The sequence below is a fragment of the Pseudorasbora parva genome, chromosome 13 (assembly GCF_024679245.1).
Source record: "Pseudorasbora parva isolate DD20220531a chromosome 13, ASM2467924v1, whole genome shotgun sequence".
Lineage (NCBI taxonomy): Eukaryota > Metazoa > Chordata > Actinopteri > Cypriniformes > Gobionidae > Pseudorasbora > Pseudorasbora parva.
The window spans coordinates 37,841,421-37,985,599 of NC_090184.1; the positions used below are offsets into that span (position 1 = coordinate 37,841,421).

Below are 144,179 nucleotides of genomic sequence, written 5' to 3' on the forward strand. Positions count from 1 at the left end.
GCGGACATCTGAAAATCTCTGTTTGTACAATCAGTTCATATCTTTTTTTCATGCCCCAAGAGCAATGAGAGAGAGAGAGAGAGAGAGAGAGAGAGAGAGAGAGAGAGAGAGAGAGAGAGAGAAAACAAAAAAGCCAGAGTCATATAACTTAGGGGGGACTTAGGGGAACGTGAAACGTTGCCATGGTAGCACGTACCACAATGAAAAATGGTCCAAAAAAAAAAGTTATTCTATAAAATATTACTGTATTTTTTTTAAATAAATAATTTTATTATTTATACATAAATACAACTATACTACAATAAACACTTAAAATAAATGCACAACTGAAAACATATTTATATCTATAAAAAATCTAATTCCACTATACAGCGTTGCCATATGGCAACATACCTATTTTTCGTAGTGGTACAGTACTGGCAATTGTAACACATTGATATTTTCTCAATTTACAGTAAAACTATGTTAGACAATGTTGATTTGGGAATAAAAATGTCAAATTTATTTTCCAAACATGCTGCAAAAATCTAGCCTGACAAGCCAGACCCACATCAAGATGACACTTGCGGGCAAATTAAATTTGCTGCCGTTAAGGTGCGTCTAGATTTCTAGGCTAGCAAAAATCCCCCTTGAGAAGAAAGAGAGTTTTGGAGGGACATTCAATGCAATTTGACTTAAAGCCACAATATTAAATTTTTCGCCGCTAGAGGCTATTTAAAACAAAGGCATTGCCTGATGACGCCTTGATTTCGCAGAGCTTTTAAAATGATTATGTCGCAGATGACTGCTTCCGCTTCCTCCACTCATGCATTTGTGTTTTTTTATTATCATATTACACATTTGTGTGTTGAAAGTTATGTTATAATGCTACTCTGTGCGTTCACTTGGCGGCTCCTATGAGTTTAAAAGCAGATTTAAGCAATAAGACTAGCTGTGTTGAGCTATATAGCAATTATTCGTTTTATGTCGATGAACATATCCAAACAGTTCCTCACCTGTGTAATAAAACATAACATATTAAAACGTCTTTGGTGTTTCTATGGTTTCTACAAAATAAAACCTGAAATTGAGGGTAACGCCGTTATGTCCTGGTTAAAATAGCTCATTCATCTGGATTTAAACATTCTAGAAATCAATTAGGATAATGTAGTACACAAGTCAACAATAACACTGTTCTAATGCTAGTTAATATTTTAATCCAAAAATCTTACATATTGTGCCCTTAATAACAGCATGTCATGTTCCCATAGTGCAATATATTGTTTTTTTCCCCCTCAATAACAAGGAAATTAGTAGAAATTCATTCTTGCCATATGGCAGCTCTGCACCATAAAGAGTTAAAAATACACAAGGACTATTTTTTTTTAATTGAACAAATATAAAAAGCAAATAGTTACAGTTCAAAAAGAATATAACTATATATATATATATATATATATAAACAGTAGACCAAGGAAGTAAAAGGAATACAAAAAAAAAAAAAAAAACATAAATAATAATAAAAAAAGAGATCAACAACATTGAGCCAGGGGTGACATGAAATTTAAAGTAAATTAGGTTCAAGAGAGTGTGACAGAGAAAAAGATGCCAATGCCTTTTTTTTTCTTCTTTTTTTTAACATTATAAAAATGTATAAATATTATACTTCTTGCACAACGTAGAGGACTTTGAAGCTTTGGCATCCCTGGAAGAAAAGACAGTATCTAAATAACATTTCAGATCTTTACAAAAAATAATAAAGAAAGGTTTAACAGACAAAAATTTGCACTTGTGTATTAAAAACTTAGCTAGAAAAAATAAATAGATTTATAAGAAAATACTTGTCTTTAAGACTCTTGTCAGAGTTATAAAATCCAAATAGGACATCCTTAAACTCCAAAGAATTTTTTTCTAAGAGAGAAACACGTACAAATAAACTAAATTTCTTCCAAAAAGTAACTACATGAAAACAATCCCAAAAAAGGTGAAGGACAGACTCATCTTCCACTCCACAAAAGAAGCAAAGGGGATCCATCACAGGAAACATTTTTTTGATATAAAGATTGACGGGATAAAATCGATGTAACAACTTAAAGGATACCTCTTTAACCTTAGTGATTAAGTATCTGTTGGGTAAGGATCACACTTTCTTCCAAGGAATATCATTAAAGGAATTACACCAATAGGATACAACTGAAGGGACTGTAGTAATATCGCTCTGAAAGAGTTGTCTAATTTTTCTGTTCCTAAGAGAGGGACTAGACAGAAAGCAAATTTTCCCAGTCACAGTCAGTCTCACAAGGATGTACCCAATATGTAGAGGGTGGTAAAGCATCAACAGAATTTTTTAAAAGAGCAATAGCTCCACTGGGGATGGCATCCATCACTATGGCAAAATCTCCTGGGGTAACAGGAATACTATATTTAGGAATTCAGAATAAGAAAACAAATGACCATTTGAGTTTACAAGTTGAGAAACCAAAACAATATTATTATTAAACCATTGTTTATTATTATTATTGTTTTATTTTTAAATCGGATGTTACTTATTTGGTTATTCCAAATAAAACACCTATGGGGACTAAAATTATGTGTGTAGATTAAGTGCCAAGCTTAAAGTGCCTGCTTATGGAAATTTGATAGTTTGATGGGCAATTTAGAGATATTATAATTACATACTAACAGAAAGGGGAGACCACCAACTTTAGAGAAAATATACTTGGGAATTATGTTCCATATGGATTCAGAATCGTTCAAGAATTGCCTCAGCCAATTGATCTTAAAAGTGTCATTTAAAGAAGCAAAGTCAAGAAAATTAAGACCCCCGTATTCAAAGCTATTTGTGACGACAGATTTTTTGATGTAATGTTTCTTGTGTTTCCATAAAAAGTCAAAAAGCATCCTATCAACCTCTTCACATATCGATTTGTTCACATGTAATGAAAGAGCAGGATAGGTCAATCTAGAGATACCTTCTGCCTTAGCAAGAAGTAACGACAGGTCGCTCTGGAGCCAGGAATTTAGCCTTTTCTTTGCTTTAGTAATTTCTGGATCAAAGTTTAATTTAGCTCTCACATTGTAATACACAAGGACTAATAACAGAGACAGAGTAGTTGCGTGACGTCTAAGTTCAACTTCCGAAGTATATCCTCCGGTCCACAACGGGGCGCTGATGTTCATGTGCCATTCGATCCAACCATAGTAGAAGCAGAGCGCGAAGCGTATGAGCGTGTGTTTGGAAAGGATGGCAGGACCAGCTTCAGTCGCTGGTGATGTTTTTGTTGATGCTTTGCCATATTTCGACCAGGGTTATGATGCTCCAGGAGTCAGAGAAGCAGTGAGTAGACTGAATGTTTACTTTTGTTCGTTCTGTGTATTTAAAACGTCAAATAAATATGTGACCTGCTGGCATAAGGCAGACAGCTAACGGATGCGTCTTCTTCTGGTATTTAAACGAGACAGTTTGGCTTTTTAACTTACTATGTTTCTGGATTACGTTTTTTATAGTATTACATTTGTTACAGTATTACAGATATCTTTATAAGGTGTGCATTAGTCGTTTTTTAATCAATTTCAGGCAGCTGCTTTGGTGGAAGAAGAGACGAGACGATACAGACCAACCAAGAACTATTTGAGTTACCTGCCCACACCAGATTTCTCTGCCTTTGAGGTACAAGACCCTTTCTGCTACTGTTTTAGCATAATCTACATGTTAACACCATAATTTTAGTGTTGTATTGTTCTCATTAGACGGAGATAATGAGGAATGAGTTTGAAAGACTGGCTGCTCGTCAACCCATGGAGCTGCTCAGTATGAAGAGGTAAGTTTACTGAGCAACACTTCTGTTACAGGTCCACTGTTGTCTTCTTGTGTCCTGTTTAACAGAACCTCTTCAAGTTAAAAGAAGGTAGGAAATTAAATCCCAAGAAATCTAAAAACTACTTTTGTGGGAGAAACTGCACGTTGATGGGTTGTAACGGAAGTATCTTTTCACCCAGAAACTGAAGACAAACATTTCGTTTTCATTTTATAATGCTATTGTTAGAAGCCAGTTTCCAAGTCAAGTATTACACATCATAAAAGCCTGAGCGGATGGTTTCAAGTTCACATACAGTAAAGAGCTCATCCAAATATACCTAAAAAAAAAGTGGTGTTTGCTGTTAGAGTTTACCTACTTGTGCTTGTCTTCTTAGATATGAGCTTCCTGCTCCATCTTCTGGGCAGAAGAATGATATCACAGCATGGCAGGAGAGTGTCAACAACTCCATGGCCCAGCTGGAGCACCAGGCCGTGCGCATTGAGAACCTTGAGCTCATGGCCCAGTATGGAACTAATGCATGGAAGGTGTCTAATGAGTGAGTGGAGACATTGAGTCCGTCTATTCAAGATTTTTTTCTAAAGTGTCAATCTTTATCAGAAATCTATGAGGGAAGAACAAAACACTGAACTTAGTTAAGGTGTTTATTTTACAAATATTTGGCAAATGTGTAAATATTTGGTTTTCTTTCTCTGTTTACAAAATCTTTAACATATTTTTAATAATATTGGAATAAAGAGGGACTATGTAAATGTTCCTAGGTTGGACATCACTTTTGTCCACAGCTATACATCTTTGTTATATTGTTAGGGGTTAAAGTTTGTTTTGATACTGTGAACACTATTAGCAGGCTCAAGACGTTGGTTTGAAAAGCTCTTCTGGTGCGATATTATTAGAAACTGAAAGCAATTGTTTCTGGATTTTATGTTGATCATAATTGTTTGTTTTCTCTGTGAAACAGCAACTTGGCCTTAATGATTGAAAATGCACAAAAGGAGCTTCAGAAGGTTAGGTGAGTAAGTTGTAGGTCAATGCAATTTACTTTTACATATAGATGTTGTGTATTGTGCTTGTGCACACAAACAATTTAATTAGCTTTTGAATATCATTTTAAAACCACAAGTGGACAACTCTAAATACTGGTGTAAACTGGGTCTAAAACGTTTTGAGCTTGTGCACTTCCATAGGTTGTTGAAAACTAGATGGGATTACTCATATTGTGAACATGCAGCCTTTGGCGTAGTCTTGCATCTATCAAGGTCAAGGACCTTGACCTATCAGAGCAGAAATTAAAGCTGCTGCTCTTCTTATGCATTTCCGGCCTTGTTCATATGCAAGTTGGACGAAATAATTTTGTCCACTAGGTCGAAAGATCTGAAAAAGTGCACACATTTACCCGCCACACAAAAAGTGCACACATAAGGGAAAAAAAAGCATTTAAGGTATGGTGCCAGTATGCATTAAGCAATCCGTACATGTCCTGTTTCCTTTACCGGTAATTATAAAACATTCAATTTATAATTTTAGCTTTAAACACCATGCGTAATTTGTTTTAAACCCTTTAAAAGACAACTGTGACAAATGTTGGATGCAATTATTTCCTTGTCCCCAACCTACATCCGGTTCCCTTTCCGAAATCCTCAGCTGAAATAAAATGTGGCTTTCATGTTATTGCCACTTAATTTTAACATAATTGGAGCCATAGGCTGCATCCACATCGCCAAAAAAACACAACCAACCAATGTATTTAATGTAAATAGAAAAGGGTTTCATTCTGTTAACATGCAAATAATTTGTGATGCAAATTTGTTGTTGTTAAACATCATTGCGCAACTCATTGTGTTTGTCAAGTTCCTCTTCCTTGCCATTATTTCGGTGAGGAAAAAAAACAGTCACGTGATTTTTAACAGGAAGTGTTGTCACCATGTATAGTCGATTCGAGACGTTTCCAAGTGGCTGTGAACAAACATGATTCTTCTTTCGCACGTGGGATTTATCAACAATGATTGCATTAAGAACTGTGCGCACACGATTGATAAATACGCACAGGTGTGTGTGTGTGTGTGTGTGTGTGTGTGTGTGTGTGTGTGTGTGTGTGTGTGAGAGAGAGAGTAATGAGTGTGTAAGAACAGTTTCACACAAAGTGTGGGATCTACCAACTTGTACTTATACGTAGGGATGTGTAACTATAACGCAGAGAATCTATAGTGATAGAATGGTGATACTACAAAGAGACAGTGCCACTGGGCGTTTCCTGTGTCGTTTAATTTCAAATACTCAATAAGTAATTTCATAGTTCAAGCTATAAATTTACATAATTGGTTTGAAAAGCTTAAAAGACAGCTGAAAAGTCTTTTGAAATGTAGCTATAGTGTCTTGGCTGATCTCGCTTTGCTGGAAGATTTGGCAAACCGCTGTGCTGCGCCGAGAGTGTGTTTTTTGTTTAGTGAGAGCCCACAATGGCTTCTCAGTTGGTACCGCTTTCCTAAACGCATACTACTTGAGATTTAGGTTAGGACATACATTCACATGATTTATATGTTGTCACCATACATTATATCGTTTGTTCGAGGTGTTTTTGAATGCAAATGAGCTTGAACGTGAAAAAGCATGGTGTTTTAAGGACATGTGGTGATTACTTACTGCTGTGCGTAAGTACTGTGTGCAAATTTGATTTGTAGGACTAGATAGAACCTTTTCTATGCACTGTTAATAAATGAGGAACCAGGTGATCAAATCGACCAAAATCTTAATATCAGGTGTAAACGGGGCCTTAAAGTGATAGTTCTCCCAAAAATAAAAATGACAAGATTTACTCACCCTCAAGCCATCATAGGTGTATATTACATTTTTCTTTCCGACAAATACAATCAGACTTATATTAAAAAATGTCCTTGTTCTTCCAAGCTTTATAATGGCAGCCTAAAATTTGAAGCCCAAAAAAGTCCATCCATAACGTACTCCACACGGTTCCAGGGGGTTAATAAAGAACTTCTGAAGCGAATCGATGAGTTTTTGTTAGAAAAATATTTAAAACTTTATATCCTTTCGGCAGAATGTCGTCTGTATGATACTTACTTAACTGGTTTCTTTGTAAGTTAAATAGGGAAGGTAGTCTGCTGGAATCTAGATATTTTACTTATAATGTGTTAAATGTGGATATTTTTCTTATACTAACCCATCAGTTCGCTTCAGAAGGCCTTTATTAACCCCCCAGAGTTGCATGAAGTATTTTTATAATGGATGGATGCACTCAATGCTTGGCTTAGCCAGGAGAGTTTTAATATAACTCTGATTGTATTTGTTTGAAAGAAGAATATTATATACACATAGGATGGGTTGAGGGTAAGTAAATTATGCGATAACTTTCATTTTTGGGTGAAGCCCCTTTACTATGAAGCTGTTGTCTATTAACAGGTGTATCATAATATCATAATTTTTCCCACCTAATGGGTTTCTGTTCTCATTCCAGAAAGCAGATACAGGATCTGAACTGGCAGCGCAAAAATGACCAGCTGGCTGGAGGAGCAAAACTGAGAGAACTTGAGTCAAAGTCAGTACTTCATTATATTCCTATATGAAAACCACTTGCAAAATGTTATGTGCAAATTTGAATGCAATTAGTTGACATCTCTGCTTGTATTTTCGCAGCTGGGTGTCTCTTGTTAGTAAGAACTATGAGATTGAGCGAGCCATCATCCAACTGGAGAATGAAGTGGCACAGATGAAACAGCAACAGGGAGATGAGAACAAAGAGAATATTCGACAGGATTTTTAAAGAATGAAAACACTTCAACAGCATCTTAAAACTGTGCAGACTTTGCATAAGCAAATTATCACCAAAGTGTGACATTTTGTTTTTGAATGATCACTTTGTTCCGTTTTCCTGATGAACAGGGAAAATAGTCTTTATGAAACACAAATAAGCAATAGTGCAAACAGAGGCTCTGCTGGTGTGTAGATTGTGATTTTGCACCAAAAACAAACGAGAATTGCTCTGAAAAACACATTTGTGTTCACTATATTCAGTACATAAAAAAATAGTTTTGCAAAGCTCATGTGGCTGTATTGTCATTTATAATATTTTTTTGTCTTGTGTATGAGTACCTGATGGACATTTAGTTGATTTTAATGGTCATGTTCTACTCTATTTGTAATTTTTTTTTAAAAAACACAATAAAATGCTGAAATAATGACTTGTTCATTTTCTCAGTCAACAAAAGTCCTCTGGCTAAACAGCACACTTTTGGTCTTGATTTCGTCTCATGTCATTCATGTTTTTATGCTACATGAACTATTGAACAGAATGTAGTATAGTTAATTTGAAGAAGTTTGGTATATCTTTTCCTGAACCTTAAACTTCTGTTATGAGCTATTTAAATTTGTTCATAGTAACTTTGCTTGATGTAAACTTGTTTCATGACCATGGTCGTGTACTAGTGCTTTGTGGGTCTTGAGGTACTGTAATATCTTGCTTAATTGGTTTTCTTTGATATTCTCCCAAAATACTACACACTGCTCAATAGCTTGACAAAACATTGATTCTAAATTGACTAGAATGCAACTTGGTTGGTGACTAAATCCCACATCTATAATAATATTTCAATACTCAATTTTTCTTCAGAATCTAAAAAAACTTTAACTTGACTAGCTCTTCTGTTTTCAACAGAAGAACAGTTCGTTAAGATTCGGAACAACTTGGGGAGTAAATATTTTTGTGTGTGTGAACTGTCCCTTTAAGAAGGCTAAAACGATTGGTCATTTGTTACTCAGAATATCTGCCCCCATGAGGGGACTCGCACGATGTAACATAAGAAGAGCTTTTATTTGGTTGCTGAGGCGGCTGGAGACATCTCCATATGTGAATGATCGTGTAAATGAATTTAAAGATTTCTCAAAAGTACTATTCAATTATTTATGTGTAAAACAATGTGGAATCAATTACTGAGTGCCGCTTTAACACACACACACACACACACACACACACACACACACACACACACACACACACACACACACACAGTTAAAGACGGTCTAGTCGCCCAAAAACAGATCACTTTCGAAAATAGAGCAAAGAAGGATCAACTGGAGTTATTAATAAAGATTAAGATTAATGTGGCATGTATTATACACAATGGGTTTGTGTGATTAACACAAGTATAATCTTTTTTAGTTTAGATATAAAATGTAAGAAATTATGGCTTTAAAAATATAATATTAAAATATTAAAACAACTTTCAATTTAATAGCGGCATCAGTATAAATGCTATTGTTTTTATTGATCATGTGAATATAGCCACTGCACAGCATACGATTTACATAACTTGTACAAAGTGTAAATTAATAATAAAAAAAAAAAAAAAAAATAGGCCTACACAATATAAACATTTACAACGACATTTATAAAAACAAGATATTTTATTATATAATTAGACTTTATTGTAATTACCATATAAATTTACGTATATACAATGAATTGACGCCACATATAATTTTATTATATGTCTGCATTAATGAATAATTTAAAAAGTCTAGTTGCTTATTCTCTGTGAGGCTGTGACGAACATGAGAGCGACGGCATGACGTCAAACACATCGGATTTTCTGAGCGCGTCGAACGTCAGGCGGTTCAAAGAGGAGCAAAGATGGCGGACAACAAAGGCCAAGATTGTACGGAGAGCTCCGCAAATATGGAGGTAGCGGCTTCGGGAACAGAAGATAACGCAGACCCGGGCGCAAAGGACCCCGAAGCGATAATTTTAATCGACACAGACCCGAAAGAAGGAACAGATGAGCTCAAGTCTCAAGAGATTGTTCCCGAAGCGCTGACGACATCCAGTGGCGGCGGCGGAGCTACAGACGGGACCCCAAATGCTGAGAGCACTGAACCGCCGCCGCCACCGCCGCCGTCGTCGTCGTCCTCCTCCTCAGCGGACAGCACGGCTGCTGGTCCATCACCCGCTCTCGTTACCGAGATGTCGCCTCCTCCAGCAACAGCAGCATCATCCTCTTCAACCCCTGCCGCCCCGATAAACCTACTGGATACGTGTGCCGTGTGTAAACAGAGTCTTCAGAACCGTGACTGTGAACCTAAACTCCTTCCCTGCCTGCACTCCTTCTGCCTCAAGTGCATCCCTCAGCCGGAACGGAAGATCACCGTCCCAGTGCAAGGGCCCCATGGACAGGACACTCGTATTGGTAAGTTAGGAAAAGGGAAGTTAGCCTTGTCAGTTCTGTCCCCAACAATCCAGAAAAACGACCGATTACTCAACTGTTTACTCATGATGGCATGTGCAGTCACATACATGTGAGATCATCAGCTGGTGTTTGGTGTTTAACTCATGCTGTTATGGTTATACACTGACTGATTGTAGTATTTTGTTACAGAGTAACTGTCAGAACCTATTTACTCGAAAGTACGGCTCCAGCCGCATTTTCTCTGTATGCATTTCTCATTTTCTTTTAGACACCCCCAAATATGTACGCCTATCCTAAAATGTAAAAGGCGTAGCACTTTTACGTACTAAAAACCAAATATATACTGTCAAAAATGTATATGATAAATGTGTAAAATATTATTTAGGAAACATTTATTTTCTATTACGTTAATTTATTTCCTGCTCGCTAGAGTACTATACTGTTTATACTGGTGTTTATCTATCTATCTATCTATTAGGGATGGGCATTTTCCCAAAATATTGTATTCGAATATTTGGGCTCATAAAAATCGAATATTCGAATATTCGTTTATTTAAATTAGGTATTTTGAGAAAATGAGAAATGTTTCTTTCTTTTTTTCTCTAAACATGTCGTCACCATTTCTGAACAAGCTTATGATTAGGCAATGTACACAACACGCTTACGTTATATCTTAAGGTTTTTAAAACATTAAACAGTGTGTAAAAAAATGCCTAAAGAACAAAAGCATTATAAGCTCAAGAAGCACGAGCGCAGAGCGCGTCAGTTAGCGTGACGTACAAACACACACACACACACACACACACAAACGTCAATAGGCTATAGCCTACCGACCTGTGTGTGTGTGTGTTTGATATGGCTGATGTGTTTACTTTGTATTGTTTCACATTTTCATGTAGAGAGAAACTATAATATTATTGGATTATGAAATTATTCTCGGGTGAGAAAATGCGCCACTGACAGGCGTTGCGGAGACAAAGATAACGGTTAAGTGAAGTTTGAGTGAAGAACTTTGTGTTTTCTGTTCATAAACCCTCAAAGAACTTTAAAGGAAGCATTTGTCTCGAGATCATTTTGCTATCATAAGTTATCTCACTCGCACTCGGGGTAACTACAGATGAGCTTACCTGAGCAGTGATCGCTCATTCCACTGGTGTTTGGATTTCATGTGATTCTCGTTTGTGGTGGTGATATTATTATAACTCAGTTTCAGTAATTGATTTCATCAAAAGTAACTCCATTTTGTAACAGCATTTTCAATTTTCATCGAAGTAACGTTAATTCCAAACATTGCGAGGCAGACGACGACATTGTGATCAAATGCACTTAACTTATAAACCTGATCCACAGCGCCACCCAGTGGATTGAGATATAACTGCGAGATTTAGAGGGATTTCTCATGGATGCACTGTGTAGCCAGTTGCTTGTGACTTTTTATTTTATGTCATCCTACTTTTATTATTTTATTTTACCTTACCTTATTTGTGTTGAAAGAAATATTTTTGTAAATGTTTTAACTTCATCACAACTTAATGTTACCCTTTCATTGTTATTTATGTTTCATTTTCAATGGTTCCAGTCGGGAGTTCCTACCAATTGTTGTAGGTGGGGCCTTAATTAGTGGCGCACCTTAGGATGCCGCTTCCTCTTTAAGCGTTCGCGCTCAGTCTGACTGTGAATGCAGACGGGGAAGTGCGGAGTGAGACAGTAGGCCTTCCAGTGTGTGTGTTTTCTAATTTTGCTCCAACCTAGTTTTTCTTTCAAAGTAAATAAATGTACATCCTTCATCTCATCCATGTTTGGCTGTCCTTCTGTCCTGAGGGTACCACTTGATATCTGCTACAACTGCATTTACTGCCAGCCAATTAACAAAATAAAATTCGAATAGTATTTTTAGTTTTCGAATGTTAATTACATATCGAATATTCGACTATTCGAATATTCGTGCACACCCCTACTATCTATCTATCTATCTATCTATCTATCTATCTATCTATCTATCTATCTATCTATCTATCTATCTATCTATCTATCTATCTATCTATCTATCTATTCTAAAAAATAATCTTCATTTCTATTTGTTTATTTTAGTGCTGTCAAATAATTAATCACATCTAAAATAAGTTTGTTTATACGTAATACATTATAAAATTAGTGTGTACTTTCGTGTGTCACACACACACGCATGTTTATATTTAAGAAAGCGTAATATTTATATATTATATAAATATGTACAGTATGTAAATGCAAATATTTCTTATATATATGTGTATGTCTGAGTATTGATATAGTAATCATAGGCGGTACACACCCATTAACACAAACTTTTATTTTGGATGTGATTAATCACGATTAATCGTTTGACAGGCCTAGTTTATTTTTACTTTCATCCATCCATCCATCCATCCATCCATCCATCCATCCATCCATCCATCCATCCATCCATCCATCCATCCATCCATCCATCCATCCATCCATCCAAACAGTGACACTCTCACCTGTATACACATTCACATGCAAACAGTATACTCATGTAAAGCAAATACTACATAGCAAATCTCAGCTTTGTGATTTATATCATTGGAAAATATTATTTTCAGCTCAAATTTGCTAAATGCAACTGTAAGGCATGAAGATATTACTAAAATTAACATCTCTTATTTGTAACGTTGCTGTAAAACAATGTATTTTGAAAGCGCTATACTAATGAAATTGACTTTTTTTGTAAACTTTCCACAGAACCTCATAAACTCTACCTAATAGTTATATTATACCTCTGTTCTTATTAATTAATTAATAATAATAATAATAATAATAATAATAATAATAATATATTTTATTTGTAAAGCCCTTTTCATAGTTAAAAACAATCCCAAAGTGCTACACATAAATTTAAAAAAAAAAAAAAAAAAATGAATTTGCAAAAAGTAAAAAATGCTTGTTTAAAAAGAAAGGTTTTTAGTTCTTTCTTAAAAGAGTCTATGGCTTGAGGAGCCCTTAGGTTTTCTATTTATTATATTTTTTCTAATTATATAAGACCCATTTTGAAAACCCCTGCACTAACCAACCTTTACATGCTAATGATGGATTCTCCAATGAACTAACCTTTTAAAACAGTCATCCTCGCCTAAATTAGTTTTTTGATTCTAGTTATATTGAAATGTGTAGATGTTGCAGCCTCATGCATGCTCGGCCAAATAGTGTGACCAGTGTCAATCAGAGTGATGGGCGCTGTTTTATGCTCCGTGGACAAACTCTATTAGTTGCTGATCCAGTGTTTTACACTATGGTCCTGATATTTTGTCACATTGTCTATGTAATATGATGATATATGTGTGTCATAGGAGCCACCACTGAACTAATGTGGTCAAACACAAGGTAACTAGGATTAACCGTCCAGAGTTATTGATAATGCAGGGGTCATGGCTTGTGACCCCAGATCATGTACTCATTCATGCACAATGGTTTTCTTTGACAATACACACTGTGCCATCCCCAAATGCTGCACTTTCTGCTGATAAATCAGACTAGAGGCACTGCTGTGGTGATCGGTTTGTTATGATGCATGGGTTAGTTTTAGCATTGTTTATTAGAGCGTCGTAACTGTCTCTTGAATGTTATTATTGGTGCAGTGGAGATATGAGATAATCATCCTGAATTTTTGTCAACGCACTTGCGTTGTCATCAAGTCCATACAGTTATCATTTCATTATGCTTGCGTTTCACGTAAAAAGTTTGCACAGTGCATTGTAGTTAATATTAGATGATCTCGATTCAGCATTAGCTGCAGCATATAAAGCTAAACTATTTTCAATTTTTGTGTGTGATTCACCCATATCAGCGATCACTGAGGCATATTTACAAGCCCAAAGGCTTGTTAAAATCTATTCACTTCTCTAAGCCGACTCTTCACTTTTATTGCAGAATGCCATCAGATCAATATTCTCATATTGAGTCAGTGCTCATTAGTTACACTGCAGTATATTTTTAGATCGAAAAGTTTATTCCTCTGACCACAAGAATTAAAAATTTAGACCAGGTTTCAGTGAAGCATTCTAAATATGTACAAAAATGTATGATTTTTGTTGTTGTTGCATTGTTAGGTTTGTTTAATATGGAACATTGTCATATTCCTTTTTTTAATGCATCACAGACATGAACACATGTTTTTCATAGCGAGAACCTAGAATGATTAGACATGGTAAACTATTAAAATACACAATTCTTTAACTTCTCAAATGTATCAAAAAATGAAAATCCTTCAATGTCAGAATTTGGATGTACTCTCCATTGATAAACAGTTCATTGTTTGGTATTTTAGTATGTGGAAAATGTATTCAATATTTACTGTGACTTTTGGCTCCCAATGTTCTGCTTATTAATAATAAGAATTTTTTTAGGTATTAGGTTGAATAAGGTCATGCAGAATAAGATGTTAATATGTGATTTATAAGTACTAATAAATAGCCAATATCCTAGCAATATGCATGCTAATAAGCAATTAGTTAAAAGTGAGAATTGAACCATACAATAGTGTTATCCACTGTTTATTTATTAACCAAACACAATTTATATTTATTAAGCAAAGACAAGAAAACAAGACGAGGAATCCCAGTGTTTTTGCTCAGTCATTCAGCCATGTTCAAGTTATTGTATGGAAAATTATACCTTTTTTGTGCATTTATAAATAACATGATTGTTGCATTTGTCTATAAACTACTAACTACTGTCATTTGCAACCCTGTTGCTGTAACCATAGCTTTTTAAAATGCAATTTTAGTTATATCTTCAAGCTGTGCATTTCCCAAATGTTGATACAAGGGATGCCAAGTTTGCAATCGTCCTCATATAAGAAGAGTAAAATAGATCAGCCAATGATCTTAAGTTGATGAGCAGCATTTTCTGAAGGTTAAGCACCTGAATTTCACTGACATTTGCTGAAAATAACATAATGTATAATATTAATGTTCATGACATGAAGTTTTATGTTTTTTAAGAGTCAAAATCAAATCATTTTGCAGTATTTTTCAAATAATTGCATTATCATTTTAAATCCCTAATTTTAAACTGTTATTTGATGGTTTATTCCTGCTTTTTTTGGATCTGTAATTGAAGGGTTTGTTCACTTGCCAGGTTTGTTTTGGGCTTGTCGTAGACATTTAATTAAATTTCAGTGGGCGGTAACTCTGCGTTTACCAGCGTGACTCATGACAGTAACCCAACTGAGAAAACTATCCGTTACACACTCTGTGCTGCTAGTTGAATCTCAACAAGTACTTTGTTGTACTCAAGCATGTTGTCTAACTAGAGTTGTCAAACTGTTATTCTCAGCTTTACGATAGCTTCCTGGTCTATTTGCTTTGTTTTCAGACACTTTTCTTAGCAATAGCTACCCATTTTTGTAGACGTATACCTTGTTTATGAATTTTAACAGCTCTTAGCTAGCTAATATTTTGATGTGAACTAGTTGAATATTGTGAATGTTGCCAGACTGAATCTTAAAATGCCGGTTATGTAGCTCTTAGCTAGCTAATATTTTGATGTGAACTAGTTGAATATTGTGAATTTTGCCAGACTGAATCTTAAAATGCCGGTTATGTTGTAAAAATAGAACAATCTTGGGTTTTATAAGGCTTCAAACATAATTTAAATGTATCATAAATATTAAAGAAAGTGGTTTATAACCCTCTGAATAATGAGGAATTTTGATTGCATTGCTGCGCTCTGCATGTGACGTGTTGTGGAATAGATGTGCCTCAGGCAATGCATCACTGGCTCCAGTTAATATCAGCAAGGAGTAACTCGGCTGTGAGTTGCACTGTGTTTCAGTGCAGTGTTTCTCCAGCTGCTCTCACCGGCCAATCATTAGCAGGGTTTTGCAGCTGGGGGCTTAAGGGAAACCGGCTGGAAGCGGCATGAGCCAGTGCAAACTGGCTCAAACCGGTTTGGACTAGTTCTAGCTATAGCTTTGTGGGGAATTGATGGGCTGTCAGGGAAAAGAGGTGGGGGTGTTGCATGTGATGGATGGGGGAGGGGCATGTCCAATCACTCAATATAGTTTCAAATTAAATTAAGATGAAATTAAATTAGTTTTATGAATAGATCATTATTTGTGGTGAAATGCTGCTGCATTGACGCACACAAAGAGCAGACTCTGTTATTGCAGCAGATGGCAATAATAGTTAATAAATCCTTATGAATAATTGAATAATCAAAATCCATTTTCGGATTTTACCATTACTTTGGGTTTCTCATGCATGCACCCTCAGTAAGAAATTCAACGTTCCCCATAGGAAGATTTTTTCCCCCTTCCTTTCCCATAATGGAATGTAAATGAAGACCAGATATCCAGTTCTAAAACTGCAAGTATTTGTCCTGGTTACATAATTCATGTGTATATAAATAAATAATTTAGATGTACATAAATATATGTATCTTTGATCTTAGGCGGCATGAATTTTTTTTAGGTAAAAACAATGATGTGGCAGAAAGAAATCACCTGTTAAAATCTGGTCCGTCCAGTCAAGCTGCCAATTCCCATTGCAGATCTTTTTATTCATTTAATAATTTTATCATGAATTTTTCCAAAGAGTTCTGAAAAATCAACACTTCTCCGTTGTAATTTGGGATGTGTAGTAAACCAATCTACTAGTCCAATTAGTTCCATTCTGTCTCTCCTCTCTTTCTCTTACATAAAAATATATAATTTTAACTTTATCTAAAAACGTATATTACACATTTTAAATGTATATGTCAATTATAAATATATAACACATTTTCATATTATATGGGGAGTAGAAGCTGGGTCTCCTCGCACAGCAAACAAATCTGTGCTGCTGGACCAACACAGTTTTCGTTTATATTATTTATGAACCAAGTTGTTGTTCTGCCTTTTTCTCCCTATTTTATTAATTAAATATTTTTTTTAATGTCCTTTCATGCTAGTTATTGTCTAGGGCTTAGTGAGTACTAATAAATAGATTAATACATTTCCCGTATCACTCTTCTGTTAGTTTCCAGTCTTTGCTAACGCTTTTTCTTTTTTATGTTTTTGTGCAGTGAACGTCATGCGTTGCACGGTGTGCCATCAGGATTACAAACAGATTGACATGGTGGACAATTACTTTGTCAAGGATACTTCAGAGGCCGCAAGCACATCAGTGGAGAACTCTACACAGGTCAGTATCAGCTCTGGGATTTGACATAGTGTCTTTCCATCTGTCCTCGTAATTTTGCATTTGTCAATAAAATGCTTAAAATTAGAAGGAACGCTGTTTATCCCATAAATATATTTTAGAAAGTTACTGAATCGCATTGCTCTTCGTTTTGTCAAATTAAATTGAGCAGGATTGATTTAGAATCAAATGAATTGGTATTCACACCCCTAGATTAAACTTTGCTTTATTAGCTTGAATGCTATCATTCATCAGCTTTTGATTGTGACTTAATACATTAGTTAACATTATTTTAAGAGATATCGTCCGTTATTTGCTCTATAACAGGTTTGTACCAGCTGTGAAGATAATGCCAGTGCCATTGGGTTCTGTGTGGAATGTGGGGAGTGGCTCTGTAAAACCTGCATTGAAGCGCACCAACGGGTCAAATTCACTAAGGACCATAAAATACGCAAAAAAGAGGAAGTATCTTCTGGTATGTGCTGTAGGCTAATTTATTTCCATTTTCAATTGCTTATATTTGCAAGGCAGTTGCGATATGATTGTTTTTCATTAAGCTAAAAGATGCTTTGGTCTAGTGGTCTTGATGTAGTTTGGATGTTTCAGCAACGGTGTGGAGCATCTGTTTTGCACATTTAGCAGGCTGAGTCGTAGTGCAGTTGCTATGGCAACAGGCAGAGTTTTGAGTGAGTCGCTTGCTCGGCCTGTAGTGTTTTCATTAGAGCTAACCCACTTAGTTTCCCTCTTTTCGATTAAGTTTGACAAGAGGCATATGAGAACATATAGCAGTCATATACAGTGAGGGGAAGAAATAAGCAGAGGATGAATTTGACGTTGGTTCTGTTTTCTAGAATCGGTTGGGACGTCAGGCCAGAGACCCGTCTTCTGTCCGGTGCACAAACAAGAGGCCCTCAAGCTCTTCTGTGAGACATGTGACACACTAACCTGCAGAGACTGCCAGCTCCTTGAACACAAAGAACACAGGTCAGCCAGACCACACTGTTTACAGTAACCATACACCATCGTCATCATCATAATGATCATCTTCATCTGAACTGTATTAAATCAGCTGGCAATATATGAAAGAGTTTTTAAACAAGAAAATCAAATGTAGAGAGAATAAGTACCTAGAACAAAAACATGGCATTAAGGAATCTTTCATCCAGAAGAAAAAAAAGCTCTTGCCATACAACGATAGTTTGTGGCTCCAAGAAGGACAGAAGAACATAGAAGCACCATATCATATAATCTTCACCAATCTTTTTTTGCAGGTACCAGTTTCTAGAAGAAGCCTTTCAAAACCAGAAAGGCATCATTGAGACATTCATGAGTAAGTTGCAGGAGAAGAGGAACTTTGTGGAGTTCTCTGCATCTCAGGTGCAAAACAGGTAGGATTTCTGTTGCATCAGTTATTAAATTATTACATTGATTATTAATACAATTATTGTGATTAATGTGATTTGTAAATGTACTTTTCTGAAATCCATGACTTGGACACAGTTGCCTCTGATAACAAATCACTTTAAATGGTAATGCAGATAATAAATAATTTAAATGGGAACTTAATTTAATTGTTGATGACGTTTAAATTCGATTGCTAAGTCTCCTTGATCTAGATTTTATTGAAGGAAAAAAAGCTGGGTATGATTGATTGTTTGGCAGAATTGTATTGATTTATTTGTTTTGTGTACTACTGAACCTTTTTAATGTTTTTTTTTGTTCCATTTCTTCCCTTTAGAATCAAAGAAGTTGCTGAGACGCATAAGAAGGTGGAACATGAGATAAAGATAGCAGTCTTTACTCTCATCAATGAAATTAACAAGAAGGGCAAATCTCTACTGCAGCAGTTGGAGGTAAGCACACAGGCATCAATAGAGCAATACGTATTTGATTTTCTAAGGAAACAAGTCTGAAATTCCAATTAAACGATGTTGGTATGGAGAGCAGAGATGAGAACTAAGAAAAGGGTGGCTGATTGTTACTGCTTATTTCTGCAGACATAATCCATCAAGCATAATCTATAGCATTAATAGAGGAATAATGGGCATTCATTGCAGTGTAAACTGGTGCTATCTTCTTATAATGTGCTTGTGTATCAGATCAAATGACAAAGACAGACCCGCAATCAATCTTTACAATAAAACAAGGGGTTTAAACTGAAGAAGAAAAGAAAAGCCCTTGATACCACATGCAGCAACCAGACCTGCAAACTTGTCACTTTTCGGCGACAAACGCGGTTTTCTTGGTCAATTGAGTCATTTTGTCTTAGACTAGACATGCGAAACGCTATTGGATAATTCTTATAACTGACATTTCTCTGGGCCAATCAGAATCTTAGCTCACTTGCGTCAGAACCACTGAGCTCGCCATTGAATGAGATGCCTGGCTACCGCGATACCACGCGAGTCTGACGGATGGAAGGAAGCAAGCTTAGTGTTCAGTTCAAGCATGGGCGTAGATTACGGAGGGACGTGTCCCCTGCACTTTTAATAAAGTGTACTTTCATCCTCCGCACGTTTACTGGGTCTCCCCGATCCAACACGACCCGCTCTGAGCGGGATTCGAACCGGCGTTACCACGAGGGCGGGCAAGTTAACAGGGACGCTAAAGACAGCTTTCTCTACCTCGATTGCGCGCTTCATGAGATCATGGGCAAGTGTATTTATACATAGAAACCAATGTGAATACATCAAGATTTAAATTCAGAGACAAAAAATAATCTATGCATGACATGTCATTTTATTCGTATCTAAACATGAGGAGGGCGCTCTCACAGAAAGTCCAAAAGCGGATCCGTAGAAACTTTGTCACGCTGGAGCTGCAGCTGAAGGAAAACAATCGTTATGAGCTGAAACGTGACGACGACAATCAGACGATTGCGACAATATGCTTTGTGTGTTTTTCAAGCCATCTCAATGTAGGCTATTTATTGACAATAAAGTAGACTATCGTGAATAATGCAGTGCTAACTGACAGCTTTTTAAATATTTATCTTCTGCTCACCAAAGCTGCATTTATTAAATCAAAAAAATACAGTTAAAATTAAAATTGTGAAATACCATTACAAATGAAAACAGCCCTTTTCTATTTGAACATAGTAAAGTGTAAGTTATTCCTGTGATCAAAGCTGAATTTATCATCATTACTCCAGTCTTCAGTGTCACATGATCCTTCACTAATCATTCTCATATGATGATTTTATAATCAAGAAACATTTTATGATCTATTATCTGTGTTGAAAACAGTTGTGCTGCTTAAAAATGTTGTGGAAATAACGTTAATAACCCCGGGCGCTGTCACCTTTTTTACTCTGAGGAGTTTTCAGGTCTGAGCAACACAGACAATTCAATTAAGATGAAAGCATCTGCTAAATTAATAAATATATATGTGAATATGTTAAGCTCTTAGATCCAAAGTTGTTTTTACAGGAGGGGGAGGGGTGGGGGGCATATTAAAAACAATTAAAAAAACAAACAAACAAACATTTACCTTACCTAAATGTTTGCTCACTCAATACTCAATTTAATTGTGTTTTTAAAATAGGGTATCACATCAATTTAAAGGTGCACTATGTAGTATTTTTGCAGTAAAATAGCCAAAAACCACCAGGCCAGTGTTATACATTTTGTTCAGTTGAGTTCTTACAATACAAATTTTGTAAATTGTGAGAAAATTGCTATTTTACCCGGGACGTCTGAGGGTGTCAGCTGTCAATTACTTCATATCTGTGCTACCCTCGGTTTCCGAGAAGAAATGCAAGATATTTTTTTTGGCAGAAATGCTTTACTCTTAGCAGTGTGAACAAGTGTCACAGCAGTCACAGAGCAGTAACGTCATAACATAATTTTAAGCACACTTAAATGTATCTAATATGATAAACAGGGCTGTGTTACCTCATACTCATGACTGGAAAAGCGGAAATGGCACCGGCCACTGTGTCCCTTCATAATAAAAGTCCCGCTGCTCGCGAGCCGTGTGTTGCTCAACAATCGCTCCAGCGGCCTTGCTCAGCTCCTCAATACTCGGCCCTGCTCTGTTTCATACTACAGTAATTTTAATAACCGCATCCATGAACATGATTTCTGCCTGAATCCTTTTTTTCACCGGCTGTGAGGTGAAGTCCCAGAATGTCCCAAGATTCTGAGCTCAAACTTGTCGTCATCAAACTACACCTTTGTTTTAAATAGTCACCCCCTAGCGGACGGAATAATTATATAGTGCAGCTTTAAGGAAGCTTGATTTCAAAATGAAGTTGCACTAATAAATACAATCGAATAAAGATACAAATTAAATGAAGTGGGACGTTTTTTGGGTAGGTCTAACTCTAGCATTCAGGTACAGAAATACTATATAGACGCTAAATAAAGTAATCAAATGAAAAATAACACTGGATAGTCTTTTAGTCCTTTACATGGCTATTAATCCTGATTCCTTACAATTAAAGCTATTATTTGTTGTTTTATCAACATTTATTAAACAGACACATTAAGCTACTGTCACCAAGAGCTAGTGTACAGATGGATCCATTATACATGCATATATGCACTATATATGCATTTTCTTTCTCAACTATTTAAGACATGACCTACTGTTTTTACAAGGATACTTGCCAAGACTGGAATTTTGACAACCTTTTGTGTGTTTTTGACCGTTAAAGCACTTTAATCTGCAAAAAACCCTCTGTTTTGTTTGTTACAAGCTGTTTGTTAATCGTCTTTTTGTATGTGCGCAGAAAAAAACATCTCTCAGACAGCACATGAGAATTGGATACTTTTAAAAATGCTTGGATGTTTAAATTGGTAAGACTTGAAAAGACGTGCAAATGATCTTTAGTAATGATGCAACAATGGCAATTCCGTCAACTGTTCTGACTCCCAAAATCTGATGCAATAATGGTCATGAGTACATTTAGAGAGAGAGAGAGAGAGAGAGAGAGAGAAAAAAGACGCGCCCCTGCTGAATCACTCATGCTGTTGGTGAAATTATGTCTAGCAGAAAGTAAAAAAAAATCTGTGTGGATTAATTTATTCATACAACCTACATGCTAAAGTGAATAAATGTTTGCGAGAATTTCCCGCATTATAACTGTGATACCTGCGGGATTTCTCAAAATTATACGCAATACCAAAATTCGAGGCCTGATAGTAAGTGATGCACGTATTGAGATACAATAATCTGCTCACATAAGCAGATGCTTTGGAGCTGCATGTAAATTCTAGATGTAAACAGTGATTTGTCTCAGCTGACCATTTGTGATCGGATCACCTGAGACGCATGTTAATACCTTGTAAACTTGCAAATTGCTGTGGGGGAAGATTTACCAATTGTGTGAATTGAAGCAAAACTGCTAGTGTTAGATAGAAAGACCATTTACAAGTGATTGATGCAAGACCGTAGAATAAACCCATCCAGGCAAATTTCAATGTATTGACATCTGAAGGACAAGGATCACATTTAAGGAGAGTTTTCAAAACCGAAGATGGATGTTTTGAGAGAAGCCAAATGTGAATGTCGGAAAGGGGCAGTGTTGTTTATCAGACACCTACAACACTGTGCTTCAGAGCTCAACTCAAATTAGCCCCAATTGACACCACTGAGTGTGATTCACACCAGTCAGTGATGAATCGAGCCCGGCAGATGTCACAGTGTTTAATGGTGTCACCATTTCAGGGAGTCTTCATCAGTCATGAGATTTTAACCTCGAAGCCACTCAAGTGTAGTGAAACTTCATGCAACAGAGAGGCCATGATTACATCTGGTGTTAACGTCCAACTCTGGTGATCCAATCACAAGTGGTAAGCAGGGACAGAAAGTCATCTATACCTGGTATAACTGTAACACGTGACCACTTGTGAACAGATTTTATGAGGAGGTGGCAAATGGCCCACATTTCCACTGTCTGGAGAGCCAAACGTGACAACTGGCTGCTTGACTACTTTGATGCAGTGGTTGTTGGATGAGGAAAATTTAAGTAGCTGGACGCACTGTTCAATGTGACACGTTTAAAATGGACATCCCGTTTCTATGCGTCAGATTACATTTCAGTTTAAACCAGTGTTGTTGGAAACTGAAACTGTTAAAAAATATAATCTGTCATTAAAATAAATCTGAAATAAAAAAATATATATAAAAAGTAGATGAAAACTTTGAAAAAGAACATTAGGAAGATTGTCTTGTCAACTAACTGAAATGTAGTAAAATTACTAAAAAAAAACAAATTAAAGCTGAAAAGAAATTTAAGATAAAAAATACCCATCAAATAAATGTTTAAAATGCATAACAAAAATTATTCAAAATGAAACAAAAAAAAAAGCTAATTAAAAAAGATTAATACATGTATTAATAATATAATGATAAAAAAATGATTCTAAAATAACAATGTTAAAACTGCTTTATTAAATATAATGGGATCTGGTTGTATCCTAGTTTTGTTTTGCATTAGTCTAAGTCAAGTTTTTGTTGTTCTGGAAACTTTTTCCGACCTTTGGTCGCTCACATTTTTGGTTTGACACTAGTCCAGAATTAGTTTTATTTCTGTCATTCTTAATACAGTTTACATTTATGCATTTGGCCAAATCGACTTACAATGCATTCAAAGTACACATTTAACATTTTTGTCAGTTCTTGCTTTCCCTGGGAATCAAGCCCATGACCTTGGCCTTGCTAGCGCCATGCTCTACTGTTTGAGCAACAGGAAAGCCTAATATGCTTCTCTTCCCTTTTCTTATCCTCCATTACCGTATAAAGAGTGTGACCAAAGAGAGGAGTTTGAAGCTGCTCAGCCAACAGAGGGACATCAGCATCCTGGCCCAGCAGATCATACATGTGCTCAACTTCACCAACTGGGCCATCAGCAATGGAAGCAGCACAGCCCTGCTCTACAGCAAGAGACTGGTCAGCCACAACACTTATTTCTCTCACAAAAAAAACTGTTTCATTTTCTTTTAGGTACCATTTTTTGCAAATGTGTAATCTGTACTAGCATTACACATTCCAACAACATGACAACATTTTAAAGGATGTTGTTTAATCAGAGTTTAAACTTTGTCAACATCATCGACTTCACTTACAAAAAGCATTGCTATTGTAGACTCTTCTGTACTTTTTGTCTTTCCTCATTTGCTTTTTTGGACTTCCCCAACTCCGTAGATCACATACCAGCTGCGTTTCATTATGAAGGCCCGTGTGGACCCAGTACCTCAGAGTAATGGAGCAGTTCGCTTCTTCTGTGACCCCACCTTCTGGGCCAAGAATGTGCTTAACCTTGGTATTGACTCAACTTTAACTTAACTTAAAGCTGAAACTTTTATATTACATAGAGAAACCATGTTTAAATTTTAGTGACAATTAAAAAATATATATGATTATGTCTGAAATATCACACTGGGTGTTTTGTTTTTATGAATTTGATTTTGTTATTTAAATTAGTTTGATTTTATTGTATTTATTTATTTAATTAATTTAATTTTATAAAATTAAACATACTACAGTATTTTTTTTACTTATTTTTTTTTTTTTTTAGTCTGTTAACTTTTCAGAGTGACACCAATTCAGACTTGGTATGAACAGGTATTTACATGCTTCGAGATGCATTAACCCCTGCTCTCCTTTTTCGTTCAGGCAATCTTGTTATTGAAAAAGTGCCACATGCTGCACCTCCACCCAGCATGATGGTAAATCAGCAGATCTCCCCCAGTCACAACCACCCAGGTAAGCACTCAGGACAAATAAACCTAGCCCAGCTGAGGTTGCAGCACATGCAGCAGGCTGCGATAGCTCAGAAGCACCAGCACCAGCACCAACAGCAGCAGCAACAACAACAGCAGCAGCAACAGCAACAGCAGCAGCAACAACAACAACAACAACATCAGCAACAAATTCAGCAGCAGATGCGCATCGCCTCACAGATGTCCCAGCATCCCAGACAAGGAGGTCCACCACAGATGATACAGCAACCGGTAAGTTAGATATAAGATCAATCCTGTTTTTCATGCATGTCTGGTTTATTTTGTTCTAGCTAGTGGATTAGCATTATCTTTGGGCGGAAGTTGATTACTAATCAAGTCTTGCTGGTTAATCTTCATATATGTTAGATGATACTAACATTGTTTAAAAATTGGTACATATCATCTTTCATTCTCATTTTTCCTTTCTCAAGAAAGTATTTGTTTTTGAATTGATCTAATGATTGGAGAATATATATCAGCAGAATTATATTTGGTTTATTTTTATAAATATTTGTCGATTTTTAAATCGGCATTCAAAGTGATTGTTTCTGATTGTAAGATTTGTTCATGTAAGGACCAGGAAGTCATTTTCTCTTTCTCTTTCTCACTTTTTAGCCTCCGAGGCTCATTAGTATGCAGGCCCTCCAGAGGGGCGGGGTTAATGGCTCATCCCACATGTATCCACCTCATCACATGCGCATGGTATCAGCGCAGAACCGCATGGCTTCTGCCCAACCTCGACTTAATGGCCAGCCGTATCCCATGATGCAGCCTCAACTTCAGAGACAGGTCAGTGCAGACTCCAGCAGGTCACATGACAAAAACTCAAATCCTTAATGTTACTCTCTTCTCCTTCACTGTTGTTGATTTCTATTAGAACAGAAGTGAAAGAAAAATTAAGATGCTTAATCTAGCCTGCTTTCTTGGACTGTCAGCAATTATTGTGATCAAAGAGAGTGAGCATTTCTGTCATTGACACCAACAAAGCATGTGACCGGCTCTAGTAAGTCACATGACATACAGTCAATCACTGGAGACAGCCGGGAAATAAAATTGCATGTTTTTAATATTATCCTCTGTATAATCTTTGCCTGTGACCAATGTTTAGTTATGAAAAAATATTAATTGCTACATATTAAAAGTTGTTTTTGTGCAGCAGTCTAATTTTAACAGTATAGTTTAAGTATTATTAAGTAGTTTAAAAGTATATATTCATATAACAGTCATATAAAATATGGTTCTCATTAGCATGCAATTATTTCTTGGAGCTGCTAACACATTATTCTTATTCATATTGTAATTATTTTACCGTGCAACATGTTTAATATGGAGAATAGTGTAAAATGTCAGACTGGATATCATATTTTTTATGTGAAAACAGTATATTGTGTTGCATTCCATACACACCATATTCCACATCTAGAAATTAGTAAATGTTTTTTGCTGTATGAAAGGATTTTTGCAATTTTTCATCACTTTTCCCTTCCTCCCCTCATAGCACTCTAATCCTGGGCATGCTGGCCCCTTCCCTGTGGCATCGCTACACAACATTAGTGCTGCCAACCCCACCAGTCCCACCAGTGCCAGTATGGCCAATGCCCATATTCACCGTGGCCCCACCAGTCCAATTATTGGCCCCATAGAGCTCATACCATCAGTCACCAACCCCGAAAACCTGCCCTGCCTGCCTGAAATCCCTCCTATTCAGGTAAATGTACTATTGCACTTTCATAGAATGACTGATGATTAGATGCTGTGGTGAGTTTAGTAGTTATAGATCTGGCCTGGTAACCAAAAGGTTGTAAGTTCAAACCCCAGAATGTGTGATCATAAGGGCACAAATCTAATAATTGAGTCGAAATGTAATAAAGGACCTAAATGTAATAACTTTTGGGCCTGAATGTAATAAAGCATTTAAATGTAATAACTTTTGGGCCCAAATGCAATAAAAGGTTCTAAACATTATTAAGTTTAAGGCACCTAGGGCAACGAGACAAAGACAATCCTTATACTTGGATCTGCTATTATTGTTCTTCATATAACAGATGCTTCATAATCAAAGCGAAGACAAAGCTGAATTGTTTTAGAGCTGTTGTGTTGCAAAAAATTGACTTTGATTTTATAATCACCAGCTTGAAGATGCCGGTTCGAGCACACTGGATAACCTCCTCAGTCGATATATTTCTGCTAGTTCATATCCTGTTGTTGGCCCCACCAATCCCTCACCGGGACCTTCTACACATTCCCCAGGTTCATCAGGTACTTCAGCATGTGGCATTGACATACATTTTTGACACGCATTGTTTGGCATCCAAATGTCACTGTAGATTAGCATATATTTAAATAATGTCATAAAATATTCATGCTTATAAGTATTTTATATGTATAATATTTATATATGCCATACTCTTCGTGCCTTCAGTACTCTATGGCTGAAACTCCTATCTGACCATACGTGCTAACCCGAGGGGCTAAGGCCGTGCTGGCTCCGCTGGCACTGTTAACGCATGCTCAGTGCCTCTGGCTCCGTATGGCATAATCTCCAATGCAACCATATGCACCAACCCTAGGGCTAAGGCTGCATTAGCCCCACTGCCATTGTTAATGCGCGCCAAATGGTGTACTACCTCACCACACCAACAACTCTAGCTAGCATATATATGCATTTTTTATTACATCATGGTTATTTGTAGGGGTGACCCTGAATAGTCGAAGATTCGATGCATCGATATGCAGAGTTAGATTTGACCATCGATCTCACAGCTCAACATTGAGCTTGTGTGTATATAATGTGTGCGTCCGGTGTGAGCTGAGCTTTGTGTCCGGTGTGCGACCCCCTTTAGTCACAATGGGCTTAAGAACGTGCATGTAAACTCACTTAAAGTGTTCTTTTCCTCTCTAGGCAGGTATTTTTTAGGTTTATTTATGAAAATGTTTTTTTATAAATGTTATGAGAAAATGTTTTACGACTGTTTATCCACCACATTTACCTTTTATTTAAACCTAAATAAGAAAGCCATTGTCAGTTCGTCTGTCAGTTGGCAGGCAGTTTTGGTTGCTTTATTAAAAGTAGTTGCTGTGTACAGTGTGTAAAGGAAAATAAAAATAGTTTTACCCTCCTGCTCACTAGTGTCGTGCCCCTCCCAACTCAATTACATACACATAGATGATTTGACTATCAGTCGACCATAGAAAGATTCGACAATTCTTAGTCGGGGACACCCCTAGTCATTTGATTACCACGATTGTTGTTGTTTCAAAAAAGGACATTTTAAGTGTTTATAGAAAGGCAATAAAATCTGCAGTGCAGCAGTTTTCTAACTGCTACAAATAAACTCCTGTTTTAAACATTTCAAATATTATTCATATCATTCTACCTCGTGCATTTAAAAAAATGAAATCATACATTTGTAAATTATTTTTATCATTCTAAATGAATAAATGAGTCATTAAATGCAATTTCTTATTACTCATTATTGGCATCCAGAGTTTCATGGTCATGTCAGCAATATTCTTCATCATATATTATGTTTTGTTAAATCATATTATTTTGCAATTTTACAAAATTCTGATTAACTTTGCATTTTGTGGCTCTTGGAGAACATGAGAATATGCATTATTGAAATTGAAACATAATTCAGATTGGCGTTTGCCCTCAAATAGAACAATATCTGCTAACTTATAATTTTCCAAAGATTTTTTTCTTCTTCGATTTAACATGCTCTCTATGTCTCTTCTGCACTAGGTTTATCTAATTCTCACACTCCAGCTCGCCCGTCAAGCACATCAAGCACGGGCAGTCGGGGCAGGTCAGCATTGTGTTTTTTTACCTCGGTCTTTTCATGTTTAAAATCGTATAGAATGTATTCATAGCTTAGAAACTTATATCTGTATATTTGATTTCCAAATATTGTTGAGACATTGCGTGATGAAATTGTTATGGCGTGTCTTTTGTTTGTTTGCGTGTTTAGTTGTGGGTCAGCCGGTAGACCTGGAACGGGGAATACGACAGTGGACCAGGTGAAGGTCAAACAGGAACCGGGAGTTGAGGAAGAGTGCAGCTATTCGGGAGCAAACGTCAAAACAGAACGCAGTAAAGATGGGAGACGGAATGCTTGCATGGTATTTACCTTGAGCTTGCAGTTTTCACTCATCACTTAGTCCTAAATGTTTCCATTTGTTTCTTTTATTTAACCTCCTTGGACTTAGCACAGTTTATTTTAAGGTATTCTTTTTTTTTTTCACGGCGTATTTACACAAATAATTGCTGAGTAATATTAATTAACAATGTACTTATTATAGGATATGGGTAAGGGTTTTTTTTTTTAGGGTTAGTTGCTTGTAATAATTCAAAATGCACTATCATTGCTATAGTACACTGTTAAATAACATTTAAGATGAAAAACATTTTAAAAATTGTGAACGAAACGCATGTTTTTTTTTTCTTGCTTTGTACAATAATAAAAAAAAAAAATTATATGTGAAATGTTTTTATATGATCCCAAAAAAAATTCCCCTTTGGGTCCCAAGAACCTAAACCTGTTCTTTCTGGATTTGGTACGGTTTGTTTAATTTTGCATAATGTCTTTCTTGTTCCTATTTCTCCTCAACCAGATGAGCAGCCCAGAAGGAAGCCTAACTCCTCCTCTTCCTATCCTCGGCTCTGTGTCCACCGGTTCAGTCCAGGACATTTTACGAACACTTGGTGAAAATGTTAAATCTGAACCACAGAGCGATCATTTCTCATCCTGTACGAACCCAAACTCCAGAGCATCTCTAACCAACGGGACCAGCGAGTCAAATGGAAGTCAGCGGGGGAGCACTGCTAACGCCAACAGCCAGACCACTTTAGGAAAGGAAGACGACCCGAATGAGGACTGGTGTGCGGTGTGTCAGAATGGAGGAGAACTGCTGTGCTGTGATCGCTGTCCTAAAGTATTCCACATGACCTGCCATATCCCAACACTCAAATCTTCTCCCAGGTAAAGATTGTGGCTTTATTATACAGATGATAAAACACATTTGGCCTTGAGGCCTCATGTCAACCAAAGTGTTTTCATCCAGCTGATAACGCCTCGCTGTGAGCGCTTGAGCATTTGGCAGTGCATTCTTTTCTTTCTTTCAGTTGAGACTATGCTTGTTATGATATGGAATAACTGTGGAAGTGTTACTAGTGTCTCATTTCACAGATATTTGTTTCTGTATTGATTCTATAAAAAAATCTGATACAATGTAAAGTATTTGCACTGGCTTTTGTTTTAAATTTTGTTTTAAAGTTTTCATTTGTTGATGTACAAGCAGATTGTAGCAGTTGGTTATGCTAAATTTGTCCCGCCCCTCCTCCTCCTTTGTGATTGGACGGCTGAGTAAAAAGTGACCGTGATGAGTGCTGCTTTCACTCAAAGTTGAACATTCTTCAACCTATGGCAACCAGTAAAAAATGCAGAACGCTCAGCGATTTGAGTGTGTAATACTCACTCAGCAGCAATATGCTCATGGCGTTCCTAAATTGTAAACACTCTTTGGTGGACACACGGCCTAATTGTGTTAGTGTTGTACATCTGGGGTGGTGAGAATTTTTCAGATAATTTAAGATGAAATTAAATCATAATGCATTTACATTTCAAATCTAAAAATATCAAACAATTTTTTTTGTTTTATTTGTATTATTTTTAACGTCATATCGTATTCATAAATTACTAGTTTATTTTTGCTTTATTTGATTTAAAATTAAGATGCCATCAATAACATATTGTATAAAAAAAGGAACTGTATGTAAGAAATGTATTTCAATGAATCATAAAATGGCCCTGATATGTCACTAGACATTAAGAAATCATATTCATTTCAAATGCTTATATCACTGACAACAGTAGTCCAGCCAGGATATTGTCATTTAAAAATTGTTGTTGCATCCCTCAACTGATGTTGATGTTGACATGTTGTGTTTTGGCCTGAAGCTCCACCCTCCACCTATTGACCAATCACAAAGTCAGTAGTGTCTGGCCATCCGGGTTGCCAGATCTGCTCTAGTTACCACAGCTGCAGATCTACAAACATTCCTGCTGGACCCTGCAGCTTATCTGGCAACCTTGAGCTGAGGGGAAAGTGATTGCAGTACCAGTTTTGGCCACAATCTTACATACACTTCCTTTAAATTGTATCACATGACAAATTGTTGTCATAAATTATTTTATATATTATTTTATTTTATGAGGATATACTTACGACAGTATATACTTACAGGATATTTTATAGTACAATGACTTCCTATATGTCAAAAAAAAAACATTGATTTTTTTCAATTTATGACTTCTAACTATGTCAGTAAGGCTAGCTTCAACCTTCAGGTTGTCATGTACAGGGGCACAATGGATGGTCTGGACAAAAAAAAAACATTTTTTTTAATCGTGTTGCTAAATATTTTGTTAGATCTTACATTTACATTTATCCTGGGAAAACAAAATGAGTAGTGAAATAAATAACTGTAAACGTCATAGAAGTAGTGTAACAGATTAAAGGATTTTCAGACACATTCATTAGCCAAACATAACGGATGCCTTTTTCATATTGTGGTGAGTAGCTAAACAAAAGAGCGAGTGCAAAATGTTCCTAATAACCTAAATTACAATGGTTTATGGTGCCAGAAACCATGACTTATATTTATAAATGGACTTGGCAAAAACACATGTAGGATATGTTCCCTTTAGGTCTTAATACTTTAATTCCTGATTTTTGTGTTAATCATGTGTTGTACCCCTTTCTGCTACAGTGGAGATTGGATGTGCACGTTCTGCAGAAGTCTCACAAATCCAGAAATGGAATACAATTCTGATGACGATCCACCCAGTAAGAAGGACAAAAGTGAGACCGCAATGAGCACAGAGGACCAACGAGTGAGTCACACTGAGAAACAAACATAGTAATAGTCAGAAAATAGGGAGCTCTTATTGGTACTCCAAATTGGTAGATTTGCCAAGTAAGATTTATTTTCTGTGGTATCTTGTCATTAATTTATCCCAATACTTCCTATGACACACTATAAAATATAAGCAAATACATACAGTATATTGTGAGATATTTTTAGCTCTAAAATATTTACTTTGCTAAAATGTGAACCTGAGTGACCCAGCATGGTCATTAGATCTATTCTATAAACCTTTTCCAACAAAGTTAATGTTTTTCCAGAATTGCAGACCCTTTAAGTTTCTCATTCTCTTGTGTTTTGTAGCGATGCGAGCGTCTGCTGCTGCATTTGTTCTGTCATGAGCTCAGTACGGAGTTTCAAGAGCCTGTTCCTCCAACGGTAAGTTTCCATTAAAACCACAATATCCTCATTTCCCACAAAAGCAGACATTTCTGATGAAGTGTTCTTATAGGGCAACGTTTAGATGTGTAATTGGGCCATTGTTCAGTATGATCTGTAGTATTTAATTGCTGCCTTTCTGCTAGGTCATTAACACTATTGCAATAAACAGCAACATCACTCCAGTCATCTGTTTTAGAACATGTATTGAGCCTCTGGGCCATTTCCTGCTGTTATTTGTCACAGCGGGAATATGAATCTTGTTTAATTACGTTATTGAGTGAATGCAATAATGCATCAGGCTGATGGGTAATAATGTTGTCTTATATACCCATCTCTTTTGTTTTTACATGACTACTTTACTTCTTTCTGTAGTCCATAGTTCTGTTCTACAACGTAGTGAGCTGACCTGCTGTCTACTTGGTGGACCTGCCTTCTAAGGCAACACAATTTATGATGTCATTGCTGTCAGATTTCATTCTTGATATAAAATGTCATTTAAATATCACTTTGAATATGTTTGCATGGGCACCAATAATGTGATTTATATCCAATAATCATACAAAGTAAGGGCTTGTTTACATGACATTAGCAAACCTCGTCGCTCCTGTTTACATGCGATATTCATTGTTCTGATTATTCTCTAAGAACTGTGGTTCTTTATACCACCATTACTCACATAGCTCAATGCACAGCCCAAATGATGAACTCACACTACCCTATGTGTTACTGGCCAAGTTTTTCCTGCTGATTCTTTATTGGGCCTGAAATGTTTTCAACCGTCAATATACTATTCATGCTGCACAGCGTTTTCAACACAGCACAGTTTCTTCAGCACGGCAAAAATACACACATCTTTGGTCAGAGTGGAATAGATGTGATTCAAATGTTTGCATGCCTGTTTTGGTTTTTTTGTGTTGTTGTTTTTTTCCATCAACATTTTACTACAATTATCGTTGCTAGGATTACAAGATTATTTCAAGTATTGTTTCCATGAGGTAAATTTAATCTAACCTAAATATCATTATAATCGCATTATGAAGGTGCACGTAAACGTAGTCATTGACAAACAGAAATCTGTCTTTTGACTCTTTATGCTGTACTTGTATGACTGGAGGGCGCTCATACGATGCCAGCCTAGTAAATTCCTGACTTTCTTTACGATGGATAATGTAGAAAATCTAGATATTAGGAGAAGCTCTTATAAGCAGCTGTAATATTTCAGCTTTTTCATTGAGATGTACGGATCATAACTAAAAAGGTTGATTTGATGGGCAGATTATTTGGTTTTTTGAGGAGAGCCGCATATCTGTAACATTTATAGTTTTAATGCTGAAGCCTTGATTTCTCTCCAGGTACCCAATTACTATAAAATAATAAAGCATCCAATGGATTTGACCCTGGTAAAGCGGAAACTACAGCGGAAACATCTTCTGCATTACAAGAGCGCTAAGGAGTTTGTGTCCGACGTGCGTCTGGTCTTTAGCAATTGTGCCAAATATAATGAGGTGAGTTCGGGGAATGTCCTTAACCTGTTGGGGGGGTAGGGGGTGATGGGATGTTGCATGTAAGAAACAAGTATTTAAAGAGTATGAAATGCACTAGAGCAACACAGCATGAACATGTGATGGGTTGCATGTGTTTACTACTTCATGTTCACCAGTACTAACTATTAAAGGAATGGTTTCAGTCAAGCTGAGCATTACTCAGCTGCACTGTTTTTGTTGTCGCTAGTGTTTGTCAAAGGGCTAACACACTTTCACTCCGTTAAAGAGATGTTTATTTTTAATGTTGCAAACATTGTTTTTGTTTAAGACATTTAATTATTGTTCAGCACTTTTATTTGAACAATAAAAATAAAAATGACAATCAAATGCATGATATGAATGTCAGTTTTGCAGTCGTTCATGCCTTCTGACATTCATTCAAGACCCCATGAAGCAAACTTGAAGAGTGTAAGTTTATGCATCTCATATTAATACCAGAAGTTTGGGTGGGTCTTGACTTTTTGTTTACTAAATGGCCAATACGGCAATTAATTGGGAGTTTTGCTAGTCGTAACAAGGAACATTCATTCTAGAGTGAGTTAATTTTGTCAGCTTTTGGGCATAATATTGATCATTTTAAAGCAAACATACATGCACTAAATAACACACAACTCTCATTTCTATTTCATGGGGTCTTTAAAGTGTATATGTAAAGTGTTCAGTGACTGTGAAACTGTGGAATAAAACTAAATGGCTCTTGACACTTTTATGATCACATGTATACAACTGATTTGATTTTAGTTTTACATCCCTTAGAAAGTTTTTTAAGATATAATTTTTAGCATTTAGTTGATTTGTTGTGAGTTTTGAATGTTGCATAAGGAGGTTTGTTTAAAAAAAAGTAAAACTCAGTCACGCTGTTCATTTTAAATACAGCGGCAATATATTCATAATGCTTTTACAGTGATTGTTTGGCTTCTGTTTCCCCAAAGGATGTTGTCGATTCCTTCTTGTCCACTTTAGCTGATTTCAGTGGATGGAATTTATCGGTTCGAGTGTTTGGGTTCATCACAGTGGCCACAAAATGCTTGATATGCATAAATAGGGTGTTTGTTGTGAAGGAAAAATAGCTTTAACTGTAGTCAAATCCTCCAAGACACCCATGTTAAAAACTCTAGCACTTAACACTGTAATTGTGAAACTTCAGTGAGATTACTGAAAAGTTTATATCTGTCTCAAAATAAACTGCAAAATGTTGGAGACATTTTACTGTCTTCACAAGACTTCAAAAGCATTTTTTTAACTTTTTGAATTTTATATAATTTCCCCCTTCAACTTATCTCGGCAGCATTTAGTTTGGGTCTGTCAGCAAAACTGGCACTGCTGTTTTTTTTTTTTTTTTTGTCTTTTAATAAGAGTATATTTAACGCAACCCCCCTTCTAGTTCTTGTGTGTGTGTGTGCATATAAATAAGCAGTTTGCTTAGGCCTTTAAACCGAAAGGCATTTATTATGAGCAAACCAAAAATTGTGCTCCTTGGACATTTTTAAATACAGATGAGGTTGTAACCTCACTGTGTTTATGGTATAAAATCTTTCTTCCCCCCTTTCTTTTGTATTTTTTTTTTTTTGTGCTGTTGTTGCCCTTTTTTAGATGTCTCGAATAATCCAGGTTTATGATGAGGAGAAACAGAGTAATGTTCAGGTAAGATGTTTTGTACACCACACCGATGGGTTCAGCAGTGCTGGCACCCAAAGCAGCCGAAACGCGAGTTTTAACCCTTTCTGTGATTCTCTCCTCTTCCTCCTCACCCTCACCCGCTCATCCCTGGGCCTGCATTCCACCCACTTTCTCCTTGACTTCCCTCACATTTCCACACTCTTTCCCCTCTCCTCCCTCTCTTAGGCCGACTCGGAAGTAGCAGAGGCGGGCAAAGCTGTAAGTCAGCGCTTCGAGGAAAAACTGCTGGAGATTTTTCCCGACCAGACGTTCCCGGTAGTCGCGGAGAAAGAGACACGAGCCGAGGCGGATAAAGAGGATTCGGAGGACTCCGACGATGATGTGGTACAACCAAAGCGCAAACGTTTAAAAGTGGACGCTGAGAAGCTGATGCACATCAAGTGAAAAAACTGAGGGAAACGTCTGCGAGAAATAAACTGTCTTCCTCTCAAGCACAGTCTTATTCTGCTCTCTGAAGGGTGGGATAATGCTGGAACTGATATGAATCAGAAGCTTCATTTATTTCATCTTCTCCCCCACCCCGACGGTCCATTGTACATATGGGAGAACTTTCAAACTTACATTGTGGCATTGTTATCGGAGGACGGAGAATGAATCATTGCGTGTCGATGAAGACACTTGTACAGATTTAAATAGTCTTGTTTTGGTCTGATTTAGTATATAACATTCTTTTTTTTTCTTTCTTAAACTATGATGACGTATTATTATTATATTTGTAAATCTATTGTGAATGATACTTTATAAATGATACACTCATCTCTCCCTCCTGCTGTATGATAAAGTTTATCATATATGGTCCACCTGCTTCCTTTGCATGTGTATTTTCTTATTCCTAGTTTAAATCCCTTCAAAAGGATAAAGTTTGATCTTTATTTTCAATAAAATGGTGACGTCTGTATTGTTTTAAAGTTTAATCATAGCCCATTCAAAAGTGATTAAACATATTAAACGGGTGTCTGTGGCACCTGACAAACCCCAGCACAAAAGTACCTTCAACCAGCATTGTTTTTCATTCCAATAATACATAAACTACAGTAATGCCAGTTATATTTAGAAGGGTTACATTCAATATTGAGGGAAGAATTTTAAAATATTAAATTAGTTTGTTATTAGAATAAGTTAAGTTAAAAAAAAATTTTTTTTAATTGTATTCTCCAGACTAGAGTTACTATTATATATAAGTGTATGCAATAAAATCACAATGACATGCACTCAGACAATTCAACTAAATACTGAAGGTAGATTTTACCTAAAAGGTTAAACCATGTTAAAAGTATTTTTATAGGTGTCAGTTGTTAATGCTAAATTTACTTTGTCACAACATTTCAGAATGGTTTTATGTATGCATTTTTACTTTTTTACTTTTTAATGACTTAATACATAATCTTGATACAATTAGTACATGACTGATAAACAGCAGGTTTCATTAATGGTAAGTCATTTAGACAATCGTTTCCACAAATGCAAAACCTGTGTTAAGTCAGTGTATTGTATTTTGTTTCCGGAGTGATTTATTTCTATATAGATAGTGGCTTAAAAAATAATTAACCAACCATGAGGAAAAACTTAAAATATGACCTCTTCATTTTATATATTCAGCGCCCTATACAGTCGTGTAAACCGAAATGACTATTACTGTAGGTTTATACTCTTAAGAAATGTCTTTTTGCGTCACCCCTGCGTGCCATGTTCTGCTGACTGAGCAGAATTTGATTGTGAAGTCAGGCGCGAGGATCAGCTGATATGAGCGGAGCTGTTTGTGTCTGGAGGTGACGGGACGGTTATTTTGCCAAGGTAAAGAAAACGTTTAATTTTAAGAAAATGTTTTTATTTATTTATATTTTTTAGAACTATATATTTTTCTTTATACGGCTGTAACTTATTTTATTTTACATGCGGCTCGAAGCCCTGTACCCAACACGGTAACGTATAGTCAACAATTTACAGCTACAAAAAAAAAAACTTCTCACCGTTTTGTGAAAATGTAAGCCATGTTGATCATGCAGTGCCTCTTTGTTGACCTAAGTTACCCCTCGACCAAAGCGAATTCAGTTGGAAAATTACTTACACAGGTCTATTGTTACTTTGAAGTTTCTTAATCGATGACTGCAAAACATGATAAGTTAACGTCTGACTTGTCCATTGAACGGTTTGAAACTGCTAAACATTTTGAATCGATTAGTTAAATGAACCGGTTTACGAAAATAAACATCTGAACGATTAATTCACGAATCTGAATCATTCGAGCGTTTCTTCGGTCACTTTAATAAAGCAGGAGTAGAAATTATACAAATGTTTGACTCTTAATTACATGACAGTCTTATCAAAACATAAACAGCGCTTATACATTATTATTATTTTTTCCAATTGTTATCGTTTAATGTAATTTGAGTTCGCAGTCGAATGCGGAAGTAAACCCACCTAATGAACCACGTGACGCATTTACGTCAACGACGCAAAATAAAGCTGAATCGTTCTTCTAACCTAACTGTTCAAAATAACCTATTCGCAAAACGAGCCCGACTTCCCATCACTAGAGCGAGGCAGTTGATGGTGCAACCGCTGTTTTTTTTGTTTGTTTTTTTGCTGTGCAACCGACTAACTGTCCCGCCACGACTGTCCAATCACAGTGCTAAGCGATTACCTCGTTGTTTTGACGACTTTAACCATCCAATCATAGCGCTAAGCGATTACCTCGTCGTTCTGACGACTTGTTTTGTTTTCTTCACTAGGTGCCTGCAGAATAAGATCGACATACTTCTACTATTCTACCTCAGCAGCTGAAGATCTAAACCACAGGTAATGCGTTAAATGTATTTGTATGAAATATGTTTGAATTATCACATGCATTAACACGTTTTCATACCTGCGATAGATAGCATTCTTATGAAAAGAGAAGGAACATACTAATTAACGTTAGGTGGATTTTATTCCTTAAGTTATAAGTTATGTATCATTACTGTTGTTTTTCAAGTGATGTCGGATGGCCTCGTGCTCGGTGGTGATGGAAACTTCAGCTCTCTCTGCCCACATGGGATCGAGTGGATTTGGTATGGACTGGGAGAATGTGCCCAGGATGCCAGGGACGTTGCCAGTGTAGTTCTGGGACTGCTGTCAATATTTTGCTTCATGGTGTCCTCAATACCGTGAGTACGCCAACTCTTAAAAGAGGATGATTTTGCTCTGTGTATGCCTCAGTTTTGACATATTAGAAATAAAATGTTAAAGGCACAATATGTAAGATTTTTGGATTCAAATATCCAAAAACCACACGACCATTGTTATGTTTTGTTGCACTTACATTATCCCAAATGTTTCCAAGAATGTTTAAATCCAGAGAAATAAGCAATTTTAGCACACAGGTGTGTCGCCTATCAATGACATCATACCTTCCGTGTTTTCCGACATTTATAATTTCTGTTTTGAATAAATTCTCTTCTCAATCTTTCTATTCATCAAAGAACAAAGAATCCTGAAAAAAATGATCACAGTTTCCACATAAATATTAAGTTTTTTATATATAATGAATATAATTTTTTAATATAATGTTTCTTGAGCAGCACATCATCATATTAGAATGATTTCTGAAGGATCTTGTGACACTGAAGACTGAAGTCTAAAAAACATTTGTTAAAATGTTTGTAATAATGTCACAAAATAACTTTTTTATTATATTTTTGACCAAATAAATGCAGCTTTGGTGGGTGTAAGATAGTAATTTCAAAAATATTTCAAAAAATCTTACTGACCTGAGCTTTCGAACTTTAGTGTGTGTTTAAAATGACATTTTGCTTATGATAATAAATAATGAGATCATACTTTCTGTTATTATAGGCAATACTACAATTCCTGCAAGACAGGAAATATGGACAGTGCTCTGTCTATTTGGTTTCTATTATTGTGGCTGGCAGGTGACTCGTGTAATCTAATCGGATCGTTCTTGGCTGAACAACTTCCACTACAGGTAAGAAGCGATTGTCACGTTTTTAATTTGTTGCTTTGGATAAAAATCTCTGCTAAATTGATATGTAGATTCAGGAAACACGTCATTGATGAACTCACACTCTTTGATTGACAGCTCCAGCGATTGTGAAAGGAGCGCTCTTTGCATTGAATGTTAAATGTAATTTAATCAGTTTAAATAACAGATTGTTTCATCCTACTAAGAGAAACAGTGTGAAGTTGACCGTTTAGTCACTGGTTTGATTTACTGACACACAGACAAAAAAAATCACTGGTGATTTTGGTTAGACAAGTACACATAATCCGTACATAATATATCCAACTACTTTTTTACTTGCATAAGTGTGTTACACTATTCCTGTCGGATCTGATATAGAAAGCACAGCATCGTTTTTTTTAAATCCAACGTCAGAAGGAAGGTTATGCAGCGACACGTTTTTCCACAACCTGACACTTCACAACATTTTGTACTTTTCAAAAGGGTTTTCGCTTAATAATAATTAATTATAATAATTATTTGTTACATTTATATAGCGCTTTTCTAGGCACTCAAAACGCTTTTACATAGAAGGGGGATGAATTGCTTGGTCCAATGTTGGCGTTGCCTAAGTTCTTTACCCACTACTTGTCATGCGTGAATCAGTGGGTGGGGCTTCAGTGGTAAAAATGTAGGATGAGGTGTTGATTTTCTTCTGCAGAGGTGATCTTTCACATTCACAACAAGCCGTTCTCTGGGTTTCACAACAAGCCGTTCTCTGGGTTTTGTTTCAATAAAAGCTGTTTTTGGACTAACAAGGACATTCTGTAAGTCCTAACATAACTGTAACATGTCCTAACAAGGACTTACAGGATATTCTTCTAGTATGATTCATCATTCTTCTAGTACTCAATTCATGACCCCTTTAATGACTGATCCTAGTTTTGCTGTAATTTAAAGTGAGGCCTGGTTTTATTGTGGTTATTTTCTATTCCTGTTTTTCCTTTAGAAATACACTGCAGTATACTACGTCCTGGCAGACATGCTAATGCTGTTTATGTACATGTACTATAAACTAAAAAATAAAGCATCTAGGGGTGAGTTGGAAATCATACCACACTTGTGACTAATGTTGATTAAATGTGTTTTAATTAGGCTATGTAATTGGTTGCTTAAAGGAACACGCTGACTTTTTGGGACTTTAGCTTATTCACCGTATCCCCCAGAGTTAGATAAGTCCACACTTCTCATCTCTGTGCATGTCATAACTCTGTCTGACGCTCCCACCGCTAGCCTAGCTTAGCACAAAGACTGGAGGTAATGATATTACGCAGATATCATTGTGCCGCTGCACCCATGGGAAGGCAGCAATGTTCCCTGATTATTACGCAGGCATGAGAGTGTAGTTCCTAGACATTGGTCTAGAAAATCGAAATTTTAATTTTCCGTCGGTCTTAGTAAACAATGTAACTATACACATAAAAACATGTAAACAGGAAAATGTTGGTGTTATTTTGTCACTTATTGAGCAGTAGGCTAGATGGAGCCGTTTACCTCCAGTCTTTGTGCTAAGCTAGGCTAGCGGTGGGTGCGTCAGACAGAGTTATGGCACACACTGAGATGAAAGTTGTATTTATGGACTTATCTAACTCTAGGGGATACGGTGAATAAGATGTAAACATCTTAGGTTACAATGGAGGCTAATGATCCGCGTGAAGGTCGCAGCCAGAATAAATCAAAATGTAACAATTTATTAACAGTCAGGTAAATGTATAACGCCAGTTACATAATCAATTCAAAGATAATCCATACATAACATCAAATACTCTTAAGTACAAAATAAAATATGGATACCTGACTTCTGAAAATTACATAACGCTGAATGTCTGGAGACACTCAAGGTTACGGGCTGACCCATATTAAGATTTCGTCCGACCTCTTTGCAGCATTTCTTTATATACCCAGACCAAGATGCACAACTCCCTCAAATGTAAACATGAGTTCACAATGGTAATTTGCATTAATCAAGTCCTATAGACCTGTATTGACGACAGGAGGTAGAAAACTTTCGGCCGAAGACACGCCCATCACACATAAAACATTGATTGTCTTTTGGTTATTTTCTGTGGCGATCTTTGTACCAGTCACACTGAGACATTTCACATGACACCAAACATGTATAATACTGTATGTATAGTATTTGTTCACATTAAACTGCATAGATTTTGTATTTTATGTGATCTCAGCATGAGAGAGATTAGGAGTTGGGGGAGAGGGGGTCAGTAGAGAAAGATGTAGATTACGAATAAGCTTAAGTCCCAAAAAGTCAGCGTGTTCCTTTAAAAGACATACCTTGCTTTCATTCGTTCTTTTTATCTAATATTTATTTTATTTCAGCTTTATTCAAATTTCCAAAACTGATTTTAAATGCTTTAGTTACAAATAAGAACTCTGCTGTATGTTTCTCCCTGACCCTCGGCCTTTACAGTCTGTTATAAGATTGTGCTGATGCCTGAAACACTAATTCATGGAACTGTTTTTCTCCTCTCCAGAGAGTAACAGTGCATTGCTGAATGCAGTCAGCATGTTGTGTCTTCTGGGAATTACATCTTCCCTCCTTAGCCTCCCTCGCTCCTCCCTAGAGGATCAGATGCCTGCGGGGTTCAAGGGTCGGGCACTGTTGGCCGTGGAGGGGGTCAACGGTTCAGTAAAGGTGACTAGAGTTGCTTTTGAGTTGAGTTGCACTTCATTCATTTATGTGGTTTCAGCACTGGTTTGGGACTTGATATTTTCATATTTTTCAGCCCTTCAAAACAAAGGAGATTATAGGCTTTGTCATCGGCTCTTTATCTTCAGTACTGTATTTATGCTCCAGATTGCCACAGATGTACACTAATGTAAGTGTGACATTTATGTTAATTCTCACATAATCAATCAAGGATTGTCCAGGTCATATTTTAATCCATAATTAATAGAAATACATTTTAATGTATTTATAGTTTACTATTTATTTTCTTCTATTTAGAAAAATATATAGTAATATAGTCAGTATGTTGACTGTGTACGATGATGTTTTTTTCCGGCAATCCGTGTTTTCACTGTTATACATTAGGGAGTACTGTTAGGGATCATCTGCAATATTATAGCAGAAGATCTGTATAAACCAAAAAGAGCAGATAGAAAATTGGCAAACATTCAATGGCATATAAGTCAAACCTGCCAAATGTTAAGAAAATCACTCAGCGTTGTTTTAATGTGCCGTGTTAAAATCGTTATTACAAAAGAGCCCGTCTCAAAATGCAGCAGTCTTTCCCATTTCATTTTATTTTTAAGAATGCTACGCGAATCCGGCCTCTGATCTGAAATAAGTCTTTGACCATTTAAAAAAAATTATAATAATTATGAAGCCCACATTAATTTGTTGATAATAGAATAATTGATTTTTTAACATCTTTATAATATTCTGTGGGCCATGAAAGTTGTGTGAATATGTCAACTTAAAAAAAAAACGCTGACAGGGAAAGTGTGAAGGGAATACATTTAATAACGCTACAATAATTGTTCAAATATCTGAATGCATAAGTAGCATGGAAATGTACAAGTTAAATATATGCATATGTTGCTTCATATTGTAAATATATTGCAGTTTCGGAGGAAGTCAACAGAGGGTGTGTCTTTTTTCCTCTTTGCCCTGGTAATTCTGGGAAACACAACATATGGCATCAGTGTGCTACTGAAGAACCCAGATGCAGGGCAGGGAGAGGCCAGCTACCTCGTGCACCACCTCCCCTGGCTCATCGGCAGCCTGGGAACGCTTTCACTTGACCTGATAGTATCCTTTTTAAAGCCAAATTTCAGCCACCGAGCTTTTAGTGAGGTCCTGGGAGAGGATCATTGAACACAGTCCTCGTGGACCTACAGCCACAAAAACATGTGAAATGTCTGCATGCGTTATGAAAATGAGAATATGGAGGACTGCACTGGCTCATGAAATGTTGTGAAAACATACCATACAAAAACCTAATATTCCTAAAGCAGGCTTGTGTGTTCACACTTGTAGTTCAATTTGTTTGGTCTGGACCACAAACAAAACAAAACATTTATTAATGGTCCACATTAGCATTTATAATGCCAAACCATAAAGATACCGACCCTAAAGGCATAGGTATGTGTTGACAACCTGTTTGGTCGGCTTTTATTACGTATATTTCGTGACAACTTGCCGAACATCCAAAACAATGCTGTCTGCTGGGCTAAGTGCACTCATTGTATGTACGTAACCTACACAAGATGGTACTTTGACCAGCTGAGAACTCAGAAGAGCTTATAAAATGTGTAAAGACATTCGCACCAGGGTTTGTTTTAATTGAACTAAACATACCAAGTGTGAACACACCCTCAGTATATTTATTTTATTTTAATATATTATTGTTTTATATAATGCACAATAATAAATTGCACACTCTAAAAAATGCTGGGTTGTTTTAACCCAATGTTGGGTCAAATATGGACTAACCCAGCAATTGGGTTGTTTTAGGGTTGTTTAAATCCTGCAGTTGGGTTAAATTTTTTCTCAAGACAACCCAACCGCTGGGTTAGTCCATATTTGACCCAACATTGGGTTGTTTTTTTACTCAGAATTTTTAGTTGATAAATTGATGTTTGTTTTGAGAACATGCAGTCAAAGGTCACATGACTCTTGTTACGGACAATATTGCATAAATGCTTGAGTCATTGTGTGTTTGACATTATGAATCGCTTAAGGTCGTATATTGACAAAACGCTGATCGTTGCCAAAGCATTCAATTCCATGGCTAAAGTCATGTGCATTTGACTTCCTTTCATGTGAAGCACATTTGTCAGAATCCCATGAGCACTGAGCCTTGTTTAAATCCATTCATGACAGTTTGGAAACATTTTTCAGCTTTTGTGCCTTGACGCTTTTCTTCAGATATCCGTGCAGTTCATGAAGTACAGCAAATCTCCTCGGGATTCTGCAGATGGAGATGAAGAGACTGCCGCACTCCTCCAAAACTGAGCAATTCCCATTCCTGCTGTGACTAGATGAAATGCTGGAGATGTTTTTTGAGCATCACATTTCCAGTCACAGCTGACAGACTTTTCCCCCCCAAATATTTTTTTAAAAACAATGTTTTAATAGGTTTTATAGCTCAGCAGTATCAGTTTTTATTTTTTGTCTGATGGTAAACCGTTAACTGGAATAACTGGTTCAATGTTTGCCACCAAAGGGACTTGTTAAAACCCTTCTGTAAGGTTTGTACTGTATTTCACACTTCACAAAAAGTTTTTTTTTAACAAAGCATGCAATCTTGTCAATTTTTCTTTTGTACAGTGGAATAAACGCATCCGGCTGCTCTACCAGTCTTGACAGAAAAAACAGCTGGGAAAATGGGGTGCCGTCAATCAGTGTACTGTAATATAGGCTGTTGTAATCTATATGTAGAAATGTTTTTGCGACAGTGTAGATGTTTTTAATCTTTATATTGTTGCCTTTGGTTTTATTTTGCACTGCACCTGTTAGTCAAGTGGTAACTTCTTTTATTGAAGTTCTTATTTTAAAGTCTTGTTTGACTTTTTATTCTGTATCACAACACAACACTGAGTAAAGATTTCATTTTTTTTCTTAGCCCAAACTTGCTTAATGTATCTTTGTGTGTGTGTGTGTGTGTGTGTGTGGTCAGGTAAGCCCTACGTTATGAGGACAAAATGTCCCCACAACGATGGTAATATCCAACATTTTTTAGCCCCCTTGAGGAAAATGGCTTATAAATCAGACTAAATTATGTTTTATGATAATGTAAAAATGCAGAAAGTTTTCTACGATGGGTAGTTTCAGGGGTGTGGGATATTAGCTGTTATAAAGTCAATGTAACTCACAGCTTCTTTTGAGCTTGTTGCTTTATTATACTGTACAAATCTAATCTGAAGAACTACATGCTTGGTTGAAGAATATTTCATAAGATTTCATAAAATAAATTTAACACAAAAACGTAATGCCGTTGATGAAAAAATATTCTTCGACCAAGCAATGTAGTTCTTCAGAAGCTAAATGTTTGCCAAGAAACAGGCACAATAATACTGATGTAATGTAACATGCATGTAGAGTAATTTATGGAGCTCAACCAATGAGAATCAAGGATCAAGAACTAATTTTTTATGGAATGTCCCCATAAAACATTAAAACCCAACAAAATTGTAATGTCATTCAATTAATTGACATGATATTTCTTTTTTTAACAAATAATCAACATAAGAAATATCTTGCTTCAGTAACATGATGAATGAGAAATGCATGATGGAACAATTTTATCTTTTAGGAATTGATTGGATCACATCACATAGGTGTGAAGTAAGGCAGAGCGGAGTTAGTTTGCAGTGGATTGCTTCATCACTGGTACTTAAAGTTGAAGAAGTATTTTAATTTGAAGGCTGAAGGTCAAGTTCATCCGCTGGAGAATCTTGGAAATGCTAATTTCCAAATATATTATGATGTATTGTAGGGTAGATTTACTTACATTTGTTCTGAGTGCAATGTTGTTTGTTATAAATAAAGGTTCTGTATTCAAAAAGCAGGAAAAATGGGTGAGTTAATACTATCTACACAGGACCATTGACACGTTGCACAGCAACACCTACAAACTCTACACTGGACGTGACAATGCTAATGTTGCAGATCCATTGTCCTTCCTATGAGAAGTATCACGAGTGCTGTGGGTATATCATAAAAAGAACGAGTTTTACTGTTGGGGATCTGTCATATCGCACCACATCATCACTGATTACAATGGGTTCTTTTGTTGCGTCACACCACATACTTCTGGTGTAGTAGTAGACATGGTGTAAGGATTTGAGTGAGTTTAAAAAGGGCCAAATTGTGATGGTCAGATTATCTCTAAAACTGAAGCTCTTTTGGGTTGTTCCTGTAAGACCTCCGTTCATCTTCACACACAGTTTAAGATATTTTATATTTAGTCTGAGATTATATGCATAAGTGTATGCTCACTATACTGTCCATGTCAAGAAAGGTAATAAAAACAATCAAAATCCATGTGTGACATCAATCCTCAAATGAAGATTTGAACGGTTGTGAATCAGTGTATTGATTCATGATTCGGATCGCGTGTCAAACTGCTGAAATCACGTGACACTGGTGATCCGAATCATGAACCGATACGCTGATTCACAACAGTTTGAATCTTTATTCTTTGTAGACCTACAAAGGTCTATCCAATAGATGTCTTTCCTGGTTCGGTTGAAACACGCCTCATAATCACAGCCCAATGGAGCAAACCAATCAGTGCAACGAAGCGACGCATTGTCAAATGTCAACAGACAGAGCTCAACTGCATTGTGTTGCCAAGTCCACGTTTTTTTCCGCTGTTGTTTTTTATGTCCGTGGGTTGACTATTATGTGATATATAGACCCATGAGTTCGAATTTTAGCAGGCAACCTTGCCAAAATAACACACATTTTACCCCCAAACACCATTTTTTCCCCGGAGAACCCCCCCGAGAAGCTATTGTTTAGGGCTAGTAGTTGGCGGATTTTGTTGTAAAAACTTGGCAACCCTGTCTGCACGCGAGCTGGAATAAACGATCTTTGCCGGTGTTGTAAAAAAATAAAATCATTTATTGATACACAGAGTGCTTACCCAACATGATCATCATCATTGAGAGAAATTGTGAAGGTGAATGCAGATACAAACAAGCTCTCCGTTTAGGATTCGAGTAAATATAATCCAAGCCCCTTTGATGACGTGCAAGATTACGTTACTGTTGATCATCTGTCCATCATTGTCTAATGCCCCCCCTGATGATTTCATCGGATAATTACTACTCTATGGAGCAAGGCCAGACCGAACTGCCCGACCTAAAAAATGTGTGGGCGGGGCTAAGTTCGGCTGGCATCCAGGCTAAGATACCACAGCAAGTCTGTGCAATTGTGGAACAATTTCGGAACAACCTTTGCATGACTACGTGTATTCTAATCTTTATGTTCCAAAATAACTTTTTCAAAATACATTTTTTAAAAAAAAATTCAGGAAGAACCGTGGCTCCTGATTCTACCCCATGGTTCATATCAGCAGCCCTGTTGTTCCTGGAAAAACACATCTATGTTGTTTTTCCTCATTACAACTGTCATTAGTATCCTGTGAGTTAAGAGCATCAGGGCTGGATCTGCAACCCACAAAATGTCCCCTCTGCCCCCAGTGAAGGACATGAAGGGCCCACCCATGGAGCAGAAGAGAGGTTGGGGTCTCTCTGTGTATGTGTGTGTGTGAGAGAGAGAGCATGAGTGTAAGTGTGAGTGAGAGAGAGAGAGAGAGCGAGCGAGAGAGAGAGAAGGGGGTCTTGAGTTGCGTGCGTACAGCTGAATTGTGTAGTGACACGTGGGAGTGTGTCGGGGTGGTTGTGAAACCCGGGCTGAGCAAGTACGTTCTCGGAGGAGCGGCAGGAAGAGTGGAGAGATAGCGAGCACTCATCCATCAGTTAGATGAACTAGGGCTGTTTATAAACACTGGGCTGCTGGGAATGTTCTAATGAGCCCACTGATTCACATCGTGCATGTCCAGAAATCAGTCATTATTTGACCTAAACAGCTCCCTGTTCCCATCACGGCCCTCTCTGGTTTTGTTCAAAAGGTTCAAATCTTTAGATATCAGTTTTTGAATTTTACGCCGACAGTGAAGTTGATCTTAAAAGCTCTCATACCCTTATGATGGTTGCAAGACAATGTTAAACGTTCCTTTTTAGTGTATTGCCAACTTTGTGTGCCCCCATCTTTAAACTCGCACACATAACATATTGGTATGTGTTTGAATTAATGGTTTGTGTTGGAGGGACGCTGTTTGTTTTGCGCATGTGTGTTCCAGTGTGTGTTTGGCAAATGTTGGACGTCAGGGGCTGAACTGCTGTCAACATCACAAATGCAAGAGGCACATCAAGTTGAGATCCAGCACACGCAACATCAGCACTGGTGAGTACACAAAATCTGTTTTCTCTAAAAACCATAACCGCTACCAGTCGAGAGGTTCATTAAATGCTTAAACGATTAATACTTGCATATTCATTTTTTTCACAAGAATTAAAAAATAGCTCTTTTTATAATGGAATATTTGGACCGCATTGTAATAGAAAAAGAAGCCAGTAAGTGTCCAGCATACATGACGTTTGCTTTGCTAAAAAAGCATCCCAGGATGCACCTCATGAAGTCGATTTCTTATCTAGATAAGAAAGAAGCTCAAATATATGAACATTTTAGTTGTTGTGTGTGACAGGTTCTCATACTAAAATGTGTTCTTTTTATAGTGCTTATGACTTTGATGTTTTTATCAAATGTGGATATTAGTAATTATAAAACAACGTGTGAATGTGTGTATGTATCAGGCCTATACTAAAAGGAATAATTTTGATAAATATTAATATTTTTAAATCTTTATGTAGTCCACCATTCAAATGTTTGGGTCTAGTACAATTTTTTGAACGATATCTCTTATGCTCATCCATTTATTAGATAAAAACACAACAAAGTAAAGGAGTAGTATTGTAAAATATTTCAGTAAAAAAAACTTTTGCAACAATGTAAATTAGTCATTGTTGACAATTAAGTGTTTTCTGAATCAAATAAAAAAAAATTCAAATAAAATCTTACTGACCCTAAACATTTTTTACGACAGTGTATTTAGACTTAACATTCAACAATAACACTGCATACAATTATGAGATTTTGTTGAGTTGAACAAAGATCCATGAATACCTGGAAGTTTTGTAAATCAGTTTTTACCTTTCCAACTTCCTTTGCTATGTAAATGTTCTGCTTTTTTTTGTGTCTAGTTTACTCTAACACAACAAACATCATTATCTTCAGTTCTTGGGTTTGTTGGGTCAGTGTGAACATGACAGTTCTGTTTCCCAACATTCTAAATCCAACAGACAACTTAAGAATGTTTGAAATGTTGGCATTCTTTGAGCAGTCATTTAGACATTCTGTTGGACTGTTGTTTATTCGGTCTGTGAGCTGCTACACACAAATCAACACAACAGACAGAAGTCAATGAGAAGTTGCCATTTGATCAATATACACCGTTTTGAATAGACTAGACTGCTTCAGTGTTGTTATCTGTGCAGATACCATTGAGATAGCGGAGTAAACCAGCCTTACGTCAGTCTGTCGTGATCACCTACATTCAAAACATTACAAGCACCTCTGGACTTTAGTCCAACACCCCCCAAACTGTCCCTGCACAGGCCCGTCTAATCTAAGAGCTCTGTTTCCTGCTTAGATCTGCAAACACAGCCTGGCTAAAAGCAGCTAGCTTACATAAAAAAAAACATAACATATGAATAAAGACAGACATGCTGGCCAAAAAACAAAAACAGGTGCTTTATGGATGTTTCTAGATGTTTAACATGATGGTTCACAATCCTCTGATAAAAACTGCTCCCATGAAGGATTCTCATCCAACACTTAACTCGCACCCCACCAGTGTTTAAAAAATAAAAGGTTGCCAGTCACCACCAGCATTTTTATCATTCATGTTTATGCCCCGTAGAATATCTTGTATTGCATCTGAAAAGGCAATATATTTTATAAAAAAAAGAACAGATCCTCATTTAATTCTAGATTAATGCATTTTTTTTTAATTAAAGATGGAACAGGAGTAAGTTTCATAAAAAAAAGCAACATTTTGAGCATAGCGCTGAGAAAATCGTGTCAATCAGAATGATCCTAAAACTTAGCCTAGAAATCTAGACACACCCTAGCGGCAGCAAATCTAATCTGCCGCGATTATCGTCTGGCAACTCTCAATACACATCTGAGCTGGAAAAACCAAACTCTGGTCAGGCCAATCACATCACGTATAGAGTCAGTGGGCGGGGCTTAACATAATGACGGCCGAGTTGCGCTTGCCTGCTTCTAGTAAACACAGAAGCTGGCGAATGGTGGTCTTTCGAATCAGCTTTGGCCGCGACTCTGGAAGACTTGGAGTTAAGCTTTTCTCTGAGAAAATAAAGAACGGCACTGAAGTCATTCTTAAGAAGGGAAGATGTGTTCTGAGTTTTGCCGACCGGATAAGACGAAAGTTGAATCTGTCAACGAGCTCTTCTTCACCTTCGTTGCTCTGGTTGGTTGTAGCGATATCCTATCGCGTGCAGAGGGAGTTTGAAAGAACTGTTTATCTCGCCCCTCAGATTGAGCCCTGTCAATGCTGAGTTTCCAGACCAAACATCTTGATGTGGGTCTGGCTTGTCAGGCTACCTAAACCTTATTCTGGGTCGATATCTCAGTAACATTAGGTTTTGATTTATATGCTGTTTAATCAGGTTATTTTACATATGCACATGCTAACATATGCCATCGCATGTCTCTGCTGCTTTTTTCCAGTGTTTTGATCCAGACATTCAGTAATCTTTTAGAAGATGTGTAATAGCACCCCCTACCATATAACAGTAAAAAACACGGAAAGCCAGATAATTTCAGGGTGGTATAACTGCAGATTGGAGATCTCTAAAAGGGGGCGATAAAATTACAACAGAAAACTTGAAATGTTGGCATTCGTTGAGCAGTCATTCACACATTCTGTTGCACTGTTGCATTGTGCTCCCCACAATTTGTCCACGTTCAAAGGCTCTGGCTACAGCCAATTCTCATTCACTTGCATTTAAAAAATAAAAGTTTGAATATTAAACATTGTTTCTCTGATCTAATATAAAAAGTTATAAAATATGCTATAAAATAAATATGTTGGGGAGTTAACGGCAGGCCGGTTCAGCGATCTCATATTGTATAATCTAATTAACTGCTTATCATTCACCTGAACTGCCTTTTTCATTGGTCAGTTTCAGTCAGTTTTTTATTGGTTAAGGTTAGGGTGTAGGGGTTCAGAGGTTAACTTTTGTTGTAGCATTATGTAGAAAATCAGCATTGTGATTGAAATTACCAATTCACTGCAGGGCAGAGTTTGCTCTGAATTGGTTAGGTGGCGGAGCATTGTGCATGTGTTATGTGCCTGTCTGTCAATGGGAGGAGGCCATGCCCTATTCTGGAGCTCCCACCCAGTATTGGAGTTCCCACCCCCATTTAGAAATCTCCAGGCTTCAGCTATACCCTTCTAGTAAATTACATCAATGATCCATGTGTAAGAGTTAAAAATAGTTTCTTTAGAGGTATCAATGATTCCATAAAGAACCTTTAGCATCCATGGAAACTTTTCATTCCACAAAATGTTCTTTATAGAGAAAAAAGGTTCTTCCCACCAAGACAAAAATAGTTCTTTTAACCATTTTATTTTAGAAACCAAAAATGGTTCTTCAATTGCAGGGGTTCTTAAACTGAGGTCCAGGGATGCCCAGGGGGCCACAAGAGAATGCTGAGGGTCCGTGAAAAATGTTGAGGAAAACAATATGAAGATTAACTAATGAATTCATGCTTCTGATTTAAAACAAACTAAAATGTTGATTTAAAATAGAACATTTTATGCATAGCCAGCCCCTAATTGAAAAAAAGAGATGAGTAGAAAATGATGTCAAAACATTTGTCTTGCCCTGAGAGACTTTGCGTTATCTTGCAAAACATTTGTGCTCCCCACAAAAACTTTGCATTCACTTTCTCAGGGGAACGCAAAAGTAAAAAAAATAATAAAATAAAATAAAAAGAAATTCTCATATTTTTCTACCACCATTTCCCTTTAGGTGCTCTGTAATTTGATCAATGAAAATGTTGATTTCAATAAAATAAATTTGATTAAAAGATACAATTATACATATCTAATACATCATAATACAAGTACAGTAATTTAGATTTAAATTAAAAAAATAATATACAAATTATTTTCTGAGATATATATATCTGTTGTTCAAATTCTAGGATTGGGGGTCCCTAACATGAAGATAATCATTGCTGGAGGTCTGTGGCATCTAAAAGATTGGAAACCCTTGTTCTGACATCGCTGTGAAAAAACAACAACCTTTATTTTTATGTGCGAACAATTGTTATGATATGCTAAAGGGATGTTTATTTATATAGTAGCTATTTATGTTCTTGTGAAAACTGTGAAAAATGAATGAGTGTTCAGACTCATTGGAGTTTTGCTCCCTCTAACCTCATCTGGAATGAAACCATCCGTGGGGTTTAAAGAAGGTCGTTTTGTTAATCGTACACATTTTAAAAAAAGTAAAGAACCCACAGTCATTGTGATGGATGGCATGGGAGTGAGAGCAAAAACTTCCCTCCCTTGGGTCTTAGAGGCACTAATGATATCTATATTTCGACACTGCGAAACCGAGGTCAGCCTCTTCGAGATGCTACCACAATAACGCCATGGAAGATGTTCTATGTCAGCACAACAAGCAGGATACGTGAGGGTACGTGTGAGCCTCCGTGTCATAATTTAAGGGTTTCTCAGGAAAGCCCGCCCCTTTCAAGGGGTCTAAAGTATATCGGGTGGGAAGGTTAGAGTCCTGCAGTCCTCAATCTTTTTAATGTCAAAGATTAACTGCATGACAAACAGAGCCGTGGCAAACACAGCATGTATAAACACTCCCTAAAGCTCTAGAGATGAGCTGGATGTCACTCTCATTCCTCTTGGGAAACAGAGCGACCCACATTGCCACAAAGAACACAAAGTTAAAGTGAACGAGAGCAAGAGGAATTATAGTTCAGAGAACATAGGTGAATATTTGAAAGTTATCGAATTGTCCCTGATTAATCATATGTATTTTGGATCAGCATTGAAAATAATTTAGCACAAGATGCTAAAAACTGAAACGTTGAGCATTATAGAGTTTCTGAGAACTCACGAGCCACGCAGGTGATGTTGAACTGTGAATGATTGAATGATGACTTTTTAAATAATAAAAGAGTGCTGTATCAAATAAATGCAGATTTGGTGAGCAAAAGAGACCTCCTTAAAAAAAAATCTTACTAACAGCAAAAACCTTTAAAAGGTATATACAGAATACATAGTCACTCATATATTTGCAGTATATCACAGCAAAAAACTGAGCTAATTAGGATATGTTATGCATCGTTGCAGACAAAACTCAGCATGTTTGTGAACATTGAGTTATTGCATACAAAATTCAGATCACCATGTTCTAGCAATGGTGTAAAACAAAATATTCTCTTTCACTTCTCCAGCGTCCATGTGAACATCAACAATATGTCCTGGAACAAATGAAACTGAAAATGTGTCAGATGATTTTGTTGAACTAGTCAGTTTACACAGCAACCTTGCATTGCATACTTTTCCATGATCATGCCCTTCTCAATTTCAATTCAGAATAAATCTCTAAATGATGACTGTGATTATGTCATGCAGAACGTGTTCCTGAATCCACATAATTGATGGTAGATTGGAGTATTGTTCCGGGACTAATATGATTTTTAGTGGTTAGGGTTCAACAATGGGCTGAGTTTATAACTTTTTTCCAACTAGTAGTTAATTGTTAGGGTAGTGGTTAGGAATAAGGTTAGGACTATGTTTGCATGCCAGGAAAAAGGTTTGAAAAGTGTCTTCTGAATAATCCAGCATAATCCTGCACCAGTTTCTGAGCAAGAAAATTGCTTCCAGTGGATGTCATCAAGTAGAAAGGCAAAAAAGTTAATAAAAAAAATGTTTACTAGCATTGGATCCAAAATGGTGGCCACTCTCTTTAAAGTGTGTTGCTGGTCTTGTTTTGAGTTACTGGACAATGGTGCGAGCTCAGGTCAGCTACAGGCCAAACCTGTTGAGAACGGTTGGGACAGACTACTCTTTGTGAGGCCTTTTCTGTGAAACTCGTGCCAGAGCAGCTGTTCGGACACATGGGCCTCATCTCTCGTCTTTTTCTCACAGTCGATGCTCTTCAGATCCTCTCACAGCCCCAGAGGAGCACAGACAGAGATCTCCGCAGCCTTCACTGTGTTCTGTCATAACCTTTTTGTGACAGCGATGCCTAAAATAGCTCATCTTTTTCTGGGGTTGGAGCGCTTGCTGAAGAAATGTTTGAAGGCAGTGGATTACGATCCTCAAGTAGGGTGAATGAATGTTGTTGTGCTCTTTTATATATTTAGATATTCTCTGTGAAGAGCAAGAATCCAACTGATCAGATGAGAGAGGGCACAGATCCTGAGATGAGCATGTCAGTCGGTGGCTACCTCTCCGCATCAGACACGTTTGACATCACAGAGCCGCAGTACTATGGTAAGATTACACTTATTATGGAAATCAAAAAGTTTACATACCTTTGATTATTAATACTGTGTTGTTACCTGGATGATCCACTACTTTTTTGTTGTTGTGTGATGGTTGTTCTTGAGTCTCTTGTTTATCCTGATCAGTTAAACTGCCCAACGTTCTTCTGAAAAATTCTCCAGGTCCTGCAAACTCTTCAGTTTTCCAGCATCTTTTGCATATTTGAACCCTTTCCAGCAGTGACTATGATTTTGAGGAAAAAAAGTAACTAAACAAAAAACTGCCATGGATCATTTATGTAACACCACACAGTATTAGGAAACAATGATATGTAAACCTTTGAATGTTTTTTATAAGTTCATCTAATGTAAAATATCTTATTCAGGACAGTACTAACTTGCATTTTGTATGATCCTCTAATTTTGTTAAAATCATTAACATTTCAGACAAATCACTGATTGCAGAAAAATCAGTTCACCTCCCCCTACCTGCACTCGTTACAGTTATAGACACAGATGGTTAGTTGACCGAAAAATTTAAATTCTGTATTAATTAATTACCCTCATGTCGTTCGACACCCGTAAGACCTCCGTTCATCTTCGGAACACAAATGAAGATATTTCTGATGAAATCCGATGGCTCAGAAAGGCCTTCATTGACACCGATGTCATTTCCTCTTTCAAGACCCATAAAGGCACTAAAGACGTTACAAAGCCCATCTCACTACAGTGGCTCTACAATCATTTTATGAAGCAACGAGATTATTTTTTTTTTTGCGCACAAAAACAAATGACTTTTATAGTGAAAAGCTGATTTCAAAACAAAGCTTTGAACGGTTATGAATCAGCATATCGATTCCTGATTCAGATTGCATGTCAAACCGTCAAACTACTGAAATCACGTGACACTGGCGAATTATGATAGATATCATTATAATCGATACTCTGATTCATAACGGTTCGAAGCTTTGTTTTAAAATCGGCCCATCACTAGATATGTCATTATTTAGTTGTTGTTGTTTTTTTGCGCACAAATACTATTATCGTCGCTTCATAAAATGATTGTAGAGCCACTGTAGTGAGATGGGCTTTGTAACGTCTTTAGTGCCTTTATGGGTCTTGAGAGAGGAAATGACATTGGTGTCAATGAAGGCTTGTCTGAGCCATCGGATCTCAACAAAAATATCTTCATTTGTGTCCCGAAGATGAACACGGGTGTCGAACAACATGAGGGCAAGTAATTAATGACAGAATTTTCGTTTTTGGGTGAACTAACCCTTTAAGATTTTCTTAGTTTTTATTAGGTTTTATGTATATTATGTTTTTTTTTTGTGTGTGTGGTGCAAGGGTGGCTCTGTGGTAGCACCCTTAACTCTGTTGTACTTCCACAGTGCAATGACAATAAATGCTAGGCTACTCTACTCTACTCTACTCATTTGCAAGGGGTATATAAGCATGTAAAATGTATATACAAAAAATATATTTTGGAAAATGTTTCTTTGCAAGTCAGTGAGGACCAATGTTGTTTCGGACACCACTGACTTTCATTGCATCAGTGTTATTGTCAAACTATAAAATAAAAAAAAATGTTTTAGTTAATTGAAATAAAGCTGAAAATAAAAGCTAAAAGCCGACCTGAAATAAAACAAATATAAGATGAAACACCTAAAATATTAGCAATATATATTGCTTTGGAATCTGAAATTAAAATGTACTAAAATTACTTAAACTCAAGTCAACTCAAATATGTACACAAAAACACACACACACACACACACACACACACACACACACACACAAAACCATGTACGTGTCTTTTTCAGATGTAAAATGAATCTATAAAATCACAATTTCTTGAAATTTGGCACAGCTGAATGTTTTCAGATATTAACACCACCTAATTATTGTCATAAACATATAAAAGAGCACCAGCAAGCATCCAAATCATTTACTTAATAGTGAGCGGCAAGATTTGCTTAGATTTCCTAATAACTGCAGTATTTTAGACTCTCTTTCACAAGGAATAGTGCATACGTCTGATAAGATCCTAATGTGGTGCTAGTGGACCACCTAATCCGAGACAAGACTTTGAGGGGTTGAGACCGAGGCCAAAACCAAGGCAGGTCAAGGACGAGGACGAGTCAAGACCAAGACCAGACTCCTTAAATTCATAGAGATCCACATTACCACCTAAGAAATTACTTATAATAAATGACTGGATACCAATTAAATTAAATCATTAACAAAATTCATCTTTGCGATACAGAGGTGATACAGAAGATGCATCTGAATTGGTAAACTACAAATGCAGAAATAATGTTGAGGATAATGTTTAACAAAAATATTGAATGTTTGTTAAAGCAATATCATGTTTGCAGTCTCTCTCGCTCTTGTGATACTGGTTAATTATATTACATGTTATAAATCCAGATCTCATACAAGAACTTTTCTGCAACAATATCGTGAATTTTGTGAGCATTTGTATTCCTTTTTGGTGACATTTTTGACAATCCCTAATTAATTTCTGAATCGGCACAATAAATGAATCAAATAATAAAAAATAAAAAAATTGTTGAAGACTTTTTAAAATAAACTACATGAATAATTATTTTGAACTGGTTGCCATCACTGATGTCGCGTTGAAATATGGTCATGTGATTGATCACGTATTTTATTTACAGTGTTTTTTTCTCTTTCATCCCTGTTCCTAATAGTGCTGTGCTAAAATCAGATTTTTCATTTTGTTTAATTTTGTCATTTAATCCACTGGGGTGTCTCGAAAGTCAGTCAATGCTAGTATTTTAGCAAAGCTTCTCACCAACATAATGTTTATGGAGAACTCCATTGGTTTACAAACAGATACTAGCTCTGGAAAGTTATGCTTTAGCTGAAACTGGACATGAAACATCTGTGAGAAAAACACGACTGAAGGCCAGTAAAGAGACCACCTCACAGCACAAGGATATTTATGAATGACGTGGAAAAACAGAGATGGATTTGGTGGAATTGGTTTGATAAAATGAGATTTACACAAACACTAAGTTTTTCTCATGTGAAATATTTCTCTTGCTTATTGTCACTATTAGTTCTGAAGTGTCCGTCAAGATGGGGGAAATATATCTTGTGCAGATGTGCTTCAGAAATGCTGCCAGCTATGACATGTGATTCCTCAAAGGAGGAACTCAAATCTAAAATCCATCTTTATAAACTTCCTTCTGACAGAAAAAAAAACATCAGGAAGGCTCCATTCTGTACGGTTATAAAAACCTCATAAGCTAAAAAGCAAATGACCATAAACAAAACTGTAACCTCTTCAGCTGCATCCTGTTTCCAGAGACAGAAAAGATTCAAAAGGTCTTGCTCTGTTTTTTTTTTTTTATTATGTCCCAATGGCCTCATAAAAGTCATCATTAGGTAATTCAAGAATCGTGAAAAATAAAAATATTTATTGTGGAACATTTCCAATCATTTCATTCATCAAGATGTTCTCCTATCCTTGCTACAGATGTTCTTGTGGATCCACTGAGCTGCTCTTACCAAGAACCGGATCTACAAAGTCCTCTCTATGGGCAGCAACCGTTCAGCCCCGTTAATGTGCAGTTCTCAATGTATGGAGCGCCAAATACTCAAGTGTGCAACCCGCCGTACCCCTACAGCCATCAATGCTCTGAGTACATCTGTGAGCCTGAGATAGAGGTCCAAAGCCCAACAAGAGGCAGCATCATTGGTCTTCCAGTGCTTAAAAGGCCCAGGATGGGCCATGGAGCTCGAGTGAAAGGCCAAGATGAGCTGTGTGTGGTGTGTGGAGATAAAGCTTCTGGATATCACTACAATGCCCTCACCTGTGAGGGCTGCAAAGGTTGGCTGTTCGAAAACTGCAGTACTGAATATAAGGACAGCATTAAAAGGATAGTTCACCAACAAATGGATATTATCATCATCTACTCCCCCTCATGCCATCCCCTATATATATCCTGTATAACGCAATTTTTATTTTAAAAAACTACAAATATTGGTATTTAACCTATACTTTTGCTTTAGAAGAAATTGATTCATCCACTGGTGCCGTATGGATCCCCATCATGATTACTGCGTCAACCGAGCAGCAGCCATTCACTTGCATTATATGAACTCTGAGAGCTGGTTCATAAAAAACTTTGTTTGTGTTTATCTGAAAAAATAAAGTCATACACATTTGGGAAGGCATAAGAGTGAGTAAATGATGAGACGATTCAAATTATTGCATGAACCATGGCTTTAATCCTTATGCTTCTTGAATCCATTTACTAGTGTACACAATCTGTATTTGAAAGATTCTGTGTAATGGCTTGACAAGCACATATTTCCTTATAAAATAGGAAATTGAGTGGGGCATATCAAAGCTTGTCCCTTTTTTAAATAGCCAAAAACAATTAAACAAGAGTTACTACTTGCTATTGATAGTTACTTTGTCTGTTTTCCTGGACAAAAATAAACAAAAGTTTGGGGCTAGTAATTTATGTATGGAAAGAAATTAATACATTTGTTTATCAAGGAGGCATTAAATAGATCAAAATACTGAAAAAATATATTTTTTTCCACAAAAATATTAAGCAGCACAACTGTTTTGAAGGGGTCATATAATGGTACATGCACTTTTACAAGCTGATTGTATGGAAATTGTAATGGATGATTGTGTTAGCAGTGCCTGTACACATCCATCCTACAATGATAAAAATCCATCAAGTGTTTTTTTTTTTTAAATCTCCTTATATGTTTCCCCTGTCTCAAATCGAGCCGTTCGGCCGTGTGTCGTCACACGGCCCGACACCTCTCCCACGTCTGTTGACAAGCAATTTCATCTCAGACCCGCCCTGAGCGAGCTCTGTCACAGTCTGCCATTGTGAATAGGCTGGAGCAGAATGGCGTTTAAGCGATTGTAGTGTTCTGATCTTGGGTGTAATAATGAACACAGCAGTCATTCTGTTGTTCCTAAATCCAAACCGCTCAAGACGCAGTGGCTGAGTTTTGTTTTCGTTAATGTTTTTATGTCTGCGTGAACCGTGAAGCATTTCTCACCAGTGAGTAGTTTGAAACGTGTACACGTTTCACGATGAATGCGGCTAAAGTGGGTAAGTTACATTATGGCATGCTTTCTATGTATGACGTTCTCAATATAATTCATAATCGCACGTTTATAATGAACAACGCGTTATGGTTGTGTTATTACAAACTGTGTACGCCGGTTTTAAAGTTAACGTGGAGGTGGTAACTAACATACGCTTAATTATGTAGATGGTTTATAAATTACTGTCAAAAAATAAATAAATCGTGTTGTAACAGTTATTCCACTGCACTGATAACGTTTAGCATCACTGACAAGCTGACATTTAAAGAAAAAAGATTTTTATTGGCATTAGCTGTAACATCAATCTGTCAATAAACTAATGTAAACATACAGTAAACACATAGCATTCATCGCTGACGTTACCCTGCCTGTTCATAAAGACAGATCAGCGACATTACATTAACCAACCATTCAGAAACGTCCTGTTTAGCCTTAATTGTCGCATTTTGTTGAAGCTGTTGTCTTGTCCCGTTGTCAGACACCGGTTTAAGTTGCATAGATCTCAGAGACTCGCGTGGCCATTCTTTCGGCTCTACTGTTGTCAACGGCGACACTGTGTGTGTGTGTGTGTGTGTGTGTGTGTGTGAGAGAGAGAGTGAAAGCGCCCCACAGAACAGAGGGGCGGGGTGAGCAAAGCTCATTAGCATTTAAAGCCGTATGCACGAGAACGGCTTGCTGAAAACAGAGCTGGTTTTGACCAGGTAAAATGAGTGTTTTCTTACAATACTAATGAGAATTTTTTATTAATGTATATTACAAAGTTTTCATTTAGACACTAAATAATTATATTAACTTGTACAAAAATGCCATTATATGACCCCTTTAAACATTATTATTATTAATAATAAATGTTTCTTTAGCACCAAATCAGCATGCATGTATGTGTGTGTATATATTTATATATATACGTATAAGTTTAATATACATTGTAAGGATATTTAACAATATTTTTGATCACATAAATGCAGCATTTTGAGAATAAGACAATTCTTTCAAAACCACTGATAACATTGTACTGATTCCAAACTTTTGACCAGTAGTGTACATCTCTCTTGGTTAAGGTTTCTTCAGGCGCAGTGTGACTAAAAAGGCTGTGTACCGCTGCAAAAGTGGTGGAAGCTGCGAGATGGACATGTATATGCGGAGAAAGTGTCAAGACTGCAGACTGCGCAAATGCAGAGCCGTCGGGATGCTGGCAGAGTGTGAGACTGATTTAAATATTTTTGTGTTGCTTTGAGTCATTTCTGGGAATCTGAGACAGATACTGCTTTGCAGAAAAACGCTTAATTGGATGTTAAGTTGACATCAAAAAGCGTTGTCAACATTTTGCTGGTGTCTTTTTGTCAGGTCTGCTTACAGAAGTGCAATGCCAGTCAAAGAGACTGAGGAAGGGCTACAAGAACAGAGGACACAACGGGTCAACAGGAAAAGTTGAAGATGACTACTCGGAAAGCAGAAGTGTCTCGTCCACCAGCAGATTCACCACGCGGGTAAAATCCTCTCGTGGTATTTAGCTTTTCCAAGCATGAAATTTGCGATTTAGCGACATTTGAAGCCTGTGTTGAAAATTCAGAACAAGTTTCTTATCCTCAAAAATACTGTTAGCAGGTATCATCTAGTTTCTCCAGAGAGCAGAGATGCATTCTGAATAGAATTGTTGAGGCTTATCGTAGGTACATAATTCAAGACAACTCGCACTGCCCGGTATGTCAAAGAAGTTTCTCTCTTTTTTATTAAAATGCATTAAATAAATACTGCCCATAATACACTGCCCAGTTGTTTGGATTTAAATAGTCTATGATTGAATCAATAGTGCAGTGTTTATTATGTTATTCTAGCCTAGAAATCTAGACGCACCCTGGCGGCAGCAAATCTAATTTGCCGCGAGTGTCGTCTAGCAACTCTCAATACACTTCTGAGCTGTAAAAACTAAACTCTGGTCAGGCCAATCACATTGTGCATAGAGTCGTTGGGGCGGGGCATAACAATGACGGCCGAGTTGCGTTTGCGTGCTACTAGTAAACACAGACTGGGGCGGCAGTGGCTCAGTGGTTCATGTAGGTTGTCTACAAACCAGAAGGTTGGTGGTTCGATCCCCGGTTCCACCTGACCAAGTGTCGAGGTGTCCTTGAGCAAGACACCTAACCCCAGCTGCTCCCGACGAGCTGGATGGCGCCTTACATGGCTGACACCGCCGTCGGTGTATGAATGGGTGAATGTGAGGCAAAATGTAAAGCGCTTTGGATAAAAGCGCTATATAAATGCAGTCCATTTACAGACTGTCGAACAGCGGTCTTTCAAATCAGCTTTGACCGCGACTCTGGAAGACTTGGAGTTAAGCTTTTCTCTGAGAAAAGAACGGCACTGAAGTCATTCTTATAAAGGGAAGATGTGTTCAGAGTTTTGCCGCCTGGATATGGCGAAAGTTTAATCTATCAATGAGCTCTGCTTCACGTTGGTCTGGTTGGTTGTAGTTCTATCCAACTGTGTGCAAAGGGAGTTTGACAACCATTGATTGATCCCTCGGATTGAGCCCTGTCATTGGTGAGTTCCCAAACCAAACATCTTGATGTGGGTCTGGCTTGTCAGGCTAATGTTACACAAGATCTTGAACAAAAATAGATGCCCTTCTTGAATGCAATAACAGCACAACCTTCATTTTCATCAAGAGGTGCATCATTTTTTGGTCAAGATCTTGTATAGACAAGATAAGAGTCTGTAAAGTCTCCTCCAGCTCATCCCAAAGACTTTCAATGAATTTAAGATCTGTACTCTAGTGAGACCAGCGATGTTGTATGGTTTGGAGACAGTTGCACTGAGGAAAAGACCGGAGGAAGAGCTAGAGGTAGCAGAGCTGAAGATGTTGAGTTTCTCTTTGGGAGTGACGAGGATGGATAGGATCAGGAATGAGTACATCAGAGGGACAGCACATGTGAGATGTTTTGGAGACAAAGTTAGAGAAGCCAGGGTGAGATGGTTTGGACATGTTCAGAGGAGGGAGAGTGAATATATTGGTAAAAGGATGCTGAGGTTAGAGCTGCCAGGCAGGATGTCAAGAGGAAGACCAAAGAGGAGGTTTAACTTCTTAATCCGCACCGGATCGTGGGCGGGGCGTCTGGCGCAAGTGGGCGTGTCTCTACTTATAATTACTTTTGTTTTATACAAACTGTTCAATCAACTATATCAAACTATGCATCATTTGAAAGCTAAAACACTCAAGATTCATGTTCTGAACTCATTTTTGCAATAAATACACCAGAGAGGAAAGGGTTAAATTAAATGCTAAAGCAGTGGCTATTTAAACATTAGCATAATGAACGCGGTACTCATCTTTCATCTCCTGACGTTCAGATCAGATCGGACGAATCCACAAAACAACAGCATACATGTCTGTGTAAGAGTCCACTCTTCAAAATGCATCCCACTTTTAATCCAAAACAACGAAAAAATAAGGGGAAAAAACTAAAAATCCTCCGTTGTTTGTATAAGCGTTTTGCGTTAAGAGTAATCAATCATGTCCATTTTCAATGAAATAGCGATTGTAAGCCTTATTTTGACAATCTCCCCTGTACTGTGGACTGTTCCGGTCATATTAAACCCTCCCAGGTCTCTCTCCTTCAATCATAAGCCCGGTTAGGAAACATGCTAGAAAGGGAGCGCGTCACTGGGTGATACATCTGTCAGTCAAACTCGCCGGTCCTTCGTTGGATAAGCCAGTCAATGCCTAGCCAATGCATAGCCAGCATAGATTTGATTGATGGATGTAGTAACGAATCAAAAGACAATATTTTGCGTAGTTTATGTAAGAGATGTCGTAAGAAGCATTAGTGAATACCTCATGCTTACTTAGCTGTTACTTAGCGTCGTCTCCACAGTATTCATTCATCGTATCCAGCGCCTGCCAGTGTGAGCGCACACACTTACACACAACGCGCAGACTAAATTAGAGACTGTTTTTATCAACTAAATTAGTTTTTTTACACTTGTAAATTCTGTAAATAGTTGTTTTAGTTATCAGGGACTGCAAATGCATTATAATTAGCAGTTTATTGCAGATTTATTTGAATAAAAAATACTCTTTACTATTACACAAATGTTCTAATATAATTGGACTTTATTGAAAGGACGCCCAGTCTTTTTTGACATAAAAGCTTACAGAAGCTACATTTTTGAGAGAATCGTCCTCAAATTTTAATCAAAGCATGATCAGACATTCAGTTTTATATTTAGGTTATTTTCAGGGCATTAAAATTAAAATCTAATATTTTTTTTCCATAAGGGATTAATAAAAACATAAAAACGTGAGTCACTTACATGCATATTTCCCCTTGTTTTAATCTGTCCCTATACTACTTTGAGTTATTATGACTTTTGAATAACATAATTTAAAGTGTCTAGTTTAAAATAAGACCACATTTATGGATATAGACCATAGGGTTTAAGAGCTGCAGACATTTTTATTTGGGGTATGTCATTTTTTTATTTATTTCTCAGAGCAGGGCGAGGGTTAAGAGGTTAAGGATGTAGTGAAGGAGGACATGAAGGTAGTTGGTCTGAGAGAAGAGGATACAGAGGATAGGACTAGATGGAGGCAGATGATTCGCTGTGGCGACCCCTGAAGGGAACAGCCGGAAGAAGACGACGACGACTCAGAGGTGCCAATTCATGTGTGAAAATGATTCTTCATGCTCCCTCCCAACCATTCTTTCACTGTTTGAGCCTGATCGGTCTTGACATTGTCATCCTGAAATATGGCCATGATGTGTCTTCCTACATGGTTGCTTAAGAATTTTAAATTAGAAGAGCTGTTGCCAAACATAACATGCTAGAAACATAATAACGACTGCAATAATGGTCTAATCAATAAAGATTTGCCTATTTAAATCCAAACAGTGACTCTTTTTTTTTGGAAAGGCAGTATAGAAGATATTATTTTTTTTATTTCCCCAGGTGCCTCTGTGGTCAAGTTTAACAGATACAGATCTGACTCCTCAGACGGAGAAGCTTTTGCTATTTTTGAGGAGTATACCTGGTCAGTTTCCTCCAACTTCTCTCAGATCACACCCCATTCACATCTAAATACAACTAATTTGTTGTCATCTGTTGTTTAGGGTTTGAGCTTTTGGATAGTTCTGACCAGAATACACTTCTGTCCTGCTCTTCAATTGAAGTCATGTTCCTACTCTTAGCTCAGCAGTTCTCAGAGAACCCCACTGGTGTTAGCGCTGGTAAATCACATACATTATCACATAATCTGCTTAAATCTAATGTCATAAGTCATCATTTTTGGGGTCCAAGCGCTCTATTTGATCCGATAAAATCAACAACAAACAGTTAATACACTTAAAAAAAGGAAAAAAAAAGTTTGGTTACACAGACAGGGCTTAAATTAAGCCAGGATTAGACCTTATTTCAATTAGGAAAACATGCCTTAAAAAATACTGGTGTGCATCTTGACATAAAACAATGGCACTGACATATATTAGTGCAAGTTGTTTTTAGTTAAAACAGCTCAAACATGCATTTTAGTCTAGGCTTAAACCTTATCTGTGAAACCAGGCGATAGTGTTTTAAGTCTTTTTTTTTTAATTCAAATAAGACAGGTAAAAGTTACGAACTATTTTTTTAAAGACTAACATGTAAGATGAGTCTAAGCAGTTTCTACAACTAAATATAACCATTTTTCATTCTCAGTGTGAAGAATATTGTTTATAATTTAACCCTAATTCAACCTTTGTCCAATATAAAAAAAGCTTTTGTGGTTCAGTGAATGTAAATGTTCTTCATGGAATCATCAATGCCAGAAAAGAACCTGATTTTTACTCACGGCGTGCTGTAATTAGGGATGTACCGAAATGAAATTCTTGGCCGAAGCCGTAACCGAATAATAATGAAATGCTTGGCCGAAGGCCGAATACCGAATGCGGTGTTTCGCATTTTTTCCATTTATTTGGCAATTTTTTTACCATTACAATAATTAAATAGTAAACATTTGCTTTTTACTATTTTGTGTTGCTTTTCAGAGAAATAATGGATAACAAAAATACTATTTCAAAATATTTATTTAACACTGAACATTTTTTTTTAACATTTCAGCAGATATTATACAAACTAAGCACAACATAACTTAAAATAAATAATTAGTAAAATAAAAAATATATTTTTATTTGGCCATCTTTGAAGCCCCCCTTCTTGAATAGCCTATGTTAGGCCTATAACTGACTGCTGAAAGAATGTAACTCTGTATGTCTACAACAACAAATGTGCATTGAAAAGTGCAAAAAATGTGGATGAACCCAAAACAAATAAATAACTGTCCTAGACATAAGCCTACTTCTTCAGGAAAAGTGGCAGGTTCTTTATGAAAGGTAGCTTCTCTGCTTTCTCACATGAAAGTCGGCTCCTCTTCTCATCGATGACATGAGATGCAGCACTAAACAGTGCTTCCACACTGCTGACATGTTTGCTGCATAAAGCACGCGCCTCTCACTCTACGTGGGTTATTTTTTGATCGCGTCATTAAAAACGTCATTGTTCGGCAAAAATTATTCAGCCTTTTTACTTATTCGAATGCCGAAAGTGCTTTTTTTGGCTATTTTCGGCCGAATAATTTCGGTTGCCGAACATTCGGTGCATCCCTAGCTGTAAAATCTTGATTCTAACAATAATCTCTTTAATATTTCCATTGGCCTTTTATGAATCATTAAAATATTGGTGTCCAGGACAACAAGTTTTTAAACATTTAATTTAAAAATGTGCAATGAACATCTGTTGAGTTAATATTATGAATTGAAACCGGGTAGAGGCTTAGACCTGGAAACGTTATTTAAAATGTCACAATTTAACAAGCGTTGTTTGATTAAAAAAATAACACATTATGGATTAATTATGACTAACTGATGTTTTCTATCACCAGCTTTTTACCCAGCAAATTCAAATAACTCAAACTCTGATTGGGCAAAAACTTTAGAGTCCAAGACTGGGAACAGCCACAGGATACTGACACACTCAGGTGATCTTTGATACAAATTGATAACCATAGTAGGAAATTCAATGAATTGATGCATCATCATTATATTTGCCTATGCTAATGTTATGAATTTTATCTCTGATCAGGATTGAATGACGAGCTCTTGAGGTCTGTGGTAAATTTCCTCCACAGTATGGTGACTATTGCGGTGACCGAGGCCGAATATGCGCTTTTAACCGCGACTGCAGTGTTGTGTTCAGGTTTGTGCGTTATGCATTAATTACCCACACAATTGGGACTCATTTCCGTGTGAACTTCCACATGATTTCACTGTATACAGAACAGTCATTTATAGGTAAAAAGCAAATTACAATTTGGATGTAAAACCGTGCCCGGCTATTTGTAACATGCATGTGCGAGGCTTCTGGTGTCCTTCGCTGTTATTTTACCTGTGCAAAAAACAGTCAGTTACGCTATTTTATAATGCAAACTGGTAAGTTTTATTTTAATTTATACCAAAATGGTAAACTCTGAAACTAGAAACTAGTTTTACTGTTTACTGAAAGTTTCAAATGACCGTTATTTGTTTTCTGTTGCCAAGCAGACAGGCCGTCTCTGCGTGCGGTGAGCTGTGTTGAGAACTTACAGGAGTTTGTTTTGGAGCTCTTGTCCCGAGCTTGCTGCTGCAGTAGTGAGGGGACAGCACAAGACCCGCGACGCTTCGCCAGGCTCCTGGGACGGCTGACGGAGCTGAGAACACTTCGACACAACCACCTCACACTTCTCCCACAGCAATCCTGGGATATGCAGTCCTGAGACAGCCTTCAGGGAGAGAGATTTATGGCATCTGATCTCGGTTGCAATACACTTAATTTTTGCCCAAAACAATATCCCAGACCAATGTACTGTAGGTTACCCATGAACAAACATAGTTTAGTTTAATAAAATTTTTTAAAAAAAAGAAGCCTCATGATGTGGTTCTTATATGCATTAAATAAATAAAAAATTCAATTTCATTAAAGGTACACACATCAACTTGCATGTATTTATTAACATGGATCTGAAAATTAATAAATGAACAGAATGTAATTATTTTGTCATGCACATTTAGATTTTAAACCAAGTAACATTTTGGTTTACCTTAGCAAACTGTTATACGATTTATTAACTATACGTTTTGAATCCAAATTGTAATTTACGTTAATCGTGCAGAACCAAAGAAGCTCTATATCTTGACAAAATATTAATTTGTCAACACAAACCCACAGAACAGTTTTAATCTTTGTAGATATGAATTATATATATTTTTAAATAGAAGCCTTACATGAAATTACTTTCTCAGATCGTGCAAAGCAAAGCAGTTTGTTTCAAAAGTAGTATATGCTTGGTTTTTACACCAGTCAGGACGTGAACCCCGGTCCCTTTGCTTAAACAAATATTTTACACTACGATTGCCTCACAATTGCAATTGTCACTGGTGGCCAAATAGGTGCATGACTCAAATCATTTTCTCACTTTATTTTAAAAGGCGGGGAATTACCCTAGGCTTAAGTTAATACCTTACATTCTTGCCATAAAACTTATGGTTCCACAAACAGGTACTGTAAACTATATTGAATAAGTTACAAGCCTCATTTTTTATCAGGTATTCAAATAAAGCAGGTGTTTGCAATCTGTCACACTAGTAAGACCTGCCATTGTTTTAATTTCCCTACGACCTCAAATGAAACTGTGATACAGTAGACGCATCAAATTCATGTTTGAATGAATGTTTAACTTTTCAAATGTTAAACTGAAACCGTTTGAACACTAGTCAGCTTGCCACGTTACAGATACACAGCAACGGTTCTTCTTTTGCGTGGATCAGATCATCTCCCAGCCATTCAAGAATCATCACAATGTATTCACCTTATATGGAGGACAAATCATACTGAACGTGTTCTTCCATCATCAATACTGACTCGCTGCTGCCCCCTACAAACAGAAAAAATGTGTTTCAGTAAATAATGAGCAGTGCATGAACAAAAAGTTTGCAAGACAATCATTTTGATTATCTCACTAGTCACCACTGGTCAACGTTTCTAATGTTTATTTAATTAAACATCTACCACGTGAGTGACCTCTCACGTTTGAGCAGCTTCGATAATTTTCAAATAATAGTCCATTTATCACCTTACACTATAGTAAAAAGAACAAATGCGTCTCAATGCTGTTGACAATAAAAAATAATAATGGTGCTGTACTGCACGTGATTTTTTGGGTCCTTTGCTACCTTCAAGTGCTATCGGAATCATCTTAAATACGTCTGAGAAATTGGCTCACTCAGCTCACTAATGTTACTGGAAAACTCGAAGGTAATTATGTTCCCCGAGTTGCTTAAGTCGTGCACTGAATTCACTACTTGAGTCCAGTAACATGACCATTTGTAATGAAAATGTATTTGACTAAAACCCCAGAATCGTCAGCAAGCTGAGTATTTTGGATAGCTCGGTGAATGGTTGTCAACGGATGAATGGGACGCTACATTTTATTCAAAGTTAAATAGCTCCAATACATTTGGGTTTTAATAAGATTTCACCAATATAGGCAATAATATACCTAGTATCTTCCATGATTCCTATTCTTTCCGACGAGCTCTAATCACAAATTCAGAAGTGGGTAGTAAGAAATGTCCGCACTCACGCCAAACAGACGCCATGAAGCAGTGGTAAAAAAACACACGCAGGCTTTGCAAAATCCCGCCCTCTGAAGATTTTAGCCAACCAGATGCCAACAAAGTCGCGCGCATGCATCTAAGATAATTGACACATGACAGCGTTTCTGATTGGCTATATGATTTAAACTATGTAATCTACGGGACACCTTTGTGATCCGTCAGGTAGAAGGGCCGGGTAGTGACAATTTGTTTGATTGTATTCCGTCCTATCTGCGTCATCTTACATGATACCAAACAAAGAAATATGATAACATTTACATAGAAGTCGATACACATCTGCATAAAGTTGTTTTTTTATATAGGAAATTGGAAATAATAACCAACGCCCACAAGTCGTATTTACTACTGGGAAACTGAAGTAATTCCGAGTTTGGCGTCATACTGGCAGAGGGGAGAACGATTGCTGCTCTGATTGGTTTGGTATTCTATACACTCTCCCCAACAGCTATAGGTATATTTACATATGAATATGTATTTGGAGAATGGGCTATTGCATGTTTCATTGAAAATATAATGTAACCAACCTGACGCCAACAAATCCATGCACAAGATGACTGACAGACAGAACATTTCTGATTGGCTATTTTCTAATCAATATAACACCTTTTAGTGATATCACATCACGTAATATGGATATTTTGTCTGGTATTCCAAAAATAAAAGAGATTTATATATATATATATATATATATATATATATATATATATATATATATATATATATATATATATATATATATATATATATATATATATATATATATATATATATAATATATCTTATTTAATATACTTAATATATACATTTATCACAGCTCTTACAAAGGTAGTGTTTTCCAATCCCAACAATTTATCTTCTTTACCTGATACCAAACAAGGTAAATATGAGAATATTTACATAGACATACACGCTGATACAGATCTACTGTATAAAGCTGCTTGTTATGTAAAGCAAAACATTTATATTGTTCATACAACTCTATATAATGACCTAAATACAATCATTATGGTCCATAAATCAAATTACAATGGCAACAGGCATAGTAGACTTTCAATAGAACATTTATTTTCCCCCATGAGAAAATACTGTTTGAGACAGGTTATTTGGTGGGTAGGTAAAATCTGCAGTTTATACAAGCTTAAAATTTCTTAGAGGTTCCATCTTATAAACAGTGAACAAAAGATATGCAACTTTCTACAATAAATACAAGGTTCTGTGCTTGATGGTGAAAAGGGATTTTTTTTTACTGTCTAACAGTAAGTGAGTGTACAATACATCATTATTAACCCTCCAGCATTTCACCTTGAAATCCTAAAAATAACTAAACCAGAATCTGAAAGCACATGTGAAGTAAGATCTGAAAAGCCTATGCAATAGTTTATCATCTTAAATAAGAGATCCGATTTCCATCTTGAACCAATATAATTTAATTCCTTTATCTTTTTACGGTCCATAAATAAATTACTTTTTTGTATCAAAAAAATGAGAATATATATTTAACCATAGACAACTGTGAGTTGGTACATATACACATACATACGTGATTGTATGTTGGTAATGTACATATATATGATCACACTCACACTATCTGATATCAAAGACAAGCAGGATACACTATGTAGAAAGTCAGTTCATCTGAAAATCTTTTTACACGTATATATACACAACCTTCATTTCTTCATTCCTCCAGGCAATTTATTTCACAATAAAGAGAAGAAAACAAAGAAAGAAAAAAAAAACATTAAATTAGATACTATATGATAAAAAACATACTTATATACACAAGTGTCTTTACAATATACAAGAAGTGGTTTGTAAAACTTTAAAAAGTAAAAAGCTATCTTAAGAAAATGGCAGTGATTCATTCAAATGTTTATATTCTTTAAGTTCATCATTTAAAATGTTTGATTATTCAGAAATGAATCGCTCTGAATGTACCCAAATGCTAAAACTATGGGTCTGGGTGGTTTAGACTCGTCATCCCCATAAAGTGACGCCTCATAAAAACACAAATCATCGATAGAAACCGTCGCCCCCTTTCATGCCCCCTGTCCTAGGAAACATCCTAAACCTGGAGAAAGAAAAAAAACGACTGAATCTGAAATGACCTCTACTAAACCATAGCAGGATAAACTAAACTAAACTGACTGATCAGGAGTCTAGTACCTTGTGCACTACCCAAATGGCTGTGAGCCTGCCTTAGAAAGCCCATGAGAGTGGTACGTTTGGACAGATGTGGTTGGCATTTCTTTTCTACATGAAGTTTGAGCCAACAAAACCATGATCTCCTCGAACTCGGCTCAGGTGCTTCATAGCTCGGTCGTAGGCCACCTGCACAGACTTCCGGATACTGGTCTTCTTGCCCTCCATCATACGCAGTTTATCCGCCGTGTCGTCAACGCCAAGAGGGATCACCTTATCTCGTGGGAGCCACTGCCTGCAGACACAGACATAAGAAACGATAAACTCACGGACAGTTCCTTCTAAAATCCTCAAATCCAGCCGATGCTTACATTGGATATTTGGAAAAGCAAGGTCTGGTGGATAAAGCTAAAGAAAAACAAAGTAAATCTCCAGTGCTGTGCTCACCAGGTGCGTTTGTTGTCGAAAAAGAGAACCAGGAAGAGTTTCTCGCCGGCTTCTTCCTGTCTCTGGTCCCCCAGACGCAGTACGTCGAGCGGAGGCACAGGGATTGGCACGCCATTATGCAGCAGACCCTCCTGAGGCATGTCCGGATCTATGATCTACAAAATAAGAGCAATTTCAACCATTGATTTAACCTTTAAACGTCAGTGGTTTGTTACAATGCGCTTAACAGCTCACAAGACACATTTGGGTAAAAAAATAATAATTGGGTACTAACTTTTTTTCGAACACCAGATTGAAAAATTGAAACGGCTGATTAGTAATGTTATCATAAAAATGTAAAACTAAACAAATTTCTTTTATTCAAATAAATTAATAATACTAGCAATCCAAATAGAATCAAAATAAATAAAAAAAGTTGTTATTTGTTTATCTACAGACCTGCATGAGGTTTGTGAAATGTTAAAGGTAGGGAAGGTAAGGTAAGAATGATCTAAAACACTTTTGTCCAAATTTGTTTAAACTTTCTTTATATGTCAATACATAATTAAAATGTAAGTACTCTGAAAAAGAGAGTATAAAAATTGAGTGTCTCAAGTTAATCAAGTTAACAAAAGGTTTATGTTTTCATGAAGCATGTATCACTAGCACATGAAGCTGCCTAATATAGCTAAAATATCATTACTTAGCATAAAGTTACAATGTTATACACTTAGCCATCAGTAGAGATGATAAATACTCAATATGCTTAGCTCAAGTTGATCGCTGTCGTGTTGAATTTCGCAAAATTTAACTTTAGATATCAAAATGCATGTGTAAAAGCTAGTACACCGCATCCAGGAACTTTTTTTTAGAACTAAGTTAGCTTTAGCTACTACTAATCAACAATGCTTTCATCATGGAAACACTTACATGCAAAACACAGTATATGTTATGAATCTTATACGAAATTCATCTTCATCACAGTATAACTGATGTTATTGGAAAAACATGTATCAATGCTACTCGTTTTTAGCTTTGCCTTATAAATATTACTAGCTCGTTACCGAACCAAACAAAAATATATTTTAAACTTGACCAGTATCTGTATTCCAGCTTGATAGTGAGTACTAAAATACATCTTATTTGTTTATATTCATATTGATAAAGTTAGATGTTTTATTACATGTGATTCTGACATGATGTCACTACATGCACTCCGCTCGTCTGAGGTAAATGCGTCTTCCAGCTGAGCGGTCGGTGAGGCGCGTTCATGCGTTTTGGGGGCGTGGCTTTGGAAAGAGCCCAGAAGGGAGAAGGTGGAGTGAATGGAAATAATGAGCTGTCTTTAAAACAGTCGTGAGAGGTCTACAGGCACTCAATTTTTATACTTTCTTTTTCAGAGTACTTACATTTTAATTATGTATTGATATATAAAGAAAGTTTAAACACATTTGGAAAAAAAGTTAACCAATTCTTACCTACCCTACCTTTAATTTGTTAAATAAAAAATAAAAAACTGAAATAATAATACAAAATAGTAATCTGTATAAAACACATTATTATTATTTAAATTTTGTTACCTGCATTGTCATATGACCACTGAACAGATAAACGTAAACATGTAGATGTGTTGTTAAATAATAGCGTTATTAACCTGTTAACTGCCACTGGCCCACCAGTGGGCCCATTTCGGTGCTCTAAATTATTCTAGCGGGCTCCTTCCCAAGTTTGTCATGTTTCATATTTATTTTATTACTTTACAATAAAAACCTTTTCTAATCTTGACAAAACACATATCATCGGAAATCTGCAAACCGTTTTGTGATATTTGCACAAATATAAATAAATTTCACACAGGAAATTGCATTTAAAAATCAATAGAATTTCAATGACACCCGGTGGCTATTTGTGGTACAGCGCCTAAACAAAATCTCATGTGAACTTCAATTTTTGTGATATCAACTTGGAATATCAAAATTTGGAAGACAAATTGATTAGACATATGGCTTTGATTTGATAGTAATTTTAGAGTACAAAATATTTTGTAACATATATTTTATATTAAATATCTAGTACAGTATATTTGATTTACAGTAAATTTAAACTTTTTTATACTTTAATTTTTTTGAAGTGATTTCACTTGAACAATAATCTGCTGACTGTCTTCTTTAAAATGAGACCAAACTTATGTCTATATTCCAAAGCATTCTTGAATTGCAACCATTTAAGTTTTGATAGTGAATTTTCATGTATATTTTCAAAAAGGGGGGTGACACTTAACAGGTTAAATTACTGAAATATGAACTTCTCAATGGTGTTTTAGGTCAAACGGGTTCAGCTGACAAAAAAGTTCAAGAATCCCTGGAATAATAAATTATTTATAATGAAACTGGGAGTGTGTATTAATGAAGTAAACGCTCATTTTTGGATGTCAGGCTCATCTCATCATGTTGAAAGACTGATAACGTCAATATTAGAATGCGCTGATCTTTTTTTAAAGTGGACCTATTATGCCCCTTTTTAGAAGATGTAATATAAGTCTCAGGTGTCTCACCAGAGCAGGATAGGATGGATATCCTCTGCTTTTGGCCCACACCAAATCCAAAGGTTCAGGTTCAGGCGCATCCCCGTTCGACAGCACCTCTACATAGAACAAGGATCGTGATATATCCACTTATACATCCAAATATACTGACATTTCATTGGGATCCATTTCTTACCAGTCCCAGTGTAGTCAGAGTCTCCGTTAACAGTTTCTAAGAATGGTACTTTGGACAAAGCAGGTTTCCCTCTGCTTTTTTTAGGGGTTGAGACACTGAAATCAACAGAAAAAAAGTGAGATTACTGCACAGACTGAGATAAATCAGCAATATGAATATAAAAAGGTTTTAGTCCTTTTTTCTCTTACAGTTCTCCGAGAGTTGGAGAGGAGCTGCCTTCTGAGTCAGAGCCACCATCTTTGTGCTTTCTGAATCCATTTGTGAGAGCTAAAAAAATAGAGAAAATGGTGTTTAGAAATTAGTAAAAAAAAAATACAAATTAATTGTCCATGCCATAATTTCAGTTGTCATGGATAGGCTATGCTTTCTAAAATTAAAAATAATAATGAAAAAAACAACAACAACCCTAATTTATGGAAACGGAGATAAAAAAAAAAAATCTTGTTAGGATTTTGCAAACATGAATACATTTAGATATTGTGTAAGGTCATTTATAACATACTCAAAGGTGCAAAAAACCTTGACTAAATAAAGTTTGGAAACATTACTATTTTTAATGATTTTGAAAGCAATATCTTATGCTCATCAAACCTACATTTATTTGATTAAAAATACAGAAAAAAATTAAGTAATATTGTGAAATATTATTACAATTTAAAATAATGGTTTTATATTTTAATTTACTTTAAAATATAATTTATTTCTGTGATGCAAAGCTAAATTTTCATCAGTTATTACTCCGGCCTTCAGTGTCACATGACCCTTCAGTAATCATTCTAATATTCAGATCTGGTATTTTTTCAGGATTCATTTATAAATAAAAAGTAATAACAGCATTTATTCTGAATATAAATCTTTTCTAACAATATACATATTTTCTATCAAGTTTGATAAATTTAACACATTCTTGCTGAATGAAAGTATGAACTAAAAAATAAAAAAATTACACCCCAAACTTTTGAATGGTAGTCTACATTTGTCATTTTTACAAAAGATTTCTAATTTATGGACTTTTTTTATTCATCAAAAAATCCTGAGAAAAGTATAAAGCGTTATAGAAAAGCAGCACAACTGTTTCTAGCATTGATAGTAAATCTGCATATTAGAAGGATTTCTGAAGGATCATGTGATACTGAAGACTGGAGGAATGTGTAATGAAACTTGCATGTTTGCATCAAATAAACGTTCCACACACACACGCACAAAAGAAAAGTGAAAGTAAACCATAAGATCAGTTGTAATGCAGGATATAAGGCCGTTTTTTTCTTTACCAGGCTCTAGAGTGAGTCGAGGGGGCGTTCTCTCACGCTCTGGACTGCAGCTGGGACTTCTTGCTCTCTGTTTGGCCATGGTTGATATGGGCGGAGGTGTTGAAGGTTTTGGCTGGGCTGTAGTTTCAGTCTTGATAGTGGCGGAGCAGTTTGGTGTGCGTGCAGGGTCTGGGTCAATGCTGACGACCTCCTCCCTGTTTCCATTCTGCATCTGATTGTCTCTCTCACGCTGGAGCTTAGCTCCATTTTTTGCTTTTTTGAAAAGGACGGACGTTCGCCGCCCGACCCCTCCTGTGGCGGGCCGGACCGGTGACTCAGTGGACGAGAGGCCGTTGATCAGTTTATTCTCAGGCGGGCGGTCCTCAGGTTTGGTGCAGCTGTTCACAGGTGCGGTGTCTGAATCGGCCTCTTGGATCTCGTTGTTGAGTTTGAGGCGCTTGGGTGGGCATGGGGGGGTCCTGGGGTCAGATGTCATGGGTCGGAGGGTCGGTGGTTCTTGGTGGGTGTCTCCTGGTGGAGGGGACAAAGCCAGGCCTGTGGGCTCCAGCATGGGTGGCGGGGTTGATTTACAGTCATCTACATAAAAAGAGGGACAGCCAGACGTCAAAGAAAATCTGGAATCAGACTGGAATTGAATGTAACCATTAAGTACTTGTAATGCAATTCTTACAGTTGGACTGTAAAACATTTACTAATATATAATTTCTCCTTGGATAAATACATCGGATGTTGATTGAAAGGCAGATCTGAATGTGAGCTTGCAGTCGATTGTAAGAAAGGGGTGGGGTTTAAGCATATCAAATTATTGAACTCCAATAAACTTCACCAAAGAGTAGTCTGTGAGTTCACTGGAATATAGTTATGATATATATATATATATATATATATATATATATATATATATATATATATACACACACACACACATTTTTTATGAGAAATGTTAATTAATTATTTACTACAAGATCAATAACATTGATTTAAAAAATAGGGTGAATTTTCATTTTATGGCTGAACCAGGGGCCTATTGCACAAAACTGGATAAGGGATTAAGCCGGGATATCATGGTGATCCTGGCTCAATTTATCTGCTAATATACAGTTATCTTTCATTATCATTATCGTTATCGTTCTTGGTGTGAGTGTGCCTTTAGGGTACGTTTACACGACAGCGGTGTACTAAATTTTGCATACAGATGACAAGCTCACTAAAATATCCCGGCTTAATCCCTTATCCTAGTTTTGTGCAACAGGCCCCAGGAAGAAGGCAGATAGTAAAATACTATCAACAGGACTGAATGTTATGAAAACAATTTGTTTCCAGTATTTAAAAAAAAAGAAAGAGAAAAAGGCAAGTTTCACCTTTATCTGACGAGGCCGAAGACAGGTTATGTTCACCATCCATCTCTTTGTCTTCATCCTCCTCCTCGTCTTCCTCTTTGAGGTCTCCATTGAGCATGTGCGAGTTCCGCGAGTGCTGCTTATAGCGGACGTTGTTGATTTCTCGCCGTAGCAGGCGGATGCGGCGTGTGCGAGCGCCGCTCGAGCGCATGGACGTCACCACATCTAATTTATCTAGTAGCTCTCTCAACTGGTTTTCTGTTGTCATGTGCAATCGATTATCAGGGTCTAGCAGCGTGTCGACTACACAAACACACACACACACAAACACAACAAAACCATACAAATTAGCAACAAGTTACTTTTTTAATTGAATTATATATGATTTGTTGTGAACTACTCACCATCTTCCAAAGTGCAGCGGTAGTAGTCATTTTTGTGTGGCGATTCTGCCAGGTGCATGCCCGTGTCCAGGTCGAAGCCTGTGTTGTGGGCTTGTCTCTGAGCGTGCCTCAGGATAGCGCCCCCTAGGTCCCTCAGACGTATTGCAGCTTGGTAAAACACAGTGTCTTTAGCATTGTAAAGCAGGCAGTTGGAGATCATGAGGTTGAAATCAGCCTCCAGGTCAGTGACAGAACGATATTTGTGAGCTTCCAATTTGGATTTTATGGTGGAGAAATCCATTGGGTTTGTGATAAATTCCAGGTAATCTGGGACCTGAGTAGCCAAGAGCACAGTTTCTGTTTAAGGCTTGAAGCTTCCATTAACATAAATAGGTATGAGACAAGAAAATTAAGACATTAGTATTTTGATTTAAGAATAGACTGTTATTTTAAAAATCTTGAATCTTTGAATTTATTTATCTAAAATTTAAGATAAATCCTGTTATTTTATACATCATATTCTTCAAAGAATTCAATGAATTCAAAGATTTCACAAATAACATTTAGCATCACAATGGTTTAAGCATCAAATCAGCATATTAAAATGACTTCTGAAGGATCATGTTACACTGAAGACTGGAGTAATGATGCTGAAAATTCAGCTTTGCATCACACAAATAAATTACAATACACTGATTAGGCATAACAATTATTATGTTTTAATCCAAAACAGCCCTGATCGGTCAAGGCATGGACTCCACTAGACCTCTGAAGGTGTGGTATGGGATCTGACACCAAGATATAAGCAGCAGATCCTTTAAATCCTCAAAGGTGGGGGCCTCCATGCATCAGAATTGTTTGTTCAGCACATCCCACAGATGCTCGGCTGGATTGAGATCTGGGGAATTTGGAGGCCAAGTCAACACCTCAAAACCATTGTTGTGCTCCTGAGTGTACATGGTCTGAAACAATGCTTAGGTAGGTGGTACGTGTCAAAGTAACATCCATATGGATGGCAGGACTCAAGGTTTCTCAACAGAACCATGTGCCATGTGTTCACCAGGTAAGTGACCTCCAGGTTACCTTCTTCCTTTGCTCCATGGTCCAATTCTGATGCTCACATGCCCACTGTTGGTGGTGGACAGGGGTCAGCATAGGCACCCTTACTGGTCTGATGACCAGTACACAACGAACGGTGATGCACTGTGTATTCTGACACCTTTCTATCAGAACCAGCATTAACAATAGCTCATCTGTTTGATTGGACCGCACAGACCAGCCTTCACTCACCACCTTGGCCACCCATGACCCTGTCTCCGGTTCCCCACTGTCCTTTCCTTGGACCGCTTTTGATAGATACTGAACACTGCAGACCGGGAACACTACACTAGAGCTGCAATTTTGGAGATGCTCTGACTCAGGTGTCTAGTCTTCACAATAATTTGGCCCTGTAAATCCTTACACTTGCCCATTTTTCCTGCTTCTAATACAATAACTTTGAACACAAAATGGTCACCTGCTACCTAATATATCCCACCCACTAACAGGTTCCGTGATAAAGAGATAATCAGTGGTATTAGCTTCACCTGTTTGTGGTCATATTGTTATGCCTGATCGGTGTATATTAAAGGTCCCATGGCATAGATTTTTGTATTTGTTTTATGTTTCCTGAGGTGTACTTATATTGTTAGTATGTTTTTTTTTCCATTAAAAAATGTCATAATTTGGAAATAAAGGCTTTTTTTCTATACTGATATTAGCCCTATGGCTTGAATGCTCTGTTTCAAGAGGTGTGTCTGCTGTGAGACTTCAGTAAAAACACCCACTGTTGTGATTGGCTGACATCTTTGCATTTGAAATGAGATTATGTGAATAAACACGAGTGAACTTTGCAACGTTATTTCTCTCACAAAATGCTTTCACAACAGCTAACAGCAAACACGACATCGACATGAATACAGTAAGAGCTTCTGTTGAGCATAATTACTAGAGCAGCGTCATTCAAACGGCAGTTTGGGCAAATGTGCACTGCAGATATACGTGTTACGTATATAATTTACAGATCTGAACATTATGAAGAGTGTTTTTGCTTTCTGTAGTTTAATCATTTAATTAACAGATTTGTTTCATGCTGCTAACAGAAACGACTCGTTTTAATCACTGGCTTGATTCACTGATGCATCAAGACGGCCAGCAGCAGGACTGACAGTATTAAACGATTTAGAAAGAAAGTCTGTGTGAACGTGAATGATTAGCTACACATCAGGAATCACTGATCCCAGATCAGGCATTAATGAACACTGTTACTCACTGTTTGTGGCAGTGCTGTCAAATCCATATGATAAAGCAAGTGCAGTGCTGACATAGAGACTGATAAACTGAATCCATTCTCTACTAATTCTCTGGGCAGGTAAAGCAGAGGAAGGGGAGGAAACCTTTCCTGGTATGACGTCATAACAGGAGAATTCAAGATCAGCTCGTCTGGGCTCTCATTTTCTCAAAGGCAGAGAAAGACAGCCAGAACTCGGTTTACACTGATCAAAATATCTAGCCACTTTGGGAGAATATTCAGGCTAGGGGAAACTCATATTAATGTTGAAAAACCTCATAAAATAAAATGTTCATGCCATGGGAACTTTCATATATAAATAGCTTAAAATAGCTATTTTAAATTGTAATAATATTGCACAATATTTGTTTTATACTGTAAACTGTGAGCATTCACCAATACCTTTGTGTATGAATGTATATAAATATAGATAGACAGACCTCTTTCAAGTTGACAGGCTGTGCAAATATGTTTGCAGTATCTTTCTCCTGAAGCTGGTCTAAAGTGGACCGCAGCAGTACCAGGACCGGAGTTAACTGATGCTCAGTCACAGCTTGGTGAATCTTCACCTACAGAAGCAACACATGGTTATAGTGACACACCTGGCCTTACAAAAATTATATATTATACAACATTTTTGGTTTAATTTGTAGTAAATAAATAAATCTTTGGTTCATTTTCATAAGGGTGGCTAATTTTTATATGGTCAAGGTGACATACAGAAGTCAGCAGATGTCATTAAACAATCAGTAACAGGTCAGATTACTTCAAGTCTGTGTACAATACAATGATTTGTGTAATAAAATGTTCTTTCCAAAGTGAACATCCCCTCCCTCTAAATTATAATAATGTAATAATAGCAAGTAGCAAATCATGGTGTTGTCAGTGTGTGCTCAGTTACACTAACGCTTGTAGATTATTTATTTTCCAATTAGTTGCAAAGGAAATGTCTTCATCAATTTCATCCTTTGTCACACGTGGTTTTGCTAAAGAAATGACTAAGTCCAATATAGCATACAGTATTTGCCAAATAAAGTAACAGCTTGAGTCTTAGGGCCGTTTTATACTGCAGCACAACGGCAACAGCAGGGTGGTGATGGTTTCACAATGACAGAGCTGTCTACTTCAACTGTCTACAGCAAGAAAAAATTCTGGGTTGCCACATTGAGTATTCCCTTTGATAACAGCTATAAATTATGAAATGGTTATTGAGAGTTAGCAACTGAGAATCATTTTCCAAAACCAAATTGAAAACTAGTATAAACTTGAGCCTCATGAATTCAAATTTTCATGAGGAGGGGCGTCACATTTACATTAAACAAATCATTGATATTAAAAGGTTCGTTCAACCAAAAATTAAAACTATCCATATTTACTCACCCTCAAGCCTTCCTAAGTGTATAGGACTTTCATCTTTCAGACGAACACAATCGGGAGTTATATTAAAATTGATTCTGGGTCTTCAAAGAATCATAATGGGAATGAATAGTAAAGCCCAAAAACGGTAATCCATATGACTCCAAGGGGTAAAAGGAACACACCTACTTTTTGGGACTTTAGCTTATTCACCGTATTCCCCCAGAGTTAGATAAGTCCACACATACCATTCTCATCTCAGTGTGTGCCATAACTCTGTCTGACGCACACACCGCTTGCCTAGCTTAGCACAAAGACTGGAGGTAAATGGCTCCATCTAGCCTACTGCTCAATAAGTGACGGAATAATACCAACATTTTCCTGTTTCCATGTTGTGTTGTGTTGTTAGATTGTGTACTAAGACAGAAAATTATAAGTTGCAATAAAGGTGCTAGCTCTGGGGATATGGTGAATAAGTGTAAGTCCTAAAAAGTTGTTGTGTTCCTAAAAAGGCCTTCTGAAGTGAAGAACTTTTGTAAGAAAAATATCCATATTTATAACTTTATAAACTATAAATCACTGGCTTCCTTTAATGACCATCTGCGAGTTGAGTTGTAATGGAAGAGTGACCTCTGACACAACGCATGATGTAGGATGTAGGAGTAGTGTAAGCTTAGACGTGAGTTGACGCCTCTCGCGGTTCAAACTAAAAGGGCTGGGCAACAAACTGAAGCTCCTCTTCCCTTATATCAAAAACCTCTGACATTTCTCTTAATTTTTATTTTATTTGTGACCCCATGTTTTGTTTTCCTCTCTGTGCTTCTGTGCTCGTCAGTAATTTATACATTAGATAAGAGGTTGCTTTTCCGGCCATTACCTGAAGCCAGGGATTATAGTTTATAAAGTTATAAATATGGATATTTTTCTTACAGAAACGCATCACTTCGCTTCAGAAGCCCTTTATTAACCCCCTGGAGCTGTATGGATTTCTTTTATATGATGGCTGTTTTTTTATTTATGAAGTTACTATTCACTCCCATTATAACGCTTGGAAGGATATATAACCCCAAATGGTGTTTCGCTGAAAGAAGAAAGTCTGATACACCTAGGATGGGTTGAGGCCAAGTAAATTATTGGATCACTTCATTTTTTGCTGATCTACCCCTTAAACGTTTGTATTTAGTGAGATTTATTGAAAGTGTCCTATTTTGCGAATTATCATATTTATTGACAGTTTACTGGTGTGTTTTCAGTTTGCCACATGGAGCAAAAATAGTCTCAGAGCTGCTAAGGCATGCATTTTAAAGGGTTACTTCAGCGATTAACATATGGCTTTGTATCAGTAGAAACCCTGGAGTACATTCGAATAATTGTGCTCCCTCCCTCATATCCCCCTGAGACAAGAGATTTATGCATTTTATTTCTGGAAAAATTCCTCTGATGAGGCAAATATCGTCAAATTGCACCATCTCAGGAATTTTTGGCCAGAGGCTAAAGACTACAGCAAGCAGAGGGAGTCATTTCCACGTTTTTAACCTGCGCATGAGGGATGGAGATCGCACTCACAGCTCAGCTCGCAGCTGCAGGCATTCATGTAAACGGATCGGCTGCGGAGCAATGTAAGTGTTTCAACTTCTCAAAATAATTCCTATGAAAGTTAAGCTTCCAAAGGCATGAACTAAAAACGTGCCAGACTGAACATGCGCTGTAAATCTATGCTGCGAGCGCGGTCGCATTTACCTCAGTTCATCCATGACTGTCAATGTAATGTGACTCCTGCCGCGTTTGTGCTGACACTCCCTCAGCAGCTAAATCACATTGAACAGACACGTTCAGTTTTTAATTGTAGTGTCTGTTCTCTAACTGAACTGATGTTATGAAAATGAATGCGGTCGCTGTGGGAAAGTGATTCAGTAATCTAGTAGGTGGCTTTGGGAGTGGCCTCGTAGGGCAGCGAAGCATTCTGGGAATTGTTGTCTTTAGTCCCCACGAGAATTTTTTTGTTGTTGTCTTTTCTCAGTCTAGAAGGCCCCAAATTAAAAAAATGTATTTCACATTTCTGCTACATTAATGACTCAGTTTAAATATAGATTCATCTTCCCAGCGCTGAAGTACTCCTTTAAGTTCTGGAAACTATAAATATGAGTGCAGAGATAACAACACACAGACCTTAAAAAACACAACTCTGTTTCGTTCAAATGAAGCTACGGTAACCAAGTTCACATATTTGGTTGTCATGATTTATTCAAGATAACTTAATGGACTTTATTATGGAAGAATACACTCTAATCATATGAAATGTTTCAGTACGTTACCTGCTCTCTCTTTAGTTTCTCTCGCTTGCGGATGAGCTCAATCAGAAGTCGTGCTCTCTCCAAATCATGACGAAGCTTCTGCCAGTATTTCAGCTCTTCTCTCACAGCGTTCAGCTTTTCATCAGGCTCCGCCTATACAGTTTATAGGAGCCAAAGTTAAGCAAAAAACACATTGTGTTTTAAGAGGTGTGGCTTATAGATATAAATAGGGCTACACAATTAATCAGATATAAAAAATATAGTATATAGTAGAGTTAACAATAATCATAATAAAATAAATACTGATTATTATTATTATTATTTCGTTGTCATATTGATATATAACAAAATGCTTGGCCAAATTGTGCAGCCCAACAAACAAGCACTGTCAACCTGGAGCTTTGAAAAAATAAAATAAACTATTGTAATTTAAAACCAACAATGTTTAAAGCCCCACATCATGAAGCCCTACACACAATATTTAAATATGCTTAGAAACTGACCTGTTCTGCACTCCTCTGGCCCTGCAGATGCGAATGTAAACGGCGAATGAGAGGCACTCCATTGCGTGACTGACGCTTAAGTAACCAGTAGTTGTGAAGTCTCTGCATGAACTGATTCTTCTTCTGTATGATAACATCTTTAGAAATTTTGTTCAATCTGTAAAAACAACAACAAAATAATTGCATAATTATGAAAGGGATGGCTCACCCCAAAATGAAAATTCTGTCATTAATTACTCACCATTCTGTCATTCCAAACCCGTCAGACTTTCGTTCATCTTCAGAACACACATGAAAATATTTTTAATGAAATGAGAGCTTTCTGTCCCTCCATTAACAGCAATGTAACTGACATTTTGACGCTGCAAAAAGTTGATAAACTAACCCATATGAATTGAGCAGTTTAGCCCAAATTTTCTGAAGAGACACAATCACTGTTTGTGGTTGAATTTCAATCACTGTAGATTGAATTTAGGCTTTTATTCACATTTAAACATTCATCAACTCAACTTCAGCTGTGGTAAACAGAAGTATGTTCGCTTGACGTGCAAGAACCAATGAGGTTCATTCTCGTGTTACGCATCATCAGGTTCGGCTGAGCTGCTGTTTATGTTTGCTGACCAATTTTTGTATAAGAATAAAAGAGTAAATTAAATCTGTTAAAAAGCAATCATGTCCCTTCAGAAAATTTCAAATAAACCACTTGATTCATATGGATTAGTTTATGATCTCTTTATAACATTTTTAAAGCCTTAATGGAGGGACAGAATGTTCTCAGATTTCATCAAGAGATTTTTATTTATGTTCTGAAGATGAAAAAGTCTTACGGGTTTGGAAAGACATGAGTGTAGTAACTAATGACAATTTCTAGGGTAAACTAAGCTTTACTTAAAGGGTTACTTCAGCGATTAGCATATGGCTTTGTATCAGTAGAAACCCTGGAGTATATTCAAATTATTGTGCTTTCCCCCCTCATATCTCCCTGAGACAAGAGATTTATGCATTTTATTTCTGGAAAAATTCCTCCTATGATGCAAATTGACGATTTTTGCATCATAGGAGGAATGTTTGCCCAGAGGCTAAAGACTACAGGCAGCAGAGGGAGCCATTTCCGCATGTTTTGAATCCGCGCATGGGGGATGGGAGATTACACACAGCTTGCAGGGAGAGCTCAGCTTGCAGCTACAGGATCATTTAAACGGAGCTATGGTGAGCAATGTAAGTCTTTTAACTTCTCAAATTCATTTCTATGAAAGTTAAGCTTGCAAAGGCATGAACTGAAACGCGCCAAACTGAACTCGCTCAATTTGAATGTATGCCGCGAGTGTAGTCGCGATTACCTCAGCTCTCATCACTTCTGCAGTTAGTGCTCAGTGCTGTAATACTCGCGCGGTGACTCACTCATTATATTGAACAGACACGTTCAGTTTTTAATTGTAGTGTCTCCTCTAACTGAGTCACTGTAATCCAGTAGGTGGCGTTGGGAATGGCCTCACAGGGCAGCGAAGCATTCTGGGAATTGTAGTCTTTCATCTCCATGGGACAAAAATACATTTTCTGTCTTTTCTCAGTCTAGAAGACACCAAATTCAAAAATAATTTCACATTTCTACTGCATTGATGACCCAGTTTAAATACAGATTCATCTTCCCAGTGCTGAAGTACCCCTTTAATAAATATTTCAAGGGTTTTTATTAATAAAATATTTTAAATATGTTATTTTTAGCTAACATTTTATATATATATATATATATATATATATATATATATATATATATATATATATATATATATATATATATATATATATATATATAGATTAATTACGCAAAAAATAAATAATTTTAACCACACTTATTTTTGGACCGTGGAACGTTTTTCAATGAATGAGTTTCGACGGACCGATTATACTGGAACACCAACTCGCGTTCACGAATGGTTCACGAGACGAGTCACGACAACAACACATGAACGAAGAAGCTGATGAGACCGCTTTGCTTGGCCCCGTGGATGGGAAATTGTTTTAAAAAAACGAAAGGATGGAAGCGTCGACAAGAGCAAGGATGTGCAAGCTATACAACAAGGAATTTGCGTATCACCGCAGCACATCGAGCCTCAAATATCACAAATATGCTTTTGCTACACTTGATGGCAAACATTGCTCTGCTGGACTGAAATAAATAAACAATATTTTGTTGATTAAGCTTATGTATTCAGTCATTATTCAATGGTATACTAAAAATGTGAATGTCCATGTGAAAAATGACGTTACTTCTCACTGTTCTCAGGCCAAATATTTATATGCAATTAAAATGCGATTAATTTCAATTAATTAATTTCGATTAATTAATTACATTATTATTATTAATTAGATATTTTTTTTAATCGAGTCCCGGCCCTAATATATATATGTGTGTTTGTGTGTGTGTGTATCGAATGTATGCTAAACAAAAAACATGATATATCCATATACAGACACACCCCTTTCCATACGCAAGTATTTACCTGTGAGTGGGTATTTCTGGGACAGTGACCAGTGGCGTTGCGACTTTTTTAGACACCTCTTCCTTCTTTCCTTTCTTCTGCTGTTGCTTAGAATCCAACTTATTGCTTCGTCGCTGCTTCTTTAGCTGTGGCGTCTGTGTGTAGGCACTGCGACCCCTATTAGCCCTACACCCCAAAACCCTCCCCCCGGTTTCTTCATCGTCCGACCCGTCCTTCGCAGCCGGCGAGTGCGCCTCACAAAACGCAGTCTTTTTCACCGAAAACGTAGTCCCATTCACAGTAGTCTCTCGTACCGGCTCTATTTTCATAAAGAGTCCCGCCCTCTGCGCACAGGTCACGTGGAAGGCCGTGTAGCAGTTGGCCTTGTGGCACTGGATGGATGCTCCACAACCTTTCTGCTTGCACAGGTAGCACGTTAGCTTCCACCTAGCAGGTGGAATGTTGTCCACACCCTCAATGGGCTCAAGGAAGACTGTGTTGGCAAAGCACACCTCTGGGATCCAAATAGCGCAGACCACATGTGCCCATCGTCCGTCGCTGGTCTGTTTAAACGCTCCGCCCCGGTTCGGGCAAAGCACACAGTCCACGGGCCGAGAGGGAGACTGCAAGCAACAGCGACAGAGCCACTGGCCCTCTGGGATGTAGGGAACTCCATAACATTCCTGGTGCACAGCCAGGTTGCAGATGTCACAGAACAGGATGACGTTACTGTTGAGACACTCGTCGTCGAGACAGACGCAGCAGAAGGCGTCTTCGTCAATGACGCTTTGCGAGGGCGCTTGGCTTCGTGACTCCAGGAACGACTCCTTTTCCAGGCGGTCTATCAGGAGTTCGAAAGCGTCAGGTGATACTTGTGGCTGGCCTTCTGATGCCCGTCTCTCGTTCACCAGCTCCAGCCAGGCCATGTCTTCCTCATCCATGTCATACTCCGCATCCGTGTCCAGCTCTTCACTGGACTTCTCAATGTAGCGGTAGTATGCCGAAGGGCGAGGAGGCGCCTCCACCGGTTCAAAAGAGTCCTGTTCTCTGAAAGTAGGCTTGGGTAAAGCACTGTGGTGGCTGTTCACACTTGACTGTGTCTGAGATTGTCCGTGAGAGTTGGAGCAGTGATTTTGCGATGAAGACGACGACAATTGCTTCACATCCTTCTTTTTACCCCTGTGGGGCACCGATCGGCGTGGCGAGCTGACTACGGCGGTCACCGACGACTGCTCACTATTTTCTTTGTTGCTGTTGCACTCCGCGATGTCCTGAGCAGTCATCTCATCTTCAGTGATCACGATCAAGGGGTCAAAGATGCTGATCCGATGCAGTCTCCCATCCAAGTCCACTTCCACAATTTTCTGTGCCTGTGCGTACGTTAGGGTTTCTCTGGTGGGTGAAACTTTCAGCCGGCAGGGAGAGGGTGAGCGTGGCTGTGATGCCCCCATACCTGATGTACCCGTGTCCACAGCATCACTCTGGCCCCCGGGTAGGCCTCCCCTCCGTCGTGGTTTTCTCATGGGCACTCACTCCACGCAGCCCCTTGCACCTCGACCTGTATAAAAAAGAAAAAGAAAAACAACAAATATAAGATTTCTTATATTCAAAACATGACAATACCAATGTGGCATTCATTTAATGTCTTGCCATGCCGAACAGTCAAAAGTGAAAAATTCTCACATCACCGATGGTTGTCTGAGTCCTGTGTCTGTAAATACTGCATGCTCTCATTTCCTGGAAGTGGTCACAACCCGCATCATAACATGCTGATGATTTATTTTTATTTTTATACATGACTTTAAACACAGTCATTGTTAAATATTAAACTGATAAGATGAGCAACCCGTTTTTGTTTTGTTGTTTTATCATAAAAAAATTCATGCAGGGAAACAGAGAAATTAAACCGTTTGCAAAAAACATTTTGTACACATTTGGTTAGTTATATATTGCGAGTGAACATTTCTAATTGTATTATGCTAATATGCATTGTGGCATTATAATTATAAAACATACAAAAATTTTGGTACACACCAGAATAAAAATATGATTTAAAAGTTACAAACAATTCAAAAGAGCAAATAATATGATGACCACTTTCATGTTAAGAGAATAACACTGATCTAAATCTCTTCATCACGGCACCTGTTAGTGGTTGGGATATATTAGGCAGTGAGTGAACACTTTGTTCTCAAAGTTGATGCGTTAAAAACAGGAAAAATGGGCAAGTGTGAGGATTTGAGCGAGTCTGACCAGGGCTAAATAGTAATGGCTAGACGACTGGGTCAGAGCATCTCCAAAATTGCAGCTCTTGTGGAGTTTTCCGGTCTGCAATGGATATTATTTATCAAAAATGCTCCAAAGAAGGAACAGTGGTGAACAAATAAGCAAATTAAACAAAGCTGCAGTGTTTTGTATACAATTATCCCCTGTAATATTATAATTATGTATTATACTTAAAGGGGTCATATAATGGTACATGCACTTTTACAAGCTGATTTTATGGTAATATGTGTTGGCAGTGCCTGTACACAACCATCCTATAATGGTAAAAAACCATGTAATAAAGTTCGTAGATGGGAAGGAAGGAGGCGGGAACCGGCGAACATTTCAAAACTTTAATTCAACATAAATAAACAAAAGTAAAACCGCGGGCAGCCCCTCACGGACGACTGCCCACAAACACATAATAACACGTAAAACAAAACTCAACATAAATTCCAGGCCTGGTCCTCTCTCGTCTTCCGCAGCCCTTGCTCCTCCTTTTATGCTCCCGTCACATGGCCGCGAGACGAGACCGGTGTGCCACGCAGCTGGCACTCGTCAACACTAATCACCGGCCCGCTCTCGCGGTCCCTCGCCCCGCTGCCTGTCACACCACAATCCATAAAGTGTTTTTTTGTTTGTTTTGTTTTTTAAATCTCCTTATATGTTTTCACCTGTCTCAAATCGAGCCGTTCAATGTGTGACGTCACACGATCGGACACCCCTCCCACGACTGTTGAATGATGAGCAGCGTTTCATCTCAGACCTGCCCTGAGCGAGCTCAAGCTGTCGTCGTTACCATAGACATCATATAGGTTTCAAATCTATGTGATGTCTATGGTCGTTACAGTCCGTCATTGTGTAGAGATGCTGGGCGATTGTAGTGTTATGTTTTTGGATGTAATAATGAACACAACAGTCATTCTGATGTTCCTAAATCTGAACATTTAATTCAGCTGCTCTTGAATGAAGATCATTACCAGCTCTTCGGCTTTATGCTACCGCTCCACAAGAACTTAAAACGTTTTACGATGAACTGCAGCTAAAGTTTACAGGGTAACGTTAAATTACGGTTTGTATGATTTTCTCAATATAATTCATAATTCCATGTTTATAATGAAAAACACATTATGGTTATTGTGTTATTACAAACAGTGTACGCTGGTTTTAAAGTTAATGTGGATGTGGTAAATTAACAGCTTAATTATGTAGATGGTTTATAATGGTGTCTGTTAATGTAAAAAAATGTATCGTGTTGTAACAGTTATAACAAAGCATAGATAACCTTAAGCATCCTGACGAACTGACATTAACAGAAAAAAAAAGGTTTTATTGGCATTAGGTGTAACATCAATATGTCAATGAACACATAGCATTCGCGCTAACAATAACCTGCCAGTACATAAAGATAGATCAAAGTGACATTACGCTAACCAACCATTCAGAAACGTCCTATTTAGCCTTAAATGTCGCATTTTGTTGGAGCTGTCATCTTGTCCCGGTCCGACTCCGGTTCAAATTGATAGAGTTGATCTTTTTTTACTGTCCTCTCAGAGACTCATGTAACAGTTCTTTCTTGTCAGGGGCAACGACTCTGTGCCAGAGGGGCGGGGTCATTCTTCCTTTAAAGCCATATGCACCGAAATGGCTTGGTGAAAACAGAGCTGTTTTTGACCAGGTAAAATGAGTGTTTTCTTACAATACTAATGAGAATTTAATTAAAGTATATTACAAAGTTTTCATTTAGACACTAAAGAATCATATTGACTTGTAAAAAAAATGACATTTTATGACCACTTTATACATGTAATTATTATACTCTCCCAGACTTGTTTTTTAGTTTGCATATTTCAGCGATTAGCAAATGGCTTTGTATCAGTAGAAACCCTGGAGTATATTAGAATGATTGTGCTTCCCCCCTCCCCCCTCATATCCCCCTGAGACAAGAGATTTATGCATTTTATTTCTGGAAAAATTCCTCCCATGAAATCGGAGGAATTGTTGGCCAGAGGCTAAAGACTACAGCCAGCAGAGGGAGCCATTTCCGCATGTTTTCAACTCGCGCGTGGGGGATGGAGATCGCACTCACAGCTCAGCTCGCAGCTGCAGCCTCAGGCATTCATGCAAACGGTGCGGCCAGCAGAGCAAAGTAAGTCTTTCAACTTCTCAAACTAATTCCTATATGCCGCGGACGCGTTTACCTCCGCTCTCATCACGAGCTCACCCATATCGGTCAATGTGATCTGACTCCTGCAGCGTTTTAGGATGTGAGACTCCCTCAATGGCTAAATCACATATTGAACAGACACGTTCAGTTTTTAATTGTCGTGTTTGTTCTCTAACTGAACTGAATTAATAAAAAATGAACACGGTGGCTGTGGGAAAGTGATTCAATAATCTAGTAGCGGTGGCTTTAGGAGTGGCCTTGTAGGGCAGCGAAGTATTCTGGGAATTGTTGTCTTTCATCCCCATGAGACAAAAATACATTTTCTGTCTTTTCTCAGTCTAGAAATTACCAAATTAAAAAATAATTTCACATTTCTACTACATTAATGACCCAGTTTAAATACAGCTTCATCTTCCCAGCGCTGAAGTAACGTTACTCCTTTAAACAAATGCCTCATGTAGTTTATTTGTATTTCATTAACAAGTAAAGAAAATAGAAAAAAATGTCTGCATTATAGAATAAACAATACTACATTAAACGGAAAGCTAATTGTGACCATGTAATCAGTATAGCATATAAATATTTAAAATTCTTTAAAACACAGTTCTGTTACTGAACTTATACAATCCAGTTCTGTCAACTAGCACTATATATTCAAACTCATAAATCCACACATTTCAAAATGAAATCAATATAGACGTATGCAAATGTATTCATTGCTAGTATAGTTCAGTATACGACATTAGATTACACAAAATTCATTGGCAGGATTAAGTTCAGGCCGGTCGCCAATTTAGTGTTTTTATTTTTGCTGTCCAATGGGCGGGACTTTTGATCTTAAGGCCTCTAGCAGTTTACCCTCTTTCTCTCAACGCTAAAACACGTTAAAATTGTAATACAGGCTCACATCGCCGTAACAGCGGTCTCAAACACTTTAAGAGGCATATTACAAAACTTAAAGTGGAGTTTTGAGGAATTTATCACTGAAGTGAGACGACCACCAGAGGCTGTGAAGTTTATCAACCCTACATACTTAGACAACCAATCACAGGCGTCCACCCTCTCCGTCTAGCCAATCAAGGGCGAGAAAAAGTATAACACAAGCTAATGTTAGGTTGCGCGTCCTCGGTTCTAGAACGAAACGTCAGCCATATTTACAGTCCAAACAGAACTTCAGATTCAGTTAAGTTTCCCGAGAACCCCTAACACAAAAATAAACAATGACAACATCGTTACCACTTAAAAATCACAAAACTGTTCCTCTGACACAGCGCATATACGAACATGTTTACTGATAAACACCGAGACGATCGAAACGCCGAGGCGGCTAAAGCTGGCGGGCTAGTTAGCCGTTCTAGCCCGGGTAATCGGCACAGTAACGCCGCGTGCGGTAACCAACCCGCCGGCTCGACCGTTGACATTGACTTCACAAGTTGAATTGGTGACACACAAAATACACTATAAAAAACAGATAAATTACCGTATTTTCCGACCACAACTTCCGTAGAGAAGCCGAAGCTTTTTGCGAAGGCTGTTTTAGCTGGCGGCTTGGCCGAAAAGCCGGTAAAAAATCGCCGATAAAATGTCCCTGGTCTTTCAGTCTTCCATAATTTCCTCCTGCAAATGTCTTCTGCGCACTCATGAATTTGGGTTAATTTCAAGCATTTTAACTTCTGATCGACTCTTGAGTTGGATTAGACGGGAGCAGCAAAGCTAGCTTGCTATTTTCAGCTTCGACTACTACAACCGTCGCTCGCTGCCTGGGTAGATAGTTAGTAGCTCGCCAGATACACAGGCAGAGCGGAGCGGAGCTTTCTGTCGAGATAGTAAGAACACGCCCCTTCGGAAAAGCAGGCCATCTACTCTGTCAGCGATACGACTAATTTAATAAAGAATTACGTTAGTGTTTATTTAACTCATAATACGGGCTTGAAGTTTGTGCCACTCGAGTGTGCTAAAGTGAACGTGTACTTCCCACACGGTTCATGCTATGGTCACAATTCATAACAACTTGTCATCCGTAATGCATACATACAGTTCGATTGGTTGGAGAGATGCAGATATTAGGCGAGTAAAGCAAAGACAATACTAGATAATTTGTTTCAGTCAACATGATCAAGAACCTATAGGCACAGTTTGCATTAGAGATATGTTTAAGACATGGTATATTTCCAAGAACGATTGAGTTAATGCATGCATTAATGACATACAACAAACAATTATGACACTGAAATAATAGAAAATTAAGTCAACAAGTCTTTATGTCAGATCCCACATTTTATGACTACATCTCTATCTAACACCAATGTGCTACTCTGATGTGCCATTTGTCATGGCCAATCAATCACTTCCACAAGTTAAACATCCTGTCACACCTTTCAAAGGATTTGAAGGTAGCAAAAACAAGTCATGAAGTCAGCATGAGATTAGAACAGACCCTAAGTACTGTAACTTGATACTCATTCTTGGGTCTTAATGTGAATCACTTGTCTGCATGTTAATCCAAATCCTTTCAATACAGTGCAATAACTGTACTTAACAGTTCCTCTTATTTCTAAATCCCTCCCCTTTAACCAGCTGTCTTCATTATGGAATGGCACTTTAACACCCTGTTTTCATTATTCATTCAATTTCCACTGGATAAAACCCCCAATAGAAAAACAGGCAATGTTAGAAAACAATTTACTTGCATATCCTGTTTCACTTTGAAATATCCCAGATTATCAAAGTTAAATGGGTTGTGACTGCTATTTCATGTTGACTTTAAGTAGGTAAACATTTTAAAATATGAAAGCTTTATTTAAGTGTTTAACTGAAGTCAGTAACAGTGCTTGCAATGTCTGAAAGCTTCAGACACAGCATTTATTTTTATTAGAATACATATAGAGAGAAAGACAAACATTTTCTATATTTTTTATCCACTGCCTGGCCAAAAAACAAGTTGCTGTTTGGATTTAAATACGCAAAAGGCTATGATTGGATCATTATTGCAGTAATTATTATGTTTCTATCATGTTATATATTTGGAAGCTGTTCTTCTAACTCTAACTAACATAGTGTGTAGCTTTTCATTTCTTAAGCAACCATGTAGGAAGACACATCATGGCCATATTCCAGGATGACAATGTCAAGATTCACCAGACTCAAATTGTTAAAGAATGGTTGGGAGGGAGCATGAAGAATCATTTTCACTCATGAATTGGAATCTCTGAGTCCAGATCTTAAATTCATTGAAAGTCTTTGGGTTGTGGTGGAGGAGACTTTACAGAGTGCTGGACTCTTGTATTGTCAGTAAAAGATCTTGAACAAAAATTGATGCACATTTTGATGAAAATAACCTCAAAACATTTATTTATCAAGAGGTGCATAATTTTTGTTGCAAGAACTGCTGCCAAACATATAACATGTTAAAATATAATAATCACTACAATTCTGATCCAATCATAAATAGCATTTTACTGTAAAAATCCAAACAGCAGCTCTTTTTTTTTTTTTTGGCCGGGCAGTGTATTATTCCAAAGTTTAGAGTTGGTAAGATTTTTTTTTTTTTAATATCTCTTTCAAGTCTCTTATGCTCACCAAGGCTGCATTTATTTTTTATCCAAAAAAAAAAAAAAAAAAAAAAGTTAAATTGTGAAATATTCAAATTTAATACATTTTAAAATGTAATTTATTCCTGTGATCGGAGAGCTGAATTTCCAGCATCATAACTCCCAAGTCTTCAGTGTCACATGATCCTTCAGAAATCATTCTAAAACTGCTCAAGAATCACGCATTATTATTATCAATGTTGAAAACAGTTTTGCTGCTTGTTGTTTTTTATGGAAACCGTAATACATTTAAAAAAAAATCTTTTTGACTAATAGAAAAGTAAAAAAAAAAAAAAAACATTCTAAATATTTTTACTGTCAGGTAAGATCAATTTAATGCATAATTGCTGAATAAAAGTAGTAAAGTATTAATAAAAAATAAAAAAATCATACTAACCCCCCGAAAAAAACCCATTTGAACGGTATACAAACTACTTGGATTTTAAGACCCATAACACTAAAATACATGAAATTGTGAAGAACCATCCTTTTATAGAGCATTTTTAACCTGATAGCACTTAAGGGATAGTTTACTTGAAAAAAAAATCTGTCATCATTTACTCACCCTCGTATCATTTCAAACTTGTTTTCTTTTTTTGTGGAAAGCTTAAGGAGAACATTTAGCAGAATGAACATTTTGGTCTGCTTTGCTTCCCACACAAAGCTATCGTACGACTTTATAGTACCACATTATTAAAAAATAAAATGCTCATTCACCAGAAGCCCAGATATCCCACATATTCCAAAAAGAATTGGTTATTGTACAAAATACTGCTATTCATATACTTTTCAAGGAGTGAATAAACATTCTAAATGGTTTCAAGGCAGAGACTAAATTGCCTAATCGTAATACAGACAGCGTCAGACCCACTAACACTGGGACATTGTGAGCGTGTTTCTTCTCTTTGAATCTCTTCTTGGGAAAGGAACAAAGCTCCTCACTTCTTTAAATGATAAACCTGTGAAAAAATAATAGTCACATTACATTTGCATACACAATTTACGTCAATATAAAAGACTATCTGTGTAATATCTGTTGTTGCTCACGTTTCCACTCTTCTAAGGGCATTGTGGCATTGTCGTAGCTGTCATCGTACGATGTGGGCTCTGGCCAGTCCTCAGGGTCCCTCAGGCCATCAAAATAACTGTGAGCCAATGCACCATCAGCAGTGAGACGAGCGTCAGCATCTAACACCAGCATCTTCTCAAGCAGATCTACCGCTGGGGTTAGTTACCAATGCAGTGGTAATAAGGGACACAATGTGTCAGAAACAAAGTGACAGCATTAGAATAGCAAGAGCTGATACATGTATTATTATGTGAGCATTACTGTATTAGTACAGGGCAAGCTGAGCTATTGTTTGACAATAGAGTGCACTAGTGCCCGTCCAATTTTCAACGCGGTTTGGTATTCCGGATGTATTTTTTCCTATTCATTTATTTTATAGGGATTTCAAAAAAGTCTTCATTAAAGTGTTATAAGCCATGAACCAAGCCAACCAGCTACGAGGTGAATCATAACATTACAAGCTTTGATTTGAAGCATACAAGTATTTGAAAAAAAATCATACAAAAAGGTGCAAGACTCAAGTACTGAATGGCTTTAGTGAATAGAAAGAAGTACATTCCCATGAAGCAATGCGAACAGCATAATCTAATTAAAGCAATAGAGAAATATTAAATGTTGAATATATTTATAAAAACAATGCATTTAAATTTTATTGCAAAATAAGTATATATATTCAGATATTGAAGTACCGGCATTTTAAATGGTTTCAAGGCAGATTTGCCTAATCGCAATACAGTACAGCCTTAATGTCAGACCCAATAACACTGGGACACTGCGTTTCTTCTCTTTGAATCTCTTCTTAGGAACGGAACAAAGCTCCTCAATTCTTTAAATGATAAACTTTGTAAGGAGATCGATTTGAATATGTCATTTGCGGTCTAACAAGATCTGCTGCATTTTACTTGATATTTTTTGGACAGCATCATGGGTAATGTTAGCCTGACAAGCCAGACCCACATCAGGGCAGATTAAATTTGCTGCCGCTAGGGTGCGTCTAGATTTCTAGGCTAGGGTAATGTAGTTTTTCACCATGAATTCCGTGTTAAACAATTATTTTAAAACTAAGTTGAAATAATGCAGGCTCATAGTTAACAGTAGGTAAGTATGTCTTTAAAAGTTTACAAGTTGTCATTAAAAATCTATTTCCCTATGGCCTTTTTTCTTCTGAAACTCGATAGTTGCACTCTATAGATATTTTGTAATTTTTATCCTTGATTAGTACTAGTCGGGTCAGTACTACTAAAACATGCCAGCATAGAATTAGAGTCAAGTTTTAAAACACATGAGCCAACTTGCTATAGAAATATGTGAAAACCTTTTGTGTTTTAGAGTATTTTTCCAGTTGCAGGAATTACATATTTATATTCTAGAAGAATTGCAATTTTAGAAATTCTAGGGCAACACGATAAGGTTCAATTAAGTTAATACATAGGTTTATAACAATTTTAGTTTGTTAATTTGTGCTTTAAATGTTACAAATGTATGAAATGAACAACATCTTAGATTATTAAATGATGTTCATAATAGCCAATGCATTAACTAATGTTAACTAATTGGACTTTTATTACAAGGTGTTACACCAAATGTATAAATAACTGCAGAGCTAACAAAGCTTGTTACAGAAATCTAGAAGTTTTCACTGCTGTGCAATAGTATAGAATATGTGGCAATATCCTCATCAGATATTTTACCTTAAGTTTGGTGTAAAAAGGTAAAAACTTGCTTGCTTAAATAGCTCTGTTGCAATTGCTCAGCATCTTGTCATTTTTGTCAGAAATAATAACACATCACATTGACAGGCAGTAACTATGCAGTCAAACTAAATCATAAGTTTTATACTAAAAAAGAGTCTCTTGCTAAGCAATAAATGTGACAACATGACAAAGGAGTAATTTTATTGGGGTATTACTTACCTTTTTTACTGGCTCTGGGAAACAATGTAGAGAAATCTTTGCGTGGGTAGTGGGGCAGAGCTCTGATATAGTTCTTAGCCTATTTAACAGCAGTCAGGAGATATTGACACTTGTCAAGATCAGGGATGACAGCTGAGCACAGTAGCTACAGCAACTGTCACACAATATGCTAATAATTCAAGTTGAACATTTTCCCCAAAATATTCAAGACTATCTTATTATCTTATTAACTATCAATTCATTCCAAGTTGCATCAGACAACAGTCGCACGTTTAATCAGAATTCAGACAGACCATGTATTAAATATACTATCTTTGGTTGCATTGAAATTGTCTTACCTCTGGGCTTTCTAGTTTCTCAATAAATTCGGGACCTGGTGTTCCTGTTACTTTCATTATCTGAGTCAACTGATCCATGTCTGAATGTCTGAAGTTGAAGGCAATGCACAGCATGTCATTTCCAAGTTATTTCTGTTCTTGACAAGCAAGACAAAAGGGAATAAGTGGGCACAGCATTTCTAAATGCAATCGCAATCAACTAAATGACAGTCCCTGCATCTCAGTGACAGTGAAATTTAAGAAACAGAATGTTAAAAGGATAGTTCGGCCAAAATTTTTAATCATCTCCTAACCGTCATGTCTTTCCAAATGTGTATGCTGTCATTTTTTTCAAAAGTAGAATATTGAAAAACCGACACAATGATTGTATTTTATATAAAAAACAAAACGTAACAACAGTTTTGGAAGGACATGTGAATGAGTAAATAATGTCAGAATTTACGAACTATTCATTTAATGATGTATTGACATTTTTTTATCTAACCCTCAGAAAAAAAATTAGACAATTAAGTAAATTAGGCAAAGTGAATGCTGAAGGATACAGTCTTTTCCTTTAAAGAGTGTTTTTCCATTGAACATTTCACCCATGATGCACCCAACAGACCAGATGTCCACTAGAAAAGAGGAAAAATGCAACAATCACATAATCATTTGACATACTATACATTCACAAAGCTATACTGAACTCAGCGATATAGAATTGATATGTAGTAAAAATAAGAGCACATTCTGTCTAACTGGCAATTAAAGGGATAGTTCACTCAAAAATTTAAATTCTGTCATCACTTACTCACCATCAAGTTGCTCTAAACCTGTATGAATTTCTTTTTTCTGCTGAACATGAAAGAATATATTTTGAAGAATGTCAGTAACCAAACAGTGGATGGGCCACGTTGACTTCCACAGTATATTTCCTCCATACTATGGAAGTCAGTAGAGACCATCCACTGTTTGGTTAGTCATATTCTTCAAAATATTTTCTTTAGTGTTCAGCAGAAGAAAGAAACTCATACAGGTTTAGAACAACTTGAGGGTGAGTAAATGATTTTTTCATTTTTGGGTGAACTGTCCCTTTAAAGGCTTAGTTCACCCAAAAATGAAATTTGTGTCATTCAAGGTGCACTGTAGTATTTTTGCAGTAAAATATCCAAGACACCAGGCCAGTGTTATATATTTTGTTATATATCACTTTCAGAAGGCTCTGATCAATACATCTACTCTCAGGGTCAAAGCAGTAGTTTGTCTTAGTTTCAAGGTGCCTCGAGTCCCTATTTCCCAGACTCTGATAACAAGCTAATTTTTCCACAGAAATATACTGTGGAAGTACTTACAATATCCCAAATGTGATTTCAGCAGTTTGGCAGTTCGACGCGATCCGAACTGCTAAAATCCTGTGACATTGGCGACCCGAATCATTGATCGCTTCACTGATTCATTATTGGTTTAAATCTTTTTGGAGGAACACGGAAGAGAAGACAATGCTGAATAAAGTCATAGTTTTTGATAGCCTAGAAAACTAGACGCACCCTAGCGGCAGCAAATTTAATTTGCCCGCAAGTGTCTTTCAAATCAGCTTTGACTGCGATTCTGGAAGACTTGGAGTTAAGCTTTTCTCTGAGAAAAGAACGGCACTGAAGTCATTCTTAAAAAGGGAAGATGTGTTCGGAGTTTAGCCGCGAATGTTTAATCTGTCAGCGAGCTCTGCTTCACCTTCGTTGCTCTGGTTGGTGTAGCGCTATCCTATCGCGTGCAGAGGGAGTTTGAAAGACAACCGTTTATCCGCCCCTCGGATTGAGCCCTGTCTATGGTGAGTTTCCAGACCAAACATCTTGATGTGGGTCTGGCTAGTCAGGCTAAGTTTTTGATATTTTTGGACCAAAATGTATTTTCGATGCTTGAAGAGATTCTAATCAACCAACTGATGTCACAGATGGACTACTTTGATGATGTTTTTATTAGCTTTCTGGACATGGACAGTAAAGTGGGCATAGACTACATATGCTCTGGGACTAAAATATAAAATATCTTAAACTGTGTTCCGAGAATGAACGGAGGTCTTACGGGTGTGGAACAAAATTAGAGTCATTAATGACATAAATTTCCTTTTTGGGTGAACTAACCCTTTAAATAAGCCACATACCCTCTATGTAGATATCAGAGAACAATTTAACATATTGTTTCAACTCATTCTAGGGCACCTTTAATGACATCAATTTCATTTTTTGTGAACTAACCCCTTAAGTGTTATCCTTATATGGCAAACATAACTATACCCATATTAGCACAGTGAACAAGTTTTCATGTTAACCCATTAATATTCTTGAGGAATAATATGGAGCACTTAAAGGACATGGTGGTGAAAAAAAAAAGTTTAATGCTTTTGGGATTGCCTTCTCTTCTGCAAAATGTTTTTACAAGGGAATTACAAAGGGGAAAATAAGTATTTGACACATCAGCATTTTTAATCAGTAAGGGGATTTCTAAGTGGACTATTGACACAAATTTTTTACCAGATGTAGCCATCAAGCCAAATATTGAATTCATACAAATAAATCTAAACATTTAAGTATACAAGTGGAGTCATAATAAATAAAGCAAAATGGCATGAACACACTTTATTTAATACTTTGTAGAAAAGCCTTTGTTGTTGATTACAGCTTCTAGACACCTCAGGTATGTAGAGATCAGTCCTCTGCATTGCTCAGGAGTGATTCTGGCCCATTCTGCCACACAAATGGTCTTTAAATCTTGAAGGTTCCTTGGGCTTCTTTTATGAACTTTGATCTTCAGTTCTCTTCATAGATTTTCTATGGGATTTAGGTCAGGTGATCGACTGGGCCATTCAAGCAACTTGATTTTCTTTCTTTGAAAACACTTAATTGTTTCCTTGGCATTGTGTTTGGGATCATTGTCTTGCTGAAATGTCCACCCTCTTTTCATTTTCAGCTTTCTGGTAGATGGCAGCAGATTTTTATCCAGAATGTCCCGGTACATTTCTCCATTCATCCTGCCTTCAATAATATGAAATCTGCCAGTACCCCTTGCTGAATGATGCCAGCCCCAAACTCAACTGTTGGCATGGTGTTCTTGGGGTGGTGCCATTTCTTCTCCAAACATGGACTGCCAAAAAGTTCAAATTCTGCCTAAATTTTGCGTTCATCTGACCATACTATAGTCTCCCAATAATACACAGGCTTCTCCAAATGCTCTTTCGCAAACTTTAACCGAGCATCAACATGCTTTTTGTTCAGCAATGGAGTCTTGCATTGTGAACATGCATGGATGCCATGGCGGTTCAGTGCATTGCTTATAGTTCTCTTTGACAACAGTACCTGCTGATGCAAGGTCTTCCTGAAGTTCTGCCCAAGTGGTTCTTGGCTCTTGGAGAACTCTCCTGATTATTCTTTGGATTCTTTATTCTTTGCTTTTACCCATCATGAAGTCTTTCCTGTGTGTCCCCTGGGTAATGAGAAGCCTTTATAGGCCATCAATTAGGACTAAAGCAGCTGATATCAATAAGTACTGATAAGGGGCAGGGTTTCTCTCTCAATACTGAAAGATTTCAGGTGATCTCCTGGCTTTCTGTGCCATTTTGCACCTTGTTATCATCATGTGTTCAATACTTATTTCCTGTGTAATTTCACTTTATTTATTATGACTCAACTTGCATACTTAAATGTTCTGATTTCTTTGTATGAATTCTATATTTGGCTTGATGGCTACATCTGGTCAAACGTTTGTATTAATAGTCCACTTAGAAATCCCCTTACTGATAAAAATGCTGATGTGTCAAATACTTATTTTCCCCACTGTATGTTTTTAGGTTTTTCAACACAAACCATGCAAGAGAAAACAAAAGCATTGACAAATATTTTTTCCTCCATCTCATATGTTTTTCCTTCACCATGTCCCTTCAGGGGCTCTGTAGAATAGTGAAACATGAGTTCTTCATCTAATCTAACGGTTAGGAGGATCTTGTTTATCAAGTTCTGTCAATCACAACATAAGGGCACATACAAGCGTTGTACTGTCACAGTCGACTGAGTTCAGACAACAATACCACAGCCAGCAAATGCAAAAACATTGGACTTTCTCATTAATTACAATTCATTAACATATGTTTACTAAATACATTTAGTGGCGTTTTAATTGATTTAATTTATAGAAAAAAGTCAATCAATCAATTTAATATTCTATGAACCTTAAAAGAATAGTTAACTTAGATTACATTTACTCACCCTCATGTTGTTCCAAACCTGTATAAAATGTCTGTTCTGCTGAACACAAAGAAAATTATTTGGAAAAATGTTTGTAACCAAACAAATCTCTGCCCCCATTGACTACCACAGTAGGAAAAAAATGCTATTGTAGTCAATGGGGGCAGAGATTTGCTTGGATTCTTTTTCAAATGTGTTCAGAAGAACAAAACTATTTATACAGGTTGGAAACTATGAATCCTACAAGTTCGATTAAACCATTAAAATAGGAGAAAATTATTTATATATTTAAAATACAAGGGAAAAACAAAACACTAAAGTTGGTTAAGGTATTTATCTGAAAATGATTTGGCAAAAAGGCAAGGTTTTATTTTACTATGCGAAAAAATGCATAGAAAAACAAAAAGCATACATTGACAATAACATAATCAGTTATTCATATTTGGATGGTTCTCTTGTTTTAGCATGTGTTCATAATTTGCCAGACTTGCCAAAAATTGCCCACACAATTTGGCATGTTTTATTGCATTATCGCACACTCACAAAAAATAAGCTCCAATCATATCTATGCAATATGCACATTTCTAATATTATTGGAATAAAAGGATGTAGATTTCCTAGGCTGGACATCACTTCTGGCCACTATTGTATACCTTTGAATACTAATGAGAGAGTGCTATAAATGCTCGTATAGACCAATAGAGGTGCTATTGGACAGATTTCACTAAATGGACCATAAGAAATGACTGAATCAACAATTGGTTCCCATATTTTATGAACAAATGTTTTGCCAAATCTAAAACACCTAATTAGCTCTTGTTAATAATTTGAATAGGAATATACATCTTAATGAATCACAAACATCTTGCCTGTCTGTGTGTAGTGCATCCAGTTTAGAATGACTTCAGGGGCCCGGTACCACCGCGTCACCACGTAACCGGTCATCTCTGCTTCTGCATGACGTGCCAGGCCAAAATCCAATATCTGCAGCCAGAGCAAAGGAAGGTGTTACTGTCAACTGCCTGGGGTTTACACTTCTCTCTTTTATGGTGAAAGAATGGTGGCACAGACCTTCAGCTCGCAGTCTTGGTTCACAGCCAGGTTTCCTGGTTTAAGGTCCTGCAATGCATAAAGGTGTTAATCTTCCTACAAAGACATTGTTCTTGAACAATTACACAAGACCTTAGCAGGTTTCTAAACAAATCTTTAATCTGAATTCGACAAGCTGTATTTTGCACATTCAAAGCGAGTTGGGCGGCTTTAAACAGTTCTGAACATGAACAGGCACCGCTTTACTTAACAGGAAACCATTGGCATTACCTCATAGTACAATGCACAATAGGAAAGCTCACCCAAAGTAAAAAGCCTTGAACTCACACTGATATGAATAGCTTGGGGTACTTTTATTTTTTTGTATGTTTCAATCTGGCCACAAAGTGTGTACATCACACTTTCAATACATACTGTCAGAATATCTCCAGAAAAACCAATATAATGTTGGTCTACACATTTTAGGCAATATAATCAACTACTTTTAGATTACTTTGACAATAGTTTTAACTTGATTATTACAAATAACTCGTAACTTGATTATTACAAATGTTGCTTCGTTTTTAAAGGGTTAGTTCACCCAAAAATGTAATTTGAAAGTGGACAGCATTGAAGTTTTTAAAATACATTTTGGTCCAAAAATAGCAAAAACTACGACTTTATTCAGCATTGTCTTCTCCTCCACATTTGTTTTCAAACCTCAAATAAATATTCAAACGGTAATGAATCAGCATATTGATTCATGATTCGGCCAATGTCACGTCATTTCAGCAGTTTGACATGCAATCCGAATTATGAATCAATACGCTGATTCATTACCGTTTGAATATTTATTTGAGGTTTGGAAACAAATGTGGAGGAGAAGACAATGCTGAATAAAGTCGTATTTTTTGGACCAAAATGTATTTTCAAAACTTCAAGAGATTCTAATTAACTAACTGATGTTACATATGGACTACTTTGATGATGTTATTATTCCCTTTCAGGACATGGACAGTATAGTGCGCCTACACTTAGATATGCTGTCGGACTAATATAAAATATTTTAAACTGTGTTCTGAAGATGAACGGAGGTCTTACGGGTGTGGAACGGCATTAGGGTGAGTCATTAATGACATTAATTTCATTTTTGGGTGAACTAACCCTTTAAAATTAAATGTAATCCAATCCAAAGTATATGTTTTTTGGAATCTGATTATGTAATCCAGATTAAATATAATCAGTTGCTACCCAGTTAATCCAATTAATTAAATGTTTTAAAAATATGGTTTGTGCATTAATTTACTTTTCTTTTTTTTGGAATTTTGACACACACACACAAAAAAAAAGATTATTCATAATCAATGATCAAAAACAGGTTTACCTAATGTAATTGAGTAAAAAACAATACAGATTTAAAACAGCGATACATTACATTAAATTAGATGAGATATGTCTGAAGCTGTTGTAAAATAGTTAATAATACATTTTAAATATATTTATTATCTTAAACTGAGAGGGATCTTCTCAAATGAGAGGAAGTGTAGTTAATGGCTGTTGATAGTCCACTGATCAATACATATTAGCCAATTAGCTGCAAATAAATGTAATTCATAGTGAAGAAAACTCCCCCGTGGAGCACATTTGCATCTCCCGAAGAGCTACAACAATCCCAAGAGATGCCATGTGTCTTTAATTCAGCTCTGTGTGGAAATGATAATTATGAGCAGATGCTGTTTATTCACTGCTAGTCTCACTTACTCTGTGAATGATGCCAGCCCCATGAATGTACTGTGGAGTGGAGAGAAAGAGGAAATGGAGAGAAAAAAGAAATACAATCAACATTGTGCAATTCTTCACTGTGTATTTGATCACACTAATAAGATTGATCTGAAAGACTGTATTAGAATTCCTACTGGCAATAATCCTAATCCTAAAGCAAACTTCTCTTTTTACACACACATCAATTTCACTGAGCGCATGCAGAACAATTTTTTCTAACCAAGCATGCAACGTACTCTTTGAAAGGCTATGTATTCCCCTGTTTAGGCCAAAACTGACTTATACTTTGGTCTTAAATGCATGCCTGTTTCCTGCAGTACTAATGATTTGCATTAATTAAAGGGTTTGCAGGTGGAAATGTTTCTGTTCTGACTTAGTGAATGCCTTATGTGCTTTACGAGTGCCAAATATGTGGTCTTTTTCTCAAACATTCGGTTACTTTAGCATTGTGAGATGTTAAGTCAACAGGAAAATGCATGCGCAACACATTTTACTTCCACAATGTGATGTATTTCTAGCAAAAAGGAAAATGAAGGAAGCAAAACTTGGTTTTAATCATGAGGAAATGAACGGATTGTGGTTGTTTTAGTGGTGGAGCATTTTTTTTATGCACTGATAAATTATGCACAGTAAGTCCACAAACATGTTTGGGGTTGGTAAGATTCAAAAAACTGTTTTTAGAAGTCTCTTATTCTCACCAAGGCTAAATGTATTTGATCAAAAATACAGTCAAATCAGTAATATTGTGAAATATTATTACAATTTATTTTAAGATGTAATTCATTCTTGTGATGGAAAAGCTGAATCAGCAGCCAATACTGTCATATGATTTATCAGAAATCATTCTAACTAGCTGATTCGGTGCTTAAAGGGTTACTTCAGCGATTAGCATATGGCTTTGTATCAGTAGAAACCCTGGAGTATATTCAAATGATTGTGTTTTCCCCATCATATCCCCCTGAGACGAGAGATTTATGCATTTTATTTCTGGAAAAATTCCTCCTATGATGGAAATTGACAATATTTGCATCATAGGAGGAATGTTTGGCCAAAGGCTAAAGACTACAGCGAGCAGAGGGAGCCATTTCCGCATGTTTTGACCCCACGCATGAGGGATGGAGATCACACTCAGAGCTCAGCTCAGCTACAGGCACTCATTTAAACAGAGCTATGGTGAGCAATGTAAGTCTTTTAACTTCTCAAATTAATTTATATGAAAGTTAAGCTTGCAAAGGCATGAACTGAAACGCGCCAGACTGAACTCGCGTTGTGAATGTATGCCGCGAGTGTAGTCGCGATTACCTCAGCTCTCATCACGAGAGCTCATCAGCTCATTTATCTGTGATACTCGCGCAGCGACTCACTCATTATATTGAACAGACATGTTCAGTTTTTAATTGTAGTGTCTTCAACTCAGTCACAGTAATCAAGTAAGTGGCTTTGGGAATGACCTCACATGGCAGCGAAGCATTCTGGGAATTGTAGTCTTTCATCCCCATGAGACAAAAATATATTTTCTGTCTTTTCTCAGTCTAGAAAGCACCAAATTCAAAAAAAAATTCACATTTCTACTACATTGATGACCCAGTTTAAATACAGATTCATCTTCCCAGCGCTGAAGTACCCCTTTAATAAAGATGTCATAGTATTGACACAAAGAGTGGTGCTGCTTAATATTTTTGTGGAAATTGTGATACGTTGGTTTCAGGATTTCCTAATGTATATAAAGTTAAGAAATCTTTACTGTCTCTTTTGATCAATGTAATGCATTCTTGCTGAATGAAAGTATCAGTTTCTTTAAAAAAAATCTTACTGACCCCAAACTTTTGATAACTTTTGACTTTTTCATATTCACATGAAGATTCTGCAGTCAAATAAAATTCTATTCTTGCTGTGTTGCATCACACAGCATTTTCATATTCCATGTGGAAAGCAACTATTGGAAACTTGTTGCGTCATGCCCGTTAGGAAAATGTGGCCTCTCTATGTGAGATGTTGTTTTGCGTTTGACCTTTAGTCCGCACAGCATCTGATAGACCAGGAACTGGATACGGTCTTCTGTAAGGACGCCCTTGACTTTAGAGAGATCTGTGTACATGTACGGCATCACCAGGTAACTAAAACAGAAAAGAACTGCTTATTTCTCTTTTTATTTAAGGAACAGTTCACTCATTATTTCAAACCCATAATCTGTTATTCTCTCTATGGAAAAAGACATTAGAAAGGATCTTAATGCAGCTCTTTTACATCATGCTAAAATTAAAGTCACTGTGAACTGTCGTTTTATGAAAAAGAGATAAAGGTTGAGTAAATAAAGAAAATTCTCATTTTTGGCTGAACTATTTCTTTAAATATCTCTCAGAAAGATAGATATCACATACACATGCCTCATTAAAGACTTACAAGTCTTGGAAGTCATCCATTCTGGAAGCAGGAGTGAAGACGTCTAGCAGGCCTATTACCTTGGGTTGGACAGCAAAAAACATGCAAGAAGTGAGTCACAGTCTTTTCAAGAAATGATGGTGATGGACAAACTGAGTGAATAAGGCTGCCTGGGTTTCAGTGTTCTGTGGATCTTTTAGATACTTATATAATACACTGCAATCAATCATCATGTCTCCAGGCGCCACAATTATCCTGTCCTGTGCACACACACACTCAGTCCAATAAGCTAAACACTTGATACTTGCACCATTCTCAATGAAAACAATGTATGTATGGTGTGATGCAAGTATTTTGTGCCTCGCAAAAGCCACTCAAACCATTAAAAAAAAAACGTATTTCTGGTTGTGTTGAAATTTAGCACTAACAACATAAGCAACAAGATCTGACCTCAAGGCATGTCAGGCATAGATGACACTTACATTTTCATGTTTCATATGCTTGAGTAGCCTCAGTTCACGGTAGGCTCTCTTTGCGAAGATCTCCGACTGAAAGGGTCGGTGCAGCTTCTTGATGGCCACCTTCTCTTTGGTTTTATTGTTGATGGCCGAGCTAAGATATAGGGAGAACAATCACCATCATGCCCAAACATTATGTACTGAGGTTTTGAAATTTTCAAAAACCACCTGTAAGAGATTCAGGAACTGATACAGAACGTGCAATATCCAAATAAGAATCTAGAATCTAGACAAGTAGGTTATCTGATACAATCCACACACATTGCTTTGCTGCAAAGACTAATCATTAAGAACATGTGGGTTTCACAGTCCCCCACTTTCACCAGAGCTTAAAGGTTTTGTGGCATCAAACCCTCAACAGGAAATGTCAACGCTTCTGGGTTAGATCATATCATGGCTAATTTTAGCAATAAATGTGACTGCCATAGTAAATACACAATACAGTAGCACACACAAGCATAAACACCCATAGCAAAAAGCCTGCAAAATTAGAAATCCCTTATTTCTTGGTGACAATAGTAGCAATGTCAGTCTGAGGCCGTTAGTGGATGTTGAAAATATCCAACTAGAGTTAACAGAAAAACCTTCAAAACATCCATTGTTTTATCAACTGCACAGTACATTTGACTCTCCTCTTGAAACATGATTTCACTTAGTATGAAAAACAGGCTTAACAAAATAGATTTCTATCATATCAGTCATCCTTCATAATCAATTATCATTGGTTATCGTATCAGGCCAAAGTGTGGTTTCAGACTGTCCCTGGTTATGTGTATTATACAAACACATAATATTTAAAAGTTAATCAATTTAGAATAAGCTATAACCACCAGGCTATAGGAAGAAAGTTCTGCACCAAATTACAGTACCAGGATAGTATCTTTTTTAATTTCCTATACAATTATTCAAAAAATTATTAGAAATTAACCCAATAGTGATCCAATAAATCCAATCTTTATTTTAAAGTGTCCTTGTTACATATGTACTTACTATAGTAATAACAGCAAATTATGCATAATTACATGCAACTATCCCTCAAACGAACCCTAATTCTACCCTAACCCTATAGTAAGTACATGTAGTTCATTATTATTATTATTTATTAATCAGTACTTACATATAATTACACTGTAACAATTATACATTAAAATAAATTTTAAAAATAAAGGTAAAAGTGTAAAGGGCTTTACACACCAATTCCGAAATTTTTGTATGCGTTTCTTAGTATTTATCATCCGGTGGCTCTGAATTGTCAAAACCCATCTATAAATGCATTCTAAAAATGTGAAAAATGCAGAAAAATCAAACCTTATCCAATTTTTTTAACGACGCATAAAAGTTTCGGAGGCAGTGTGTAATATGATTGACACAACATGAGGTCGTATGTATTTTTTAACAAGCAGAAATTTCAGATTTTTATTTTTATTTTGTGTAAGGACCTTAACCGTGTCAAGTTATATTCCACTGTTAACGGTAACAAATTGCAGACTTTAGCCACTGAAGGTAAAACTACAATGAGTTTACATCTACATTAAGTTACTAACTAAATAGTTAACATCAAACAAGTGTGCCACACGAGTCCTGAAAAGTGAAGCCAAAGCTTTTTGATCGGCCCCAGGTGGCTGGATGCAGTGTTTGTTTTATTAAATAAGTTTGGTTTTAGTTATTTGATGCTATAAAAACAGAATGTGATGTTATGATTGATAGCTGAGATTTACGGCTTCTCTGAGTGAAGTAGTCACTTAGGGCCATGCCGGTGGCAGTTTTTTTTATTACTCCGGTGGTTAGGGCTGTGCCAGTAAACGTGAGGTGGCTAAGTAGCACTGGTGGTGGTCGGCCAAACAAAAGGTTTTTTGCATGTGAATCATAGACTGTAAAAAAATATGGATGTAGTGTCCTCGACGTCACCCATAGGATTCTGAAGAGCAGTTCTGTAGCGTAAAATAGAGACGAGCTGCCCGTTGTCATCTTGCTAGCTCATCATCGCAGATAATAGAAAATGGGCAAAGAGGCGGGACGTGGGCGGATCTGAAGTAACACAATGACTAACAGACAGCAGATAAATGGCTATCCACTTGTCACTCAGTGACCACACCCCTTAATTATTCAGAACATTAAGGCTTTATATAATGTAAATGTATGTTATAAAAAATTCCCCCCCTCACAGTTGTCATGAAGGGCAAAATTACCTGTATAGATAAAAGCCACAATTTTTTTCTGCTGTAAAGTTGGGCATTTTAACTCAATGAGATTCTGGTCCTTTCTAATATCTGTCCTTAGTGACCAGGCGAGGAATTGCAGTTTAAGTAACTTCCGTATTGGCTTCAACAAAAAATGGGGGAGGTTGCCGCTTGATGAAAATGCTGTGTGCATGAATATTATGACACGAGTAAAGCACAGCCATTTATTTACAAAATAAATAATAGGTTTGCAATTAAATGTTACCTTGCTGCCAAAACATAACATTCATGACGAACTCCATTTTATTCTACTGGACATGGAATCTCTTATTTATTTTCCCAAATCTTCATTTATGCCCTGTGAGAGACGTAAATGACGATTTGGGAAAATAAATAGATTCCAAAAAGAAAAACAATTATTTGGCCGTCAACCGCTGGTCTTATGGGCCTTTCACACCGAACGCGACAACGGCGCCGCTGCGCTAAGAAATCCATTCATTTCAATGGCTTGCGCCGCGCAAGGCGGTTTGTTGCTGCGCCGACCAAAGCGCACGCGCAGCGGAGCGCACCCTTGACGAGCTTGCGCGCATGCCGCGGTCAAAGTTCAAAATATTTTATCTTTTGCCGCTGCACTCTGTGACGATTACCCGCACGGCCAATAGAAACGGTACATCGAAGCCAGCACGGAAATCAAAATGGATGAACATCTTTGTACTGTGCGTGTCGGAATTTTCGGAACTGTATAATACAAGTTTGCGGTCATATAGGGACATCGGGAGAAAAGCTGTGTCATGGAGACACATCTCAATTCAAGTTGGCATGCCAGGTGTGTTTTAAGGTAGCCTGTAGGTAGGCGAATAAGGTTTTTAAAAGTGTAAAAATTGATTTTGAAACCATTTTTTAGCTTTACTTAGTGTTAACAATGAGATTATTATGAGGAATTTTATTCAGTATTGTTCTGGATCTAGTCATGATCTTTTGCAGTGCATAAATAATTTGAAGTTTTGAAAAGTTTTGAAAACTCCGCCTACTTTGCGCTGGCCAGTGAAGCGCATCTGAAGGGCTGCGCTGAACCCCGCGGCAAGCGCAGCGCATTCCGCGTTCGGTGTGAAAGGCCCATTACTCAGCCACTGCGGTGACGCTCTACCCCCGTCACAGCCATAGTAGTCACTGAGTCATCAACGGACATTTTTTGGAAACTTTGGGAGGAGATTAAAGCTTTACCTTTAATTTCTACATTTCCATAACTATCTATTACACAAAATGTTCAGGGGCATGTGATTAATTAGTCGTGAGTGTCGGCAGGGTGGGACCTTGATATCGCAGCTCCACTTCACACTCACTACTGCGCAGACTCGGGGTCAAGATATCAGCGGCAAATTTGGACCGTGGCGGCTTACTAAGATGGAAGAGCGCAAAGGTGTCGTCCATCTTTTTCAGTTTATGACATGAACTAACAATGAAAAACACTTCTAAAGCATTAAAATTAATATTGTTAATGCTATTTGTTAATATCATGTAATGTAATAATACAAAACAAAATAAGCACACTGTTTGGCTAAGATTGGCACAGTTTTTGTTCAACTTTCATATTTCTGGATGTGCATGCTTTCTATGTTTTTAATATTATTTATTGTACCTTAGCCAACATGAATTAATAATTAAAAGTGTATTTTTATTAACTAAAGTAAACAAAGAATAATAAGTAATGTACTGCTAGTGTTGTCAGTTAACATTAGAGAACTCATTAAGTGATGGGACATTATTGTAATTTTACCCTATTCTCTTGTAATATGAATTTCAATCCTTGCTGGTAATATGTGTTATGCTTTTATTAGTAAATATTCGATATATAGTAGTACTTATGCATTTTAACAATTTAGTAACGAGTAACTAAAGATGACGTATGATATACTTGTCAGTGATAGTGACTAGTAGCAAGTACTAATGATGGAATATATACTAGTAGTGACTATAAAATCTAACAAAATTAACGTTATAGTTAGCTAGTTGGAAGCAATAAAAGCTAACACGGCTCGCCACACAGCGTCTTTCTTCTTCATGTGGTAACCTGTTGAGATGCAGTTCATGAGCGTCTACCTGTCTGTCAGGAACTCACCAAACGCTGCCATACGCTCCAGTTCCGATCTGCTTCAAGCAAATGTACTTTGCCGGTACTTCCCATACCGTGCTGTTGATCTCCTCTCGACTGAATTCCACCCGTGACTCCATTTAAGCTGTGAAGGAAAACAGGCAGAAATCAAACGTTCACCGCGCACACAGCGACTCCTACGCGATACTGTGCATTCGAGCTCCGAAAGGTCACTGCGTAGAAACGATTCTGATTCACGCAAAAAAAAAGACTAAAAAACGGCCGTTTATCTGCTTCTGTGTAGTGCGCAGCGGCTGCGGAATCGACGTTTTAAATCACGAGCCATTGAAACTTTGGAAAGCTTGCTGCTGTAATCGAACGCGCTGAGATCTGTCTGGCGATGACGTCATGATCCCCCGCACACGCCCACTTTCGAATTCAAGCAACTACCGCTTTGATTGACACACTGCAGCAGCAGCTCACTTTCATGTAAACACAAATCTGGGTGATTCTTCGGTTTGGTAACGTGTTAGCTAATTAACTTTGAATGTAAAAACTAAACTAAAATAAATAAAAATACAAATAAATGAACATCTGTGATCCTCAAACTGCCCCTCTGCTCTATGATTCACATTGATGATTGATCATATAATCTCTTTTAAAGTATCTTCCTTGTTCTCTTAAATAATTATTTGTCATAAAACATTAATTGTATATTTAAAACCGAATTAATTACAAGAATTAATTTTGAACAACTGCAAAGTATGTTTTCAGGGGAAACCAATTCAGTAAATATAAATAAATATATATATTTCTGGGAGATACTAGAATGAGTGTGTGTGTGTGTGTGTGTGTGTGTGTGTTTAGTTTTTATATATATATATATATATATATATATATATATATATATATATATATATATATATATGTGTGTGTGTGTGTGTGTGTGTGTGTGTGTGTGTGTGTGTGTGTGTGTGTGTGTGTGTGTGTGTGTGTGTGTGTTTAGTTATATATATATATATATACATACACACACATTCATATAACTAAACACACACACACACACACACACACACACACACACACACACACAAACACACACATTCTAGTATCTCCCAGAGATGCACTAATCTTCAGTAGTAGCTCTTTTTGTTAAGTGTCAATATTTATTGCACTTTTAGAATGATAACTGTTTCAAAGCAGCTTTACAGTGTTAAACAGGAAAATATTGCACCAAAAATGTCGCAATATGTTATCTTTCTTATGTCATTCTTATGTCTTATGACCTTTTGTTTTAAATTACACAATATAGAACACAGCTGTCAAAATTAAAACAAACTTAAACATGTAAGTGACATATATACATATAGTTAAAAGTAAAATGGTTAAAATTGTGCTTTGATATTTTTGCTAATAAGAAATGTATATTATTCATTCAATAGCATGGGGCATCGGCAGAAAAGGGACTAATATTCTGTCTGGCTGTAATGGAAACTGGCACATCCTATTGGTATATCAAGACAGTTATACCAATGTGATGGATAGTACAGTAAAGGTTATAGTGAGCCATCACAAAATTAAATGCAGTAGAGAATCTGGGAGTAGTATCTCTTGGATATTCCCTCTGGGGCATATTCATCTCTCTACCAGTTTTACGGGCACTGAACCACTCAATTATTCGAAGGCTATAACTTTGAAAGACAAAAATAAATTCTTACAGGCTCTGCACTGGGCCATAAATGAAAGCTTATTTATTTCAACACAAGTTAGCCACTAGATGGCACTGTCAGACAGTCATAATGTGAGCAGCATCATTGGGTTGCAGACACAACAGCAGTGTAAGTAACATTAGCCATAATGAGATCATCACAAATATATTATATGTGATTCATGACCCAACTTTACTGCATTTTCCATCTTTTAGGTTGTGAACCCACAAAAAGTTATACGGTCACTAAGTTTAATATATAAATATTAATACGCGTTGGTAAAAAAAGAAAGGTCGGCCTAATATAAAAACATTAAAAACCTGACTTGTTTAATAAGCCCTTCTACCTATCTAACATTTTCAGTGTCAGAGAGCTGGCTGACATGCTCTTGTAAAAATGATGAATAAAAAAAAAGTCACTCTTTTACGGCCACGGCTTCCTGTGTTGCAGTGCAGAGATAATTGGCTCATTAGCAGCAGACTGTGTTGTGGTGGGCTCTTCCTTCCTGAACTAACGGTTGTGGGGGGGCTTTGGCTCTTTATCCTCTCTGAATAATCACACTGGATCTAAATGTCAGTAGTGTCGCTCTAATATGTATTCATAACACGAGGGTTTTATTTATTAAAAGATCTGGGTGGTGATGTATCCCCGGCTAAAACACACATTTAAACCTGGATTGACACATCTGCAAATGATTTCAAATGAATATATTTAGGCTTTTCTGTGTCTTGGGAAGCCTTAATAATGCACTATAATAATGCATTCAGAAGTCTTAAAACATTCAGTGTACTGTAGATTTTAAAGCATTTAAATCTTGCAGGCTGTTTGAAAAAATTTGACAGGTAGATAGTGGTTCCCAATTGGCCTTTCTTCAGAACTCAGATTTTACATTGACAACAACTAGCCGACATTTTCATAGCTTCTAATAAGTAATGAATTAGGCTGAAAAAGTTTGAATGCCTTCACTGTAAAAATAATGAAGTGATCAATACGTTTTGACAACGTTTTTTTTTTTTAACTCATCAAAATAAGTTAAGCAGTTTTCAACTTTTTTCAAGTTATACAAGACTCAACTAATTTTTTAAAGCCGCAGTCCGTAGATTCTTTATGGACTGCATAATCAATTTTTTAGCAAGTGTAATGGAGGCCAGGGAGTAGTTGTAGAAAGTGCGAGTAAACCTCACTCCTCTGACCTCAAGGGATGCTCTAGTGGCTGACGCTAGAGGTTGCAGCCTTTAGCCTCCTTGTTAGAGTGTCCTAGCCTAGAAATCTAGACGCACTGTAGCAGCAGCAAATCTAATCTGCCACAAGTGTGGTCTAGCAACTCTCAATACACGTCTGAGCTGTAAAAACCAAACTCTGGCCAGGCCAATCACATCTTGTATAGAGTCAGTGGGCGGGGCTTAACATAATGACGGCCGAGTTGCGCTTGCATGCTACTTGTAAACACAGAAGCTGGTGAACGGCGGTCTTTCGAATCAGCATTGACCGTGACTCTGGAAGACTTGGAGTTAAGCTTTTCTCTGAGAAAAGAACAAAGAACGGCACTGAAGTCATTCTTAAAAAGGGAAGATGTGTTCTGAGTTTTGCAGACCGGAACGGTGAAAGTTTAATCTATCAACTAGCACTGCTTCACGTTGCTCTGTTTGATTGTAGCTCTATCCAACTGTGTGCAGAGGGAGTTTGAAAGACAACCGTTTATCCGCCCTTCGGATTGAGCCCTATCAATGGTGAGTTTCCAGACCAAACATCTTGATGTTGGTCAGTCTTGTCAGGTTAAGAGCGTCCGACTCTCATGGTGGACCTAGGTTTGAGTCCCGCTTGGAGCTAACAGGAGGAGTTACACATGTACATAACCAGCCAGTGTTTAAAACTATCTCCGTATCTCCGTACCCATTCTCAATGTTAAGCTTGGGCCAGTTGTTCAAAGGTAAGCTGATCAGATTTTGGCTATCGGATTGGATCAAATCTTGACAATGGGTTGTTCAAATTGGAAAGAAGGAATCTGAAATCAGATTAGATCATAGGAATCCAATCCTAGTTTTAATCTGGATCAAACCTTCAGTTTGTGTTGTTCAAAACTTGTCAGGATTTGGATAACTTTGATCCGAAAACAGGATTATCCTGATCCTGATTTCAAGGTGGATTCCAGGAAGAAAATATAGTAAAACTCAATTTAAGATTGAACATTGGTCTGGGGAGTCTGCTCTGTATTTTCTGCTGCACAAGAGGTGTGATAAAAGAGCATAATTCAAATGACTCTGTATGCAAATTGTTGTCCTTCAACCAATCAGACCACAAGAGGTGTGATAAACGGGCAACGAACCATGATTCTCTATCCATCATCGTGTTAAACCCGCCAATAGCGCACAGATGGATAAGCCAGTCTGTGATTGGTTCCCGCAAAATTGTAACAGAAGCAGTAGAAATGAATGAACAGGTTTCCAGACTGAGCTGCAGAGTGAAATTAAATCATCTGCAGATCAGGCTGGGTTTACTCTGTCTAAGTAAAACTTTAAAACTGGTCAAAAACAATATACAACATTGTATCATAATACACAAACATATTTTATTTTGCAATTGATTAGTTAAGCTAATTGTTAAAGTAATAATTAGAAGTAGACATTAGGCTAACTAAGCCTAAAAAAGATTTAGCCGCCATAAAATAATCCCCAAACAGCTGTAAATATCAAACAAAAATATTATATTAAATGTAAAGTGTATTTTTTTTTTAATAATTGATAAGGATTTTTACTTCTTATCAATTATAAGAGATGAACCAGTCAAAAGTTATTTTCAAGCGAACACAAGTTTTCTCGGGTGAACGCTAAGCAAAAGTTTTCTAAGAGAACGCAAAAGCATTTAAAAATATTTATATACAACTCATTTCTTCCAACTAGGGCACCGTACGTTAGAGCACTAGAAATTTGGTCATCTATAAAAAGTGTGTATCTGGATCAGGGTGATCCAATCCAATTTTCTGTTGAAAAACCGGCACAAAAGTAAGATGGATTATCTGATCCTGGATAGCAAAACATGGGATTTTTATCCAGATTAAATGTTTTGAACAACTGGCCCAATGTGTTATAATTTATGCGGTACTGGTGGATTTCCCCTGTAAATTCGGGCATGTCTTTGGCTCATTATGCCAAATTTGTGTATACATAAAGCAGGAGTCCAGCTAGTAGTAGTATTTGCATGTGAGGATGCTGGCAAGCTGCAGGTGGCGGATCTTTTACAGCCTTTTCTCACAGCAGCTGGAATAATTAAACATCATTTTGATGGCAGATTGTAATCCAGAAAGGTCCAAACAACAATCAGCAGTGACAACTGGATATTCACCTGTTAGTCAAAAGCAAAAGATTTTACTGTATGGAAATTAAAATTTACAGCAGGTAATGCTAATACACACTAAATAAACACAGTCATGAAAACGCAATGTTGACGATCATTACATTTACTCACCATTAGTAGAACAATTTATGGTAATCCTTTTTTTTTCCGACAGTTTATTTATTTATTTATTTTTACAGTTTTTTGCACACGTTACTTACTTGTTCAGATGAAAGTTTATGGGGAAAATTCTTATTTTGGTCATACTTCCAAGATATAGAATCTGTGATTCTGAAGTACAGTACACCGGTGCGGTATGTGCAAGCTGCACATACTCCGCGAAACATTAACATGCACACATTACATTTGCAGGTTTCAATGAGATGCCGACAAAGAGGCAAAACTTTAATGGACTGCAACATTAAAATCCGTTTAAAGTCATTTAAGTTGAAATGACTTAAACATCCAGGTTGAATGTACTTAAAAATTTAAGCCAGCAACTTTTTTTTAAGTTTTCTGAAATCCACAACAAAATATTTGTTTTTTCGCTTCCCTTTTAAAATACTTTATATTTATTCTGCAATCCTAATGATGTATTATATGTTGCATTTTACTTGTACCCAATCAGAACAGATATGCAACACATTATTGGGTCATGAACCACCAGTTAAGGACAATTTAATGGAGTGAAACTAAACTGTATTCGCCATATATTATATTTTTCTATCTTGTTCTTTTCTTCTAACAACCCAATTTACTCCACTTTCTCTCTAAAGAGAGTTCGGAGAATGGAAGAAGTGTGTCAGGTTAGTTTGCCTCGCAACTGATGAATAATTTAAGGCATGAGATTTCATATTAGTGCATATTTAGACATTTTCCGTGTTCTGTCATAAAAAGGACATTGAAGAAGACTGGCTGCTTGTCTAAGGGGAACTGCAGTCATATAGAGGGGTTAGAACAAACAAACAAATCATTCATTATTTTCACTTGTTAAAATCCCTCTTGTAATCAGATCAACAGTTCGTTCTTCGTCTAGAAAATTACACTGCTTGACTGGCATTTCTGATCCTCTTTTCTGTTCTTGCGTATTTAGATGTGATGGGAGAGAGAGTGAGTTAATTCAAAGGAAAGGCTGAGGGATGCAGGAAACAAGTAGAGGTTATTGCCCTGCGAAGTGGACTTCAGATGCTGTTCGGTCTAGTGAGATTACAAATCCAAGGGAGTTTTTATGCTCAGTCTGAAAGACACAGCAAACAGCATATGGAACAAGTGTATTGAAAGTAACAGGATATGAAAAGGGAAATGTACCCATCAGTCATTGTGCTCATTACTACATGAAATTTGGCTAAACCCTTAAATGACAATGTTACATAACAGTTAAGAAGACGCATACACAAAATTAAACATTGCAAATATGCAAGGCTTCCGGTGTTAAAAACAGTCTGTTATATCTGTTGTGCTGCTTGATGTGGTTTGCTATTCTATTTTGATTTATTATAGTAATCATAATAAAAAATGGTTCGTAGCGAAAATAGTTTCACCATTTACTGCATGTTGTTATTTTTCTACACTGAAAAAAAGTCCATAAAAATAGGGCACAATGTACTGTATAAATATGAAGACATTTTCCATATTGTTTTTTTACAGGTGTTTTTCCTGTATTTTGAATTACACATTGCAATACTTTTGTGTTTTAAGGGTTAACGGAAATTTCCGTAAAATTACTGGATAATGTACTGGCAGAAAATTACTAGTTAACAAAAGCGGATAATGAATCGGAAGGCTTGCACATTCACGTGAAATTATTACTAAATGTCCGGAATGAATCAGTGGCTGTATCCGAAATTGCATACTTCCCTATATAGTGGATGGAAAAAAGAAGTATGACCAAATTCACTCATAAAAAAGTAAAAAGTACACGGGTGACCTACTTCTTCCGGCAAGATTCTGAAGTGTGCATACAATAGACACTTTACTATCCCACGATGCCACGGAAGAGGACTCAAAATAAGTACACTGTAAAAAAATATTGTTGGTTTAACTTAAAAAAGTAAGTAATCTGCTTGCCTTAAAATTGTGAGTTTATTGACATAAAAATTTGAGTTGATACAATGAAGGAAATTGGTTTAATAAATAGAAACTTAAAATATTATTGTATACATAAAAAATGTAATAAAACATGAACATAGAACAGTTAAGTTTCATGGCGTCTTCACAAATAAAACACATATTACCCAATATTTTTACAAAATCTTTAATAATATTTGAATTGAGGTTGTTGATTCTCAAAAATGTTCATTGTATTAACTCATATTTTTAATTTCAATGAACTCAAAATTTTAGGGCAACCAGGTAACTTTTTTTTTAAGTGTACATTTTTACAGTGTACCTACTCAGCAGTTTTAGACACAGCCACAATTGATCGGATTGGTTGAAGGACTTGTTTCTTTCATTCTTGAATGTATCAGTGTTTTTTTGAACAATTGTATTGAATGAATGAATTATTCAAAAACACACTCATAAAGGCAAATCGCTTGTATTGTTCCTGAATGAATCAGTGCTGTTGAACCAGTCAGTTGCAGCATGTGACAGTGGCTGCATCCGAAATCGCACACACTACCACACTTTTAAAAAGAAGTATGTCCGAATTCACTGTACTCATAAAAAAGTAGGTAAAAAGTCCCCAGATGACCTACTCTACTTTCAGCGAGATTCTGAAGTGTGCAAACAATGAATACTCAGGGTATTCTCACAAAAATGCATATAAATAGTATGAGTGTGCAATGTCGTGGAATGTATACGCCTAAAACTATTTTTGGCGTGTCTATGGCACGCTGTTTTTCGCGTGCATATGACACGCATTTTATGGCGTATTATACATACGAACCCCCCACCCCATCACCCTAAACCTACCCAAGAGCGTGTCATATATACGCCCCACCACCCTAAACCTACCCAAGAGCGTGTCATATATACGCCCCACCACCCTAAACCTACCCAAGAGCGTGTCATATATACGCCCCACCACCCTAAACCTACCCAAGAGCGTGTCATATATACGCCCCACCACCCTAAACCTACCCAAGAGCGTGTCATATATACGCCCCACCACCCTAAACCTACCCAAGAGCGTGTCATATATACGCCCCACCACCCTAAACCTACCCAAAAGCGTGTCATATATACGCCATAAAGTGCGTATCATATGCAAGCGAAAAACAGCGTATCATATGCACGCCAAAATGAGTTTTGGCGTATACATTCCACGACATTGCACACTCGTAATATTTATACACATTTATGTGTGAACGGGTTGGAATACTTTACTGTCCCATGATGCCACAGGAGAGGATTTATAAATGGCAGTGCAGTAACAGACGCTGGTAGGTCACATGATAATGACAACATGGCAAATGTACACTCAAAGAAGAAAAGGTTCTATATCAGGTGCTATGTATTTGGAACCCCTAAAATGCTCTATATAGAACCCCTTTTAAGTGCCAAAAGGGTTCTTTCTTGTCATTATAGAACCTTTTTAGCATAAAAGGTTTTTAAAAAGTTGAGTAAAGAACCCTATGGTTCCATATAGAACCCCAATTAACCTTTTTTTCTTAGAGTGTAGTATGTCCAGATTCATACTACGGTTTATAAAAATGCATTTTAGCGGCTGTGAAGTGATTAATGTAATCTGGATGTACTGCATTTGCCCTGTTGTCAACAGCGTCAGTTGTGTCACTTCACTGCCATTCACAAATCCTCTGCTGTGGCCTCATTGGATAGTAAAACGCTCGTCATATGCACATATATATATATATATATATATATATATATATATATATAGTAGGCGAATCCAGCTCTTCCAGCTGGATTTTGAAGTGTGCATATGATGAACTTTTTACTATCCAATGAGGGAAGTGTGTGATTTTGGATGCAACCATTTCTGATTAATTCCTAAATTAACCTAGCCTGGGTGCCAGCCGAACTTAGCCCCGCCCACACAATTTTTAGGTCGGGCAGTTCGGTCTGGCCTTGCTCCATAGAGGAGTAATTATCCCCGAACAGAAACTGTTCGGACCAATGAAATCATCAGGGCGGGCTTTAGACGATGACGGACAGATGATAAACAGAAACGTAATCATGCACGTGATCAAAGGGGCTTGGATTATATTTACTCGAATCCTAAACGGAGAGCTTGTTTGTATCTGCATTCACCTTCATAATTTCTCTCAGAAATTATGATCATGTTGGGTTAGTACTCTGTGTATCGTTTAATTCTTTTATTTTTTTACAACACCGGCAAAGATCGTGTATTCCAGCCTGATTCCAGCTCGCGTGCAGACAGGGTTGCCAAGTTTTTACAACAAAACCCGCCAACTACTAGCCCTAAACAATAGCTTCTCGGGGGGTTCTCTGGGGAGAAAATGGCGTTTGGGGGTAAAATGTGTGTTATTATGGCAAGGTTGCCTGATAAAATTCGCACTCATGGGTCTATATATCACATAATAGTCACTTCAACCCGCGGACATAGAAAACAACCCGCGTGGGGAAAAACGCGGACTTGGCAACACAGTTGAGCTCTGTTGATATTTGACAATGCGTCACTTCGTTGCTCTGATTGGTTGTTGGTCTATCCAATTGATGTCTTTCCTGGTTCGGTTGAAACACGCCCCATAATTACAGCCCAATGGAGCGGTTTCAGACTCATATTCTGACTAGAATTGAGTACCTGACCACGTCAGGCTAAAATTAACCAGTTTTGTTGAACAAATCAGTCGAGTAAATGATTCACATGATGACTCGCTCATAAAGTCACTTGCACCACCTATATGCGTAATCTGCAAAAACAGAAATATCCTTCCACTTGTGGATCAAACTGAAAGAAGTAGTTTTGTGAATTTGAACATGGCACTCTTGTCACATGGCTTTTTGCCTACTACATGTAGTCGGAAAGTATACAATTTTGTATGCAACACACAAACCAATTGAAATTATATCTCCTGATTGGCATGTGGGAAACACTGAACTCTGCCCAGGGACATTATGAAGCAGAACACAGCTTATAACAAAAAAGACATTTATCCTTTTTCATGAGTCCTGGTTGCCATGTGACCATCCAGGCAGTGATTAGAAACAAATTAAAGATGTGATTTCACAAGTTCCACCTGCTTTACCGAGGAATTAATCACTGGCCTCAATCAATGATGCTATCTGGGACTGGCGGTAAAAAGACTCTGGCATGATTAATGGCGATGACCTTCTCCATGACCCAGACTCCTCTTCTCAAATCTCTTCCATTTAGATGTGACCTCAGGACAGGAAGTTTTGCAAGGAGCCCACAGCATGCTAATGCTAACAATCCACAGGAGATCGAGCGACAGCACGCTACGACTCACTAACTGCGCTGCTCGGTGCTGTCGGAGCTCAGCATGTTCTTTTTAAGACGGCAAGGCACCTTGGGAATGAGGTTTCAAACATGAGAACGAGCAACTGCATCTTCATGATTCAGAGATTACGTGGAACGTTCCGTGATCCAAACCGTCCCGCTTAGCAACAGGTTTCTTGTTTAATTCGCCTCATTTACGAGCTGATTTGCTCGGCTTTGGTGGTGTGACCTGCATCGTAAAGGCTATGTAAATGCCATTTGCTAAGTTCAGATTTCTCCTGCCTCAAGCTCTTCATTTCCTCTCGTTTCACCTCCACTTCCTCCTCTGCTTGTGTTCAGTCAGCGGCAGTAAAAAGGCTCCTTTTAGGGCAGAGGATCGAGATCATGAAAAGTCCCTGGTCTTGTGAATGTTTCATTTGTTTTAAAGAGATTGAAATTGGATGGCAGATGGGTAATAAGCTTTCTTTCTATTCCCCCACAGACACATGCACACATCCACACAATCATTCTTTCTTTTCCTCGTTGCAAACATACACACACATTTTTAATTATGCTCGACAGTGCCGACGGCCCTGCTCTGTGTGACCGGTCAATGCACACTCGGGCAACAGTAAGCACTGTCATTACCATCCATTACATTAAGAAATGGGCCTGACGAGTCCTTCACCACACCGTTGCCAGGCTCTCTCTCTCTCTCTCTCTCTCTCTCTCTCTCTCTCTCTCTCTCTCTCTCTCTCTCATTGTATCATTGTTATGAACTCTTAATGAGACACTATTGTGCCGCAGAGGCTGCTGCTGTGCTGGTCATTTATGGATCTCAATTATTTATGCATGGGTTTATTTGCTCATTCATTTGAATTCATTGGGAAATTAAACACATGAGACATTTAGGGTCCTCCATTATTCGACTACAGCACTTACCACTCATTGTCATGTTTCTCTGATATGAAACACTCTACAAAACAAACATGAGCCAAAGCCGATAAATACAAGAGGGCTGGATTTCATCCAGATCATATATGAAATGATCAGTTTTGCTCAGCCAAGCTTATACATTTGTATCAGACTGAACAAAAGAGGTCAGAATTGTGTGATTTCTGCATCGGGTCACCAAATGCTATTGGAAAAATAATAGTTTCAAAAATGTTTCCCTGAATTCTTCAGTGGTCAAACTCGCACCATTGGTTAAGCCAATGACAGGCTAGTGCAGATGCTAAGATTAGTGATGAAAACCCTAAGTTTTTGAAACACTGAATCAATAAAACCAATTGCTTCGCAAAATGATTCACTGTTTTAAACACTCATAACCAGACACGCTGGCGGTAGCCTACCTGCTACACAAAATGGTGTAAATGAGACATGCAAGTCTATTTAATCTATGAATCATTAAATATCATTAAATAAGAAGTGTGTTCATTTCTGTTATTTAAAGGTCCCGTTCTTCGCGATTCCATCTTTCAAACTTTAGTTAGTGTGTAATGTTGCTATTAGAGCATAAATAATACCTGTAAAATTATAAAGCTCAAAGTTCAATGCCAAGCGAGATATTTTATTTAACAGAAGCTCCCTTTCAAAGCCTACAGCGAACGGCCGGTTTGGACTACAGCCCTGCACTTCCTTCAGGAATGACGTCACTAGAACCATTTGCTGACTAACCCTCCACCCACAAGAACACGCAAAATAGGGGGCGTGGTCTTGTTGCTCCCCCACGTGGAGAAGAGCGCACATTCAGCGCTTGCATCTCCCCGGTAAGAGGCGGGACCAAGCCTGCAGTCTCCCTCTCATTTACTGAAGCTTTTGCGCCTCGATCACCCCCCGGTGACCGGTCCCAGTATAGCCGCCCCTCTGTGATTTCTAATGGACGCGAGGCAAACTAAATAATAAAATTACACTTCAAAAAATTTCCCCCAAAGTTAGTTTATGTCACTGAAGGCAGTTATCATCACGATGATTTCATTTCAGGTGTTCGTTTTAAAAATAAGTTTAGTTTGAGTTAGTTATTTGATGCTATAAAAACGGGGGGTGTGACGTCATGATTGACAGCTGAGACTGACGGCTTCTCTGAGTCAAGTTGTCACTGAGGCACTAACGGACTTTTTTCGAAATTTTTGGGAGGAGATTAGAGCTTTAGCTTTAATTTCTACATTTCCATAACTGTTTATTTCACACCAACATTATTAATTGTTCTGCATCTGCGAGAGTGTGGGCGAGCTTTTGATATCGCGACTGTACTTCCTGCTCTACTTCCTGCGCTCTACTGCGCAACTCCGGTCCCGAAATCGCTACTGCGCAGACTCGGTCCCAAGATGTCCGCGCCGTGCAAGGCCGCCTGAAAGCTTCAAATATGGCAAGCGCAAACGGATGATGTCGAGTCGTCCATATTTTTTTACGGCCTATGGGCGGGACCTTTCCGGGCAAAGTGCGCTAAGCTGCTGTCCAATCACAACACGGGAAGCGCTGGCCCAATCAGAACTCGTTACGTGTTTCTGAAGGAGGGACTTCATAGCACAAGGAAATCATCAGGCTGTTTTTAGGACGGAGGAAACAGCGCTGTACAGATAAGTAAATTGTGTGAAAAATACTGTTTTTTTTACACGCGAAACATGAATTCATGTTATATTGCACACTGTAAACATAATCAAAGCTTCGAAAACATGCGAAGAACGGGACCTTTAATTCATTTGTAGGTCTACAAATTATTCGTTTTTTTGTGTTTTTAGGCAGGACATGTCACTGTCCCCTTATTAACACGCATGTTTATTAACATTTATTAAATTCCTTAAAACTGTACCTGCATTATACAACTGACCTGATATCAGTCAAAACCATCTATTAAACACAAGTTGATGAATTCCCTAAATCTACAGCCTTTAGCTGAGGACCATCAGAATTTGGACACGTTGAAACCACGGTTCTAAGCAGTTGCATCCGAAATTGCTTATTTCCGTATTAGATTCTTAAGTGTGCATATGATGGACACTTTACTATCTCATGTCCGATTGGTCGCCACTTCAAGCCGAACACACACAATGGCAGTGAAGTGACTTAACTGATGCAGGTATGTCACATGATAATGGCAGCATGGTGATTGTACGTCTATATTTCATTCACACAACACACTTATACTATATAGAACATACTTGTATGGGAATAAACAATAAACAGTAGAAAGAAAGTTGCATGTGTTTAAAAAAAGGAGGGTGAGTACATAATCACAGAATTTCTTTAGACTGGGATAATAAAGTAAAAAATTGTCATACAATAAATAGCCTACAAAACGCACACCCTGACATTCTGCATGTATGAGAAACCCAGTCAGATGGGACGTGTGTCCATTAGACGTCTGCATATGTATGTACCTAAATAGAATGGATAAGTGCGTTTTTGTTTTCGGGTGGGCATTCAGATGTCTATGTTTCTGATTGAGTGAATGTGGGCGCTGCGTGTCACTATATATTAAAGTCAGTAAAAAAAATGATGTGTTACTCACGCCTGTCATCCCCCAGCCGGCTGCGGACCGTTAAGTGACAGTGATGCTCCATGCCTGACACTGGGGCCCAGGAGGCCAGCACCTGTGAGAGAGAGACAGGGACATTGATGGAAAGAGACCCTTTCTGTCTTCCATCCCAGTCGCCAGGTCGTTGACTTCATGCCTCACATCTGACCTGGGAGATGGTACATGTGACCTACAAGCAGGGTTGTATAGCTAAAATTCAAGTTGATTGACTTTGACGCAGTCTTGATATTCCAAATGCCTCGTCCCATTTTGCTAATAAATTAAATGCACCGAATCAATATTGCTAAAATGCTTTGGGACAAGTGACTTTTTTGAGAAAGCATTGAACTTTTCATGCATGTAAATGATCAGTAATAAGTAACCTACCTTGACAAGGTTAATGTGGAGCTGTGCTTTTTGATTGTGCTCAAAGTTCTTTAACTGCCATTGCAAAAACAAAACCTAATGGTTCTGTGAAGCTTCTAAATACTACTAATATTGATTACTTCTATTTTCTTCTCAGCACTTTCTGCCTGGCTCACACAGCTCTTATGTATCACTCCATTGCTACAACTTAACTGCCACATGCTATATGAAGTATATAAAATATATAGAATGATGTTAAATTGTGTAATCGACTGTTGTCAATACCTCATCTTTATACACCGATCATCAAGCATAAAATTATGACCACCTTCCTAATATTGTCTTGGTCCTTTTGCTGTCAAAACAGCCCTGACCCGTCAAGGCATGGACTCCAGATCCCAGAAGTTGTGCTGTGGTCTGTGGCACCAAGGTGTAATAGCAGCAGACCCTTTTAAGTTCTGTAAGTTGCATGGTGGTACCTCCATGGATCGGATTTGTTTGTTCAGCACATCCCACAGCTGCTCGATGGAGATCTGGGAAATTTGGAGGCCAAGTCAACAGGCTCCTGAAACTATTCCTGAAACATTTTTTGCTTTGTGACAGGGTGCATTATCCTGCTAAAAGAAGCCACAGCCACAAGGGAATACCGTTTCCATGAAAGGGAGTACATGGTCGGATGGCAGGAAGTTTCTCAGCAGCACATTGCCCAAAGCATCACGTTGCCTCCGCTGGCTTGCCTTCTTCCATTAGTGCATCCTGGTGCCATGTGTTCCCCAGGTAAGTGATGCACATGCACCCAGCCATCCACGTGATGTAAAAGATAATGTGAATCATCAGACAAGGCCACCGTCTTCCATTGCTCCGTGGTCCAGTTCTGATGCTCACATGCCCACTGTTGGCACTTTTGGCAGAGGACAGAAGTTAGCATGGGCACCCTGACTGGTCTTCAGCTATGCAGCCCCATACACAACAAACTGTGATGCACTGTGTATTCTGACACCTTTCTATCAGAACCAGCATTAACATTTTTTTTAAACAATTTTAGCTACAGTAGCTCATCTTTCTGATCGGACCACACGGGCCATGCCTTCACTCCCCAAGTGCATCAATGAGCCTTGGCCGCCCATGACCCTGTCACCGGTTCACCGCTGTTTCTTCCTTGGACCACTTTTGATAGATACTGAGCACTGCAGACCAGGAACACAACACAAGAGCTGCAATTTTGGAGATGCTCTGACCCTGTCGTCTTGCCATCACAATTTGGCCCTTGTCAAACTTGTTCAAATCCTTACTCTTGGCCCTTTCCCCTGCTTCTAACACATCAACTTTGAGGACAAAAAGTTCACTTGCTGCCTAATGTCCCCCCTACTAACAGATGCCTTGATGAAGAGATAATCAGTGTTATTCACCTGTCACAACTGTGTATGTAAAGTCGGTTATCTAAGTTTATGGACATTGTTGCTAACAGCATATATAATAAAAATGCACTGAACTAACAATACATTTTTTAAATAAATACATAGCTAAATATATAAAAAGGACCCACTTAACCCCCTTTTTAACAAGCATATGTTGTTTTTGCAACATGCTTTTGTAAAAAGCAGCTGGCAGAAACAGACATTGGAACTATACATATAAATAAAAGATTACCGGCAAATGTAGGAACTTTAAAACTGTGATGTGGGAGGGAAGGTGATGTTTTCCTTAATGAGAGAAACACTGATTGCTATGCGTAAAAAAAAAAAAAAAAAAAAAACGAAGAACAAAGACTTTGCTTGCGTTTTAGAGTTCACAGTTTTTTTTCTTCTGTTCTTCACGTATGGGGTGCAAATTAGCACTCACAATCCTGTTTAATGTCACACCTATAACAAAGTGCCTGCATGCTATGTACACACACACAAACACACACATAAATGGAGGAAGAGAATTACAATAATGTGGTTCTTGCACATTACTCTTCAGTTACTGGCTTCCGCTGCAGTGTCTAATGTGACATATTACGTTGTCAAGGCAGACTCTTAAAAGCATTTCCTAATATTACTAGCATTATACAGAACCTGTTCTAAGAACTCAGAACCCAGTCTAAAAAGAAAATGCAGGAAAAGGGTTTTTTGGTCAAATAATGCATTACTTTTGAGAATCGCATGCTCTGGCTTACCTGTTTATATACATTTTCTTTAATACCATCACAACTATACAGACATCATTTGACATGCAGACTACAGTAAAGAAATTAGTATAGCTGACATGTAAAGTATGGGTGTATAATGAATAAATGTAAATGTTAAAGGTGCAAATGCAAGTGATTAAACACTGAAAAATTGTTTACCATTTGCTGTCATGGTTATTTAAATAAATATATGATTAAACATTAATTAAAAATATCTTGTTTAATATCAGTTGCATAGTGACAAATGTTACCATGTCATTATTGGCTCTGTATTCACACACTATATCACTATAGTAACCAGGGGAATTGTTTTCTTTATATTCATATGATTTTAATCAAAACATAATTATTTTACCATTTGTTACACATATTTTTCAATAAAATTATATAATTGTATATATAATAAACCGTATATACATTGACAATAACATTTCTCCATATTTTTTTGTAAACATGTGCACATTAATGTTTCTTTTTAATAGAGAAAACGAACAGGGCAAAGGGTTTTTACCTGGAGCATCTTACCAATATATTAATTTCACAAAAACATTTTAAACCTTAAAGGGGCTGCATAAACGAGTTCATGAATAGTTAGATGCTTTATTATGCCCCTTTTTACAAGATGTAAAATTAGTCTCTGATGTCTCCAGAGTGTGTATGTGACGTTTAAGCTCAAAATACCAGACAGATCATTTTTTTATAGCATGTTAAAATAACCCCTTTTTTTTGGGGGGGGGGGGGGGGGGGTAAGCGAAAACAAGTAATTTGTGTCTGTATCCCTTTAAATGCAAAAGAGCTGCTGCTCCCCACCCCTTTGAATATTAGGGCGGAGCTTCAAGAGCACCAGTGTCAGGACTCACTCACTCAATCAATCAATCAATCAATCAATCAATCAATCAATCAATCAATCAATCAATCTATCTATCTATCTATCTATCTATCTATCTATCTATCTATCTATCTATCTATCTATCTATCTATCTATCTATCTATCTATCTATCTATCTATCTATCTATATTATCTATATATATATATATTCCCCCTTCCTTTGAAAAAAGGGAAGTGCTTTACAAGGAATGATGCATAGCCTCACCTTTCCTAATATATATATATATATATATATATATATATATATATATATATATATATATATATATATATATATATATATATATATATATAATAGGTGCCCTTTAACTGCTGCTTTCTCTTTTCTTTTTGTTGTGTTCATTTTATTGTTGAGAGGAAAGCGTGCAGAACATATTTACATAATCATCTAAACGGTGCTCTCAGCAGAGTGGACAGCGTCTGGATGTTTAGAATAGAGGCATTGAATAATATTCAATATTCATTCTCTTGTATGCTATGTGTGCAGCCAATGGTGTTTCTTATAACAAAGGTTTAATAGTTAAATTCAGACCTTGCCATGTAAAACTGATTTCTTTCAACCATCAAGTTCAATGAATAAAACTTTATGGGGGTTGTAAGTCTACATTAACCATGGTCGTTATCCTGATTTGAAATGTCCTTAGGGGACTAGTTTTCTTTAGTTTTTTCTCTGTTGGTTAGTTATGAACAGCTCAGGCCTGGACTTGAAACAGAAAATTAATTCTTAGAATCAGGGCACGCCTGCAGGATGATGACAAATTTATTTCCCCATTCTTTCTTGCACTTTGTCTACATGTCAACGGTATTTTCCCCGGGGTACAAAGTGTACAGAACAGTCTGAATCATTAGACTTATGCCTCTATGTGTGCCAGCATGACTCAAAACTTGTTTCGAATGATCCAGTCCACCATTATTGCATATAAATTATGCAAGTTCCAAAATTTCAGTTTCACCTTGGTAGCTATACTTCACGTTATTTTGGGCTCATGGGCATGCCAAAGTATATATCAAATATGGCTTAATCTTGAAAAAGGTTACCAAATTTCAGTTTGGTCTTACTTTCAGACTCAAATAGGATATCCAAAGGGAGTCGTACTTCAATACAGTCTGTATAGCCAAAACAATCAACGACACATACTTATATTTCCCTTTGCCTGCAAGAGAGTTTTCACAGGCTTCTGAAGTAAGAAGGCAAAGTCTCTGCTTTATGTTGTTTTGATATTATTTTAAAATGCAAATTCATGTCTGTAAAGCAGAGGGTGCTGCTCAAACAATCCTTTCAGCTGTGCAGCCATTTTGGATAGCAAAAGAATGGGATGTAGGAGAAGAAAGTTGTATCCGAAATCGCATACTACTTACCTACTATAAAGTAGGCGAAAAACGGTATGTGACAAGAGTGAATTACCTGTACTCATAAAATAGTAGTCAAACAATAGCAAGATGATCTACTTCTTCCAGAAAGATTGTGAAGTGTGCATATAATGGACACTTTACTATCCCATGAGGCAACTGGTGAGGATTTTTGAATGGCATGAAGTGACACAACTGATGCTGGTATGTGATAATGACAACATGGCGTATGTAGTAAGTCCATTTTATATCCATACTACACACATTCATATTATATAGAAGTTATTACTTCCAATTGCTTATTAAAAATGTACAAAATATGTATATGTAATATAGTGGATTTCCAGATGCAGGCACTAACATAAAAAAATGAAACAAAAAGAAAGCCAATTTTGATGTTTATCGAAAATATATATTTTTGTTTATTAGTATGGTTGAACTGGAGCATTGAAGGTCAGCAGCAAAGACATTGGTTAATAAAGTAAGATTTTAAAAAAGTATATTTGTGTTAACATTAAATTACTGCAGGTTTGCAGTTTGCATTTAACCATTTTGAGGAATACTGAATACTTTAGCGCAAGCGAGATGTGTAAATGCATCCTCACACAGGGCCAGATTTAATAACAGCTTGCCAACGCAAACCCTCTTAGTGTGAAAAACTACTGTCAGGATTTACTAAAGATCTTTTTATATATGCATTGAACTTATTGTATATGCATTCAGCTGCAACATTTATGAGAGGAGAACATTTCAATGAATCATCGAAGGTAATTAACTATAAGGTTTGCACTCGTCAATTTACTGGTGTTTGCCCCATTATTTACAGCTCTTAAACCAGATGCTAATTTGCGTTGCTCTTGGTAGATTGTGTTGGTCATTACTGAAATGATCCAGCTGTGTCTGTGTTCTTTAATTTGTGTGTTATCAGTTGATCACAAACAGAACTTTCCACTCCCATCAGCGCTTTTGGAAATGCGCTCTCCGCTAATTTGCTGTTTAGTAAATTTGAGCCTTGAACTACAATAACCATCATGTGCACACAACTCTATCTACTGCATCTACTCATGCTTTCTATCAACACGACAGAAGAGCTGTCAATAAATGGGAAAAAGGTACTTATTTGAAAAATAAAATTTTGGTGTAAATTTAAAAGGTATTTGTTACTTTACTAATTATTTGGTAAAGTAATCTTGCGTTACTTGTTTGTAGCTTAAATGATGTTCACAGAAATGCTCGAGCAACTTTATTTTGTCTTCTTTAAAAACAGCTCACTTGAAAAATTATTTACATATAATTATGAATTTCAAACCCTTTCAAAACTGTTGATGTCAAATTATACCTAAAGTTTAGTACGACCCACTCTGGCTGATAAGAGTAACAATAATCAGCCATTCATAGCGACGTGGCGGCGCAGTTTCCTCCTTCTCCTCCTCTTCGTCCTCCTCACCCATCCATCAGACTCAGTAGTCATCTCATGAAAATTGCACCTTTTTTGCCCAGGCCTGTACTTATATCTATATCAGTGCACTAACATGCGCAAAGCATCCCGTCCAGATTTTCTGCTGAACTGCGTAGCACACGCCCATGAATGACAAACAGTCTTTTTATTATGTGGAATTGACGGCATTCTAGTCACAGCCTCTTTATTACTTTTTTTCTTTCTTTTTTCACTGCTATTAAAGTGCTGCATCATTAAGCTGGATAATGCCATTTTTAAAAAGGCTGACAGTCCCTGGGTTTTTATGAGCGGCAGCGGAGACTGCCGGAATAGTGATGAAACCATATGGGGAGAACCGGTGTAAATGACTTCTTAGTGGCGCAGCGGTTCGTGAAGGACATGTTGACGGGAGGCTGGCAGGAAACTAATGATCTACACACTTTGCACCACCCTAAACACGGGGACCAGAGGAAAACAGTCGTAATTAGAAAACACAACATCGGAAAAAAGAAGCTCTCAGTGATTGTCACAGCTTCTATCATGTCTAGCACAGCGCAGTGAGGTTTAAAGTGTGTCACCCTTGGGATCTGTCAGGGAATCACATGTGTGGGATTTGTGTGCAGGGACTGCAGTGTAGATGACCATAATAAAATGGAGGATGTTCTTATGACTTTATGAATGTTCATTTTCTTCTGGGAATTGCACTGGATTCATGTCGGTTATATTCAGTCGGCTATAAAAGCAATGGCACTGCCTGTCAAAAGCATATTTGTGAATTTCTCTGGTTGTCCCCTGTTTACATCCCATAAAAAGAATTAATCTCAGTAATAGAAGCTGACAGTTGAACTAAATTTTAGCTGTCATGGCCTAATTTAGAGACACATTTGGTTGATAAATAAACAGCCTCATTGACAGGAAAATATCATTGCATAACCTGCTGTGCTCGTGTTATATAGCAGCATCTTTGACCCTAACCAATAGACAGGTTTGATAACGACGGTCTGTAATTAGTGTTCTTTCCTTTGTTTGTGTCTTATTCCTCCGAATAATTAGGCTGCCGTGTTTATTTTCCTCGCTAATTAGTGTATGCTAATGATGTAGAGGTCGCAATGTGTGATCTCGGCCAACCATGTGAATCACCTGGCACTGGCGCTATACAGAAAAGGGAACTTCAGACTCAGAGGAATCCTTCTATTTGACTTCAGACCACAGATATTCAGTCCTTGTGCCAAAATGTATTGCTCCCTTGTTCTGTGGAATAGGTTCATAAAATATATTTCCAAGCGTTCTATCCAAACTGCTTGATTATGGCAGCTGCTAGCGAATACACTGATGTCCAATAACAGTTACAGTAGCGTTAATGCACCATCTAACTCACAGTTTGACGTAAAATGGCATTTCATCTAATACAGTGCATGTTCTTTATGCTATATTCTTTACTTTAGGTTGCAAGGGAAAAGGTCGAGTACAGATCCTTGGTGTGTAGTTTATGCATTTTAAAAACATTTTAGTCTACATGGTTTTAAAAATAATAACTATACTAAGATATATAATTATATAATGAAAATAACATAAATATAATATGATTATATTAAGAAAATTAGGATCTAAGATATGACATTTTCAGGAAGAAGGCAAAAACCAAATCATATTTTCTTTTTGACATCAGTTGTCAGGCAATTAAGCACATTTTCCCCCCGATTTACAATATATAATATTAATAAAAAAAATATGATTATAAACTAGGGGTTGAAGTCAACATTTTTGTGAATAAAGTCAAGTCGACGTCGACTAGATGCTGATGACGTCATTACTGAACAAATAAGCCTGAACCTCAAGCTGAAAATCGAACATGGTTGGCTTGTGCATATGTAACCCCTCCCGTTCAAACCGGCCACTCCAAGAACCTGGGTTCACCGGCATGAGAGTCGGACGCTCTAACAAGGAGGCTAAAGGTTGCAAACTCTAGTGTCAGTCGCTAGAGCATCTCTTGAGGTCAAAGGAGTGAGGTTTACTCGCACTGCAACTACCAGCTGTCCTCCGTTACACTCGGCCCCCTAAACCTCACTCCCATCCATCCGGGTCACGGCACCAATGTAACCCCTCCTGTTCAAACCGCCCGCTCCAAGTGGGACTCAAACCCGGGTCCGCTGGCATGAGAGTCAGACACTCTAACAAGGAGGCTAAAGGCTGCAAACTCTAGTGTCAGTCAGAGTGTCTCTTGAGGTCAGAGGAGTGAGGTTTACCTCACACTGCAACTACTAGCTGGCCTCCGTTACACAGTCTCAGCCTCGGACGGGACGCCCACGGATCGCTTGCTGAATGTTTGATGCATATTGCACACTTTTCTGGAAACATTTTAGGAGTTTCGAAGTCGTTATCTGATTGGTTAAAATCTACAGGATTTCCGATAATCCGATAATTTTGCTACGCAAGACTAGCTTGTGCACAGTTATGGCATATGATACAACGCTGCCCATAAGGCTATTGTTCCTACATTACAGCTTGTTTTCATCATTTATTTTTACTGTGGGTCCTTATATTTCTCACAGATTTCTGCTTGTTCTAAATCAGATACAGATAAAGTAGCACAGTAAAGATAACATTAGTGAGAGAGCGATTATGTGTGAATTCATTCTACCTGAAAGTGTCTCTCTACTAATAGCGAAGCTGTGGGTTTTATTTAGTAACTTTTCAGATAGCTATTTTATTGATAAATCCAGAACAGTGTTGATAATACATTTCTGCACTACTGAACGATCTTAAGTGCGAGCGATCTGCCTGTGATCTGCGAGCTAATGTCTGTATGCGTGTGCATCACAATGCAGTAGCGCATTAGTCCAGAGCGCCGATTAACTTACGTGTAAAAACAAGCTGATATAATATTTAATATAATATGCATTCATATCTTGTGGAGTGCTCTTGGAGTATGCATTTATTTGCCATTTTAACTGTAGGAAAATAGAGTGTAAAAGTGGACTTCAAAGAATTCTTATCCTGTAGTGCCCTTTATAGACCATGATCAGCGTCTAGCCAACGTCGAGTTTAAAGCATCGTGGCAGAGCATAAAGTCAACAAGTGGTGTTTTCTGTGCAACTCTGTGTCAAATAAACACGACTGTACATTTTAAAGTATGTATATATCATTGTAGTATTTACTGCCTTTAATAAAAAAATATTGAATTATAAAAACGACTGCAAAAAACCCTGACTATTATAATATTAAAATCCTCATTAAAAATAATGACAAAGACTATAACAAACACATTACACTAATGAGAACTGGGGGTCAAATGTGCCTAATTGTCTGAAAAATAATGGAACAAACTAATTTGCAAGATTACATTTCTTTATGCAAAATGCTTATTTATTTCCCATTTGGTTCTGGGGTGAAATGTGACCTGAACATAATGTTGTCCAGATAGGTGAATTGTTTACTTTTTAATTAGTAGAGTTCAGCTCTCACATTCATGCCATTGCAATGAGACACAGTGAGCTCAAAGCAGGCAAAAGAAAATGAATTTTCTTGTAAGTGAGTTTTCTTGTAAGCCTTGTAAGTGATTTCTACATTTTTTGAACTATTGATCTTTTGATTCATTTGATTATTTTCTCATCCAATGCCTCCGCTGCTTAAAGAACATGTCCCTGCAGTGCATTTAATAAACAATACAAAAGACCAAAGACATAGATATTTGGTATAGATATAGCGCTGCTCAGATGTGCGAACTCTGGCTTGTGAAATGTGATCCAAATGTGGAATGTGCTAAATATCTAAATCAGTTATCAATCAATCAAACAATCAACTTTATTTATATAGCGCTTTTACAATGACAATTGTTTCAAAGCAGCTTTACAGTGTTAAACAGGACAATATTGCAACACATTTGATTTGGCTGTACAGTCGTTCTGGAGAAAACAGTGTTGTTATCAGCTTAAATAGCAACAATGTTGGCAGATCAGTATTACAGTTTATAGAATTAAATAAGACCTAATCAATTAATTTTATTTGTATATTAAGTTGCATAACTTAGATCATAATTTTAGTTTCCCCAACTGAGCAAGCCAAGCCAAAGGTGACAGTGGCAAGGAACCAAAACTCCACCAGGGCATGATGGAGAAAAATAAACCTTGGGAGAAACCAGACTCAGTCGGGGTGCCAGTTCTCCTTTGACCTATTATCAAACAGTGTATGATTATTATTCTGGCAACCTTACAGGTCAGAAATCATATTAGATCGGAATATTTGACATTTTTGGGTATCATCACGCAAGAGACGGGTTTATTGAGGATGACGCGTCGATTACACTAGACTATTTGAAAAATCGGAGTCGTCACGCTGGAGACGGGTTTATTGACACGGTCTCAGCAGACACTCCAGGATGTGTTGGTCATGTCCAGCTGCAGGTCCACCATCCGATCCGGACACAGCCTGGATCCGGCCGACCACAGTAAACCTCGTGATAAACAGAGATATTAACATTAGCGTAGATGCCACTCTTTTTATAATGTAACGAGTACATCAGGTGTTATGGGAAGTGTTCCCGGTTCCGGCTGACCTAGTTAATGCAGCCTAACAATCAGTCAATTGATTTGAATAATGAAAGTTAAAAATGGTCTATGTGTATGCCATGGTAAAGAGATGCGTTTTAAGTCTAGATTTAAAATGACAGAGTGTGTCTGCTTCCCGAACAATGCTAGGAAGACTGTTCCAGAGTTTAGGAGCTAAATAGGAAAAGGATCGACCGCCCGCAGTTGATTTAGATATTCTAGGTATTATCAAATGGGCAGAGTTTTGAGACCACAATAGACAGGATGGAGTATAATGTGTTAAGAGCTCGCTTAAGTACTGGGAAGATAAATTATTTAGTGCTTTGTAAATAATAAGTAAGATTTTAAAATGTATGCGTTGTTTAATAGGGAGCTAGTGCAGTGTTGACAGAACTGGACTAATATGATCGTACTTCCTGGTTCTAGTAAGAACTCGACCTGCTGCGTTTTGAACCAGTTGGAGTTTATTTATTAAGCGAGCAGGGCGACCACCCAGTAGAGCATTACAATAATCTAGCCTTGAGCTCACGAATGCATGTACTAACTGTTCAGCATTTTGCATTGAAAGCATGTGCCGTAATTTAGATATTTTTAAGATAGTAGAATGCAGTTTTACAGATGCTAGAAACGTGGCTTTCAAATGAAAGATTGGTATCAAAGAGCACACCCAGGTTCCTCACTGACGGCGAGGGCTTGACAGAGCAGTCATCAAGTGTTAGACAGTATTCTAGGTTACTACTTGTGGAGCTTTTCTGTCCAATAATTAAAAAATCGTTTTTATCTGAATTAAGTTGCAGGAAATTACTATTCATCCATTTTTTATATTAGATGCGTTCCGTTAATCTTGTGAATTGGTAAATTTCATCAGGGTGTGAAGAAATATAGAGCTGAGTATCGTCAGCATAACAATGAAAACTAACGCCATGCTTCCTAATGATATCTCCCAGTGGTAGCATATACAGCGTGAAGAGCAGCGGTCCTAACACTCAGGGCCGTTTCTAGCCTTTCTAGCACCCTAGGCAAGAATCATACCCCCCCCCCCCTTTTTTTTTAAAAGGCATTTTTTAAGAGGCATAAGTTCATAAAAAAGGGCCTAGTGACGCCCATGGTTATGACAGTATTACTTGATCAATTTACTCTAAACAGCTATCTCTGATGTAATGTTTTTTTTTTTTAATTCAAATGAACTGCTATAATGTTCTGCACCTGAAATAAATGAGCATGGCGTGTGGTCCGTCCAGTACTAATATTCATTGTAATGTTTTGCTCAACGTTATGATAGAGCGACCAGCATACAGTCCCTGACAAAAGTCTTGTCGCTTATCTATTTTCTAGAAATACCTGATATTAACCTGACTTTTAATTAATTCATTGGTGTTAGAAATAGCTCATATGAAAAGCTAAAACCCTCCCAAATGATGTTTAATGCACTGAAATAAAAAATTTTCACAGAAAAAATATTTATCATTTAATCAAGACAGAAAGGTCAAATTTTGGCAAGACAAAAGTTTTGTCGCCTATACAGAAATTGAACAAATTTACTGCAAATACAATAATATGTCAGCAAATTAAGTTGTGGTGCTGTGAGATCCATATGTAATATCTTGTATGACTTCCATGAGCTTGAAGGACTGCATCCATGCGGTTTGGCAAGGATTCATACAATTTATTGATGAAGTCATCAGGAATAGCTAAGAAAGCAGTCTTGCATGCCTCCCAGAGTTCATCAATATTCTTTGGTTTCGTCTTCCATGCGTCCTCTTTCATCCTACCCCACATATGCTCAATGATGTTCATGTCTGGTGACTGGGCTGGCCAATCCTGGAGCATCTTGATCTTCTTCGCCTTGAGGAACTTTGATGTGGAGATGGAAGTATGCGATGGAGCACCGTCCTGCTGCAGAATTTGGCCTCTTTTATGGTTGGGAATAAGAGGTAGCTAAGATTTCTTGGTATTTTAGACTATTGATGTTGCCTTCCACCCTGCAGATCTCTCGCACACCCCCATACTGGATGTAACCCCAGACCATGATTTTTCCGCCACCAAACTTCACTGTTTTCTGGGTGAATCTCGGATCCATTCTGGCTCCAGTAGGTCTCCTGCAATATTTGCGGCGACTGTGGTGTAATTCAACAGAAGATTCATCTGAAAAATCCACCTTCTGCCACTTTTCCTGCGTCCATCCTTTTAGCAGGCTTTGGGCCTTGGCAAATGCCACACAGTTTTTCAATTGTCTTTTGTTCAGTGCTGGCTTCTGGGCACTGATTCGACCATGGAGGCCATTTCGAGACAGAATCCGACAAACTGTTCTGGTTGACACAGGGACTTCAGGTGACCAGGTCTCGTGGAGCTCTGCTGCAGTGGAAAATGGGCTGGCCTTGGATTTTCAAGCCAACAAACGGTCCTCTCGAGCAGTTGTCTTGCGGGGTCTGCCTGACCTGGGCTTGTCAAAAACGTCTCCAGTCTCTTCAAATCTTTTTTTTTTTATCCTCTGTACTTGACGCTGAGACACATTGAAGGTGTCTGCCACATCAGCAGTGGATCTGGTCTTCAGCCTCTTGATAATCAAAACTTTAGTCTCAGGGTGAATCTTAGGCATGTTTGCAGAGGTCTAGTTGCAGTTGATGTAAAGGTCTAGCGTACTGGAGTTCTTTTTATACACACTTGAGACCCAATTGATCCATTATTAGTCACAGGTGAAGCTCATATGACACTTATGTCTTTGCAAAAATTGACTCAATGGGCTTTACCAAGCTGTGAATATTAGAATACTTTTTGAAAGTTTAGTTTTTCTTGATTGAAAAAAATCTTGATTAGAAATATATTTCAGCGGCACTTTAGGTCAATTTGTACACAAGCGACACGACTTTTGTCAGGGACTGTAGTAGAGAACAGGTAACCAATAAGTAGGCTAACATACCTGTATATTTTGCTTTCTTTTTTATATTTCCTCTTTTTTCTTTTTACCATACTGAGCCCCTGATGGCTTTGACCTTTTCATGATGATGAAACTAAAGCAAGGATGACGACGTTCCCTGCCGCCCTCTACATGATCTCATTTCATTACAGCAGGGCCACTATCACCATGACGACTTAACTCCAATAATCGCAATTAATCATAATTCCTCGAAATAGCAAAAGTACGAAATATTAATAATAAAATATATATGAAATAACTAAAAAATCTTGTTGGGCGTCCCCCAGCTGTTGGCGCCCTAGGCGACCGCCTAGTTTGCCTATGCTTAGAAACGGCACTGGTAACACTGAGCCTTGCGGTACTCCATACTGAACTTGTGATCGGTGTGACATCTCTTCATTTACTGCTACAAACTGATAACGGTCAGATAAGTACAATTTAAACCATGCGAATGCAATTCTACTAATGCCAACATAATTTGAGTCTATTTAGTTATAGTCTTGTTTTATATATTTTTTGTTCTGGCACACAGTTCAGTATGTTCCTTCAGGCAATCAGGCCATAAATGAGCAGATGGTTGAAAAAACAAACAAACACATAAAGCTACAGGTTGTTTGATCATCTACTTCATCTTACATCATTTACTCACCCTCATATCATTAATCACAAACCTGTATAAGTTTTAGAGAATGCCTAGGATGCTCATTTTCATATAATAAAAGCATGCAGTGACCAGGAGCCGTCAAGCTCTAAAAAAACACTATTAAAGGAGCAAAATAATATTTCATATTCCAACAGTATTCCCTACCCATGCATTATATAAGTCTTCTGAAGTCATAAAATAGCTTTGTGTGAGGAACAGACCTTCAGGGCATTTGTGCTGACAGCTTAAGTGTGCAATAATTAACACTTGTTTAATGTGAGGCAGGCAATGCCAGTCCATCATTAAACTGTCAATTAGAGGCCGGGAGTGTTTACCAATAAATAAGAAGTGCTCAGCTACAGTCTAGTAGAATTACACACAGATCAGAACTTTTTATTCCAGCAAATAGGGCTTTCTCATTAGTGACTGGTCATATAATTAATTCTAGGTGTTTTAGTGGAAAAATTCCAAGTATTTATGCCCACAAATTAGGCAAAAAAATAGATTTTTTTGAAAGGGTCCTTAGTTAGGGTTGCCAAGCCAGTTTTCTAGCAAAATTAGGCTACTTTTATGCTGTTGCCATGGGCTGATTTTTCTTTTTCACACAAAATAAATTTAAAGTTTTTTTTTTTGACTCATCAACAGCCAATCTTCTGCAATTCAAAAGAGGCAAGATAGCGAAATAACTTATCTGGACACCCTCTTCTTTTTAAAATGTTTGGCTAATCCAGTTTTTGTGATGAGAACTCCTAATAGTGCTATTACGTTTTTTGGATATTATAATTCATGTAGTTAAAAGGCTGTTTGTAAATGTACACAGCACAGATCTGATTCTGAACTGCCTAACATGAGTCTTCCTACAGTTTTTTTTTTTAAAGGTTAAGGACATAAGCTTTAAATTGATATGGTAAAACTAACGCCATTGTTACTGTTCGTAGCACTGTGTTTTAAGTTCTGAGGAAGATCCCGCAGAAAAAAATCAAATATGCTAATAGAAGTTCCAACATTGGTAGACAAGTGCACTTGATAATGTCCGCTACGGTTTCGGAAACCACTACAAATAGCTGTCCCCTCAAAGAGGGCCCTGTTTAAGGGCATGGGGGGGGGGGGATTTCGGACACAGCCATAGTGAAAAAAGAGGTTATGCAGTGAGGCAGAGGGAACATGAGAATGGGATGAGGCCAGTTGTGAGTGACAGTGAGCGCCAGCTATGCACCACATGGGTATGGGTTGATCTTGATGTTTTAGTCGTTCAAATGATCACGCTCCTTTGCAAACAGAATAAACACACACACGCACTCGTTCATTCATATTTCTAATTCAAATGATACACAGGGCAAGATTAGAATGACGCGATCGGTCACGAGACACACGAGAGCCAATGGTCTCTATGACCAACTAAGTCCAGTTCGAAAAGATTAATAAGTATGATTCAAATGTCTAACTCTTTTGTTTGAACAATTTAATTTGTTTGAACATTAAAGAATCGAGTCATTAGTTTTGGAATTGGAGTACACAACAGTATGTTTAGATTCATTAAAAAGAACTGGCCAATAATTAAGTAGTACGGTACAAGGGGGCTAAAGGCTCTGCAGGGTAAACGGCTCCAATGATTTTATTTTTCTCTAAACCAATACATGGCACAAAAACTTGCCTCAGCACAAAAAAACTATTATTGTCCCTTCATAAATTGATTGTAGAGCCGCTTTGTAATGTCTTTAGTGCCTTTATTTAGTACTTATTATACAAATAAAATGTATGAATTAGGTCTTATTTAATTCTATAAACTGTAATACTGATCTGCCAACATTGTCGCTATATGATAAATTAAAATAAGCTGATAACATCACTGTTTTCTCCAGTACGACTGTACAGCCAAATCTAATTTTGTCGCAATATTATCCTGTTTGACACTGTGAAGCTGCTTTGACACAATCGTGATTGTAAAAGCGTATAAATATATAAATAAAGTTGATTGATTGATTGATTTATGGGTCTTGAGAGAGGAAATGACATTGGTGTCAATGGAGGCCTTTCTGAGGATTTCAACAAAAATATCTTCATTTGTGTTGCGAAGATGAACGGAGGTCTTACAGGTGTCGAACGACATGAGGATAAACAATTATTCACAGAATTTTAATTTTTGGTTGAACTAACCCTTTAAGGTGTGCCTTTAGCCCCTGAATTCAATTTTGATTTACTAAAAGATTCAAGACAGACAAAAATCATATATTTTTTAATTGTGCAACACTATGCTCTCTATTTGCAAAAACAAATAGAGTCATTACTTTGTGATTTGGACTACATTGCATGTTGCATGCATGCAGCGCTATGAGGAAAATTCAATAGAAACAGTCTTTTTATTGCATTATGATCAATTGACTGCAAACTCACATTGGCAACTTGGGTTTTTCTTTGCCTGGAGAACTCTGGTGATGACATGCATGCATAGTGTTTTTAGGAAACCGCATTGTGATGGCAAATATTGTATTTACAGGTGGTGGAATAATGTGTCAGCAGAAATATAATAATTACGGGTAATATGCTTGCATGTAGTAAAAGCAGCATGACACAGCATGCATTCATATATCCAAGCAACCTCTTAAAGCCTGCCCTGCCTCAGCTAAAATGGACTCTACCTCATTATATCACTTCATTAATAATACATTGCATCTTTTAATGATGGTTGTGAGCGTAATGTTCTTTAACGTTTGCTAATTTTTAATGGTGCTGCTTGCATTATAATCCTAAAAATGAAAGGATCTGAGATGTGGGAATCCAAAGATGCGTAAGAGGAACTGTGGCTCATTTTAAGATTAGACATTGGGCTGCTTTTGATCGTTTTTTTGGGGCTGTCCAGCACTCCTGGGTTATTGTATTGTTTGTGAAGTGTGTTAGGATGCAGTATATGTAATGATTTCACATTCACCCCACTCATCTGGGCTCTGTGAGCCCGCCTGTCTGTTTCGGAGCGTAAATTATTCCTCTACTCTTCCGCCTGCTGCCTCTGCGTTACTGAGCCGAACTAAATGCATTTCAATGAGAGAATGGCTCCAACTTTCCACTCCTCAGGGGGGAATGGGAAAGTGAAGGGTGCAGGCATAAAAAGTTTTAAAGGAATAGTTCAACCCAAAACGAAAATGATGTGATTATTTACTCACCCATGATGCAGGACATATTGACGAATGCGGAAGTGCAGACGATTGAGTGAAACAAAGCACCCCACACGAATTCGAGGTCTAAAACGTCGATCTTTAAAGCAAAGCGAAATTCAAACATACCCCCACAAATTTAGGTCAGTCTGAGGGGGCAGTTTCATCACATGGCACTGGCCAAATGTATATGCAAAGAAAAAACTTTTATTCTCGCTGTAGTATTGTTGCCACCGGCTACATGTTTTGTTTTGCTTGGTGCTCCAAAAGAGGACACAGTTCAAAAACGAACTTTATTTACAACACTGTTCCAGAACAGTACAACCCAAATATTCGACTGTCTGCTGTGGAGGATTGTTTGCACAACCTGGGAGAGTACAAGGCTGATTCTAAAAAAATGGGGCAAATCCATCTTTCCAAGTTACAGTCTGGCGCTTCTGACTCACAGACACATCCTGTAAGTATGTTTTTTTTTATATATATATATATATAAGAATTTCCACTGACTCGAACTGATAAGGTGGCATTATCAGCCATCAATAATGCTATGGAAGTTCCAAATACGGTATGGGGTATGACATTTCCATCACATGTTTAAGGTATTCGGGCCAATCACAATGCACTGGATCACTGGCCAAT

General features: G+C 37.3%; 6 protein-coding genes across 12 annotated transcripts; 4 read left to right on the top strand and 2 right to left on the bottom strand.

Annotated features, from left to right (window-relative positions):
- The first annotated feature begins 3,161 nt into the window (after nucleotides 1–3,161).
- bcas2 (BCAS2 pre-mRNA processing factor) lies at nucleotides 3,162–8,033 on the top strand. Its single transcript, XM_067412756.1, has 7 exons — nucleotides 3,162–3,316; nucleotides 3,557–3,649; nucleotides 3,730–3,800; nucleotides 4,174–4,335; nucleotides 4,759–4,809; nucleotides 7,270–7,350; nucleotides 7,449–8,033. Exons 1-7 carry the CDS (start codon nucleotides 3,203–3,205, stop codon nucleotides 7,573–7,575), a joined length of 699 nt encoding a protein of 232 aa, XP_067268857.1. The 5' UTR covers nucleotides 3,162–3,202; the 3' UTR covers nucleotides 7,576–8,033.
- A 1,332-nt stretch (nucleotides 8,034–9,365) lies between these two features.
- Nucleotides 9,366–36,227, top strand: trim33 (tripartite motif containing 33). 2 transcript variants are annotated; one of them, XM_067414304.1, is made up of 20 exons: nucleotides 9,368–9,994; nucleotides 17,054–17,172; nucleotides 17,497–17,644; nucleotides 18,021–18,153; nucleotides 18,441–18,557; nucleotides 18,908–19,022; nucleotides 23,917–24,063; nucleotides 24,319–24,436; nucleotides 24,790–25,127; nucleotides 25,512–25,685; nucleotides 26,395–26,604; nucleotides 27,029–27,155; nucleotides 28,642–28,705; nucleotides 28,868–29,018; nucleotides 29,511–29,878; nucleotides 31,669–31,792; nucleotides 32,128–32,202; nucleotides 33,558–33,710; nucleotides 35,343–35,393; nucleotides 35,595–36,227. In XM_067414304.1, exons 1-20 carry the CDS (start codon nucleotides 9,442–9,444, stop codon nucleotides 35,811–35,813), a joined length of 3,504 nt encoding a protein of 1,167 aa, XP_067270405.1. In that variant the 5' UTR covers nucleotides 9,368–9,441; the 3' UTR covers nucleotides 35,814–36,227. The 2 variants fall into 2 exon arrangements, with proteins under 2 accessions (XP_067270406.1, XP_067270405.1); XM_067414305.1 differs by lacking the exon at nucleotides 35,343–35,393 and having other exon boundaries at nucleotides 9,366–9,994.
- A 903-nt stretch (nucleotides 36,228–37,130) lies between these two features.
- On the top strand, nucleotides 37,131–45,016 carry slc66a1 (solute carrier family 66 member 1). 2 transcript variants are annotated; one of them, XR_010897588.1, is made up of 10 exons: nucleotides 37,131–37,223; nucleotides 38,162–38,228; nucleotides 38,404–38,575; nucleotides 39,264–39,393; nucleotides 40,379–40,466; nucleotides 41,922–42,082; nucleotides 42,174–42,266; nucleotides 43,016–43,201; nucleotides 44,321–44,643; nucleotides 44,723–45,016. XR_010897588.1 is itself a non-coding variant. In XM_067414306.1 (9 exons), exons 3-9 carry the CDS (start codon nucleotides 38,406–38,408, stop codon nucleotides 44,405–44,407), a joined length of 915 nt encoding a protein of 304 aa, XP_067270407.1. In that variant the 5' UTR covers nucleotides 37,131–37,223; nucleotides 38,162–38,228; nucleotides 38,404–38,405; the 3' UTR covers nucleotides 44,408–45,016. The 2 variants fall into 2 exon arrangements, 1 of the variants encoding a protein (XP_067270407.1); XM_067414306.1 differs by having other exon boundaries at nucleotides 44,321–45,016.
- A 3,065-nt stretch (nucleotides 45,017–48,081) lies between these two features.
- nr1h5 (nuclear receptor subfamily 1, group H, member 5) lies at nucleotides 48,082–67,606 on the top strand. Of its 4 annotated transcripts, XM_067414308.1 has the most exons (12): nucleotides 48,323–48,367; nucleotides 52,259–52,370; nucleotides 54,446–54,575; nucleotides 58,071–58,424; nucleotides 60,734–60,874; nucleotides 61,020–61,162; nucleotides 61,278–61,376; nucleotides 64,623–64,704; nucleotides 64,784–64,900; nucleotides 66,589–66,684; nucleotides 66,789–66,902; nucleotides 67,247–67,606. In XM_067414308.1, the coding sequence occupies exons 3-12, from the start codon at nucleotides 54,482–54,484 to the stop codon at nucleotides 67,456–67,458; spliced, it is 1,452 nt and encodes a 483-aa protein (XP_067270409.1). In that variant the 5' UTR covers nucleotides 48,323–48,367; nucleotides 52,259–52,370; nucleotides 54,446–54,481; the 3' UTR covers nucleotides 67,459–67,606. The 4 variants fall into 4 exon arrangements, with proteins under 4 accessions (XP_067270408.1, XP_067270411.1, XP_067270410.1 ...); XM_067414307.1 differs by lacking the exon at nucleotides 52,259–52,370 and having other exon boundaries at nucleotides 48,082–48,367; XM_067414309.1 differs by lacking the exon at nucleotides 52,259–52,370 and having other exon boundaries at nucleotides 48,085–48,367; nucleotides 61,281–61,376.
- Nucleotides 67,607–70,403: 2,797 nt separating this feature from the next.
- brpf3b (bromodomain and PHD finger containing, 3b) lies at nucleotides 70,404–93,015 on the bottom strand. 2 transcript variants are annotated; one of them, XM_067414312.1, is made up of 14 exons: nucleotides 92,518–93,015; nucleotides 88,289–88,342; nucleotides 86,627–88,163; nucleotides 84,123–84,279; nucleotides 83,641–83,772; nucleotides 80,410–80,538; nucleotides 77,662–77,974; nucleotides 77,279–77,560; nucleotides 75,918–76,493; nucleotides 74,835–74,913; nucleotides 74,647–74,741; nucleotides 74,481–74,569; nucleotides 71,948–72,102; nucleotides 70,404–71,795 (listed from the first exon to the last, which is right to left on the bottom strand). In XM_067414312.1, exons 3-14 carry the CDS (start codon nucleotides 88,126–88,128, stop codon nucleotides 71,612–71,614), a joined length of 3,693 nt encoding a protein of 1,230 aa, XP_067270413.1. In that variant the 5' UTR covers nucleotides 88,129–88,163; nucleotides 88,289–88,342; nucleotides 92,518–93,015; the 3' UTR covers nucleotides 70,404–71,611. The 2 variants fall into 2 exon arrangements, with proteins under 2 accessions (XP_067270413.1, XP_067270412.1); XM_067414311.1 differs by lacking the exon at nucleotides 88,289–88,342 and having other exon boundaries at nucleotides 92,518–93,014.
- A 265-nt stretch (nucleotides 93,016–93,280) lies between these two features.
- Nucleotides 93,281–112,582, bottom strand: mapk13 (mitogen-activated protein kinase 13). The gene is made up of 12 exons (XM_067414313.1): nucleotides 112,175–112,582; nucleotides 107,840–107,969; nucleotides 107,379–107,437; nucleotides 106,987–107,092; nucleotides 104,955–104,984; nucleotides 103,236–103,283; nucleotides 103,034–103,148; nucleotides 98,490–98,561; nucleotides 97,948–98,027; nucleotides 97,610–97,688; nucleotides 95,675–95,848; nucleotides 93,281–95,586 (listed from the first exon to the last, which is right to left on the bottom strand). The coding sequence occupies exons 1-12, from the start codon at nucleotides 112,285–112,287 to the stop codon at nucleotides 95,498–95,500; spliced, it is 1,095 nt and encodes a 364-aa protein (XP_067270414.1). The 5' UTR covers nucleotides 112,288–112,582; the 3' UTR covers nucleotides 93,281–95,497.
- Between the last annotated feature and the right edge of the window lie 31,597 nt (nucleotides 112,583–144,179).

What these genes read in the sequence shown, in the direction of transcription:
- trim33 (XM_067414304.1), top strand. Translation starts at nt 9,442, where the DNA reads ATGGCGGACAACAAAGGCCAAGATTGTACGGAGAGCTCCGCAAATATG. An exon ending in AAAAGAGGAAGTATCTTCTG is followed by an intron (nt 17,645 to 18,020) that starts GTATGTGCTGTA and finishes TCTGTTTTCTAG; the next exon opens with AATCGGTTGGGACGTCAGGC. An exon ending in TGCTCTACAGCAAGAGACTG is followed by an intron (nt 24,064 to 24,318) that starts GTCAGCCACAAC and finishes CCAACTCCGTAG; the next exon opens with ATCACATACCAGCTGCGTTT.
- nr1h5 (XM_067414307.1), top strand. Translation starts at nt 54,482, where the DNA reads ATGAGAGAGGGCACAGATCCTGAGATGAGCATGTCAGTCGGTGGCTAC. An exon ending in ATTTTTGAGGAGTATACCTG is followed by an intron (nt 64,705 to 64,783) that starts GTCAGTTTCCTC and finishes TCTGTTGTTTAG; the next exon opens with GGTTTGAGCTTTTGGATAGT. An exon ending in CAGGATACTGACACACTCAG is followed by an intron (nt 66,685 to 66,788) that starts GTGATCTTTGAT and finishes ATCTCTGATCAG; the next exon opens with GATTGAATGACGAGCTCTTG.
- bcas2 (XM_067412756.1), top strand. Translation starts at nt 3,203, where the DNA reads ATGAGCGTGTGTTTGGAAAGGATGGCAGGACCAGCTTCAGTCGCTGGT. An exon ending in CTCCAGGAGTCAGAGAAGCA is followed by an intron (nt 3,317 to 3,556) that starts GTGAGTAGACTG and finishes AATCAATTTCAG; the next exon opens with GCAGCTGCTTTGGTGGAAGA. An exon ending in CAGATTTCTCTGCCTTTGAG is followed by an intron (nt 3,650 to 3,729) that starts GTACAAGACCCT and finishes TGTTCTCATTAG; the next exon opens with ACGGAGATAATGAGGAATGA.
- slc66a1 (XM_067414306.1), top strand. Translation starts at nt 38,406, where the DNA reads ATGTCGGATGGCCTCGTGCTCGGTGGTGATGGAAACTTCAGCTCTCTC. An exon ending in TTCATGGTGTCCTCAATACC is followed by an intron (nt 38,576 to 39,263) that starts GTGAGTACGCCA and finishes CTGTTATTATAG; the next exon opens with GCAATACTACAATTCCTGCA. An exon ending in CTGAACAACTTCCACTACAG is followed by an intron (nt 39,394 to 40,378) that starts GTAAGAAGCGAT and finishes TTTTTCCTTTAG; the next exon opens with AAATACACTGCAGTATACTA.
- brpf3b (XM_067414312.1), bottom strand. Translation starts at nt 88,128, where the DNA reads ATGAGAAAACCACGACGGAGGGGAGGCCTACCCGGGGGCCAGAGTGAT. An exon ending in GCCAGAGGAGTGCAGAACAG is followed by an intron (nt 83,773 to 84,122) that starts GTCAGTTTCTAA and finishes TAAACTGTATAG; the next exon opens with GCGGAGCCTGATGAAAAGCT. An exon ending in TTCGACAACAAACGCACCTG is followed by an intron (nt 71,796 to 71,947) that starts GTGAGCACAGCA and finishes CTGTGTCTGCAG; the next exon opens with GCAGTGGCTCCCACGAGATA.
- mapk13 (XM_067414313.1), bottom strand. Translation starts at nt 112,287, where the DNA reads ATGGAGTCACGGGTGGAATTCAGTCGAGAGGAGATCAACAGCACGGTA. An exon ending in AGATGCTGTGCGGACTAAAG is followed by an intron (nt 104,985 to 106,986) that starts GTCAAACGCAAA and finishes TCCACTCCACAG; the next exon opens with TACATTCATGGGGCTGGCAT. An exon ending in ACTCTTTAAAGGAAAAGACT is followed by an intron (nt 98,028 to 98,489) that starts GTATCCTTCAGC and finishes TCAGACATTCAG; the next exon opens with ACATGGATCAGTTGACTCAG.